The 144,179-nt window shown below is 42.0% G+C and overlaps 1 protein-coding gene across 3 annotated transcripts; it reads right to left on the bottom strand.

The window, feature by feature from the left end:
- Positions 1-25,755: 25,755 nt before the first annotated feature.
- RAB28 (RAB28, member RAS oncogene family) lies at positions 25,756-116,753 on the bottom strand. 3 transcript variants are annotated; one of them, XM_063135576.1, is made up of 8 exons: positions 116,557-116,753; positions 105,993-106,089; positions 97,230-97,318; positions 93,946-94,075; positions 39,152-39,255; positions 32,523-32,600; positions 28,336-28,436; positions 26,156-26,233 (listed from the first exon to the last, which is right to left on the bottom strand). In XM_063135576.1, exons 1-7 carry the CDS (start codon positions 116,641-116,643, stop codon positions 28,341-28,343), a joined length of 681 nt encoding a protein of 226 aa, XP_062991646.1. In that variant the 5' UTR covers positions 116,644-116,753; the 3' UTR covers positions 26,156-26,233; positions 28,336-28,340. The 3 variants fall into 3 exon arrangements, with proteins under 3 accessions (XP_062991648.1, XP_062991646.1, XP_062991649.1); XM_063135578.1 differs by lacking the exon at positions 28,336-28,436 and having other exon boundaries at positions 25,756-26,233; positions 116,557-116,747; XM_063135579.1 differs by lacking the exons at positions 26,156-26,233; positions 28,336-28,436 and adding an exon at positions 29,502-29,600 and having other exon boundaries at positions 116,557-116,752.
- Positions 116,754-144,179: the final 27,426 nt, after the last annotated feature.

The following is a 144,179-nucleotide window of genomic DNA, read 5'->3' as shown; positions in this document are numbered from 1 at the left end:
GTCCCCTAATGCATATATAACTGGTTGAAGAACAGGAAACTGAGACTTTGAATAAATGGACACTTCTCATAATGGAGGGATGGAAATTGTGGTGTCCCAAAAGGTTCTGTATTGGGACCTGTGCTTTTAAACTTGTTCATCAATTATTTGGTGTTAGCAGTGACTAGTAGGGTGGCCAGCTTTGTGGATGACACCAAATTATTTAAGGTGGTTAAAACGAAAAGGGAGAGTGCAGAGCTTCAAAGGGATCTCTCCAAACTGCATGTAGAGTGGGGCTCCCCTATAATCATTGTGAACCAGCACTCAAACCATGGACTCAAGTAGCTGGTGAAGTGTCATTTTGGAGTGTTTGGAAATGACTATTCGGGCGTTCCCCCTCTGTGCAATTGTAGGAAGAGGGAAAGAGAGAGAGATCAGAAAATATCCAGAACGTTCATGGACAAGCCAATAGTCAATTCAAACCTTGGCTGTGGTGTGCAGTTGTATTCACCCCATAATACAGATAGAAAAAGTAGAGATGTGACAGGGAGAAATATCTTATGTATCAGATGCTTTCAAACAAGCAGTCTGGTCATATATTAATTTAGGGTTGTTTTTCTTAAAGAATAATTTGTCAAAATAGACTTGAATAATTGCAGCTCTAGGTTCTCCTCCCTTCCCTTTCCCATAAGCCCCTGTAATGTGTGCATTTTGTCGGACTTTTCTAATGTAGCATGAAGGAGCATGAGGGAGCAACTGTTGAGAAAAGATTGCAAAACATCCTAACAGCCCTTACTTTTATATTCGCTTTGCATGTAACAGCAACAAATCACGGGTTAATTAATTAATCCATGATTTGCCACAGTGCATGCAGGACACATTCCACAGGCATTTTGAATACGAGGATGATCAGGGGTCTGGAAACAAAGCCCTATGAGGAAAGACTGAAAGAACTGGGCATGTTTAGCCTGGAGAAGAGAAGGCTGAGGGGAGACATGATAGCACTCTTCAAATACTTAAAAGGTTGTCGCACAGAGGAGGGCCAGGATCTCTTCTCGATCCTTCCAGAGTGCAGGACACGGAATAACGGGCTCAAGTTAAAGGAAGCCAGATTCCAGCTGGACATCAGGAAAAACTTCCTGACTATTAGAGCAGTACAACAATGGAATCAGTTACCTAGGGAGGTTGTGGGCTCTCCCACTTTAGAGGCATACAAGAGGCAGCTGGACAACCATCTGTCAGGGATGCTTTAGGGTGGATTCGTGCATTGAGCAGGGGACTCGGTGGCCTTATAGGCTACTTCCAACTCTACTATTCTATGATTCTATGAATATTCAACCTATCTGGCTGATGTGGGGTTGCTATGTGATGTCCAAACCCGAGACATAATCATGGGCTAATCAAAACAATAAACTTACAATTATATGTTAGGTTAACTGTGGATTGTTTAACCCACAATTGACCTATAGTGTCTGGATTCAGATATCACATAGCAACTCTCAATTGCAGGTTGAATATTCCAAAAGGCTGTGGAAAGCACCTGACACATGCCATGGCAAGTCATGGGTTAATTAACTCACGACTTGCCACTGCTACATGCAAACAGGCCCTTAAAAGCAAAATAATAATAATAATAATAACAACAACAACAATAACAACAATAACAATAATAATAATTTATTATAGCAGTATCAGGGAAAACTGTATATTCCTTAATTCAAAAGTGCCAACTTTCAACCAAGGCCACGTCTACACAGCGTTCCGAAGGCACCCCAAAGGCCCTTGAGGGCGCCCCAAAAACGCTCGTGTAGTACGTACCTTAATCGTCCCCAGAAGAGGCGGAGGAGGAGGAGGCGTCCTTCGGCAGCACAGACTGCGGGCGGGCTGCTCCAGGCTCCTTTTCCCTTTAGCCAGCAGGCCCTACGAGAGCTCCCAGCAGCGGGGCTGGGTCGTGGGAGGGAAGAGAGCGGACGGGCGAGGAAAGGGGTGGCGGCGGAGGCCGCTGCGCGGTCCTGGGGGCGTGGGAGGCGCCCTCCCCTTTCCTCGCCCGTCCGCTCTCTTCCCTCCCACGACCTAGCCCCGCTGCTGGGAGCTCTCGCAGGGCCTGCTGGCTAAAGGGAAACGGAGCCTGGAGCAGCCCGCCCGCAGTCTGCGCTGCCGAAGGACGCCTCCTCCTCCTCCTCCTCTTCTGGGGACGATTAAGGTACGTACTACATGAGCATTTTCGGGGCGCCCTCAAGTGGCTTCGGGGCGCCTTCGGAATGCTGTGTAGATGTCCCCCAAATACAGCAGCTGTATAAAATATCTTGCCAATACATGCAACTTTTTAATTATTCCCCCTGACTTTTGTAATTTGTAGTCTTTGTTGTTGTCTCCCAGAAACATCCTAATAAAGTGACTCTGTAAAACAGTGATCTCATCTAGTGTGCGACCTTTCTTTTCAGCACCTCCATGAGTTTCCATGCTTGCAAATGTTTGAATTTCTCACTATTTCCTCAGTGTAAATTAATGTTTCCCCATATTTTCCTAAGACTTCAGCCTGGAGGCAGTGGCCAAAGAAGCAGAGCAGGGCAACACGACTGTAACAAACTGATAGTGGCCTCATTCTCAGCGTACCACTTCATTCTGCAGGATCCAGGGGTGGTTTTTTTTTTAGTGTGCAGTTGGTCACAAAAAGTGAAGTTGGAAAAATGCGCAGTTCGAAATCTGATTATGTGCAGTTGAAAAAAGTGGTAAAAAAATAAGACATGTGTTATGTGTATGTGTTTATTATGAACTTAACAATAGACAAAGTCAGGGATGGCATGTAACACAAATTATATAGGGATGCAGGTGAAAGAGCCCTTGATGGTGTGACTGATACTGCTGGGTCCTGGGACAGTGTTGCCTGAATAGATGTGGGGGCAGAGCTGGCACTTGGGTCTATTGCATGGTCTGGTCCCTCTGTCTGTGTCTCTGTCCTGTGTACTGTTGCTGGTTAGCATCCGCTTCAGGTCGGGAGGTGGTCTGGAGGCCAGGACTGGTCTGCCTCCCAAGGCTTGTGAGAGGGAAGTGTCTGTGCTGATGATGGGTTGGAGTTCACTGACGATCCGTTGCAGTAGTTTCAATTGGGGGGCTGTAGGTGACAACCAGTGGTGTGCTTCTCTTGGCCCGTTGTCCTTCCTGGGTATCCGTATGGCCCTGTCAATCTCTCTTTACACTTAAGGTGCTACTACTGTTGGTGATAATCTGTCCAGTCGTGAAAGAGAAATAATGTGTTTGGCTTGGGCGGGGGTGTCTGACAGGGCATTTGTGAAGTTGGAAAATTTGCTTTTAAAAACCCCCTGGCAGGATCCCTTCCATATGGGGGAAAAACTCCACATTTAAAACTAGATACTGGGGAAGGGTTTTTGCCTGGGCATGCTAATTTTCTATGTGGAGCGGGGGGCGGGCTTTAATGGATAATCAGGGTGCCTTCAGAAAACGCCCTGACCCACATTTCCACCAACCTATATGTTCATTCAGTGGTAGGATGAAAATAATAAACTACAAGTAAGTTCATATAGGAGGAGGTGGTCTTTCAGATATCCTGGCCCCAAGCCACTTCAACCTTTATAGGTAAGAACTAGCACCTTGAAGTGGGCCCAAAACAAATTGGAAGCCAGTGCAACTGATGTAGGACTGATGTAATATGGTCTGTATAGCACACACAAGAAAGCAATCCAGTTGCAGAATTTTGCCCGAGCTGCAGTTTCCAAATACTTTTCAAGGGCAGTCCCGCATAGGGCATGTTGCATTTATCTAAGACATGTATCGGTGTGGCCAGATCCACCTTTATCAAGATGAGGCACAGCTGTCACACCAGTCAAAGCTGAGCGAGGGCAATTCTAGCCACAGTAGCCATCTCAGCAGCCAGGAGCAATGGCAGAACTTGAATCACCCTCAAGCATGAACCTGATCCTTGAGGGGGAGTACAGCCCCATCCAGAACAGGCTGTACTCCTAATCCCAGATCAGATTGTCTACTGGCCATCAGGACCTCAATCTTGTCAGCACTGAGCCTCAATTTGTTAACCCACATCCAATCCATTGCTGTGGACCAGCAAAGATTCAAGACGTCCACAGCCTTCTTGGCATCAGTTGAAAAGGAGGAACAGAGCTGGTATCATCAGCATAATAACCTCTCCCAATAGTGGACTTTAAAAAGGAAAGGGGATAAAAACAGAGCCCTGAGAAACCCAATAGGCCAACAGCTAGGGGGCTGAATAAGAACTGTGTAGCAGCACCTTCTGGGAATGGGAGAGTCACCAGAAAACAGTCACTCCCAGTCCCTTACTAGCCAAACATCCCAGAAGGATACTGTAGCCATTGGTACTGAATGCCACTGAGAAGTCCAGCAAAAACAAAAGGGACACACTCTCCCTGTCTAGTTCTTAGCCAAGGTCATCCACCAAGGCAGCCAGGGCTACCTATCCCCAAAATAGGTCTGCACCCAGATTGGAAATTATCCAAGTAATCAGTTTCATCCATGAGATCATGGAGTTATCATGGAGATCATGGAGGACCCTACTATATATGACACTGGGTGATAATTATCCAGGATGGACCATTATCCAGTAGGGTTGTATGGATTGTATAAAATCCATTGTGTCTGTGTTTTGTGAATTGTCAGGCACTTTTTGTTCCATCTTCCGCCCATCGACAGAATCAGATTTTCTTTAGTTTGCGAATTTGTGCAAATGTGAATTTTCTGCAAATTTGTGCACATCCCCCCCCAAATGCATAAATCCCCCCCCAAAAAAATGGGCATCTTGACACTTTAGCCTGTGGGGGAAATGTGCATTTTTGGCCGATGATGATGATGATGATGTATTTTTCTACAACAAATTTGCACAAAATTCCCAAAAGATTAGAACAAATGTTCCACCTGACAGGAGAAAAGCTGGCCCACTGCAGAATCCATGGGTCATAAAAATCTGAACTCATTTGGTTCTTTTGTGGATTTCTCATCCTTATTCTCCAGGCAATGGCTCCTGCTTTTACTGCTGATTGGAAGGAGCAGCCGTTGACCACCTCCCTGAGTGCTGATAGCAGCAGCTTCTTTGCCATTCACCTGCCCACTGGGAGACAGAAGGAGCAGGAGTGGACAGTAAATGGCTGAGAGCATGACAAAAATTAGAATGTAAACAAGTTTCGGTGGGGGGGGGGGAATGGAGTAAATGGTTGGGGGTATGACAAAGCTTTCCAGAGGGAGAAAAGAGGTAAATAAGATATCCACCCAGAAGCCATAGTGAGGTCCAGGAACCTTCCTTCTCGTTTTTGGTTTTTCATCTTTCATTGAAAACCAGAGAGAGAGAGAGAGAGAGAGAGAGAGAGAGAGAGAGAGAGAGAGAGAGAGAGAGAGAGAGAGAGAGAGACTCCAAGCCTTTAACTTGTAACAAAAAGGATGCAGGAAGCATTCTACCCATTTGCTCTATAAAATGTAATCCTGCTCCTACATTTGAGTGTGCACTGGGAGTAATAAATACTATATATATATACACACACACACACACACACACACACACACACATATACACACACACACACACACACACACACACACACACACACACAAATTCATGTTATGTTAATATTTAATACAATTATATCACCTTAAACATATTTGGCCACTTGTACTTGGGTTCTGCCTTTTTTCTGCGTTGATTCCCCCCCCCTCATATACCCTGCCCACTCACTACGGCCAGTATCCACTGATTAAAAACCTCTTGTACCTTAAGCAAACAAGAGAAGAGCTGGAGACTTCGACCCCTTCTGGACACTTTGGAGAAGAGCATCATTAAAGCTGCATCCCAGTTAGCTCCAGTTCCAAGGCCTTGTGTACATTCGGCGGCACTAAAATAAGGGCTCTTTCTCATCTCCCAGAAACGGGTGCAGGTCCTTTGAAGCTGCTGGTTATACACCCTAGCATGGAGCTTGAGAAATTAAGACTCATGACTCAAGTATTATTATTGTCTTGCTTTTTATTATTTTTCATGCGGTTCTGGAAGCCTTTTCAACTGGAGAGTGTGATAGAAATGCTTTAAATAAATATTATGAATCAGCATTAGTATGAATATTAATAACTGCCCAATCTCTCACATTTTGAGTGTTTCTTATAAATAATGTTAGAAGGGGGCACATAGTTAAAACATTTCTGAAGTCTGAAGTGCTTAGGGCACTTAGAAATTGTGTTTATCACAAAAATGCTACAATTTTTACTCAGTTCACTGGACTTAACTATTATCTTTTAGCTATTTCAAAGTACAAGTTGTGAGTCAATTTGTTTTCCTGAGGTATGAGGGTAAAGCCCTTGCTACTGTTTTACACACATTGGTAACTTCCTGAAAAGATGCAACTCAACAAGCTGAAATACACCACAGCAACTTCACCTCTGTGAACCATTCATTCAAATACACCATAAGCCCTGTAACAGAAATGCACCAGAGATTCTGCAGAAGAAAGCTCAAATCCCATTTTTACCACACAGCCTGCAAAGAATAATCCTTTTGCCAGACATTGTCAGCTCATCCTCCAGCTAAACACAGAGCTCAGTTAGGAGGCTGGGAACAAGCGTTTTGCCAGGGATGGGGGGAAGGGAGGCATCATGTTAAGTTCTGAGCACCAAGTGCTGTTCACACAGAGCAAAATGGCCGGGGGGGGGGGAACCACCTGTGGAGTGGTGTAGCTTCCTTCTCCCAAAGCTGAGGAGCATCACTGGGCTTGCCAAGTGCTCCCTAAATTCTTAAAAATGAAGTGTTTTTGCTCTGTGTGAGTGTAATTTTCTCTTATTTTCCCCTAGGATTCAAATTTGAAGGACTAGTTTGGAAGCAGACTCAGAAGCAATTAAAACAAACATGCCCACCTATATTATCCATATGTATAATACTTTAATGTCACAATCTCTTGTAAGAACACAACAGAAATAACACAATAAAAATAATAGAACAGCCCAAGTGGAGTGGAGAGTGGGTTGTACTTAAATACAACTCATCAACCTTACTTTAACAGGAAGCAGCCCTGTCTCCACCCAGTAGCCAATGAAATAGCTTAAGCAGCACTGATTTGGGGGGGAAGGAAAAGGCATATGCTAAACTTAGACAAAATTCACCATTTAGATGCCTGTCCAGTAACTCTCCTGTTGCCAGCCGTCCCTAAAAGTTCAGTCTTTTTTTGTTCAGCCAGTGTGGTGTAGTGGACTGGAAGTCAGGAGATCCGGGTTCTCGTCCCCACTCAGCCATGGAAACCCACTGGGTGACTTTGGGCCAGTCACAGACTCTCAGCCCAACCTACCTCACAGGGTTGTTGTTGTGAGGATAACATGGAGAGGAGGAGGATTATGTACGCCACCTTGGGTTCCTTGGAGGAAAAAAGGCGGGATATAAATGTAATAAAAATTATAAATAATAGTCTTGTACAAGTTGAGCTTGAGACAACAAAGAAGCATCCAAGCAGGAATATTAGAGAGGCCCTTAGACATATGGGACTAAATGGGAGAATGTTCTGTGGTAGAGCTGGGTGCCATGTCATCAGCATTACCAGGGCCGGCGCTTCCAGAGAGGCCAGTTAGGCGGCCGCCTGGAGCACCAAGGTAAGCGCCCCCAGAAGTCGCCCTCCCAGCCTTCCGCCCTGCTCCCCAGCATCCCTGGCTTGGCTTCAGCTGGGTGCCTGCCCAGCAGCTGAAGCCAACCCAGGACACTGGGGGCAGGGGCGGGCGGCTCCACGTTCTGACATCCGGCACGCGCCGGACGTCAGAACATGGAGCCGTCTAACTGCCCTCCCCCAGCTTCCCGGCTTGGCTTCAGCTGGGGACTCCCAGCCAAACCCAAGCCGGGACGCTGGGGGAGGGGAAGGAACGGCTCCACGTTCTGACTTCCAGCACACGCCAGACATCAGAACGTGGAGCCGTCTGACTGCCCTCCCCCAGCTTCCCGGCTTGGCTTCGGCTGAGGGCTCCCAGCCACACAAGCCGGGACGCAGGGTGGGGGAAAGGAATGGCTCCACGTTCTGACTTCCGGCGTGTGCCGAAAGTCAGAACGTGGAGCCGTCTGACTGCCCTCCCCCAGCTTCCCGGCTTGGTTTCGGCTGGGGGCTCCCAGCCAAAGACAAGCCGGGATGCTGGGGGGGGGCGGCGAACGGACGGAAGGACTTCAGGAGGACTTCAGCCAGGAGGACTTCAGGCGAGGGACAGGTAACCTGTCTCCACCTACCTGGGGTGGGGGGGATACGGTGGGGGGGGTGAAAGCAGCTCACCTTGCCTAGGGCACAAAAAAGCCTGGCACCGGCCCTGGGCATTACCTCTCTAGGTTTTGGAAAGCCATGGCTAAACTACTCTCAGAAAAACATTTTCATGATTGAAAAGTGAGATAAAAATTATGGGTAATAATAATAATAATAATAATAATAATAATAATAATAATAATAATAATTTATTACATTTTTTATACCTCCTGCTGAGCCCATGGTTCCTTTAAGAGAACATCTTTTGCTTCATCCCAGGGAGAGGGAGAGGGGTTTCTTAGGGTCTGAAAAGGGAGTAGCAAGCGAAATGCCAAGGCTGCGCTGGGCGAGAAGCACCTGGCATCTGATAACGCCTCCCCGAGCTGGTACTGGGGAGAGTAACAAGTTGCAGCTGTGCAATGTCTGGGAGCATTCCCCCCTCCCTTTGGGAGAGGTGTGGGTTGCTATGGGGTTTCTATTGGTCAGGGTGGGTCTGGTGACAAGGGGGTTCCAGAAAGGGATAAAAGGCTTAGGCACCTGAGGGTCCGGTCTCTTTCCTGTGGGTGTTAGGAGTCCAGCATGTGTGTGGTGAGTCAAAGCATCCAGGCCGGACTGGCTGGATGGTGGAGGCCCCATGCAGCCGCTGAGGGAAGGAGTTTAGCTCGAGTGGCGTAAAGCCAAGTTGGGGTGAGCAACAAAGGTTGAGTCACAGAGTTAAGTGTTTGTTTTGTTTTAGAATAGGTTTGGGTACTATTTTGGGCAAGGGACCTTTCTGGAGTTATGGCTGGTGGGGGTGGTTAAGCGGGGAACGAGTATGAATTCTGTTAGGCTCGAGCGTGTGAAAGGGAAGGGTGAAGTGTCAGTCCCTGCTGTCTTATGTGTGTTATTACTTTGTCCGTGTTCTTCCCCAAAACCTCCTAAGTGTTAACCTTACCGTGTGGACCCTTATGAAAGTGTGTGTGTAAGGAATAAAAGCATTTGGTCCCTATTCTGGAGTGTGGTGGTGTTTGCTTGAGAACCTAGACTGTAAAGGGTTAACAAGCAGCAGGGAAGGGGCGTGTGTCTGGGCTGGCTGAGTCAGACCCCCCTTCTCTGGCCAGGGAATTGCTAAGCCAAACGGAGCAATTCAACTACACCGCCCAATAGCCAAAGCTCTCTGGGCGGTTCACAGCAATAGTCTGGATTCTCAAGATAACTTATGGTACATTTAAATAAATAAATAAATAAATAAATAATAGTAATAATTCATTGTGTGGGCAGGGGCTGGGGGTGTGATGAAAATATCCACGTATTGGGAAGAGGCATCCCAAAGATAAGGGGCAGCTAAGAAAAATAGAATGCAGGTGGGAGATAGAGGTGGAAATCTTGACTTAAAAAGAAGAATGGCATCAGGCAAGCAAAAAGGTCAGGCAGGAAGAGGAAGCAAACAAAGAAAATATAAGTAGGAAGGAGTAAGTGGGGAAAACCATGCAGGGGAATCTTGAATGTAATGCAAGCTTCAGAGGAAGCCAATTTCAGAAGCAGCTTTCCCCACTCTGCAAAGCTCCCACACAACGCTTCTATTGTGTCATCTTGCCGCCTTGTTCACAGAATTGTACAGGGGATCCAGACATGGTTGTTTCCCACCATCCCAGGTTTTCCTAACACAGAAAGGGGGTGGAGAGGAACGACTTCCCCGTGCCTTCCGATGGCCAGTCCTGGGAGCCCTCTGTCTGGAAGCATCACAACACGAAACAGTCTACCGTTCCCTCCTCTGACCATTTCTGCCTGACAGGAAAGTTAATAGAAATATTTCACCTAAACAGCCAGTCAGCCGGGGCATGGCCAGTGCCAATACCAAGCAGTGCAAGATGCAGCCTGGCAGTCATTGGGACGGAGCACCAGATCTGACAGTCTAGCATCACCCCTAAGTGCACTGAGTCTTGTGACACAAGCCTATGCGGCAGGGTCTTGCTATTTACTGTTTTACTCTGTACAGCACCATGTACACTGATGGTGCTATATAAATAAATAAATAATAATAATAATAATAATAATAATAATAATAATAATAATAGGGAACCACAAATACCAGCATCTTTTCACTGCAGGAGGAAAAGCAGCATTTTGGTGGTGGTGGTGGTGGTTGATGATGATGATGATAATAATAATAATAATAATAATAATAATAATAATAATAATTTATTTATTTATTACCCACCTCTCCCTTTGGATCGAGGCAGGAAACAACATTAGAACAGGAATCAATACATCTTAAAAATTCTTGATTTTACATTGATCTGGATAGGCCTGCCGGAAAAGGCTAGTTTTTAAGGCTGCCTTAAAATCACACAGAGAGTTAATTTTACAAATCTCCTCCAGCAGGCCGTACCACAATCTAGGGGCGACAGAAGAAAAGGTCCTCTGGGAAAGTGATGTCAGCCTAGTTTTAGCTGACTGAAGTAAGTTCACCCCAGAGGACCTGAGTGTGTGGGGCGGACTATATGGGAGAAGGCAATCCCGCAGGTAACCTGGACCCAAACCATTTAGGGCTTTAAAGGTAATGACCAATACTTTGTACTTTGCCCGGAAACTAACTGGCAGCCAGAGGAGTGATTTTAATGTTGGGGTAATATGCTCACCCCTAGATGTACTGGTGACCAACCTGGCTGCCATATTTTGAACTAGTTGAAGTTTCTGAACTAGGTACAATGGTAGCCCTATGTAGAGCACATTGCAGAAGTCAAGCCTTGAGGTTACCAGTGCATGCACTACTGTCTTTAGGTCTTCTGACTCTAAGGGGCGCAGCTGGCGTATCAGCCGAAGCTGATAGTAGGCACTCCTGGCCGTCGCATCTCTCTGGGCTGTCGTTTGGAGCAACATTTGTTGTTGTTGTTTTTAAAAATGCCCCAAACAGCAATACCCTACCACCCCACTCGCCCCCCATATTGTAGTTTCTTGTAGCTGGTTGGGGTAAAAGTCTGAGACACATTCATGCCACTCCACTTCATGTGTGGTTTCACTCATAGACTCTTACAAGGGTACAATTCAATGAAAGCTAAGCAGCTGTGCTTAAATCTCTCCAGCTGAATTAACGTAAGAGCATACGATGGTCAGACCAAGGGTCCATCTAGTCCAGCATTCTGGCCAACCAGAATGCTGGACATGAATACAAGCAGGGCATGAATACAATAGGACCTTCCCACCCATTGCCCCCAACAACTTGTGTACATAGACACATTGCCTCTGATACTGGAGGTAGAATAGAACCTAGGGTGACCATATGGAAAGGAGGACAGGGCTTCTGTATCTTTAACAGTTGTATTGAAAAGGGAATTTCAGCAGGTGTCATTTGTATATATGGGGAACCTGGTGAAATTTCTTCTTCATCACACCAGTTAAAGCTGCAGGTGCCCTGCCCTCTTTTAAATCTGGTCACTCTAGTATAGCTCCTGCACCTTTAACTGTTGTAATGATATCTCCATATATACAAATGACACCTGCTGAAATCCCCTTTTCTATGCAACTGTTAAAGATACAGGAGCCCTGTCCTCCTTTCCATAGGGTCACCCTATAGAACCATCAGGACTCGTCGCCATTGATAGCCTTCGCCTCCAGGAATTTATCTAACTACCATTTAAAGCCATCCAAATTGATGGCCATCACCACATCTTACGTGTCCTGAATCTCCCACCAATCAGCTTCATGGGATGACCCTGGGTTCTACTATTATGAGAATTCAGTGTGACTTAAACAGTACCAAATATTGGCTGGATTGTGGCCCTTTTTTAAAAAAACAACTTTCATTGTAGTTAATTTCTTACATAATGTAGAACTGGGATGGACATAGTGTAGATTTTTGCTTTTGAAATCCATACTTACTTGTTTGGGGGGAGGGAGTCTAACTGAACTGACAGGTGATTGTTTCAATTGTATCTTCAGGGAAACAATCTCCTGAGTGAAAAGATTTCTATTTCTGAAACTTTACACCATTAAGGGATGGTGTCTGAACCCAGGCCAGGGATTCCCCCAGCTGTAAATACAAAAGCTCCTTTGATCTGGAGCCCATTCTAACAATGGACATGCCTCAGGACAAAATTCCCTTCTTTCTTGTCCAAATTGGATTTGGGTATGGTAGAGTTTCACTATTCAAGCCGATAATCATATTGAGGTCAATAATGTTTCTGCACATCAATGGGACTTACCTGTAGCCCTGAGGTATAGTGGATTTTTTGTGCAGGTGAAAGGCGAGATGGGGCTGTGGCTGTGTGGTGACCTCAGTGGCCATTCAAAGAATATTGTTGTAGTTGAGCAAATGGTGGCACTGCGGGACCTGATATAAAGGACTGATGTGCTTTGATCAGTCATGAAGGTCACTGAATAATAAGTCTGATCAGGAGCTCTGTTTCAAGTTTGTGGAGAAGTTCAAACAGATTCATTAGATTGAAAGGCTGCTTGGGTTTTTATTCAACATTAAAGTGGAATATTTCAAGAGCATTTGTTGTGGTTACCTCATCATAAGCAGTGGTGCTCCTGTGGCGATCACAGATGGCCTGAAACATGGACAGACTAGGTCCAAAACATCTGTAGAGCACTAGATTGGGGAAGGCAGCCATAGATCTTGGAGCTGAATAAAGATCTATGACTTAGTCAGGGGCTGAAGGACGTTCGTGGGAAGGGCATCCAGTCCTCACTTTAGCTTGACTTGTGTTGCAGGCAAATGACCACACAGGGCACAGTGGTTGCGAACAGGACATGTTCACTTGCTTTGCAAAGAACACCCCTATTATAAGCATATGGATGGAACAGTCCATACTAAGGGCCAATTAAAACAATTGGTGTCTTGAGGTAATACAGTCCTCTTTGAGATACTACTAGCCCTTTTCACTTTGGGGATGGCATCTAGGTTACATTTTGTGTCAGAATGTATCTTCAGCAAGCCCCCCAAAGTGGCCACCTCAACAACAACAAAAAAGGCCAACAGTCCTTCCAAGATTTCCTACCATGAACCCTCTGAATGCAAATTTGCCTAAACACGGTTGGGCGGGATTTAAGACTGGTCTTTGGGATGTCTAGGTTGCATTTGGGGGGCAGGGGGGACAAAACAAAGAGGTGGTGGGGAGATACTATGGAATGATAACCGCTTACCAGCAGGCGGTGAATCAACCATAAAGGAGAAAGTTTCAATATAATGCAATTGAAACAGAAGTTGAAAACCCCCATAGGGCTAAATAAAATAAGATTTTTTAAAAAAAGAGAGGGGGGGAAGCATATTGAAGACTACTAACAAAATCATTGAAATTAGCCTCAGCCATCAAAAGAAAATTGCATATCTAATAGCAGCAAGCACTAAAACCCTGAAAATCAACATAAAAAAATTAATTTGAAAATTAAAATTGTCACCAGAATATGAGAAAGGGTGTTGGAGAGTGAGGAGGAGGTAAAATAATTTCTGGCCCACTGTTTTTACCAGAGCTCACAGTCACTCCAGAGCATTTTGGGATGACCTATGGGCTTTGGCACCAACAATCCCCAAATCAGTACGAAGAGATATATGCTGGCTTAAAAAAACATAATGCCATTCTACTTATTTATTTTGCACTTTTAAACCATCCAATAACCCAACTGTGTTTGTGCAGGATGGGGCAGGGGGACTTTAGCGTAACTTTTCTTACAGAGCTATGCTTGGATTAACTGACCTTATCAGAGGATTTAAATGCTTGTTAAAAACTCACCTCTTCTTCTATGGTCAAATAGATCTTCCTCCTCAACCTTTTCTCTCCACTCTCCTTCCCTTATGTAGCATGTCTTTTTAGTCTGTAAGCCTGAGGGCAGGACCACTCTGAGCTTCTTCAGATGGGCATTGTATCACACACTCGCGACTGGCCACTCATGGATCTTCATGGGTCATTTTGATGATGTAGTGATCCTCCTGCACGTCTCCTGCTCTATTTCCCAGTTTTAGCATTGTAAATTAATCCATAGAAAAGCCGATTATTTTGAAGTAAGAATGTATTTCCTACCATGCACAGGGAAGTTGTGCTATAAATGCCCACTAGAGGGCACTGCTCCCATTTATCTGTATGGATCACATGGTCTCTGTTCTCTTCCCAAGTGTAATTACAACTCACTCCCAATGCGGGGGGAAACAGGAAGCAAGAGCAACAGTAAACAACAGTAAGGAAACACGATTTCCCCCCACTCTGTCTTTGCCACAGTAGGCACTTGGGCGGTTATTATTATTATTATTATTATTATTATTATTATTATTATTATTATTATTATTATTAAACTCTGGCCAACTCCAAAATCTCAAAACTTTATAGAAAGCCATAAACTTTTCTAAAAACTATTGCTGCAGTTTAACTAAATATAAATTTAATAATGTCTGGAATATTATCTGGAAGCAAAGTACAAATGTCCTTCTTATCACAGATCATAAATTCACTTTTTCATTAAGGTGCAACCAAAGTTGTTTTTCTAATTGTTATGCTTGTACATGTATTAATCACTTGTTTGGTTAGTATTCCTTTTCTTGGACAACTTTAATCAGGGCAATGATCTGTTTGACAGCTAGACAGGTAGTTAGACAAGGAAAGACCCTTTAACACGATGTAACTCCTGTGGACCAATTAATCTTTCTATAATTTGTGTATTCTAACAGATGGATGAAACTCAAAGCAAGCATTGGACCAAAGGCATAAATCAGCTTGTGACATTGTTTTCTTTCAAGCGGTAGCCAGAGACATTAATACCATTTTACAAGTCAGCCAAAAGAATGATAAACTCAGAACTGTGATTGTACTAAGTGATCTATAGATTTCAGAACATTATCAATGCACAAGTATTTACCTTGATTTAAATGGGGAAGGATTTAAGAACCATTAAAAACTGATGTAGCCTTACCAATGTGGCACTGTGTGCTCCAAGAGCTTTTCAACCGAACAGAAGGTGAATAGAGATACTGACAGCCATTTCCTAGTTGTAACATATCACTATGTGGAAGTATCCACAAGTTAGTTGATGGGTTGATCTGGTATGATGTTATGGAATGTCCATAAACATTCTAATTACTCAGGGAAAAAAGGCTGTCAGCAGCAATATTTCATCATCTGTTTCTGCATCTTAAACTTCACAGAGACCACATGGCAGGAGAGGCTATGTGGACAGGATAAGGACTGGAAAGTTAACTGGAAGAGATCCCAGAAGAAAGGGACTGAAAGCCCAGAAAGGGCAAATTCTCTTCTCTGAATCCCAGTAATGAATTGAAGGGTTAATCTACACCTACAGCCATTTCGCAATGGAGGAGGGATAATTGCAAGGTTTCCTGCTTCTGGGATCGCTGCTCACAGGGCACACATGAGGAAGGTTTCCCATAAGTAAAGAAGAGCTGTTGTGGGAGGACGTGTGCCCCATGACAGTGGTTCTGAATGGGGATGGGGAGAAATGGGTGGGACTGGACAGATGGGTACAGGGACAGATTTTTTTTTAATAACTCCTCTTAGATGTGCACCAACGTGGGGTGGGGTGGGGATAGGTACTGTGTCGAAGATGCGTTCCTGCACATCAATAAGTTTGTGTAAAAAAGGGGGGGAAAGGAGCACTTGGCAATGAAACACGCTGATGCCCATGCACATTCCTGACAGTGGATTGGCTGTCCACTGGGCCAGGAGCTCACGCTGAACAGCAACAGCTTTGCGAAGGGGCCACACAGCAGCCACAGACTTCAGAATTGTAGCGAGAGAGCCAGAAAAGCCGCTACAAATTCAGTCAGCAATATCCCGGGAAAACTGAGCAGTCATCCCGAGATCACGCAGGAGTACAGTAGATTAACGTCACGTGGCCCTTGAAGGGATGACTGTGATATTGTTCTGTAATAAACATCTGGTGTAGACACAGCCAACAATAACCTTTAAGATGTGGGAAGTTAAGGTAGGTAAGATGGTCACTCCCAATTACGTGATATATACCATATTTCTTCAATTCTAAGACACACTTTTCCCCCCATATAAACATCTCTAAAAACGGGGTGCATCTTAGAATCGCGGGTGTGTCTTAGGTGTTTTTTTTTCTGTTGGTGGTACTGAAATTAGTGTGCGTCTTACAATCGATGGTGTCTTACAATCAAAGAAATACGGTATATAAGATTCTCCATGTACTGTAGCTTTCTAATATAAAATCTACTATTTCATATGTTTGAGGGGATAGAAACTTTTTTTAAAATGGGAAATTTCCCCCCAAGTTAATTTATTGTCTTTTGCATTAGCAAAATCATTAACATCTCAGTTTGTGATTTTTAGGTGACTTTTACATATGCAGAGACTTCAAAAATATATTTGGCCCAGATTATTTTTTACCCAAGCCAGCTGAATAAACGTTCCAAAAAGCCCTTGGGATTTAGTGCGTTCAGATGAAATAAACCCCAAACCTGTTATTTTGTTGTCAACATAACAATAAAAGAAAAGTTGCATTTTCTCTTGGGAAGAGAGAGAAATTCGGTTAAATTCACGGTTAAATTCACTGAAATGGCACATTGTTTAAACTATTTTAATTGTTTTTACTGCTTTTAAATTATATATTGTTTTAACTTTGTTCAAGGTTTAATTTGTTTTTAGCTGTGTATATTTATTGCTTTATACTGTATGCTTTTATCTGTACACCGCCCTGAGATCTTAATGATATAGGGCGGGATACAAATGTTTTAAATAAATAAATAAATAAATAAATAAGGAATTTAATCCGGCTGTAGTAACTGACTATTTAGGTAATCTAGCTGGTCCCTCCCCTAGGACATACAAGCTGGGATCTGAACTCACTCTGCAGCCCGACACCCATATCCACTATGCAATACCAGCTGTTAAAACAAGCCCTTGTTTGCAGGCTTACAATCTGGGAAGACAGAAAGCTGCCTTAATCAGGCCATTGGTCTAGTTAGCCCAGTATTGTCAACATGGCCGGCAGCAGCTCTTCAGGGTTTCAGGCAGGATTCTTTCTGTTCCCTATCAGGAGAAGCCAGGGAGCAGAGTGGGGTCTTTCTGCGTGCAAAGTATGTGCTCTACCACACTGAGCTACAGCCCCTCTTAATTACTTGGGCTTGGGGAACAACCAATTGCCCTAAATACAAAGACCCAAAACAAGAGGGGTGGCAGTTGAATGATGCCCGAGGCACAGGTGTGGTAGGCGGATATGAGCCACTACAAAAAGACTTTAATTGCAGCCCAGCAAGCCCAATGAGCACACAAGCAAAAATTCACAGCTTTATCGAAGCCACATTTCCAAACCAATTGCCACCATTTGATTTGCTAATTTGAAATAATGGCAGAAGCATCCTAACTTGCTATGCAGTTGTTAGCAGACTTGAGTGAGAGAAACCACATCTCTTCTAATCCTCTGCAAAGCAATAGGATGAGGGCCAGACATTACTTTAATTCCATACCTAGCAGGAACAATGTTTTCATTTCCACCCCACCCTCTAGAGTAGACTCAGGACTCCTGATCCAGACCAAGACCATAGCGTGGCATTAGGGAGGCTTTTGATGTTTGGATTCGGGACTCTGCATCTACTGTAGAGTAAAAAGGAAATGGAAAAATAAGATGTTGTAACTGTTACATACAGATTTAACATAATGTCTGTTTTGGCCCTGAGAACAGGAGAGTAGCTCAAATAAGTGAATTGTGTTTTCAGTGTGTTTTGTTTAAAGAAAACACAGCTCTGTTTTCATCTTACATTTTCTTGGATGCAAATTCAGCAGGGTGGGGGGGACCTGAGATCGCTGCGTGTGTGTTTGTGTGTGTGTGAAACAATGAAATAAAGACTATATCTTTGGGAGTAATTTAAACAGAGATGTTTTTCATAACTTGAACTGCACTTCCCCAAAGATAAATTAACTAACTAGCTGTAAGCCAGATTCATCTCAATATAGAAGTAAAATAACGATCTGCTCAATTTCAGTTAACAAGCAAAGCCTTTCATTTTACTGAGGCTTTGCTCCAGCTCTGAATATGGAGTCTCCACCATTGTAAAATTTCAAAGCATAAATACAAAATACAACCTGCAAAATGCAGATTCAGCATGTAAATTATAACAGCCAATGTCCCCCCCTTTTTACTGTTTACCATAAAATATTCTTTGCTAGGAGAGCCAAACTTAGATGTCATGGAACGTGGCTTCCTCCCAAATAAGCATTAAATATATAAGATGAAGAACTGCAGTTTCTCCATACACCCTAATCCAACTATAAGCTTCCATGTATTATCAAGAAACATCTCAATAGGGAGAGTTGTTTATTAAAACCCACACAAACACTAGCCTTGTAATTTAATCTCAAAATAAATCAAAGATACAAGCATCAGTGCAGCTGGCTGAGCCTTAGAGGGGTCTTCTCCAATTGGGATGGAGCAAGGTGATCAGTCTGGAGGCGTTTATGATTCCTGAGGTTCAGATGGACAAAAACGCTCATGAACATGAATACGAAAGCATGCTAGTCTTAACATGTATTCTTAATGCCCACCATCCCTTCCACCAATCATATTGAAAAACACAGGTTGCTTACCTGTAACTGCAGTTCTTCGAGTGGTCATCTGTGCATTGACACATTATGGGCTCTGAACCTGCGTGGACTTGGAAACTTCTATAGCTAGGAGTGTGGTTTTGGCAGGGACCCCTCCCCCACCGTCATACTGTGCATGTCTAGAGGAGTTCCTGCCCATCTCCTCCGTTCCTGGAGACTGGCTTGCTGGCCTCGAGGTCGAGGAGAGGGAATCTCTATCACTAGTGGCAAGGTAAGTCAACATTGAAGAGGGGACGGTGGGAGGGTTGTGTGAATGCACAGATAACCACTCAAAGAACTGCAGTTACAGGTAAGCAACCTGTATTTCTTCTTCATGGTCTCTGTGCATCACACATTGTGGGAGATTAGTAAGCTGACTTACCAGAGGAAGGTAGGTGTCACTTGATTGCTAGTGCAATATCGAGGACAGCACAGCACAGCCGAAGTTGCAGTCCTGTCTTTCCCTGTATCGAGACGGTAATGAGTAATGAATGTGGATGATCTCAACCACGTGGCAGTCCGGAAGAGTTCAGGTAGAGATACTTCTCGTGCGAAGGCTGTTGACATCGACACCACTCATGTGTAGTGCGCTGTTATTGGGCTGGGAAGCCTGAGTTTGTGGGCTAATTCGATGGTGTGAACTATCCAGGAGGTGAATCTTTGGGATGAGACTGGCTGACCCTTTTTTGTCCCTCTGTAGCACTCAAATAGTCTTTGTGAGTTATGGAAATCAGCTGTTTGATGTCTGTAGAACGCTGTGTGAAGCATTTTTTTCCAGAGGCGAAGAAGACGAAGGAAAGAAGATAGATAAAATAATGTCTTGGTTAACATGAAATTCAGATATTACCTTGGGTAAGAAGGAAATATCAGGATAGAGGACCACTTTATCTTTATGGAATATGAGGAATGCAACATCGGCACAAAGGGTGCAGAGCTCACCGGATCTCCTGGCCATTATGATGGCAACGAGGAAGGCCACTTTCCATGTAAGTAATCTTAGGTGGGTCATGGCGAGGGGTTCAAAGGGCCTTGATAAGAGAACCGTGAGCACCACCAAAAGACTCCACTGTGGGATGCAGGTCCGGATTGGGGCAGCGAGGTTGTGTATCTCCTTTTGGAATTGTCTCATAAGAGGATGGGGAAATGGGGCATGTCCATCAACAACAGATTTATAAGCTGTTATTGCTGCCAGACAGACCTTCAAGAAAGGTTTGAAACCCTTTTGGAAGAGAAAATGTAGGAAGGACCGGATTCCAATGGTGGAGGCTATTTGTGGGTTGATATTCCAGAGTCAAGCAAAGTGGCTTTCTAGATGCTATGGGGATGTTACATATTTTCTCCAGTATGGGTGGAAGGTCCGCCAAATCCTCCATGCAGTGAGGTGGAGAGTTTGGATATCGGGATGGCAGAGTTCCACTGTGTCTCTTTAGCAATGTTGGAGAGAGGGGAAGCCGGGTGTATTTCCCTTTGGCCATCTTGAGTAGGGGACAGATCACATTTGGCAGGGCCACCACAGGGTAAGGAGTATGCAGTCTGTATGGTCCATGTGTATTTTCCAAAGTACATGGGGTATCAGAGGAGCCGGAGGGAATATGTAATAAAGGGTGTGTGACCATCAAATCTGAAATGCCTCCCTGAGGGAGTGATAACCGATGACCGTTCTCGAGCAATACTGAGGACAGGGTTGCTAGGGAACATGGCTGGGAGGGTGCTGTTGCACTATGTCCTGCTTGTTGGTCCCTGGCCGATGGCTGGTTGGCCACTGTGTGATCAATGTGCTGGACTAGATGGACCCTTGGTGTGATCCAGCATGGCACTTCTTATGTTCTTAGAGTGAGATTTGTTGAGTCATGAAGAGATCCACTTTGGGCTGACTCCAAAGTTCTAGGGTGTTCATGTGGAGGTGAAGGGCAATCAGTGGCCATAGACCCTACATCCACAGATGGTCGCAGGGAGCACCCCAGATCTTCTGGGAGGCATCCATTATTAAGACCCAGGAAGGAGGAAGGGGGGTGAACAGTAGGGCATGCAATAGGTTGCTGGGATTGGTCCACTACTGAAGACAGTCGATGATGTTAGTAGGTAGCCAAATGCGGAAACATCTTGCGTTGACCTGGGGCAGAAATTGCCTGAGGTGGAGTAGGCTCCATAGTTAATTTCCTTGGATTGACAGCTCAAAGAGTCTGTTCCCAAAGGACGGCTATGAGGCGGTTGGAACAATTACACCTGGTTTGTTTTGAAAATCTCATACAATGAGCGTAACCCTTAACGATATGTCCTCCTCCCAGACAAATTAGGCACAAAGCATGACCATCAGCTGGAGGTGGCTTACTGCCACAATGCGCACATTTCCTGAATGGTGCTTTCAGTGCCATGCACTCAGGGAGCAAGGCCCAAAATGCCCAGTTGGGAGAATAGAAAGGGAAAAAATAAGTTTTTTTGTTGGTAGAAGAATAGGAGAGAAAAAGAAGAAAAAGAAGGAAGAAAATTTTTGAAGGAAGAAACACTCTGGAGGAAAATATCATTCCATTGATCAGAGAGAAGCTTCATGAGACACGTCCAGCAAGGCAGTCGAAAGAGAATTGAGATGGGTGTGAACTCCTCCAGACATGTGCAGTACGATGGTGGAGGAGGGGTTCCCACTGAAACCACGCTTCTAGCTATAGAAGTTTCTGAGTCGTGGTTCCACACAGACGCAGAGCCCATAATGTGTGATGCACAGAGACCATGAAGAAGTAAGGTTTCATCACCCATCTCATAATTTGGGTAAGTTCCAGTTTGGTTGTTACAGAATATGATGGAATGTTGGTACTTGAGCATCATTTCCTTGTGTCAGAGAGATCGCACTGACACAACTACTCTATGCCCAGCTTCTGTTGTTTTGCTTCATTATTCTGAGAGAATGGGCTTCTTCTTCCAAAGATGGTGCTCCTTTGCACCATAATAGCTGAGAGTTGCAGATTGACTGCTGAGTAACAACATGCATCCCTTGCTGTGGAAGGAGGCTGAAACATAATAGGTCCTGCATATATGGCTCCACCACTAGAAAGTCCCATAGAGAGAGGGTGTTGTGCAAACTTAGCCTCATTTATATTTTCAACAGGGCCCCAACTGCAACCATGGCAAAAGCCTGCCAGGGCGGGGGATGTTTGCAGTGCTGGGAAGAGGTGATGCTATCCACCTGCTCCACTTGGAGGCAAGAGCTTACTGCTAAAAGGTCTCATGGTAAACTGGAAGGCTTTTTGAATATTGCAAGACACTGATAGAAGAACTCTTGCAATGGCCAGGATTTCTAAACAATGACAAGCTGTGGGCCGATTAGACTCGAGAGATGTTTGGAGTAGGCCTCTCCCTATGTTGTCAGGACTCAGTTGTGGGCAGCAGGTTGCACAAGCCACACACACACCCCTAGAATAACTGACTTACCCTGGGCTTTGACTGGTTGCCCTTTGGTGGCATGGAAGAGGTGTGTCCCCCACCCACCCCCATCATCATGATTGGCTAAGGATCGGGCAACCATCTGTCAGCTGGACAACCATCTGTCAGGGATGCTTTAAGGCAGATTCCTGCACTGAGCAGGGGGTTGGACTCGATGGCCTTATAGGCCCCTTCCAACTCTACTATTCTGAGATCCTATTATCTTTTCTGCTTTCCTTGAGATAACCTCTGTATAGATTAGGAATAGTTCCTAATTAAAATTACACTAATACATGTCACACAACTTGGCCTAATGCACAGTAGGGGAGGGGAGAAGCCCAATGGGTTTGTGGGAGTTGTGAAGTTGTCCTAATGCTCTTGGTGCAAGTTCACAGGGAACTCATCAGAGTTGGGGCAGCTCATGTAATTCAGCATAAATTTGAGCCATTGAGCTTGGGAGATAATTGCAAATAGCCAAACCAGTTCCTTTTCTTCAGCCCTTTCTTCATTTTAGATCTGCTCGGCCTCAAATGTGGTATCAATGGGCACCAATGTGCTTCAACAAAAATTGATGTTTTGTGTATATTGGACATCACAGAGCCTTCTTAAGAAAAAGCTGGCTAGGTCCGCCAGACAATGGTGATAAGACAAGGACAATGCCTCATTGAGGCCTATGATGTCCTGTAGTGGATTCTTTTCTTTCTTTCTTTTTGGAAGTCAACGGTCGTCTAAATTTTGGTCTTGAATAATCTGTGATAATTGTGGATGTCCATGTGCTTTTAAATTTCATCCGTGCCATGGGAATTAACAGAGGGACAGCAAAAGTGGATATAGAAAAGTCTGTACTTGTACAGTTCCTTTACCCAAGGAACTGGTGTAGCTATCTACAATTGTCTCTCAGGCTTACAGTTGCAAAGAGACTTCTATTTCAAGCTCAGAAGGATCAACACCCACCACCTATCATTCAGTGGACTGAAGACTTTACTGCTCTTGCTACATTTGAATGTATCTCCTACAGCTGTCTGTTCTTCATTCTTTTCTTTTCTTTTGTAGCTTTTCTTATATATATATATAAAAAAACACCAATTAACCCATTTACAAATCTCTGGTCCTCCTCATTTTATCTTTTTAAGGTTTTCTTTTAATTAAAAAACAACTGGGAGATTGGCATGCTGAAAAGTGAAGTGCTATCTACCCTCCAGCGCCATTTCATTCCCAAGAATGTGCAAATGTGGACCCCAGAGGCATTCTTAGAAAATAAAAATGATGTCTCAGAGGGTTAGAGTCATGGAGACCAGTGGCTTAGATCCCATCTAAGAGTGGCTTAGACCCCATCTCTCTTTTGTACGTAGTTTCTGAGCGAAATTTCTGTATCTGAGCCTCAACAGTTTCCATTCTGTAGAATGGGTATTGGGAGCAGAAAACTTTGAGTTCAAGGGAATGGTTTTGTGTTTTGGAGCTTGGATCCATCTCTGCCTTGTATCTGGGTTCTTGGGAAAGTTGTCTTTATTTCACTCTTAGTAGACAGCCTTCAGGGGAAATGTTTTTGACTGGCCACGACAGCCATTTTGTGATGGTACCCATGATACTCTCAGCATTCCAAATGTGACTCAGACAATGTGAACCCTTGCACTAGGCCATCTTGGGTGCATCTTCTCCCATGCATAGAGGTTGCGCTTCTTCCAAACTAGTTTAACATTCTCAAAAGTATTTTTTAAAACTCTAAATTTAATAGTAGACATTTCTTTTCTTTTTTTACAGTCCAACAGGGAAGAGATGTCATCACCTACTAAATGAATGGGTTTTTTTAAACTTAATGTGTAGTGTAGAAACACCACCCAGCTCCTGGACTGTGGCACATATAAAGTTGCCTTCTGTCCATATAGGCCAGTTCTGTCTATTTTGACTGGTAGTAGTAGCACATCAAGGCTGAGGTCTTTCCCCAGCTCTACTGCTACAATTCCCTTTAAATGGAGATGCCAAAGGCTGACCTTTGGAACTCCTGTGTGCAAAAGCATGCAATCTGCTTCTGAATTACGGTAGTTCCTCTTAAGGTTTAAAAAAACAAGGAGTGCAAGCACTTCAGACATTAGAACTTATAGATCTATAACATGTACCCAACTCCAAACGTTTATTGCTCAATCCACAGATCATTGCAACACATACAAACTTAAAATTTTACAATACTGTTTACACAGAAATCACTAAGTGACACAGCCCCCCCCCCCCCCCCGGTTCCTGCCAATGCTGGTTTACACTTTGCTCTTTTTCCTCAAGCCTATTGAGGGCAGGGGCGGGGCGGGGTGGAGGGGCGTGGGGAGGAAGAGAAAAAAAATGTAATGGATTGACTAGAGGGCTATCAACATTTCTTTAGAATCTTTCCATTAAGCAGCTTAAAACATTGCCTCGTCTTTGACAAACACAAGAATATATCCAGAAATCGCACTTCATTTTTCCTAGATGGAGATCAAATACCTCCCCAAATCCCACCAAGATGACCAGGCTTATGTTTATACTCTATGTCAGGCCTCTGATCCAGACAATACAAATAAAGACTTCATATGTTTTACTTTGTCTGGTATTCTGCTCTCAACCCACTTCGCTACACCTCCTGTGAGTTCCAAGGACAATGACATCCAATGATTTAAAAAGCCCAATGTTGCAATGATGCAAATGAAGTATGTTTCTCCTCAATAGCAGGCATGCTAATATTAAGCTCTCTTAGAACAATACATCCCATGCTATAAATAAATTGAATCAAGATTTCAAAGCTCTAAATGTGGTCATTCTTTATTCATTTCAGAGGTATGTCAATCAGGATACGAAATTCTATCCAGTAGCTAGACAAAACAAACCTGAATTGGTAACATCTTAGACTTGGACTCTGGTAAGCCTTTGAGACCAAACAGTTTGAATAAACCGCTTATTTCAACAGCTGACATGACACTTTCCACCCTACACATATACATACTACACATACACACAAAGTCAATTGGTTAGCTGGAAATGTTCCTGTTTGAAACTGCAATCCATGTCAACCTAAATAAATATGAAGTGGGGTAGGAAATACAAATTGGCTGCAAAGCAAAGCCAAATTTTACTATCTGCTATTTGAGGAAAATTCCAACTTTAACGTTTGTGCTTAAGCTATCTGGGAGACGTTTAAGGTATCCAGGAGGCAGGTTATTATATAAAATGCTTTGCATGGTCCAAGTGTCTGGTGGTATTGTGGGGGGGACCCTATGTTATGCTAGGCTACAACTTTGTTTCATGGAGAAACTCTTTCATCATCTGTGTATTAAAAGTTGTGTAATTGCAAACAAGTTTAATCTGAAAAATGGATATGGCCCTGACAACATTTTGTTCCTTTCAGTCATCTGTCATATTAATAAAAGTACAGGTAGCACGAGAACCCTTCTGTTTTGAGGAAGACCTGAGGTGCTGCTGGATGTACCAATGAATACATTTGATTCTAAATGACAAGCCAATCCTTTGCTCATCATTAACACACAAGGTTAAAATTCAGGATTTCCTGTACTAGTTCTAATGAAAGGAAGGACAATATGGAAAATAATCAAACATCAGAGCAGAGATATATTTTCACTCCACAGTTTTATTTCAAGCATCACTTTTTAGCCTGTATAATTTATATATTTTTCATTCTCGCTCAGGTATTCTGACAATATATGCAAAAGTACATCTGTATATATATAGTCATACTCCTTTATTGAAATATAATTCACAAGAATATAGATATTTATCATAATTTTTCAAAGTGTGTGGTCCCACGTTTGAATCTTGGCTGGCCAAAGAAACTGCCTGCTGCTTCTCAACACACAAATGGGTAGTAAGTTTTTGAAACTTCTAAATGCACTACAGTAATGTTCACTGTTAAAACAACATTCCTGGCAACTCCTATGCCTGTGCAAAGGGAGCACGCCTGCTAAAGGAGATCAATACAAAAAAGGGGGGAAAAGTTCACTGAATTGTACACATTGAGCTTCTAGGAGAGTTAACTGTTCTTGTCACGGGCTCCTGGCTATAGTTTACAATATCCGCCTTCACTACACTCTGTCAAAAAAGAGAGAGGGAGAGAAAAGAAAAACAGTTGAGGTTATAGCAGAGAATCCGAAGGAAACACTGTTCCAAAGTGCTAGTAAAACATCTCACATGTTGATGACTGGACTGTGAAATATGGAGCATTAAAAAGAGCTAGTCAGAATGAATATATACCATAGTGCTCTTTTCTAAGAAATCATGCATGAAAATTTTGGTATAGCAACTAGTCACACTGAGCACTTTTATAAATAATGATTATAATAGCATGTACCAAATCCAATTTTAAATACTGATTTCTTAATTTCAAATGAGGGGGAAATGGGTTCCAGCTCATAAGATTTTCTACCAGGTTACATATGTACTGGTACTGTTCTAGATGTTTGTGAGGTTTAATTTTAGACCCCCAAAAATTGGGCTTTTGAGCAGTATAGGATGACACACACCACACAAAAACCCTCTATTTGTCATGTTTTGATTTTTCCACCCCACACTTTTGTGGTTCAGATATGCTTCTGTTTTAAACCTATTTTTTTCTTCACTGCATGGTTCAAGTCAATCAGGGATCATAAAGAAATACTGATGCCACATAGCCAGAACTGGCTGTGTGATGTCATCACTGGGGGCAAATAAAGCCTTCCCATCACTCTATAGTCTGAAGGATACCCCAATGCCATGTGGTTCTCCTGTGTTGCCAGTGCTACACAAGAATTTCACTTCAATCTAGCTTTAGATTCATATAGCTGTGCATGACTAGTTGGAGCAGAATGGGATGGGGACGTGCTTTCAGATGTACATCCCTATCCACATTTTACTCCAACTAGTCAGATTCATTCTTCTCTCCAACATTTATCTCCTTGCAAGCTATGTTGTACACTTTAGCTAAGGAGTCTGAAAACTCACTGGAAAACAGGAGTAGGGCAAAAATGTTTCTGAAATCCCTATATTAACATACTAGTTATCTAAAAGAACAGAACAGTATGTTCTTTCATGAGAATAGCTTTTTTTTTCTTACTGAAGTTTGATGGTGGAAAACAGAAGAACAGTATCTATGAATACTTTCACAGTATCTATGTACACAAGTTCTGAAAAACAGTTTAAACAGTTCAAGCAGAAGTACATGGATTCAAGCTGATTAGATCTCAATGACCACACCATAATTTTAAAGACTACTGTTATACTGAAACAGGAATGCCTATTTTTGAAAACCTCCAAGAATATCTTAAGCCTTTCAAAAAGACATTCCAGAAGATCATATAGACAGAAGTCATTTAGGGCACAATCCTATGAATATTTAGACAGAAAAAAGTCCTAAGTTGGCTGGGGACTGCAGGGAATTGTAGGTGTTGTTTTTTCTGTCCAAACATGCATAGGATTGCATCCTTAAAGATATAAAACATTCTAACAACTCAGTCCTATCATCTTCTTCAATTGCTGTAGCACAAGCAGAGGCCTGAAACACAACAGCTAAAGGTATCATCCTGTTTGAGGTGAGCTATCTCCCTTGCTGCTAAAAGTGAAGGGGAAACTCCTGTGACATGGTTCCTAATTGATGCCAGGCTGTATGGATTTTAGAAGATGTGGGCTTGCTTCATGCTCTTGGGACAACAGCAAAAATGCCATGCTCAGCATATAAGGGCTCCCCTCCACACAATGTTAAAGAAGTACTATCAATGAGTTACTGCTGCGTAATACCTTTGCTCTTGAGTTAGATGTCCCAATTCTTCAACAAGGGACCTGAATCAAATGGCCAGGCAATAAGCTTCTCACATGCAATGAGACTTCCAGGTCCCTCCTTCCAAAAATGGTTCCTCCACGCAACCAGTGAAGTCATCCCTGAAACTCAGCAGAGCTTCCAATCTAGCACATCAATTGCTATGGGAAGCTGCAAAAGTTTATTCCCCATAAGCCCTCTTGAAATCAATGGGTCATGACTAACTTAAGCTCCAATGAATTCCACCTAAAATTCTCTGGTTTCATGCTGAGAACATTAGATTGCTTCATCTTTGCAAATATACAAATCAGAATGACACACAGTATCTCAGTGACTATTTCATGTGAATGAAATAGTAATAGTTTGTTTGTTTTTAAAGTGCTGGATCTTTTTACTGTACTACCTGAACTATTGCACTGAACAGACTTTACTCTGACAGTTGGCAATGCTGTGTTGTTGATTATCTTCTTCAGGATACTTCACTAGTTCTGCCCTGACAACATGCTGCAGTCATGTGTCAAAGAGTAGACAGAGCAAGGAGGCAAATGAAAAAAACAAAGAAAGAGACATAGATCAACTATTAGAAAAGGAGAAATGATCAACACAAATGAATAGGAGCAACAAACAAAAGCCATAATATTTCAGACACCATGCAGAGCGTTTAGCATGCCCACTTATAAGGTATATACTATTATTGCTTTATTACATGAGAAGAATCTCTTAAGAGACCCTTGCCCTCACATTCATAGTGAAGAGCTGGTTGGGCAAACTTCACCGTTGACACCAATCCTGGGCTAGTCACCTTTTCCAGTGTAGAGTGCCAGGCATAAATGGGAAATCAACACAGCACTAGCATATCTGAGTGTGCATGCATGCGTGCAAGAACATGCATTTGACTGTAGTGTTCAGAAATGCATTAAATGCATTTCAATGTTTTTATTAACTCACAAAGCCCGAGCCTATTACAGCAACCAATGAAAGTTACTTCATTGGCCCTGTTCAGACAATATTCAGCGCTTGGCTTCTCTTCCCAATTTTATCTCATGGCTATCTCTGTACACAGGCTCATGATCCAATGTTTTAAGTTCAAATGTTATTGGGACTATTCTAAATTTCAGAAGTGAGAGATGAGCCTAAATAGAATTTGTAATACCAAGAAAATGAGCCTGCGTCCCACTCTGTGACTGGATTTAAAGCTTGCTGGCTCTGTGAAGATGAGTTACTACAGCTTCATGCTACTGCTTTGTATATGCCTGGCTGCAGTTATCATAGTTCAATTATATTTAGTATTTTTAAAAAATTAAGAATCTAAAGCAAAACCACATTCAAAAGCAAAACATTCCTTTATTTTTCTTTTCTCTGAGAAGTCACAGAGGGCTTGAAAACATTTTGTTTTCTTAACTTTTCCATAAAAGGACTTTTTTTGGAAGTAGATCTAATAAGACTGTTAGGGAGGTAAATGTATTTAGTATTGTAGCCAAATCCTTTTTGTCGCTTTACACAACATGTATATATTTAAGTGCTTTTATCTATTCATGTAACCTAATTCAAAAATATATCAATCAGCAGGCTAAGGCATAACTGTACACAAAATACATTAGAAGAATGATTAATCCCCAATGATTTCTAAGTCCCACTGAAACCAGTGTAACATGGTTGGATCATGTCCTAGATTTTTTTTAAAAAAAAGTAAAACACAAATTACTATAGATTATTGCATTATATAAATATCTATATTAAACAAGGCTGATAATAGAGGTAGATGGCACAGAGTTTGAATTTATGAGGTCCTGATGTTCTATGCTTGCCTTTTGACTGCTCAACATTATATTATCAATAGACAAGAGTTATAATTCACTGGCCTCCAGGCTTCATGGTATTATGAGAAGAGCTCAAAACCGGGACGATGTTAGCAGAAGAGAAGTGTTATCTGTTCTTAAACATTGTTATCTGACCTCACAGGACTTAAATTTCTGTGAAGCATGCTTGCCCTTGAAGTTAAGAGAGAATTCTTAGACTCAGTGAGAAATTAACTGTTCCTGAAAATGCTGGTTACACTCCTATGTTGTATACAATAATTAGGCTAGTGACCCCTGTTTAAGCCATCACATGGCACAAGACTAAAACAATTTGGACTTTTAAAAATGTAATCTCAATTAGCAAAGAAAAAGCATTACCTTTCTGGTACAACGGACATATCTTGAGAAACGCACAAAATGTCCCCCCAGAGCTTCAGCTTCAGCCTGTAACCATATTCTGGGGTTGGCTGATTTGATAGACAAGTCTACTTTATTCATGCCAGATATCTTATTTAATTTCAAATTAACAAACAAAACACCTCCACGTTTCTATCACTGTTCTTGTGTTTTATTGGTTTAATTTTATATTCTATGTCACCTTGAAATTTTTTGTTGTTGTTGATTATTTAACACAGTTATATTTTTTATTGTTTAACACTGTTATATTTTATATTTTAACTGGTTTTATATTATGGTATTATGTTGTATTTTTAGGATCTTAATCCTTAGAGTTTTGGCTATTGGGCTGTACAGAAATGTAACAACTGATATGAAATCCAAACAGGATGAATAATGGCATATAAATGTTTTAGTGTATAAATAAATAAGGCATGGAAATGAGTTAAAATACCAGCCAACAATGGACCTCAGGAACAGGGGATAAGAAATTCCTGTCCTCTGCGTTTGCTTTAAATCTACGCAGTTACATAAGGAACAGAGTCCTTTCCAGCCCGTTCTATAATACACAACATTTTATGTATTAAAATAGTTCTGCATGCCCAAAAAGGTTTTAAACTTGTATTTCTCAATGAGCTGCCCCACATGCTGCATGGCAACCCCCCTTTTTAATTGAGGGAAGCTTCAAAAGCTTTCTGTAACATGGCATGTGGGGGGTGTCTGCCAATCAAAGGGGGGATCTAAAATTCCACTGGCCACACCAAAGCCTTGGATCTTTGGATCAGAACATAAGAAGCTGGATCAGACCAAAGACCCATCTGGCTCAGCATCCTGTTTTCCCCAGTAGTCAAGCAGATAGAATAAAGGCACTAATCTTCTCCCATTATTGCTCTCAGCAACTGGTATTTAGTGGCCTCTTAATCTGGAGGTTCCATACAGCCATTTTGGATAGACTTGACCTTCATGAATTTGTTTTAGGCCTTTTAAAGCCATCTAAGCTAGTGGCCATCACTGCAATTTATGAAGTGAATTCCATAAACTATGTGTTGTGTGAAGTTCTTCCTTTTGTCTGCCTTTTTCATTGAATGACCTCAAGTTGTAGTATTATGAGCTATCTTTAGCCCTATTCAGGCACTCTCCTTACAATGCAGAAGCAATGCATGAGGAAAGGGAGTGCTTCAGCCCTGCCTCTCTCGATGGTCACACTGCCACCCGCTACTTGTGGAAGGTGTATGGCCTGGTGGCTTGCAAAACCATGGCTGCCTGCAAAGGCTTCTGGGTGAATGGCTTTTCTGCCTTTAAGCTAGCAAACTGTTATTTTAGTCTGTACCAGTCAGCAACATTTCTTTGTTATGGGAAAGATGAGTCAAAAGTACATCCACAGTGAGCTCATGAGAGAAACCCAGGTGTCTTATCTTGAGACCCTAACTTGCTAACATTCCAAGTTAGTTCAGTCGAAAGGCGGATCATAACAGCCTGAGAAACCCAATTAGTGGCCTTGCCCATGCCAAAGAACTGCCAAGTAATGCCTTGTTTATTGCAGCCTGTAACCAAATGCTGTAGATTCTTATGATGAGAAGAGCTACTTTGTTATGAATCCACATGTATGACTGATCACTCTCTGAAGTTGGCAGCAATGACAAGTTCAGTTATACTATAACTGCCCTTGTGCCCAGGGGGTGGTCGTCTAGATTTCGCCCAATAGTCTTCTGTGCAGGAAGCTTTCACAGCCTAGTCCACCTTTATGTAGAAGATGCCTGATGTGCTGAAAAGTTATTCTAATAAAGCCTGTCTCCTTGTAAGTAATCTACTGAGCCTGAAATACTTTGTTGCCCTGGCAACCCTGAAAGAATTTGAAACTCACAGCAGCTTGGAACAGAAGGCAACTATTTGAAGAGAGGAGCCTCATCTAGCTGTGGAGGCTCTCCATGCAATTAAGAACCCCCATAGATAGAGGAGGCTCTCTTCTTCACAAAGCTGCCCTCCACGCACACAGTATGGTGAGAGCAACAACGGAGGGGGCGGGGCTACTACACTTCTCCTCATCACATATTTAAATAAACTGCTTAGGGAATGCCTGAATAGGGCTACTATGTTATAGTTAATATCTAAACTTGGTGACTGTCAGCAATCCCAGGCAAATTTTATTTATGCCCAAAAAACTCAGATGCACTGCTGAATTTTGGACATTCACTACAAGGTATTTTTGACACAGGAAAGCATTAAAATGTGATTTTTCATCTACAAGCTGAAATGATATGGTGTACAGTCAGACTTCTAAGTAAAGACCATAAGAACGCAACCTTGCCTAATCTTGAAGTAAAATATATTATGAATGCAAACGTTTCAAAGAAAATATGTCTGCAAGTAAAAGCAATGTGCTCAGAACTATCACCTGTGATTGCTCTATTTCCGCTTTGTTTAATTTGACATCAAGGAGGTCAGCCGCAATTCTTTGAAAACACAGGAAGACCTATAAAAAAAGGAAAGGCTTAATTGATTAGAAACAGACATCCTAAAGTTACTACAAATACAGCAAAAACATTTCCTGACTATAAACAAAGAGATGCAAGGGGAAAATACAACCTGTGCAAGAGAACTCTGAAATACTTGTTCGATAAATTTCATGCCAGCAACTTTAACAATGTTCTCTTACGTAATAATGCAGTTATTTTGGAATAAACACTAAGTTGAATTCTAAGCTGACATCTCATTTAGTTAAGACTTCAGAGCATTTGGCCAAAAATAACCTCTCACACAGAGAGTTAATAATTCTGGTTATTATTAACCAGAATAATTTGTCATTAGCCATTTGTCATTTATTTTAAAAAAATGCATTTACAGATCAGGGAATTCAGGCTTCAGAAAGTCACGAAAAGATAATTCTGCTTCACAACACAGGCAGACCAATGCTGGACAGCTTACATTCAATATTATTTAAATCCTGCAAGCAGCCGGAACTGCTTGCTGTACTACTTAAATGAACATAGAAAGAAAATAATTTGTTATTGGGAAGGAAGGGGGGAAGGAAACCAGATAAAGACCTTCCAGTAAAAATCCCCAATATATGTTCATTCAAAAACAACAACGTTAATTCAGAGTTGTTGCTCCTCATGAAGAAAAGGAGTCTGACGTCTATTACGCAGCTGTTCTCCATAGGAGCCAGAAGGCGAGACATGCCAGAACTTTGGCAGGGACATTGCAAAGGGGTCTTTTGCATCAGCCCTTTACTTTCTCACTTATTACTCAGATTTATATGCTGCTTCCTACGGAAGTCTCAAAGCAGTGAACATAAAATGGGATCAAAACAACAATAAACATAATAATCAAACACAACAGAAAATTAATCAACAGTGTGAAGTGTGACCCAGCACACTCTACTGTGTGAATCAAAGTATAGAAGTGGGACACACACGTCAGGGAGAGCTTGTGTGAGGAGATGAGTTTGAAGAAGACGTCTGAACGCCAGAAGCGTGGGGGGCTGTCAATTGGTAAAGTGTTCCAAAGGGTGGGTGCGGCAACACTAAATGCTCTACTGAAAGTACTCTTGAGGTGAACTTCAGGAGCATCTGGTACTCTTTGATGTAATCCCTCTGATGATTGCAGAGACTGGGCAGGGACATAAGGGGTGAGGCACTCCTTAAGGTAACCTGGTCCCAATTTGTCTAGGACTTTACATGTAAACAAGAACACCTTCACCTTGGCCCAGTATTGGCAACCAGTGCAGCTGTTTTAGCAAGAGTGTAGTTTGCAGTCAGAAAGAGGCTCCAGGCATTCTGTGCCAGCTCTAGCTCCAGACCAAGCCCAAGTGTGGCCCACATAGAGCCCATTACAAGAATCCAAGTTTGATGTTATCAATGCCTGTACCAGCGTGGCAAAGACGTCAGCTAAACTTTACCTGTGGGCTTGGTACAACTCTTTCTTTTGGAGGTAACACAGACTTCATAAAACCCCGTACGCAATAAAAATGGACATCTGCTTAAGATTGGAACACTGACCTGAGTGACACAGAGTTAACAAATTGAAAAAGTATGTTGCTCTCTAAAAAGTGACCAGAAAAGAGCAGGAAAATCCAGATATAAGGCTTATTTTTGTATATAAATTCCAGGAGTTTTGTTTTTATTTCTCTTTATTCAATGAATATGCTAATTAATAAGTTTAATCTTGTACTATAAATTATAGGATGCATTGGCTAGAACGATGGCTGATTTCCCACTGACTCTGAGTTGTTAACGTTTTCACTGATAAGGTCCGGTGAAGATTCATCCCTGGCTGGTAAAGGGCCTAGGAAAACCTTCTCCCCCACTTCCTGTGTAGGCTGGTAGGCTTCTAGTCCTGTTCCTTCTGTTTCAGAATCTGATTCCAGTTGATAACCTGAAACTCCTTCCCCCACCCTAAGGGAAACAGGCCTCATCACAACTACCACCATGCATTTTGTAAAAACACAGGGGGGCGTCACCCATCCAAACAGGAGGACTGTGAATTGGAAGGGTTGACCATCCACTGTGATCCAAAGGAATTGTTAGCTGAAATCTTCAATTGCAATATGAAAGTAAGTGTCCTTTAGGTCAACGGCTGCAAACCAATCTCCTTTTTTTCAACAAGGGAAGTATGGACAATAGTGTGGTCATTCAGAACTTCCTTGGGATGATGAATTCATTCACCCCTTGTAGGTTGAGGATCAGACGCAAGACCCCATCCTTTTTGGGGATGGTGATGTAATGGGAATAGAACTCTTTGTGCATCTCCTCCAGTGGGACCTATAGAATTGCTCCCGGGTCAAATAAGGTCTTGACTTCCAATATAAGCAGAAGTTGGTGTGATCTCGATGCCCGAAAAGGAGAGAGGCTGTTGAACTCTATTTTGTATCAGCGGCATAAAATAGAGAGGACCCAGGAGTCTGTGGTTATATCCTCCCAAGCCAGGAGAAAGGTACATAGCTGATGGCCAAACGTTACCAAAACCGAGGTGGTGTCCCTTAGTAGATTGAAGGAGTCAAAGATGCTGCTTCCTCTGCTGTTGAGGCCTTCAACGGGAGGACAGAAAATGAGAAGACTTACCAGAGGGTTTGGAGAAGGAAGCTACTGCTGCTTTGGTGATTCTGATGTGGTCGGTACTGCTGGAAGTGAGGCTGGCAGTACCAGCGTCATTGCTTGAAAGGCTGCTGTGGCTGGGAAAAACTCATCTTGCGGGCTGTTGTTTTTTGCCTTTTGTACCAAGTCCATGACCTCGTCAGTCTTAGAATTAAACCATTTGAGACCATCAAAAGGCAGGTCCTCAATATGAGCGCAGGCGTCCTGAGAAAACCCGCCAACCTCAGCCAAGCATGTCCCCGAAAAGCAACAGCTGAAACCATGGGCTTGGCATTGCAGTGTGCCTGGTGGCGAGCCATGTTAATTTGTTGCCTTGCTAATCTGGTAGCCTTGTCTTGGAAAACTATGGCAAGTTCCTGCCTGCCATCCGGTAAATAATCATGCAGCGATCCCATTTTTCCCAGAGGAAGAGCTAGTACCATGACATCGTTGCCTGATATTTGGTGACCATCAGTTGCAGTGAAGCCAAGGAATAGATCTGTCATGGCCCCTCCTGAGGAGTCATCTTCTGAGGAGGAACCTGACTTACCTGAGTTTGTGGACTCTCCTCCCGAGGATATTCTAGAGGCAGCATTGCAAGAAGAGAGGGGATGTGCAACTGAAGAGGATGCAGGACCCTTGGGAATGTCTGGTGAAGGACATCCTCCTCTATCTTCTCTGGTCTCCGATGGTTCAGATTCTGAGCCAGAAGCGAGGCATCCACCCAGTCTTCGGGAAGGACAACGAATGAAGTGCAGAGAACAAATCCAGCCTGCGAGGAAATGTCCTTGACTGCAGACCAGAAGCTCAGCTCTGTGAATGCTACTCTTATATAGCCAGCGTAGACATAAAGTTCATTTATGAGCCACAGCTGGAGATGGGTGTGTCCAGGCAAAAGGCTTGGATAAAAAGGGAGCACCGTGAGCCATACAGCACTGGCAACAACCATTGTATCTGTTGCTGGTACTGGTGACTACTTCATGTTTCTGAATTCTTGACTCAAACTGGATTCTGTGAAGTGGACCATGGACCAGAGCCCAGACTTTGCCTCGGCCTCTCTGTTGCTTGGTTTTTGTGAAACTGTCTTGTAAATTTGCTTATCACTGCTTGTTACTCTGGGCAACCTTGGAGCGTCTTTGCTGGCAGGATTCCCAGTCAGAGAAAGCTGTATGTTTTGCATGGACTACTGATAAAGACTCTGTAAGCTGACATACAACAAGATCCATCTACCAAACATATCGAGCCTTCTTTGTCTACAGGTGAGGAGTGAGCTCTATGGGACTTGCCCTGAGATGATTCTATAATCAGAGTTTGGTGCTGGGTACGCAAACAGGAATTCTGCCTCTTTCTGTTGATCTCTCAAGTTGCTTCAATGTAGAAGTCATGGATGATGGGTTTTTCCATGACTGCTGCACCATCTGAAGTAGTGTTGGCAAGAACAGGATGGCAACTGGGACAGGTGTCTCAGTATGGAGAACATCAAGCATCGGGTCTTTCACCCTTTCTATCAGTTGTTGGGTTCCAAGACCAAGGGATTGTGCCATCTGTACCACCTGCTCTGAGAAATGCCCCATATCCTCACAGGGTGACAGCAGATCAGTAAATCCCATGGCTCCCTCGAGAGAGGAAGTAGATGGCGTGACAGAGGAGAGTGAGGCAGAATCAGACAAGTAGTCACCGGTGACTGAGTAAGCTGAACTGTGAGCGCATGAGGTTTCGCATTTTCATGGAGACATCGATAACAAGAGGCTGTATGGATGCCATTGGGCCAGCGGGTGTTGGATGAGCCAGGCGGTCAGACTGTTGTGCTGGTTGGTGCTGTGAGCTAACGGGGGGCACTGATACTGACGGTTGTGCCAGAGGTCTTCCCCTTTGTACCAGTAGTGGAGGCGGTAACATGTAGGTCTCAGGATGAAGAAAGAGCTCCAGCGGAGGTAGTCTAGAAAGTAATGCCGACAGTGCAGAGTAATGACGGCTTTGTAGTGATATTGGGTAAGGCCAAGGAAACTGATAGCCTCTCTGGTATCCTCTCCTATAATTCCTTGGGTCCCAATCATATGACTCCTCAGGAGGGGCCGTGACAGATCTATTCCTTGGGTTGGCAATATTGACCATTCTTAACTTCTATGCCACTCAGAATGTGGGGAACCAGATTTCTCTTTCAAACGGCATTGAGAATCAGTCATCTGCTCTTCGGTGTGTCAACACCAGGGGAGTTCTCCTGTGAGCATGGAGCCCTGAAATTTAGCGGCTCTCGGTCCCAAGAAGGAGAGGAGTCACAAATCTCTCCCTCAGAGATAGAGAGTCTTGTTATTAACGGTGCCCTTAGTTTCATGGGTTCGGTCTTGAGAAATTTAGGAGAGGTGACAGAGTTAGTACACACCTCAGACTTTGATGGCAAGCCCATTGTGGCTCTATCTTTCTTCTTTTTGTTCTTTTGCTGTAACTTGGCTGGTCACAGTGCTTTGGCCTTCTTGGTTATCTTTTTTGCCAGAGAAATGATAACAGACCTGCCCAGAGTAAGGGGGTCAGTCCCGCCAGTGCTTAGAGCCAATATCAAGGGCAGAGGCAAGCATGGCATTGAAGTCAGAGAGTCAGTCCATATCCGACTATCTTTTTTCTGTAGACACCATACCTCTTTGTTTCGGCAGGGCAGCTGCTTTACTGGGTTTAGGGTCGACCATAGCTTTCAGTGCTTTCTCCCCACAATATAGATCTCAGCTGATCAGCTCTGTGTTTTCTGGTTTGCTTGGTGAATGACATACAGTGGTGGCACTATATGTCCCTTACCCAAGCAGATCAGGTCAGTTTCCCTCCACAGCGCACATACTTTCTGAAGGGGGCCTTTGCAGCCATATGCCCTAAGGTGAAACTCCGCGATTAATGAGCTCATGAGAAACTCGCTTAGAAACAAAAACGGTACACGAAAGACGGAAACCTAAAAATTAGCCAAAGACAAGAGAAGTCCCTTTACAAGCTGCCACAATGGTGGTCGACAAAGAACTGAGAGAATAGGCAGAAACCCACTGGAGTATGCGCAATGAGACGGTGGGGGAGGGGTTCCCGCCAAAAAATTCCTCAGCTTTAGAAGTTTCCCAAAGCGAGCTCCATGCATGTGAAGAGCCCATATGTGTGATGCACAGAGAACACGAAGAAGAACTGCAAGGACTGCAGAGAAAACACAACAGGCCCACAGTTGTAGTTACGCCGCAAAAAGTGACAGTACAAAGTGTGGCAATTCTGGAGTAAAGACCTTCGTCTGGAAGTAGCCTGCGCCCAGAGAGAGACCTGCAGAGATTCAGGCTTATGGGAGCAATGTCATCTGTCCATCTTGTGGGACAGGCAGGCTGTTCTTGCTCTGTAAGATGCTCCGATGCTCTTTCATTATATTCCCACTTGCTATTAGAAATAACGGGTTGGCCAACAAGCATAGCCATAATTTGTGGATCCCTGCTTTTTGTGCAATGTCAGAATGAACCAAAAGACATTATTTTTAAATAAATGAATCCAACAGTCAAGGATGCTATAAAGCAGGGGTGGGCAACTTGTGGCCCTCCAGATATTCCAATCAATGTTTTGCAGAAAAGACAAGAGTTTATTAAGTTTTAGAAATTACAGGACAGACAAATAGTTTTTAAATGAAGATGTGGAAAGAGTATTTCAAATATAACCTTCGATATAGACATTAATTTTATAAACTGTCTATTCAAAACCAACACTTCATTAGTAGAAAGAATCGAAAGATGGCAAAACCAAAAACTAAAAAATTGAACAATTGAATGAATTTATTTTTAAAAAAAAACATAATATTTTAAACCCCAGTAAATAATAACCCGGTTCACAAAAGTGATACCAACAGATAAAGTGTTTTGTACCTCGCTTTGGAGACTGGCAAAAAAAGGCCTTTGGGAATGTAGCTGTAACAGTTCTTAACCTTATTCATATTACTTACAGAATCACCTGTCTTGGCTGACACAAAATGGCTGCTAGAATGATTTTCCTGGCAAAATCGAAGATGTTTATCAACTTTTACTGCCCGTAGATGCTCCAAATCAACTAAAAAAAATCAGAGCAAAGAAAGGAAAAGAGAAATTAGTGTAATAATACTTGCTTAGATGTAGTCTAATACTATTTCTTGTTCTATTGGTCATTGATTACTGTTACATTCTGACATTACTTGAATCACACCTTTTCTCTTTTCTTTGGCAAAGAACTAAGAGGAAAGAGAAGTAGGAGAAAACACACAGGCGGAAGATAGATGCTGAGAGAGGGTAGCCAAAGGCAAAGAAAATAACACTCCTCTATCTTTAACAATTGTGTAGAAGGAGGAATTTCAGCACATTCAAGTTTTTTCAGACTTGCCCGACAAGTTGACCCTGACAAAAAAAAATCTCCTTCTATATTCTAAAACTCTGCCTCTTTTACCTTTGGTTCCTCTAGAGTGAGAGAGAAGGGAAAAGATGCACATACGTGATAAAAAATTTAGAAGTGGATCTTGTGTTGCAGTTTTAGGTTAATAGTCTAATGCCATATTATGTATGGTATTAGACTATTAATGCATTGTTTTCATTGAATAATTACCATATGCTTAGGATGCAAATGCCACAGAAGTAATTCAATTTGCTTAAACGGTTTTGCATCTGTCGTTCTTAAAATGGTATGCAGCAGACTACTTTTTGAAATGAGGGCTCTCTCAATGGCTGTTTGAGATATGGCAAGTTATTTGCTATTCAAACAAAATAAAAGGTCACATGCCTAAACAAACTCTTTGAATCCTTGCTAAAGTATCTTAAGATTCATAATAAATGAATAAAAATTTAAAATAAGAAGAGTAAAGCATCCAGTTTAACAGCCCAGTTTAGAACTGGGGTTTCACTGACTATGCAAGGAGCCTCTAATGCTCCATCAAAGGCAACACTTTCTCGACTTCCTGTTTTCTTCCATGAGAAGGGAAATAAAATTTTCTGTATTTGAAATTTGCGCCTTTTGTTTTGAGGTTTTACTTTTCTTTCCTTTTATCCCTTTGAAAGAAAAAATAATATTTCCTGATAAATCCATCATTATCTTTAAATGTTGAATACTGAATCTTTTTAATAATAATAAAACTGCTTATTGATTGTATGTTGTGCATTATCAATTTTAATAAGATTAAATATTAATTAATTAAGGGAATGATTGGTTTTAATGATAGATTTATCTGGAAACTATTAATTATACATTCCTATTAACAACATTAATAATAAACCACAAAACCTAACAAAAAATAACAAACATAACAAATACTGTTTGTTGTTATTTGTTTATTACATTTATATCCCGCCTTTTCCCTCCAAGGAACCCAAGGCGGCGTACATAATCCTCCTCCTCCTCTCCGTTGTTATCCTCACAACAACCCTGTGAGGTAGGTTGGGCTGAGAGTCTGTGACTGGCCCAAAGTCACCCAGTGGGCTTCCATGGCTGAGTGAGGGACTAGAACCCGGATAAAATACTGTTTATAATAGTGGGAGATTACCAACTACGACACTCTGCTTTGAATTCAAAGAAGTTCTAAAGGGCTCCTTTACTTCCTCAAATCTATTTACACTTATTTTACATTGTCTTGCATACATACACCATGTACTTTTATTCAGTTTCCCATTCAGTTTCCCATTCAGGTCACATTCTTTTAATCAGGGCATCTCTTTTCTTTTTGCTTCCAATATCATATGAAAAAATAGAGTCTTCTGATGTTTAGGTATCATGCCTTCAAAAATGTTAATAAAAATATTTGGGCACCTAAGGAAATATTAAACTAGCTATTCAAAAATTCTGAACATTAACCAGTTCCCAAAAACCAATGCCACGGAACAATTCCATAAACAATGCAGAAAATCATCTCACTCTTGAAAATACTTCTAGCAGATATATGAAATATTAGCACATATTTTTTATAAGTTGGTAGTGTGTCAAATACCATTTGCCCACCATGGGTGTTGCAAGAGATAGGTACACGGGGCCCATACTCCAAATCTAATTCTGAGCACCCTAAATATCAGGCAGTCTACATTATTTTTCCCCCCTCAATGTACAGTTAACTTGCGGCACTCACTGCCACAATATGTTTTGAGGGCCCTGGCCTTGATGAGTTTTTAAAAAGATTCGACACATTCATGGAGGAGAGATAAAGTGTATAATGAAACTTTCTTTTTCAAAAGCTGGCTATCTATCCTCCCCTGAATAGCTTAGAACAGGGGTCCCCAACCCCCAGGCCACGGACTGCTCCCGGTCTGTAGCCTGTTAGGAACCGGGCTGCGCCATCTCGCCTGCCCAGCTGAAGCGAAGCCAGGACACTGGGGTGGGGCAGCTTCGGAACAGCATGTCCGGCAGCCACTCTGGGAGAGCGACTTCCGGGTGCGCCATTCCGAAGCCACCTGCCCCAGCATCCTGGCTTCGCTTCGGCTGGGCACCCACTCAGCCGAAATGAAGCCAGGATGCTGGAGTGGGGGCGGGGGCGGGGAGGCTTCCCAAAACCATCCCCTCAACCACCACCCCCCCCAGTCCATGGAAAAATTGTCTTCCACAAAACCGGTCCCTGGTGCCAAAATGGTTGGGGACTGCTGGCTTAGAATATAAAATTCCAGACTGGATAAACAATAGAGGAAGGGGAGAAAGGGATAAACGGTGAACAAAAAAAATGGGATTGTTCCAAGTACACTCGATGATCTTACAGGCCCCTTCCAGCTAAACTATTCTATTATTCTACATGTACTTAGGCTTGGTTACAGCCTTAGTTGCTGCAGGTGTGGGAACTAGGGGGCTCAGTCAAAGGCCTCACATAAAAACGAGAAGGGATTTCTCCGTGAGCCCCTGCTGAAGGAAGTGAGGCAGGTGGCTACTAGGAGGAGGGCTTTCTCGGCTGTGGCACCCTGGCTGTGGCACGAGCTCCCCAGAGAGGTTCGCTTGGCGCCTACATTGTTTTCCTTTCGTCGCCAGCTGAAGACCTTTTCATTTTCTCAGTATTTTAACACCTAATTTAACTTAAATTTAAACTCTGTTGTTTTAATTTCATATTTTAACCTATATCAATTTTTGCTGTGTGGTTTTATCCTGGTCATGATTTTTATATTGTATTTTGTATTTGTGTTTTTAAATTGTTGGTTGTTTTATTATGCTCTTCATGGTTTTAATTTTTGTGAACCGCACAGAGAGCTTCAGCTATTGGGCGGTATAGAACTGAAATAAATAAATCTATATAAATAAAAATGAAAAAGACCGTTCGTTACTGTCGTTATGTCTCCGAAAGTTCTTCACCGATTGCTTTGAAATTTTGACACAGCGTTGCGTTCGAATACGCGAGCGTTGTTATGTAACTATGTTCTCTATGGGGTCAAAAGTTTGTCTTAAAATCGAAGAAATAGGCCTCCTCAAAACCAGTCCTGCTGATCATTGTGACATCACCAACCAGTAGGCCAATCCACTGCCTCTGCCTCCTCTCCTATTTGCATGTTCTTTCCTATTTGCTCTTATAGGTCATTGTGACATCGCCAACCAGTAGACCAATCCACTGCCTCTGCCTTCTCACCTATTTGCATGTTCTCTCCTATTTGCTCTTATAAGTCATTGTGACATCGCCAACCAGTAGGCCAATCCACTGCCTCTGCCTCCTCTCCTATTTGCATATTCTCTCACAATTGGCTGAGTGAATATAGATGTCACACCTGTGACAGTTACACGTTCTGAAGAAAGGTAACTGCCAGGAGTTTCCACTAACCTCCTCACTGTAAAAACATCCTTTTTTAAAAACCAAACAATCTGCTTTACTTCATCCAAATAATGCCTCGCAGAAGATCACACTTAGGTTGTCGTACTCGCAGAGCGGAAGCACTGCGACAAGAAATTGCAAATCAGACTGAGGAAGAACGGGCATCAGCAAACGAGAAAAAAAGAAAAAGAATGCCTCAAATACGTGCCAAGGAACCAGCCAAGCAACGTTCAGCCAGACTTGAGGATGCACGGTTGCGAGCACGGCAATCGCGTTCTACAGCTTCAGATCTGCTTTGTTCTCAACAGAATGAACGCGACAGGCTGAGAGTGGCTGAAAGACGTCAACGAGAAACAGCACATCAGCGTCAAACACGACTCCGTGGTAAACAATCACACGATTACAATCGCCTTGCATTTCGGTACAACCCAGCTGATGATTATAGTTTGAGGTGGCATGTTCTCATCGGCACTATGACTGAAGTGTGTCCTTATTGCAAGGCTCTTAAATTTAATGGAGAAACAAAAGGAATGTGTTGCGCTGCTGGAAAAATTAAACTGCCTCAACTTGGAGAACCACCAGAGCCATTACAAACTTTGCTTGCCGGATATACCGCAGAATCAAAGCATTTCCTATCTAACATCAGGAAATACAACTCATGCTTCCAAATGACGTCGTTCGGCGCAGAAATCATCACAGCTCCATTTATGCCAACTTTCAAAGTCAAAGGACAAATTTATCATAAAGCCGGCTCCTTCCTTCCGTTTCAAGATAGTCAACATAAATTCCTATAAATGTATTTCATTGGTGATGGCAATGATGAATTGAATGCACGCTGCGGAATTTATACCGGCATAAAAAGGTCCATCGTTTCAAAACTGCAACAGCTACTTCACGAAAAAAACAATTTAGTACATTTGTTCAAAACAGCAATTGACATGATGCCATCTGATACACACAAGATTGTTATTCATGCTGACAAAACGCCTGCTGGAGAACATGTGCGAAGATTCAATACTCCAACTATAGACGAAGTGGCAATTGTTATAGTCGGAGATCAATCTTGACAGGACCTTTCAAAGGTGAAGATGTCCTCATTCCTCGCATTCCTATGATTCCAACAGATATGCCATTTCAATTTAAGAGATTGCAATTCCCAATTCGATTGGCGTTTGCAATCACCATCAACAAAGCTCAGGGCCAATCTTTAGAATTGTGCGGTTTAGATCTAGACACAGATTGCTTCTCACATGGACAATTATATATTGCGCGTTCTAGAGTCGGCAAACCAGACAATCTCTATATCTACACAGACAATGGAACAACTAAAAATATTGTATATCCACAAGCATTGTGAAATTAAACATATTAGAAACATCCGCTTTGTCTTTTTTTTCTTTTCAATTTAACCAGACTGAGCCACAGCAACGCGTGGCAGGGTACAGCTAGTAAATAAATAAATAAAGGGATTTGAGGGATGTAAGAGGTGACAGCATGCAGGTATTCTGAAGACAATGCAATCGTAAGGGGCAGCAAGACAGAAAGGCGCAGGAGTCCTTTGGATAACTGAGGGAGATGCAGCTGGATGAGTAAAGGTCACAGGCCTTTGTATCGAGATATAAGAGCAGAGAGATACAGAGGTAAAGGTCACGAACAGTTTTTAAAAAAAATCTGTTTCATATTTAGCAGGGATCCTAGAAACTGTACCTACTTCAACTGATTCTACAAGTCTGTGCCAGAGATGTAAATTATTCATTTCAAGAAAAGTATATTATCTCTGAAATAGTTGTACCTAACAATTAATGCAAACATACAAACGATACCGTATTTCTTCAATTCTAAGACGCACTTTTTTCCCTAAATAAGCAGCTCTAAAAATGGGGTGCGCCTTAGAATCGATGGCGTCTTAGAATCGAAGAAATACGGTATTTATAAATACATACCTCATAAATTGATACTATGAAATCTGAATGCATACCCAATATTTTCATTATGTACCATTATAAGCCCTCTGGGATAGAGAAAAGTTTTTAAATACCACCACAACCCACACAACATGGAACTCAAATCTTGTATGGGTTTTATTGTGCACATTCCAGTCTCTTCAAATCTAATCCTAAAGTAACTGGAAGCTATATTGAACAGTTTCGCTTTTTATTGCATTACAGTCCCCATAAGGGTGTTGATTTAATGCTGTCAAATTATAAGGCAAGTGCATTCACAAGGATTTAAGGACAACCAAGTTCTTTATGTCAACACAGGGGGAAAAAGCCTTCAAGTTATTTCCTGAGGAAGGGACCCAGCTGACTTGTGAAAACTTGTAAATTTGCAAATCTAGTAAGTCTGAATAATAGTGTCATTTGATTATCAACTGGGAAAAAAATGTTACATAAAATGTTTTATTTAAAAATGATACTGGAGGTATTTAATTGGTAGGCTCCAGAGTTTTAGTCTAAGAGATTTTAGTTTTATGGCGTAGCTTGCTTGGTATGGGGCTTTTAGCCATTTTGGGCTTAACAACAAAGGGACTTAAATACTAATAGTCAAGGGGCTGGCATAGAAGTGTTCTTGTCTGCTTCGTGTTTTACGGGTCGTTCTACCACGTGGTCTGATTTCCAGAGGGCGCCTCAGCTTCAAAATGACCAAAACTGTTCCCAGCACCATTTCTGGGGTCAATATTTTGAGAAATAATTATGACAGAATCTCATTTGGAAGGACTGTTCAGTCACCAACATATTACTCCAGCTGGGCACATCAGAGGAAGAAGAGCTTGAACTAGTCACTCAGGGCGGGCAATTTCTTTTCATAGTTATTTTCTGGGTAGTTCTTTATGGCACGGGTAGGCAAGAAATAGGTGAGCTGTGTTTTGAGAGTGGGGAGGTGTGGGTATGACTATAGCAGTGGGAAGAAGACAGCTTGCTATAGCAGATGGAGTATGGTTGCCACATGCCAGGGCCCAACATCAGGCAGCCTCATTTCCTGTCACTTTGGCAGGTGATTCTGTTGGAATAAATGGTCCAGGTGGTTGACAATCACTCCTGAGCATCCTCTTCAATGGAGCTAAACCAAATGAGCCCCCAGGTTTTCCAGGGTGCTGCAAGTGATGAAATGAATGGAAAATTGACTAAGAGCAACATTGGTGGAAAACCCGGAATGAGTCCAATCCAACATGGGCTAGAGTTCTCTTTGGCAATGAGGACAGCAAAGAAATTGCACTTTTCCACCAGCGTTGCATCAGCACAGAGTTGCCCAGTGGAGCTTTTCTGGGTGGTGAGAGGCCTATTACACTCTGGCCTAATAAAAGAAAAGGTGGATCACTCAATTATCCCACTGTCACCAATTTGTGTAACACATTGCAGATAAAATCTATTGCATTGGTGTTGGCTTGGATGCTATTAGTGGATGTAACTTTGGCCCCTGCTTGTCCAGTTACAATAGATACATGATTGTAGCCTGAGGATATGGACAGGAACCTTGGAGAAGTAAGGCCTACTACTTGTATGCTGGACCCTTATAAAAGCAGCCAGAGTCGCCTTGGTAGACAATCTCCACCAGGAATGGGACAGGGGGACTGTGACCTCTTGGCCCCACCACCAGCTACCTCCACCTCCTCTCCTCCCGCACATCCGTTCGACTCTGATGCACTCTTAAAACACTTGGGGGGGGGGCAAGCCAGCCTCTTAGGGCCAAGCTACAGATGCATCTGGGTTGCCTTCAGCCTCTCTCTGCCTTATGCCAGCCAGCCAGCCAATGCCTCCAACCTCAAACAATCCCTCACTCGTCTCTCTGCCAAAGTCTCCCAATGGTCCAGCCATTGTACCCTGTGGCAGGGGGTAGGGTGACAGCTTATAGCTTGGTCGCATCCAGTGACTCTTGTTTTAAAGAAAAACTCCATTGCCAGCTGCCTCTGCCTGCACCATCACTGGACCCTGAGACGCTCTTAAAAGGCTCTATGTGGCACGCCAGCCTCTCAGGGCTGAGCTGCAGCCACCTCTGAGTTGTGTCTTCAGTCTAACTCTGTCTCTAAGAGATATGCCAGCCAAAACCAAAAATCTGTCCTTTTTCCTCTCTGATAACTGTCCTACTCTTATCTTGGGTGATTTCAATATTCATGTAGATGACCCTCAAGACGCTGCAGCTCTACGATTTCACTCATTATCTTCCTCTTATGATCTTAAGCTTTGGTCTGATGCACCCACACATTCCCTTGGACACTGTCTGGACCTTGTTCTCACTCGGAATTGCTCTGTTTTGGACTTTTCTACTGCTCACTTTCCTTTGTCAGATCATCATCTAGTTTCTTTCATGATTACTCATAATCCTCCTCCTTCACATCCTGTTTCTCGCTCTTGTCGTGATTTGCAATCTATCAATTATGAGGCTTTTTCCCAGACTCTAGCCTCCTCTCTTCCTTCTGTCTTTTCTGCTGTCTCCTTGGACTCAGCTGTCTCCTTCTTTAATTCCTCCTTATCTTCAACTCTTGATAATCTTGCTCCATCTACAACTCGGATAGTTCGTCCTTCTCAACCCCAACCGTGGCTCACCTCTTTCATCCGCTACCTTCGTTCTTGTTCCCAGGCAGCTGAACGCCTTTGGCGTAGGACCAGGGACTGGGCGGACTTTGTCCATTACAAATTTGTTCTCTCCTCTTTCTCTTCTGCTATTTCATTGGCCAAACAGCAGTATTACTCAACGTTGATCCAGTCAAATGCTACGCATTCTCAGCGGCTCTTTGCGTCCTTCAATTCTCTTCTGGAGCCTAATCCACCATCTCTCCCTGCCTCTCTGTCTGCTAATGACTTTGCCTCTTTTTCAATGTTAAAATCCAAACTATTCGCTCTGATCTTGCCAGCTCTGCTCCTCTTCCAGCTCCTGTTCCTCATCTGTCAGTTCCTCCTGCAAATTTCTCTGCATTCCCTTCGGTCTCAGCTGATGAACTGTCTACAATACTGCGCTCTTCGAAGGCTTCCACTTGTTCTCGTGATCCGATTCCTTCTCGGGTCTTTATTAATCTTATCCCTGCTATCCTCCCTTAATTGCTTCATATTATTAATTTTTCTTTGTCCTCTGGTTCATTTCTTTCTGCTTTTAAACATGCTACAGTCTCTCCTATTCTCAAGAAATCTACTCCTGATGTGCTTTCTCTAACTACCGACCTGTCTCTTTGTTGCCTTTTGTTTCAAAGATCCTGGAGCGTGTGGTCTACTCTCATTGTCTTGATTTTCTTTCTAGTAACTCTGCTCTGGATCCTTTTCAATCTGGATTCCGTCCTTTGCCACTGAAACAGCCCTTACTAAGATTACCAATGATCTTCTTATTGCCAAGTCTAAAGGCCTTTATTCCGTTCTTATTCTCCTTGATCTTACTGCAGCCTTTGACACGGTTGATCACGATTTTCTTTTGGATTCCCTTCAGGACCTCGGATTTTGTGGCTCCGTCTATAACTGGTTTGCCTCCTATCTAGCGGGTCGCTCTTTCAACATGTTGGCTAATGGCAGCTCGTCTTCTTCTTTTCCCCTTTCAGTAGGGGTTCTGCAAGGCTCGGTGCTTTGCCCATTGTTTTCTTTATACATGTTGCCCTTGGGTAATCTTATTCAATCTCATGGCCTCCAATATCATCTGTATGCCGATGATACACAATTATATCTTTCATCTCCGGATCTTTCTCCTGATGTTCACTATCGTATCTCAGCATGTCTTTCAGATATCTCAGCTTGGTTGCTTCATCGTCGTTTGAAACTTAATATGGCAAAGGCTGAATTGCTTGTTTTTCCTCCTAAACCTTCTCCTCATCTCTCATTCTTTCTTACTGTCAATGATGTTACACTTACTCCAGTCAAGGAAGCTCGTAGTCTTGGCTTTATATTTGATTCCTCGCTCTCCTTTATTCCTCATATTGAGGCAGTAGCTAAATCCTGTCGTTTTTCCTGTATAATATTGCCAGGATTCGATCATTTTTGTCTGTCTCTTCTGCCAAGACTCTTGTTCATGCATTGGTTATTTCTCGGTTGGACTACTACAACCTTCTTCTCACTGGCCTTCCTTCTTCTCACATCAGTTCGTTGGTTTCTGTTCACCACTCTGCTGCTAAGATCATCTTCTTGGCTCGCCACTCTGACCATGTTACTCCACTTCTGAAATCTCTTCATTGGCTTCCAATTCACTCCAGAATCCAATATAAACTTCTCCTGTTGACCTACAAAGCTTTTCACTGTCTAGCTCCTTCCTATCTTTCCTCTCTCATCTCACACTATTGCCCCGCTCGTGCTCTTCGCTCCTCTAATGCCGTGTTTCTCACCTGCCCAAGGGTCTCTACTTCCCTTGCTCGGCTTTGTCCATTTTCTTCTGCTGCCCCTTACGCCTGGAACGCTCTTCCAGAACATTTGAGAACTACAAGTTCAATCGCAGCTTTTAAAGCTCAGCTAAAAACTTTTCTTTTTTCTAAAGCTTTTAAAACTTGATTTTGTTCTGACTTTTATACTGTTAGTTTTACTCTACCCTGTGCCTGTTTGGTGCATTCTCTTCCCCTTCTTATTGTTTTATTATGATTTTATTAGAACGTAAGCCTATGTGGCAGGGTTTTGCCATTTTATTGTTTTACTCTGTACAGCACCATGTACACTGATGGTGCTATATAAATAAATAAATAAATAATAATAATAATCTATATATTTTTCTCTGACATGCACTTCAAACATTCTGCATTGCATGCCAGCAGTGCAGACAAAGCCTAGCTCACAAGTGAACAAAGTGAAGTGGAAGGGAAAGGGTAGCGAAGCAAAGCAATGACATGCCAGGTTCCAACATCAAACTGCAGCCACTGAAGCACATACCAACAAATCTTATCAAAAGGTGGAAAAGGCACTTTGTCATGAACAAACTGCAGGCCTTCACACCAAGGGAAAAGCCAACTTGTGCACTCATAAGAACTTTGGCAACTTCTTCCCCAAATGAGCCTGACTAAGGTCACTAGGATGGGAAGAGAACCTGAACACTAAAATAAAAAAATAAAAAATAAATTGAATAACTTTTTAATGGAGCTCATAGAGAACCTGCTTTTGTCCCCTGAAAAAGGGCCAGTATGGAGAAAGTAGGACAGCCCTAGCTCCCCTCTTTCTGGATGATGTCATTGTTCTGAATCTGTCTGTTGTCAGGAGAGAGTGTATTACCCAGAGGTCAGACTGCCCTGCTAATACTATAGGGAGAAGATATTTAAAATTGTGACAAAAATGCTTTTCACTAGAGCTAATAAAAATATAAAAGTGACCCTGAGTGTGATTTCAGCAGTGCAACCCAGATTGATAGTGGTACAAATTGTATTTAATCTCAATTAATCACCTTAAATTTTTAAAAATAAAAATAAAAGAATTTCCCTTAAATTAATGAAAAATGAAATTGTGGGCTTTATCCCAGTATCTGACCTGATTCTGGTACGTGATAAATGTATTTGTTCATTTAAAATAGCTTTACGCCTCCTTTCAAGACTTTGGAAAGACCTGTAGAGAAATCATGAGATGTGACAAAGTGGACTGAAATCAAAGGTGCAGTGTTTTATATAGATATCAATGACACTGATTTCTGATTATGAGCACTTAGGACTACAGCTTTGCAGCCCACTGAAATTTCAGCCCATTTCAGACATAACATTGTGATGACTTTGAGCACTTCCTCCTTCTCAGTTCATCTTTTTAATTATTGGTGTACTTATTCAAAGTGCAGTTGACAAATTCCATCTTAGAAGAGGCCTTGCCCATTTTCCCTCACCCAGGACAAAATACCTCTTCTAAGATGATGCTGGCTAGAGCATCAACTAAAAAAAAAGGACATTTTTTGCTGGTTTTTTTCGCAGAACTGTTTTCACTTGTATACAAATTTCATCAATTAACAAAGATTTCTTTAATCAGGTTTTATTATTAAAACTGGTCAGTGAACAGTGTGTTTATTTACAATCATGGAAAGTGTTTATTCTATAAGTAGATAATCTATATAGCACAATGTAAAAGTATACGATTTTCTAAAACGTGTTATGAAAAACTAAAAATAATCACTTTGCAAAGCATTTGCAGCTGTTCATACAAGTTATAAAGTTACATAATGCTTAAATAATGAGCTATTACGATTAGACCACACCAATATGACAAGTAAAACAACCCTTGTGATTTATTAAGTTGATTTACATGTACATATTAGTCTTCTAAAAATACACTTGGGCCATCATCATCATCATCATCATCATACATATGTTTCTTTTAACTTGTTGGTTTACTAAGGTGACAAAGAGAATTTTAACTCCGCCATTTTGCCAAAAGCTGGTGTACACAACTTGTGATCCACCAAACCAAACACAACTCACTAGCTATGTACGGCAGGTGCTCAATAAACCTCCTGATTATTTTGCCAGCCTGGACTGCAAAAACAGGGAAGGGAGGGTCAGGCACTTGGCAAGCCCCGGATATATATCAGATGTATGCAGCTTGGTGGGCCGCAAGTTGTACAGCCGCAGCCTAATACAAGCATTCAGAAGCAGAGTTTTTTTAAAAAAACACCAGCAGGGGTCTTATGGAAAAACAATAATACTTGACAAGAAAAGAACAGCAACTTTGAATGTAATTATATGGCTTAAGGTTTCCTTTGTTCAATCAAAAATGTATGGATAAGCAGACGTGATACACTTCACTAGTCTGAAAAAAAGGAACTCCACCAACAGGAGCTAATATCTCTCCTGCATATCGTTACGGTAAAAAAATTTTTTTTAAAAAAAGAATTATGGCTTCTATAAACATCCAGAGTGATACCTTGCTAGGGAAACTGCCCGACCTTATAAATGAATAGAGCTTGTTTCTACCCATGTGTGTTCAGGATTGTCAGGAACAAATCCTGTCAGACAAATTTTATCTCATTTTTTGATCGGGTAACCTCCATTGTGGACTGTGGGAATGCTGTGGACGTCATATATTTTGACTTCAGCAAAGCTTTTGACAAAGTGCCCCATGATATTCTGATTAACAAACTAGCTAAAAGTGGGCTAGATGGAACAACTATTAGGTGGATTCACAGTTGGCTACAGAATCGGACTCAAAGAGTACTTATTAATGGAACCTTCTCAAACTGGGGAGGGGCAACGAGTGGGGTACCACAGGGCTCAGTCCTGGGCCCAGTGCTCTTCAACATTTTTATTAATGATTTGGACGAGGAGGTGATGGGAACGCTTATCAAATTTGCAGATGATACAAAATTGGGTGGGATAGCTAATACCCTGGAAGACAGAAACAAACTTCAAAGTGATCTTGATAGGCTGGAGTGCTGGGCTGAAAACAACAGGATGAAATTTAATAGGGATAAATGCCAAGTTCTACATTTAGGAAATAGAAACCAAAGGCACAGTTACAAGATGGGGGAAACTTGGGGGGCGGAGCTTGACGGCCATGAAAGGGTAAGATTTCTTGGGAGGCTCCCGGACGGGACATCCGAGAATTCAATTATCTCATTTAAAAAGGCATGGGTTTCTAATGAATATCAATGGAAATATTTATGACTTTCAACAGATGGTGATGATGTTTTTTTTAAAGCATAATCGGCATAAGGAGGGAGGAAATTAGCCCGTTCCTCGGGCTTGTAAATCAATTTGGCGGGGGAGGGATTTGAAGGGGGGGTTTATGGGTTTTGTGTTTTTATGTATGTGATTATGAGTTGCAGAACACATGGGATCAGAAGGAGTATCAAAAGGTTAAATATGGATAAGAAAATTAAAGTATCAACGCTTAATGTTAAAGGTCTGGGGGCAGTCGTGAAAAGGAGGAGAATTGAACAAATGTTAAATAAAGAAGGATCTGACATTATCATGCTGCAAGAAACACATCAGAGGTTCGATGGAGTAAATGAAATATGCACAAAATGGTCAGTTTATTATGAAAAGTCATTGGGGACATCAAAAAAAATGGAGTGGCTATTTTGATCTAAAAAAAAGCGGATTTATATTAGAAACTATAAAAAAGGATGATAATGGTAGATATCTTATGATAAAGGGACAAACTGAAGGCAAAGCATATACATTAGTTAATGTTTATGCCCCCAATGAGAGACATAGAGAGTTTTATATGGAATTATTTAAAGAAATAGAAGAGTTTAAGGAGGGGTATGTTATCTTAGCTGGGGACTTTAATATGGTTATGGATAATAGATTGGTCAGGTCAAACCCCACTAATGCGGAAAAGAGAAATAATATTACTATATTGAATAAATTAGTAAAAGAAAAAGATTATGTGGATTGTTGGCGTTTACTTAGTGGGGCGAATCCCGGCTTTTCTTATTACTTGCCAGTTTATCATACATACTCTAGGATAGATTATATATTTGTTTCAAAAGAGTTTGCAACTAAGGTTTGTAAAATGGAAACAGGGGTAATAAAGGTAACAGATCATGCACTGCTAAGTTTAGAGTTTACAGTTAGAAAGAATTATAAAGAAGTATTTAGGTGGAAATTAAATACAAAAATTTTGAAGTATAATAAAGTGGTAGAAAAAATGCAGAGGGAACTGTCAGAGACTTGGGAAATTAATGAGAAGGGAGGAACAACAAGGGCAGTAGTTTGGGATACCATGAAGGCAGTAGCAAGAGGGATTTGTATTAGAGAAATGTGTAATTTAAGGAGGCAACAGTTTGCAGGCAAAAATTGGAGGTAGAGATTAAGAAATTGGAGAAAGATTATTGGCAATCTAAAAATAAACATAAATTAATAGAAATACAAGCAAAGAAAAAACAATGAGAGAATTTAAATTTAGAGGAAGTTCAGAAAAATTTAATCTATATGAAAAGGGAGTATTTTGAAAATAGCAATAAAAATTCTAGATTGCTAGCCAGACTCACACAAAAGGAAAAAGCCAGGAATGGGATAGGAATATTGAAAGATAAACAAGGGAATTATTGTCACATAATGAAGGGTAAAATAAAAAAAATTCAAGAATTTTAATAAAAATTATATAAGGGAAAGGATATTCAAAACAAGAAGTTGGAAGCTTATATAGAAAAGTATATAAAGAAGGGAATAAAAATAGAACATAAAGAGTTAATGGAGAAGGTAATAACCCAAAGAGAAATTGAAGAAGTAATTGAGAATTTGAAAGTGGGTAAATCACCTGGGGTAGATGGTTTAGGACCGGAATATTATAAGGTTTTTAAAACCTTCTTAGTACCGAAATTATTGAAGCTGTACAACTCCATATTGAAAGGAGAGAGGACACCAGAATCATGGGAATATTCATTAATAATTTTAATTCCAAAACCAGATAAAGATTTGACTGTCCCTGATTCACATAGACCTATTACATTAATAAATCAAGATGCTAAAAATTTTTCAACTATTTTAGCAAGGCTGTTGAATAAATTTATAGCTGAATATATAGGGGAAGATCAATGTGGATTTGTAGCAGGTAGACAAATGCATAACTTAGTGGGAAGAGTTTTAAATGCAATACAGGTGATGAAAAAGTCTAAGATTAAAGCGGGAATCTTGGCATTGGATATTTTCAAGGCTTTCGATTGTGTGAGCTGGCAAGCTTTAAAGATGGTTTTAAATAAAATGGGATTTGGAAATAAATTTAAAGCTATAATAGAACAGTTGTACTCTCAAAATACAGCCGTAGTGGTAGTGAATGACGGAGTTACGGATAAGATACGACTAGCCAGAGGGACAAGACAAGGATGTCCACTCTTGCCGGTCCTGTTTGTAATGGTTATGGAATTATTGGCAAATGCAATAAGAGATGAAGGGGAGATAGAAGGAATAGGTGGTATTAAAAAAATAAAACTGAATATGTTTGCAGATGATACTTTGCTAACTATTAAAAATCCAATAGGAAAGATGAGAAGAATTAAACAGCAACTGAGAGAATTTGAGGAAATTACTGGGTTAAGAATAAACTGGCCCAAATCAGAGATGATGTTATTCAATTATACTAAAAAGGAAGAGAAGGATTGGGAAGAAAAAGGAAGAGAAATGAGAGTTAAGGAACAGATTAGATATTTGGGAATTAAAATTACACAAAATTTAGAGAGATTAGAGAAAGAGAATTTAAATAGTTTAAAAAAAGAGATTTTGGTAAAATTGGAAAAATATAAAAGATTAAATTTATCCTGGTTTGGAAGAATAGCATTAATAAAAATGAAGATTTTAGCAAAGATTAATTTTGTGTTTAGGATGTTACCAATAAAAATTTCAGAATCAGAGATAAAAAGTTGGCAAAATATCATAAACAATTATTGTAATGGAGATAAGAAAGCGAGGGTAAATAAGAATAAATGGTATTTAAGTCAAAAAAAGGGAGGATTGGGTCTCCCAAATATTAAACTATATTACGTAGCTAATAGGTTAAGACATATTGTGGAGGCAATTATAGGAATAGGAGAATTAGATTGGATGGATGGTAAAACTACAAGTAATATAGAGATTAATTTGGAAAATGTATTTTTTAGGGAAGGAAAAAAGAAATGGGTGGAAAGTATAGGTAACCCGCTCTTGAGGTTTCACTGGGAAATTTGGAGTAAATATAAAGGGGAATTGCTCCCGAGCAACTCACCTCTATCACCGGTAATAATGCTAAAGAATTTCCCGGAGGAATTAAAGAGTAGATTAAGTAAAGTTTTAATAGAAAAAAATAAAATGAAATTAAGAGAATGGTTAAGAGAAATGAATACGAGAGAGGATTTGGAAGAGCTTTTAAAAGATAAAAAATTAACTTGGTTAAATTATTGGCAATTAGAACAGTGGACTAAAAAGTGGGTAAGAGAAAATGGAGATTGTAGAGAATTGACGAAGTTTGAGGAATTAATAGTTAAGAAAGAAAGTGATAAGGGAAAAAGAACAGTGTCAAAAGGGTAAATGAGTGAAATATATAGAATATTGGTGGAGAAATGGTTGATGGATAGTTCAGGCAAAATGGTCTGGGAGACAGACTTGAATGTACAAATAGGACAACAGAGCTGGGAGGGACTATGGAAACAAAGAGCGTTGAGAAATATGTCAGTAAGAATAAAAGAGATTTACTTTAAAATTATATGGAGGTGGTACCTAACCCCGGTTAGATTAAATAAGATAAATAATCAGCACTCAGCAAATTGTTGGAGAGGATGTGGGGGAAAAGGAACATATTTACATATGTGGTGGGAATGCAAATATGTACAAAAATTGTGGAAGATGGTGTTTTTGGAGATTGAAGAAATTGTGGGATTGAAGATAGAACGAACACCAAAAGTTGCATTACTGTCACTATTTGAAGATTTAAAATGTAAAAAAGAAATTAAGGAATTGATAACGAATTTGCTGACTGCAGCAAGATTGATTGTAGCTAGGAACTGGAAGATTCAAGGAGATTATTGTATTGAAAAATGGTACAAAGAAGTATGGGATATAGCTATTAATGATAAATTGACTTGTAATATTAAATTGAGAAGAGGTATAGCTAAAACAAATGATTTTGAAAGAATCTGGAAACAGTTCCTAATATTCGTGTTTTTTAAGGGAAGTGGGAAACCACCAGCAGAAGAAAGTATGAGATTTTGGAATCAGGAATGAGATCCGGAGGTGGGGGGTGCACTTATATGTTAAGTTTGATTATGTTATATAAATACGATATTAATGTTAATCAACATTTATGTAGTATGTTGTTTTTTAATTGTAATGGTGTATGTTTAAGTATTGTACAAAATAATTTTTTTTAAAAAAAAAAACAAGATGGGGGATACTTGGCTCAGCAATACTACAAACAAGAAGGATCTTGGAATTGTTGTAGATCGCAAGCTGAATATGAGCCAACAGTACGATATGGCTGCAAGAAAGGCAAATGCTATTTTGGGCTGCATTAATAGAAGTATAGCTTCCAAATCACGGGAGGTAGTGGTTCCTCTCTATTCAGCCCTGGTTAGGCCTCATCTAGAGTATTGTGTCCAGTTCTGGGCTCCACAATTCAAGAAGGACGCAAACAAGCTGGAGCATGTTCAGAGGAGGGCAACCAGGATGATCAGGGGTCTGGAAACAAAGCCCTATGAAGAGAGACTGAAAGAACTGGGCATGTTTAGCCTGGAGAAGAGAAGATTGAGGGGAGACATGATAGCACTCTTCAAATACTTAAAAGGTTGTCACACAGAGGAGGGCCAGGATCTCTTCTCGATCCTCCCAGAGTGCAGGACACGGAATAACGGGCTCAAGTTAAAGGAAGTCAGATTCCAGCTGGACATCAGGAAAAACTTCCCGACTGTTAGAGCAGTACGACAATGGAACCAATGACCTAGGAAGGTTGTGGGCTCTCCCACACTAGAGGCCTTCAAGAGTAGGGTGACCAAACGCCTGGATTTGCCCGGACATGGCCGGAAATCCCGCCCCCAAGTGGGATCCGGGGCGAGATTTCAAAATCCCCCCCCAACGTCCGGGAAAATCACGGTCCTGGGGGCCTGCGTCGCTGAGGGGGGAGGAGCTGGGAGATCCCGCCCCCAGCGACACCCTCTCCTTCTCCTCTGTGCTGACGCACGCGTGCCAGCACAGAGGAGGAGCTCTGCTTCGCTGGGTGGAAGAGGCTGGGAGACCCGTTCTCCGAGAACGGGCCTCGCAGCCCCCGCCCCCCAGCGACGCCCTCTCCTTCTCCTCTGTGCTGACGCACGCGTACCAGCACAGAGGAGGAGCGCTGCGTCGCTGGGGGGGAGAGGCTGAGAGACCCGTTTTCCGAGAACGGGCCTCGCAGCTCCCGCCCCCCCAGTGACATCAGAGCAGCAGAAGGTGGAAATCGGCCCTGGGGGGAGGAGCTGGAGGATGCATCCTGGGACTTCCGCCTCCCCCCAGGGCCGCAAAGGAGGAGAAGGAGCAGTGGGAGCTCAGCAGCAAAGACGGCGGCAGAATAGAAGAGAAGAAGCAGCAGGGCCAGGCCATGGCAGCAAGAGCACCACAGAGAAGGTGAGGAGGTGGCGCCACTCATGGCTTGCTCTCACCCGGGCCAGCATGGTACTCTTTGATCAGCCATGGTGCGCAGCTCACCTGGGCTTGACAGCGTGGCTTGCTTAGGCTTGCTATCTCTCCGCCTGAGCCAACGTGGCCCTGTGTTTCAGTCGTGCGGTGCGTGGCTTGCTTGGACTGATTCCTCCCTACCCAGGTCAGCACAGCTCTATGTTTTGCTGTGCCACACGTGGCTTTTCCGGGCTACTTCCCCCATGTCCAAACCAACACAGCTGTTTTTCAGCTGCACCCCGCGCGGCTTCCCCAGGCTGCTTTCTCCCCACCCAAACCAACACAGCTCCATTTTTCAGCTGCACCCCGCGCGGCTTCCCCAGGCTGCTTTCTCCCCACCCAAACCAACACAGCTCCATTTTTCAGCTGCACCCCGCGCGGCTTCCCCAGGCTGCTTTCTCCCCACCCAAACCAACACAGCTCCATTTTTCAGCTGCACCCCGCGCGGCTTCCCCAGGCTGCTTTCTCCCCACCCAAACCAACACAGCTCCATTTTTCAGCTGCACCCCGCGCGGCTTCCCCAGGCTGCTTTCTCCCCACCCAAACCAACACAGCTCCATTTTTCAGTGCGTTTTGCCTGGTGAGAGTATTGCTATTTGACTGTGGGTAAGAGGCAGTGGGGCAGGAAGCTCTGGCTAGGGGCTCTCTGTCTTAATTTAAAATGTATCCAATCAATGTTGGTAGTAAAATGTTGGAGTGGCAAACAAATTAAGGGAAACTGCAACTTTTATGGTCCATTCATGTTAAACTTGGGGATTTGGATTTGCCATACATACATACCTTTCAGCAAGTATGTATGGCAAATTGCATTGCCTTCAGTTCTCCATCTGTAAAATAGGAATAGTTGCAACCTAACTTTTTGATAGAAAAACGAGACTTTTTTAAAAAAGTAGTTCATACAATAAAGCAGTAGCAGCTAAGGGTGTGAGCTGTGAAACAAAAGGATTACTTCAGGTCTTGTTGCAGCCATGAGTTCATTAAGTATTTATTCACTTATTCACTTCAGCCCCACCTCCTCAATGTGGGAAGAATACTAATCTACCTCAAAGGCTTGTTGCAAGAATTGAAAAGATATCTGTGAATAGTCAAATACAATGCAAATGCTAAGTTATTATTATTAAGTATTTGGTATCTGTGTGTGAGTGTATTTAGGTGATGGGCAAATGGAGTGCATGGTTGTTTGTTTATGAATGGATGTGTGTGCATGTATTTGGGGTGGGTGATTTTGAGAGTGTGTGTGTGTCTATGTGTGAGTGTATTTATGTGATGGGTGATTGGAGTGCATGGTTGTTTGTCTATGAATGGATGTGTGTGCATGTGTTTTGGGGTGGTGATCCTGAGAGAGTGTGCATGTTTGTGTGTGTAATGGCAGTATGTGTATTTATGTGATGGGTGAATTGGGTGCATATGAATGTGCTTAAAAGCATGGCTGATACATGGCCATGTTTGGGTGGGCACGCCCCCTTGGGGGCTGGACATGTTGGTGGGCTTGCCCCCTTGGGGGGTGGCCATGTTGTCCTCCTTTTTGGTTTCCAAAATATGGTCACCCTATTCAAGAGGCAGCTGGACAACCATCTTTAGGGATCAGGGATGCTTTAGGGTGAATTCCTGCATTGAGCAGGGGGTTGGACTCGATGGCCTTGTAGGCCCCTTCCAACTCTGCTATTCTATGATTCTATGATCACTACTGTGTGATGTGTTTTTTAATCATACTTCATAGGTGCCTTCAATAAACCTACCATGGTGCACTCCTCTACTGAGCTTTCTTTTATGTCGAAGTTTTATTTATTTATTTAGATCCTGCACCTTCAGTAAAAAATACCCCCATATCAGCAGGTAAAAATATATTAATACTGATTTAACAATTAAAAAACACACCATCAACAATAAAAACAGTAGCAACATCAGGATAAAACAATTGCAGAAGGAGATAGCTAAAACAACACAATGCTAAAAGGAGGCAGAGAAATTTTATATAAGACTACAGTAGTGTAATGCTTATTACTAGAGATCTACCAGACCGATTTTGCTCATTTTTCTTTAAACTAAAGCTTGAACGATGCAGACATGCAGAAAGTTTTGAAACTTCAAAAAAGTTCGAGCTTTAATAGTCAAACAGTATGTTTTGTGGCCCAGCCAAGAGCCTGAGGGGGTTGGGGAACTACAGCTCCCATGTAGCTCTGTACTGCCCAGCTAGATAAACACAAAGGTGGGGACGGAGAGCGCGTCTTGGGCTTTGCAAGTCAAGCCCACTCTTGGAGTGGCCATACCGATGGCAGAGATGGTGGTGGAGGCAGAGAACGCTCTGAGATGGCAGCGGGTGAGGGAAAGCCGGGTTTTAAAATGTGGTGGAAGAGAGGAGGTGGGTTTGAGGCCTGAGGGGAAGAAGCAAAGGTCATTCAAAGAGCACCAAAACTCCTCAGTTGCATTGAAGGAAAGCAACCTCCATACAGCTTCTGGAGGACTGACGTAGAAGGAGTCAAGGAACGGTATGTTTCACCCTCATACTACTACCGCCCATGGTGACATGGGATTTAAACTAGTAAAGTAAAATAAAATAAAGGCTTTGCCTAGCACCAAAGAGACACAAGAGGTTGCATCAGGTGAAAGCATTCCACAATCAAGGCACCACAGGTAAAAAGGCCCTCTTAGCAACTAATTTTAGAAGGCAGAAGCACCTGTAGAAGAGCCTCCATTTACAATCTTAACTACATGAGTAGGCACATGTGGGAAAACATGGCCCATCAGCAACACCAGAGGTGGGCAGTTCGCCAGATGTTTTGGACCTCCTGCCAGCATAGCAAATACTCAGGAATGCTGGGAGTTGAAATCCAAAACATATGGAGATCTACTTACTGCTCGTCCCTGTGGTACACAACTCCTAAACCACAGAAAATGTTAAAGGTAGCCACCAGCACTTTGAATCATGCTTGCAATTGGACTGACAATCAGTAAACCTGGTTCAAAATTGAAATGACATGATCCACAGGGCAATCTCAGTTATCATCTGGGCAGCCTAGCAGCTGTGTTTAGAACAAACTGATCTGATGCTTCTGAGAAGCCTTCAAATGCAGCCCCATGTGTAACACATTGCAGTGATCCAGTCTGGAAATTATCAGGATATGGGTAACTGTTGCGAGACTTTGTCAAGGAGGGGCCACCAGCTATAGGGGCTCCAGCCTGTAGTAATAAAAGTGGATCAACCAACACTTCCCAGCTGCACGTGCACACACACACACACACACACACACTGCTAATGCTAGCAAGGGTTCAGAGATGCCACCATGGTGGCAGATGCGAGGCTGACAGGCCATCAGAAATGGCTTGGTGGGCCACACTTTTTGCACTCCTGCTTCAGGGAGAGTATTTAGCATTTACATGAAGCTACTGGGTGAAATCATCCAGACATTTTGGATGAAGGGTCATCAATATGCCAGTAACAGCTGCCTTCTTTTAGTCTGCTACTGAGGCAGCAAAGGAAGTTCTGAATTGACACTGGAAGTCAATGATGGACTGAACGTGAGTGAACAAGTTAAATATGACCCAGAAAAGATGAAGATACTGTTTGCTAGTGGTGCCACTAATCTGGGTTTAGGTATTTAGCCTGTTTGAATGAGGTTGCATTCCCATTTAAGGATCAAATGGGCCCTTTGGGAGAGCAATGCCTATGAGATAACATTGTCCAGGAGCAGTTTTCAGCAGTTTGGGCTGGTACGCCAGCTGTGTCCCTTTCAGTAGCTTGGGAATGTGCTCATTCATGCTCTAGATTCATACAGATGAAATTATTGTGATGTGCTGTAAGTGGGGCTGCCTTCAATTCACACCTTCAGTGTTATTCAATTTTTGCTGGTTACCAGTTTGTTTCCAGGCCCAATTCAAAAGCTGGTTTTAATCTTTAAGTCCCTAAACAATATGGGGCAAAGCTATCCTTTCATAAAATCTTTGATTCAACATCTGAAACCCTGCAGATTGTCCTTTGCCATCTCAAATATGGTGGGTGGGAATGTGAGATTTCCCCCCCCCCCCCGAATAGTAGTGCTCTGTTACTCTAGGGCAGCTTTCCCCAATCTGGTACCCTCCAAATATTTTAGAACACAACTCCCAGCTTTGCTGACCACTGGTCATGCTGACTTGGGCTGATGGGAGTTGCAGTCCAAAACATCTAGCGGACACCAGGTTGGAGAAAACTGGTCTCGGGAATGTTTCTTTTAAAACACAGTTATTTTTCATTGGTTGTGTTCATTTGTACACAGAAATGCAAGACTGTTCAAACCTGGACCCACAGCAAATCCTGAACCTAGGACAAGAATAATTTCAGGTCACGAGTAGCTGACTCTGGCCAGAGGCGGGAACTACAGCGGAACCAGCCAGACCAGCAAGGAAGCCTTTTCAGAGCAGGTTATGTGGTTTTCTCTGGCTTCCAGGTGAGTAAAAACTTCTAGGTCAATTTAACTTGCTAAGCAACGAGAGGATTCTGCTGTTGCTGTTACCTTCAGCAAACCAAGTTTGCTTCTGCCTCACCTTGGATTTAACCACGATCTTGCTCCCCATTCTTCCCACCCATCCATCCTACTCCTGTTCTTCCACAACCCAGCTGGTGCTTGATCTGATAAAAAATACCAAGGTTTTTTTACAGACACTCTTACTGTGCTTGCAACTTAGAATAATGGTAGTGTACTCTCAGAATGAAAACAAAAATGCAAAATAAACAAAACTGCAACCTTTTGTACTGAAATCTCTATTACTCTTTTCTCATTCAGATCACATACTTTCAGCAAAGTCCTAGCTTTTAATAATAATAAAAAGCATGCTGCTAGTTTGGTGTAAAGAACTAAAAATCAGAAATAAATAGTTCCAGGACAGGTGCTTATGCTTATGTCAGCCAAACTATGTGTCCCATTAACAACCTCCAGGAAGTTATTTCAAATACAAAATAAATTGTTTACGTCCTCATTCAGATAGATAGCATGGCAGATAGTAGTAGAAGTCAGACAAAATGAATTTGCTTGCAAGCATGTGTTTCTTATGCACTAATTTAGTGCTAACCCATATATGCATGTGAAAAGACTTCAAGAAATAATTCTAGCTTTTCATAGAGTAAGGACAATCTATAACAGACTGGAGGCTATAAAGATCGATGTACAGCAGGAATAATGTCCAAAGAGCTGCGGAAGGGTAGGGCAAGACAAATGATCAAATATTCCCTGTTCATCCCCTGTCATGGCCCAGGGCCTCAACGGAGGACGCCTGAAAGGGAAACTGTAAGAGAAACTGCACAGAGATTATGTTGTTTTGACACAGTACTGGAGAATTGGAGCTTGATCGGTGTTTCAGCATCTGAAGAGTTTTTACAAGTATGGCAGTGTAGAACTGCCTTCCAAAAGATCCATAAACACTCTTAGGTTCTGATCTATGGAGCTTTCTTCCACTGCTTTCAAATATGTATTTCCTAGGCTGCCCACACAACTTGGTTCCACAGGTATTCCACAGCTCATTCATTCACCATCTCCAGCAGAGGTATTAAAGCTTTAGATACCATTTTCCCCCTTCTCTATATCTCTACACCAAATTTTTCACATAAGGCATAAGAAAATTTCACAAATTTCAGGCCAACAGAGTATTATTGCTATTATGATTGTCTATCATTAAGTCATTTCAAACATAATTTGTGTTCTTCTACCAATTCCTTCAAAGTGTACAAGCAAGACTGGTGCATAGACACATACCATTACACATTCTTATGTTGCAATTTATGGCGTGAACTTTTTCCCAATACAAATACTAGCAACACGAGAGAAAAGAGTTAAATCTCAATTACATTCATTTTTAGTTTGGCCCTAAGATAAGAAACCACTTTTCTATGTATATAATTAAGAAAATGTTTAAAGTACAAGTATATTTATTTTATTATATCTGTACCCTACCTTTCTACCAAATAATGACACTCAAGGCACCTCATAGACACAATTAAAAAGAATTAAAACAATAAAACAAGCCATTAAAATACAATTAAAACCGAATAATAGTGGAATAAAAAACTTAGCTGTTATTTTGTTTTTGTTTTTTAAAAAAGCAAACTACAATTAAAACAACCTACATGCTATCTAGGAATCCAAAACCAAAGACCATACAAATGATACAAATATTGTGGCAATATTCAGAATATTGGTAACACTTCTTAAGTTCTAAAGCAAAGTTCAAATGCTGAGTAATATTCACAATAGTTTTGTTTTACTGATTATAATTTGTCAGTACTCAGAGAATCTTCACCAGCTTCCAAGTTATTCTAAAATCCATTTTTGTCTAGTTTCTTCCTGGAAGTGTTTTCCATTGTAACAATTTCCAGAGGGGTGCCCATGTTAGTTTGCTGCTGGATAAACAATGAAGAATCCTGTGGCACCTTAATTGCTTAATCTTTAAGGTGCTACAGGATTTTTTTTACTGGAAATGGTGTTTAGATACTATGAATATAAAGAGGGGAAATATGCCTGTTTTAAAGTTGGTGGACTGCACCCCAGAGATTCAAAGAGGCTCTACTTCCTAACAAACTTACAAGTTTCATTTAAACAATGACTCCTATACCTATCGTGTTTCTCAAAACTTCCTGCCTTCTTGGGAGACAACAACAAAGCTTGCTAGGTAATCCACAAAGCTTTATTCAAGCAATAAACATCTCTTCCCACCTGAAGAGAGTCTAATCTCTTGGAACTTTCCCCTAGGCAAAACTATGCAAACTAAGCGAGACAATTGTCCTTTCAAGAAGAATGGAAAGCCTTTTCCCAAGACACGTTAACTTCAGAGGCTAGTTCTGAGGCAGCTTCTGAAGAGATGCAAGCCGTGCTGACTTTCTCTCGCCTTCCTTTAGCTCCGCCCGTTTTAGTCTGCGGCGTACTCTAGGATCGGCTAACCTCTCCGTGCACTCTCCCTCGGAAGAATGTTGGCTTCCCACTGACTGGGTATTGTTTGCCCTTGAGGAGATAAGCTCTGGAGAGGGTTCACTCCCACTTGGTGAAGAGCCTGTGAGAGCTTTCTCCCCCACCGGTACAGGCTAGCCTGTTTCTGGTGCCGACTCCTCTACTTAAGAGTCTGATTCTGATTGATCACCTGAAACACCTTCTTCCAACCCAGGGGGAGCAGGGCTAGACATGACACCACCTAGCTTTCTCAGGCTGTGGGCACTCTCTCCTCAGGACAGAAGCAGTGGGTGTTGTCCCTTAACTACTTCCTGAATCTCAATTCTGTGATGAAACCGAAATTAGGCTGAATCCAGCAGTTATTTCATAATGTGACAATACCATACTGAAAATACTAATTATTTAGAACATATTTTGAACCCTTATGTTTCACCTTTCTCTGAAATGTCAATTGTATGTATTATATTGTATTATTTGAAAACAGGTTAGCAAAGTCTGTTGCAACTAAGGCACAATTGATGGACAAGCAGTAGGTAGAAGGGGCTATGTTTTATCTGCTGCATCTACTTTCGGTTTCATCACAGAATTGAAATCCAAACACTGCACAAAGAAGAGCATTTCCTTTCCTGCATTTCTACTGCATAACCTCTAGATGGCATTGTGCAATAGCGGAATAGCACAAATATACAACAGGGAATCGCATTTTCTTTCACCATCAGACACAATATCCCATTTTCTCTGTTCTAAAAAAACTCGCAGAAAGTGTTTACAAACAGAAGTGAAACTGTAAGGCCACAATGTCATCTAAAGAAGTCAGTGAGGGAGGAAGCAGCAGCCAGGCACCTCTCCACCGTGCCTGGGTCCAGCTCCAGCTGAGAGCCCCCTCCCTCCTGCTACCAACTGTCTCTGCAGAGTCCACCAGTGAGGGAGGAAGCAGCAGCCAGGCACCTCTCCACCGTGCCTGGGTCCAGCTCCAGCTGAGAGCCCCCTCCCTCCTGCTACCAACTGTCTCTGCAGAGTCCACCAGTGAGGGAAGAAGCAGCAGCCAGGCACCTCTCCACTGTGCCTGGGTCCAGCTCCAGCTGAGAGCCCCCTCCCTCCTGCTACCAACTGTCTCTGCAGAAGCCACCAGTGAGGGAGGAAGCAGCAGCCAGGCACCTCTCCACCGTGCCTGGGTCCAGCTCTAGCTGAGAGCCCCCTCCCTCCTGCTGTCACCTGTAACTGCTGAACTTTCCAACTAAGATTGTAGTGCCTGAATTTGCTTTCCTTTTCCCCCTCCTCCTCCTCCCTCCCAATCCCCTTTCCTTTTGTGTCATGTCTTTTAGATTGTAAGCCTGTGGGCAGGGACTGTCAAGAAATACTTTTGTAAGCCGCCGTGAGAGCCTTTTTTGGCTGAATGGCGGCATAAAAATCCTTAAATAAATAAATAAAATAAACAACTCTGAATAGGAAATGATGAACACACAACAAATGTCTCATGTTCTCTCTGCAGTGCAGCAAACACATACTTGGTAGGGACAGGGAAGCATGGTTGAGGTTTGAGGGGGGCAGGGAAGCAACCCTCTCTCCTACTTCTTTGTTTTTAAAACTGCATTCTTCCACCAAAAGAACTGTTCAGTTCCCACACCTGCTTTTGCACTGAATGTGTAGTTCATCCCTATGGCTTTTCATCATTTTAGTTTCTTCTTATTTTTGTTTTCAAAACACGATTTCCTTAGACTTAAGAGCAACCACAAAAAGAACCAGGTTTTAAAAAGTAAATTCAGTAAAAGGCACTGATATAAATTTATTGAATAGCCCAATATATTTTGAACTTGTGAAAACTGTTCTTCAACAAAATAAAAACATTACTAAGCAAGTCTTAGTAATGTTTACAGTAGACCTCTTGAAATCAATGGGATAAATAAGGTAAGTCCCATGGATTTCATGACTAAGTCTGGATCCAATGCATTGGTTATAATGTAGACTGACTCCTTTGAAACATTGGCATAATACACACTTGGCTAGTAAATGATGGATGGCTCCTTTATTTATCCAAGTGTACATTATATAAATTTTAATTAGTTGATCTACAATATTTATTGATGTTTTGATTTCAACTTTCCCACCCATAAAGAAAAAAAGTGCTAAGAGTTTAAAATGGCTTCTTTTATGTCTATTGGGTGCTACTTTGTTGTATTAGTCACAAAAAGAGTAACAAAAGCAATAGCAAGGATCACTATATTCCAATTACATTGTACTTATTTTCCCCTCACTTAAAAAGAAAATAAAAACGTTAAAAGCAGCTAACCAAAGGCAAAGAACTTTTGATAGGTGAAATCTCGATATAAAATCTTTTTTGTGTGTGTTTGTTTTTTTGCTTGTGGCAGCTGTTCACCTACCTCTGGGCTAGCTGTGAAGTTTTATTTTCCCAAACCTAAGCTCGAAGCTTTAAAAAAGGCATTTGATTTAAAGTTTCTTAATTAAAATTAGAGGTTAAAAGGGGAATGGCAACGGGTGATGCAGCTGTGCTGATGCCAGTACAGAAAGTCCAGAGAAAGAAGTGAGGTAAAAACACATAAAATAGTTCCACAAAATTTAAGTGGATGCCTTAAACAGCTGTTTTGTTTTAATTAATGGAAAGTTAACCTTGTATAAATATTCCTATTTCAAATGCAATATTCTCTGTAGATTTTCCTAACTCTCAGCTTGCACTGATTCACAAATATCAGATTAAGAAATGTGTAAATAGAGTACTGAAGCTTTGCTCCCTAATTTCAACAGTCACTATTGCATTCAAGATTTCAGGTTTCAGATTATCTATATAAATTCAAGCCTACCTTCACATCTACAAGGTGCTAGAAATTGGTGTGCAAGTCCTGATTCTCATGAAAATAAATTATACAGCCAATACCACACCCAGAGGCTTTTCAGTGCTTCGTGAAAATCTAGCACATACACAGCTACGGCAATATCCAGTCTCCATTATTATTTCAATATCAATATAATTTTAGAAGCACAACGAAAAAGTATTCAAAGCTCAGCCACTGCTCAGCGTGTCAACTTTTGGCAATAAATGAACGCAAGCAAACCACCATCACCACCCTGGTGCTCTGATAGCACTTTGCTTGGGGGCAAATAACACAGTAATTATTTTACTGTGTGTAAAACAAGTGTGTAAAACAAGGGGGGGAACCCTACTTGTGTAAGGTCAAATAAGAGGTTTATGAACTGCAGAAAAGCACGATTAATATGAGAGGGCAGAAGGAGAGAAACTTACTTCACACTTTTATTGTAAAGAGCATGAGTATTACACAGAAAGTGCCAAAACAGATGTCCATAAATTTGGCCCTTAATCTAGAACACTTCCCACTTTTACTTTTAAATGATATCTAGTACTCTAGAGAAATTACCCCTTAGTTTTTAATATAATTCTTCTGTTTAGTTTTTTTTTAATAAATAAGTTTATTACTTTAGTTGTGGTGCCAGCTGTTCAGTTGTGATTTACTGTCTGGACCTGCTTTAATATAAAGTGGCTTTTGTGGCTTACCCATACAGATTACATTTTAAGCTTCAAGATATCACTGTAAAGCAGCTGGAAAAAGTACTGGCTGTGCTCAGAAAACTGCGTTATTGCCCAAGCGATCAACCTCCTGAAACATGCAGCTACTCAAACTCTGTGAAAAATCTTTTGCTTGGCTTTGTTCTCAAACTGGAAGTTATAAACACCAAAGGGAGTCCACTGACTTTGCACTTACGCTATTTTAACAGGAAGACAGCTTAAGAAAATTATTAGTTTTCTAATGAGAAAACTACCTGGTCATTTAAAAGTTCCGTTTACAAAGAATATATTTAAACCACATTTGATTTTTTTTAAAAAAAAGTCTTGACATTTCTATTCAGCTTGCTATCCCAATACTTACCAGGCCCCAAAAATATTTCTTTTTGTGCCATTCCTACATTTTGCCATTCCTATAGGACAGAGACTTCTGGCCCTCCAGATATTTTGGCCTAGAGCTCCCATCAGCCCTAGCCAACATAAACAATGTCAGGGAATTGTAAGACAAAACATCTGGAGGGCACAACTTGCTCACCCAGCCTAAAGGAGGTGGGGTTACAAAATAGACTTGGTCTCCCATAATATTGGCAAGCTGGTAAAAGGTGGGCTAAACAATGCTAATTGTAGGTGGATTTCTAGCTGATTGATAAACTGTACCAAAAGAGGCCTTATCAACGCTTCTGCGTCAACTTTAGGAGGAGTGGCAAGTGGAGTGTTGCAGGATTCAGTCCCATGCCTAGTATTGTGCAACATTTTTATAAATGAACTTTGATGAATCAGCAGAGGGAATGCTCATCAACATGCAGGTGACAACAAACTAGGAGGGGCAGCTAATTCCTTAGAAGACAGAAGCAGGATTCCAGATAATCTTGACAACATGGTGAACTGGGCCAAAACGAAGAAAATAAATTTCAGAGAAGAGTGTTTGTTTCTTGTATTAATTTATCTGCAGGAGCTGTCTGTGGGCATGTCACCCATGGATGACCAGTTTCCCATGGCTTGTGTTAGCATGCGAATACAGAAAGCAGGGGTTGTGTGTAGGTTAGACAGTCCTAAAATAGACCATGGCTTGTTTTAGGGTTATTAAGCCATGGTGGGCTGTTGTGTCATGTGAGCCAGGTTTTCCTACATTGGCAGGGGGGTGGACTAAATCAGGTGTAGGCAAGCTGGTTCCCTCCAGACTACATCTCCCATAAGCCCCTGCTAGCATGGCCAATGGTCAGGGATTATTGCAGTCCAAAACATCTGGAGGGCACTAATTTGCCTACCTTTGGACTATGTGATTCTTGAGACCCCTTCCAATTTATGATGTTCATATGAGAGCAAAAGACCACTGAGAAAATATGGATGTTGAATTGGTATGGAATGCATAATAGTCCCAAATCACTTTTAGACTGTAAGCCTCCAGGCGGAGATTGTCTTGTTTTACTAATTGCATGCAAGCTACTCTGGAAGACTTTTGGGCTGTGGAGTGGAATAAAATACTTTATGGCTGTGGAGTGGAATAAAAATACTTTAAACAAAACAAAAACAAAAATTCAGGAAATTAAGCACCCTAAGATAAAGTGTTATGGTTTTTAATACTGGGGATCATATTTATTCAGGGCATCAGTCTATTCATTTGTTTAAAGAGGGGAAAAGACCATTACACCTTCCCAAAAATGGGTTTTTATGTGATTGAGATCAGAAGTAACATAAGTCAAACAAGTATTTCTAAAATGTTGTCATTTAAACAGTTCCACTTTAATGCTTACACATAATGACAACAGTGAAATGTTTTCCACAATAACAATTTTGTAATCTTTCTGAATCTTAAAACTCCCAACTTCACCTGGAAGTGTTAAGCCATAATCCTTGAAAGTATCATCAAACTGTACTTTCAGCACAGAATTAGTCTATGTTTGCAATCCCCACAGGTACAGGAGCTGAACCAAGCCAGCATAGATCAATGCGCAGTCGCTGTTCAAATTGGCACCAGTCACTCCAGTAACACAGGGCAACCATCCAAGATGGACTGTAGCCTTCATGCAATCATCACAAAGCAAAAGCTTCCAATTTATTTATTTGACTGACTGACTGGCTGGTTCACACATAACGCTAAGCCACGGTATGGTCAGTTGAATTCTGGCTTGTGAACTGTGTCTCAACTAATCCTTGCAAACAAACCATGGTTTGATAACCAGCTCCAAACCACAAACAGAACCTATGGTTTGTTATTGGCTTATGAGGTCTGACTTATTTAACACATGGCTTGCCATGATGTCTGAACCCAGAACCATGGCTTATCACCTAGCATGTTTGTGCTGCTGTCCACCCTGATACAGAGGCACCCACCAAGAGCATCCTGAAAACAAAACTGCTCTGAAGGCTGGCAAAAATGGTAGTTAGATGTTCTGTACATTGGCTATGGTGATGGACAAATCAATGTATTTCTGGTACACAACACTTTCACATGTCTTCACTCATAAGTCCATTCTGTCCTATATCTACATCAATCTCGTTTCTTAAAAAAGTCATACAAAATGTCCCATTTAAATATGTATTTGTAAATGTATTTTCTTTCAAAATATGCTTTTTAAACTCATTTTATACATCTTTTGAGTTGAGAAATGCATTGAAATATTTGGGAAATGCAAAAGCCAAGAGACAACTAAATTTTGATGTGCATAATAATCATGGCAGTCTGTAACAAAACTCACAAAGATCAAATTTCTTAAACATCCCTACCTGGTACAAAGTGAATAGCAGCTGTACTTAATTGGTGCAGGGGTTGCTAAACTGGGGTTGCTAAACTGGGTGGAGTTGGGTCTGAAAAGAAAGGCGCTACAAAGATCTCACCATACAATCACAAAATTGTCATGTGCTGGTAACATGCAACTCAAAGCCTTCCTTGAAAATTATCCTGTGAAAATCACAACATATCCTGTTCAAGTTAATGCTTTGAAAATATTATATAATACAATAGATTATTTTACTTGGGGATTTGAATACATTTACCTGCTCTATATGTAAATGTTGAAATGGCCAAATGATGAAATATTAACAGTATATTTGCAGTTGCTGATTACAGTACTTTTAATTGTAACTCAATAATTGGTCATCCTATACCTTATGGGGATCAGTAAACTGAAGCAGAAAACTGGCAGACCATGCAATACTGAAGTACCAAATAAATGAATAATGTACATAAATGGTAATTTAAATAAACAATGTTATTATGTGCAGGAGAAATCACAAACTAAAATCAGGTAAGCAGCCAACATTGACCTGGCTCACATGACACAACAGCCCACCATGGCTTAATAACCCTAAAACAAGCCATGGTCTATTTTAGGGCTGTCTAACCTACACACAACCCCTGCTTTCTGGATTCGCATGCTAACACAAGCCATGGGAAACTAGTCATCCATGGGTGACATGCCCACAGACAACTCCTGCAGATAAATTAATACAAGAAACAAACACTCTTCTGTAGAAAGGTGAATACATTCAATAAAATGCTAATTATATAGTTCTGCAAAATGTAATTTTAATATGCTGCATACTAGCACTCAAAAATAAAATTGGTCAAAAACAGGAGAGCAATAGTATCTTTGAAAAAATAATCAAATGATATGATAGGGCCAGGGGCAAGTCATGCTCAGGTTACCACATCCTTAAACTTTAAATACCACTCCACGTTCTTTTTCCTCTGCTTGTCATTCAAGAGGATTGCTCTTTATTGCATTGCAATGGTGTCTTCTAACTGTAACCAAGCAACAGAAAAATATTTAAGTGGTAGGAGCATATTCACTCATAGAGGATAACGAATGTTCGATTGTGAGAGGGACATTAATGCTGCGGTTTTGTGCAGCTCCAGCTATTATTATTAGCCAGTGTGGTGTAGTGGCTAAAGTGTTGGGCTGGGAGTTGGGAGATCCAGGTTCTAGTCCCCACTCGGCCGTGGAAACCCACTGGGTGACTTTGGGCATGGTCACAGACTTTCAGACCAACATACCTCACAGGGTTGTTGTTGTTGTGAGGATAAAATGGAGAGGAAGATTATGTACGCCACCTTAGGTTCCTTTGAAGAAAAAAGGAGGGATATAAATGCAATAATAAAGTAAATAAATAAATAAATAAATCTGTGTCCCCTTTTGCAATGGATTACTCCTGGGCTCTGTGTGGCTCTGTCATTTGATTATTTTCTGTGTGGCTCTGAAATCATCATTTTGCGTGGCTGTGTAGATTCTCCCCCAATGTTTTGCGGTCATTACGTTTGAAGTCACTTGGATTCTCTATGCCATAAAAATTCTTCTTGGAAGAGGAGAATGTGGGTCCAAAGGAGTGCTTTTGCGTGGCTGTGTGAATCCCCCACCTTTGCACCTCAGTTTCCCCTATCTGTGGTATGGAATTCAAGACTGTTCTGCCCCACCAGTCAGACTGTCTACCAGCCGCCACTGGATGTATTTCTACTCTCATTTATCCTCGCCACAAAGCCATAAGGCAGGTTTCTCTTAACCCTCATTTACAGGTATAACGAAAGTGGCAGCAGAGAGAACTGCAATCTGAATCAAAATCTCAGTAAAGTCTAAATTAACAATATTATAGAAGTTACATTCTGATTATGTTATCAATTGTGCACCTAATCTTTCAGTATCTCTAGGTATTACTTTTCATTTTTACTGGAACATAAACGATTGTCAAAAGATAATGCTTTATATTATAAAATTATTTTATAAGAATTTATTTCTATTTTTGTCCTGAACTGAGAAGCATTATTTTCCTCCCTTGAATGGATGGTAGTATCACTCCTCAAATGATCCCACCTCAGCCTAACGCAAGTAACAGCACTAAAGCAGTAAACAAACATTATGTTTGGTGAACGTACAGATTAGATGAGTTTGCGGCATAAGCAACAACACTGTACATTGGCTGAAAAGTTTTTACTACTGTTCCTAATTTGACTCACATCGCAATGAAAGAAACAATTGTAAAAAAATACTTAAGGACCTATACAGAACAAGATTTATAGAAATTCTTGAACACATTTTTTATTCCTTTTTCAAACCGCAGCATTAATGTCCCTCTCACAATCGAACATTCGTTATCCTCTATCATCAGCTTCCTTTGGTGAGGATATATTTCCACAGTAGCTAATGGAGACATTCCTACAAATCAATGTGCTGCAGTGATACAGAAATAAAAGCTCATTTCACTGTAATGATGCTTCCAGACTTCCCTCAAGTCAGGTGGTTACTTGCAGTTAATGATCTGTGACATGCCACACAAGTAGTCCTAAAAAGACTTATTATCCACTGCATGTGCAACAATATTTGCTTTATGGATGGCTAAATGAATGAAGACATTCAATGTAACTGTAAAAGTAAAAATCAAAAGAAAACTTACAAGTAACATGTTTTCTTTGAGTAAAAGAGCTGTGAACATTTTCCATTAATACTTAACCTTTTGCTGCAGCAGTGCAACCACATATAATGCTTGAATCCATAAAGCCAAAGCACTGTGCAGGGTTAATGCCAATTATCCACAATCATGCCAGATTTGTTTTGCAAAAATGTAATTTATGCCCAAGCTCAACTAGTGGTAATTAGAACTCTTATTTATGCCCCAATGGGTGTCAATGACAAACTTTATAAAAGAAGGGCTATAGAAACTGCTCCTTTTAACTGATGGATGATATTGCACCATTAGATTTTAAAGCGAAGATTCATTAACATATCAATTGGGGAAACTTGCAATTTTTTTAGAGTGCAGTCAAGCAACACAATATTGCTTATAACTAACTTTCTGAGGATACATTCACAAGATTTCTACTTATACTTTTACTTCATTTAACATACACCACTTCTATCCACTATATATGTCCACTGTAGATTATCTACTTCTTTTGGTGCACAGTAAGAGTACACGGTTTGTTGTAAGTATGAATAATGCTATCAGAAAACATTTCTACTTAAACACAGACAGACATTCATCTCAAATTATATTTTATGAAGCATATTTGTCTATTAGACATATGTTATGTCTCTGCTTCTCCTATTCAAGCCTCATTAAAATGAATAGGAATTGCATAAGAGCTCTACAACAGAGGTTGCAAAAGAGAACTTTCTGGCGGGTTGCACTCTTCATAAACAGACCAACGCCACGATATGAATCTAATCTTTTTTTAGTGTATGTCACTTTAACTCCATCCTTCATAGTATGCTTTTCAGTTTTAGTTATCATTTGATGAAATATTTCATCTGCATTTCCGTAGTCCCTAACAGCTATATGCAAACTCTATATCCACAAACAATATTCCATCATCTACTTTTTAAGCAAACCATCATCTACTACTAACTACAGTTATTTCACATGCAGGAACAAACTGGGAAATAAGCTTGCTTTAATGAATTGGTCTTGTCATACAAATGAAGAAAGAAAGGTGGGGTGAACAATGGCAGCACCAATTTGCCTTTTGGAGTTCTTGAATTCCTCAACTATACATTTCTCCCTTGTCATCTCTTCCCCTTCCTCCCACCCCCACGTCTATCCATATACGAGGTTTAAATTCCAGATGACAAGTAAAGGTGCACAGGTATCAGGAGAAATAAAGGAAGCTCTGTCCCTTATCTGTTTCAATAAACTGGTGCTATTCATTGAATTTTGAAACATGCAAATTGACATCAATGTCTCAACATAATAAAAATAATTGGGGGGGGGACGTTACCTGGCACACCCCTCCACACCCCTCGTCATCTATCCCTCCCTAACTCAAAATGCACAAGAGGAAAGCCAGAGAGGTGGTTGGCTAAAAGGTATACTCTCCCCCTCACAACTACTTCTGGGGTGCCCAAAGGAGGAAGGGAAACAACACCACAGGCAACTCAGGCCTTAGCTAGACCTAAGGTTTATCCCGGGATCATCCCGGGTCGTCCCTGTCTGCTCCCGGGATAAACCTTAGGTCTAGCTAAGGCCTCAGTCAGCACTAGATAGAGGAATGCTTGGGGGGAAACTGGAAAAATTGAGGGCTGGGGAGGGGGGAGAGTTTTCCCCTCATCTTTTTTCAAGAAATTTGGGGACAGTGAAAGAAACTCCTATGAGTTTCTCTTTTAGAATGAATAAAATGCTTTTAAAACAAGGTTTTGCCAATTAAAAGTGTACAATGTGAAGATGTTTATATGAGGCAATCTCCAATAACAGGACATAATTCCAAGGCATACTGTATATTCAGTATGTTCAATGCTGTTATAATCATTATCTTCATAGCCAAATATACTGCTAGTCCTTAATATTGTGACCATATAAATTGTGGCTCCTGCCTTTTATTCATAGTGGAATAACCTGCTTAGTGTAGATGCGCCTAGAGACATAGAGAGATGCTAAATACTATATCCTATCTTACCTAAGCATACGTACCTTAGTTCTTATCATCGGTGGATTTGGGAAAAGTAGAAGTTGAAAATAAAAGACTTCTTCTTCTTCTTCTTCTTCTTCTTCTTCTTCTTCTTCTTCTTATTATTATTATTATTATTATTATTATTATTATTATTATTATTATTATATGTGTTTTTTATTTTCAACTTCTAGTTTTCCCAAATCCACATATGATAAGAACTAAGATATGTATGCTTAGGTAAGATAGGATATAGTACTTTGCAACTCTCTCTGTCTCTAGGCTCTTCTACACCAAGCAGGATATTCCAATATGAATAAAAGGCAGGAGCCACACTACTGTTTTATAGCAGTATTGAAGTGCACTGCAGGATCTACACTACTGCTTTGTAGTGGTACTGAAGTGCACTGACAACTGTTGGGGCCCAGGACACATCTACACCAAGTATAGTGTTATATCCTGCTTGGTGTAGATGTGTCCTGGGCCCCAACAGTTGTCAGTGCACTTCAGTACCACTACAAAGCAGTAGTGTAGCTCCTGTCTTTTCTGTACCACTTTCTTACTACTTTCATAGTGGAATATCCTGCTTGGTGTAGTTGAGCCCTCTGTCTCTAGTACTGAGTATATTCAGCATTTTGTTTGTACAAAACTAAGGCCATAGCTAGACGAGGCTTTATCCCAGGGCGATCCCCGGGATAAGGGAGGGATGATCCTTCCTTTGCCCCGGGATATGGCCCTACATGTTAGGCCCACTTTTTCCACGGTCTCGGGATGATCCCAAGACCACGGAAAGTGTGGCTATCATCATGGTTTGTCCTGGCTCCTTGCAGTTACTTGCGGGGAGCTGGGACCCACGCACGGGGCGCAGAGCTCCTCAGGAGCTCTGCACCCATCGGGGGTGGGGTGGGAGGAGCAAGAATTTCTTTTTAAAAAAACTTACCTTTTGCGCATGAGCGCTGCTTCCTCTTTAAAAAACAAAAAAATGGTGGGAGTGACATCCTCTCCCTCTGAGATCGTCGCGCACCACGTGTAAACAGAGGGGGTGATCTCACAATAAAAATATCGTGAGATCTTCACCCCTCCATCGCGCTAGCCGAGTAGGTCTAGCTAAGGTCTAAGTCTACAATTCTATACACACTTATCTGGGAATAAGACTAAATTGAACTCAGTGGGTCTTACATCTAAGTAGACATGCACAGCGATATAGTTTTGAAGCTGCAATCCCATAGATGGTTGCCTGGAAGTAAGCTCCACTAAACAGAGTGAGTCTTAGTTCTTTGTCAGCATGCATAAGATATATTTATTTTAATGTAAGCTGTCTTTCTACCCTAAAACGTGCCCTAGAAGTATTCAAATAAATAAAACTGCTCTGTAAATTTTAAAAATATGACAAATAGTACAATTTTATATGCAAAGTTTTAAATGATGCATTTTATGTTGCTTAAGTGGCAAAAATATACGTGTAGGTTCAGAAGACCCGAAATTACACACAAAGATACATACACAGTATGTACATAGGGCCACATCTCTTGTCAGTTTGTTGCTGATTAAGATGAATCCAATTTCCACAGTACTTAAAAAAAGCATTGCTGGCACTGAAAGATTCAAGGTAACCAATGGCAGTGTAGGGTTGCAAATGTCAGGATTAGTCCAAATGGAAAAGAGTATCACTTAATGCTGCCAAGTAATTTGATCTATCCAAATGTATAAATGTCTTCCACTACTGTTTGTTTCAATGAGAAAGTCTAGCCTTGCAAATATATTTTATGGGGAAACTTTCCCTGTGGGTCACTGACACTGCTGCCCCTCGAAGAGAACGTTCTGCAATATTACCTGGCAACTGTTTACCCCAAGCTTAATATGCCTGGACAATGCACTCCCTAATCTATCTGGAAATGGTAGACATGGACGTTCTAGAGCCCAAACACTTGTCTAAGAAGGAAACAGATATTCCCATTTTTTAGCATAAGCAGTCCTATCCAGGTAGAATTGTACGGCCCAATGAACAGCTTGTGCAAGCTGTGCCTTCTTGATAACCCATCTGGGTGAGCCACTGTCACTCAGCCACCAAGCTGTTCGCTGCTAATGTTCTGTCAGCAGATACAATATTGTTCCACCAAGGACTTGCCAGGTTTCTTGTGTTAATATGTTGACTAGCTCCAGGAACCATGATCATCTTGGCGTTAGGAGGATCACTTCTGCCTTTGTGCATTGATCTTTTGAGGACCTGCAGGAGTAGGGGGAGACGTGGAAACACAAAACGTAGACCATGTGGCTAATCTGCTTCTAGAGCATTTGGTCCTAGAGCTCCTAGGCACTGAAACCCCCAACCCAAGCATCCTGTGGCAAAAAATCATGGAATAGCTGTTGGAACACTTGCAGGTAGAAGACTCATTCTGACTCCTGAATCTATGTCTCGCTGAGCCAATCTATTAGTTGTTGGATGTCCTGCCAGGTGTTACACTTTGACCAATATTGATGAAAACATGATAAACAGTCAAATAAGCCTAAGGGCCACAGTCAAAGATGCACATACCAGGTATCTGGGGAAGGACACCATGTATAGGTGTATTTATGAAAGCCTCCAAGCCAAGATGGAAGAGCTGGAGTGCCTGATTTTAAATGAGAACTTAGATATAGTGGGATTAATGGAAACCAGTAAAATGGAAAGAACCAAATATAAACTCTATAGAAAGGAAGGGCATACTGGAGGAGGTCAAAGATGGCATAATGTCTAAAGAAGGAAGACTCCTCCACAGAAGGAGAATGGCAAAACCAGGCTAAAAAAAATAGGGACATGCTATTGTCCCCCAGACCAGAATGCTTAGTGTGATCGTGAGATGGAAAATAAAATCAGGTAATCAGGAAGGCATCCAAATGATGAAGGGTTGTAATGCTATCTTCAATTACCCCCACACTGACAGGATAGATGCATGTTCCAGTCATGACAAAGAGGATAAATTTCTCAATGCCTAAACAACTGCACTCTAGAACAGCTGGTCATGGAATCAACTACAGGGGAGGTGAACCTGGATTTAATTGTAAGTGGTGTTGCCCAGGACTTAATGCAACATGGGGTGTTGCTGAATCGAGTGGAAACAGTGACCACAGTGCTATCAGATATATATTTAAGTAGAAAATTGCCAAGGAAATCCAACACAGTCACATTTGACTTCAAAAAGGAAACTTGTCTAAAATTAGAGAATTGATAAAAAGTTGAAAGGGGGAGTAGTAACATTAAACTTCTTTAAAATGCTTGGGGGTTACTGAAAACCACAATAGAATGTATACCACAGGTTAGGTAAGGTAGCACCAAATCGAAAAGATCACCAGCATGGTTATCGAACAGTGTCAAGGAAGCTATTAGAGAAAAAAAGGCTTCCTTCAGAAAATGGAAGTCGTGCCCAAATTAGGAGAACAAACGGGAGCACAAACATGTACAATGGAAATGTGAGCAGATACTCAGAGATGCATTTTGAGGAGCACATCGTTAACAACATCAAGGCCAATAATAAAGAATTCTTTAAATACATCAGAAGCAGCAAACCAGCTAGAGAGGCAGTTGGACTGTTGGAAGACAACAGAGTTAAAGAAGGATGAGTTGCAGAAAAACTGAATTATTTTCATTTGTCTTTACTGCAGAAGATAGAAAACAGGTATCTGTGACTGAACTGATATTTTCAGGAAGTCTGAAGAATTGAAGGAAATAGTGGTTTTCAACCTTGTTGACAAATTAAACATTAATAAATCATTGGACCCAGATGGTACCCATCCTAGAGTTCTCAAATAACTCAAACATGAAATTGCTGATCTTTTAACAAAAATATGTGTCATGTCCAGGGCACTTGCCAACCTCGGAACAGGACATATTTGGGTTGCAGTGGACAGCTAGATGAAAATATTGACCAGTGTTTGGGTGATATGAAAAAGGCAAATTCCATTTAGGCATAATTATGAAAGGAATCAAAACTAAAACTGCCAATATCGTACTGCCTTTATACAAATCTATGGCACAACCATGCTTGGGATACTGCATGCAGGTCTGGTTAAGAAGGATATTGAAAAAAGAGTGAACTAAAATGATCCAGAGGCTGGAGCAACTCCTCTCTGAGGAAAGATTACAGCATCTGGGGCAGTTTTGCTTAGAAAAAAGGTGAGTGAGGGAAGACATGACAGAGATGACCAAAATAATGCATAGTGTGGGGAAAGTGTATAGGGAGATAATTTTCTCCTTCTCCTGTAATACTAGAACCTGGTGGTCATCCCATAATACCAAAGAGTGGGAGATTCAAGTCAGATAAAAGAAGCACTTCTTCACACAGCACATAGTTACATTTCCACAAAATGTAGTGATGGCTACCAAGTTGGATGGCTTTACAGGAGGATAAAACAAATTCATGGAGGATCAGGCTATCAACGGCTACTAGTTCGGATGACTATACGGTACCTCCAGTATCAGAGGCAGTATGTGTATGTAGCCCAGTTTCTGGGGAACATGGGTGGGAGGGTGTTTTGTACTCATGTCCTGCTTGTGAAACTAGATGGACCTTTGGTCTGATCATCTTATGTAATGGGTCCTTGCTTCACTGATCTTCAGCCTTACCACTCAGCCCAAGGGGAGGAGGGTTGTCCAGAAGAAAGAAAAAACATTGGCTCCCTGCTTAACCCCTCGGATGGACCTGTTTCCCCACTAACTGGGTAGGAATCAGGAGGTGGGAGTGGAGAATCAGAAGGAATGGAATGTGTGCATGGTGGTGGTGGTGGGGAGTTTTTTAAATTAAACTAGAGATAGAAGGCTTGCCTCTCAAGAGCACCAGCCAGACTCATACACATCAGGGAGGGCAGGGCAGGGCCAGAGAGGGCAGGGTGCCCCTTCCCTTGGAGAAGCAAAGAAGATGGACCTTGCCTATCAGCTTCAGAGGAGATGCCATCCCAAAGTTGTTCAGTGTCCTCCAAGGGCCTCAGGAGAATAGCAGAAATTTCTGAGTACGTAGAAATATCTAAAATCTATGGATTCAAGTGAAATTTTGTGGCCCCAATAGATCAGACAGCTCAATGCATTAACCTTACAAGTTGCACTAAAATGTAACCTTTAAACTTCACACCACAACAGTACAACATTTCCTGCACAGAGACAGCACTTCAGCATCAATTAATCATCACTCAAGCGAATATACCATCAACATTTTTAATTAGTACTGATGCACTCTCTTTTCATACCTATCCGTCACAACGGCTGTTTAAAAAACTGACTTATTGGGCTTTGCTTAAGAAAGGATCTGGTTAATATCTGCGAGAAAAGATATCACTCATCCATCCACCCTACACTGCTGTCTGATGATCCCTACCCTTTCTATAAGTTGCTGATAACAACTGCCCTCAGGCTAACCATCCAGTTGTAAATCAAGTAACAACAGCTCCTATGCAGCCAGGGTTAATTTTAGGTCACAATTTATCCAAGAGGAATGTTGACTTGACACGTACCTATTTTGCTTATAAATGTGATAAAGGGAGAAAACACTGGTTGAGCTTATCAGGAACAAGGAAATAAATAGAGCAAGTTCTTAAGCAATGAAAATATTTTGCGAAGTCATAGTAGTCAATGGTGAACAAATAACTAGATTTTAAGTCAAAAAGAATATAGTTTTGTTCTCTTCTTCTTGCTAAATGAGAAAGAAGACAGCCTGAATGGGAAAGAGGTCAGGAAGGAAAGGAAGTTCTTAAGATAATTATGAGCAAGCCACTACATCACCTCCTAAGTGTCATAGCAACATGACGATTGAATGCAATGCAATTAAAATATTTATGGAATTAGTTCATTAGACAAACTTTCCATAGTGTCTTTAAACATCCATTTTCCAGCACTAATGGCTTCCCACTGCAGTTCAACCAGCTGGCCCCCAACAAGTACAGTAGATGATGAAAGAAAAGCTTCAGATTATAAGAGATATTCAACTGTCCAGTAAAATCAAGCCTCTATTTGAGAGTAAAGCAATAAGGTAGCAACTCTGGAGGACGATTACTTTTTTCAAAGGGAACTAAGACTGCTAATTGTGTATGTTATTAGCATGCCATTTGGAAGTACAAAATAGGAGATTTGAAAACGATTTTAATGACAATGAAAATAATCTGTCAAGTTTTTAATGGTTTTTCATTACATTTTTAAAATTATTTTATATGGTAAACCACCCTGGAAATTTATTTCAAGAGTAAGTCAGGTTGCTTACCTGTAACTGAGGTTCTTCGAGTGGTCATCTATGCAGTCACACATATGGGCTTTGCGCCTGCGCAGAGCTCGTATCGGTACTTCCAAAGCTAAAAGCAACGTTTTGGGCAGGAACCATTCCCCAGCGCCACTGCGCATGCGTCGCAGTTCCCGCCCAAACTCCCCAGTTCGGAAAAACAGAGGCCGGCATTGTGGCCCGTTAGGATGTGGTATACATCACACTTGGTATACATCTCACTGGAAAATTAACCGAGTGGGGAAGGTGGGTGGGCTGTGTGACTGCATAGATGACCACTCGAAGAACCTCAGTTACAGGTACGCAACCTGACTTTCTTCTTCGTGGTCTCTATGCATCACACATATGGGCGAGTAGCCAGCTCACATACCTGGTGGAGGGTCGGTGTCCTAGCGGAGGACCTCGGAGAGGACAGCTCTCCCGAAGGAGCAGTCACGCCGTGCTCTGACATCGAGGCTGTAATGCTGCGCAAACGTGGAAGGTGTAGACCACGTTGCTGCTCTACAAATGTCCTGTATAGGGACTCCTCTTCCGAATGCTACGGAAGTAGCCGTTCCCCTAGTGGAGTGGGCCTTTATGGACTGTGACAGTTCTATATTGGCCAATGAGTAGGCTAACACTATTATTTGTGTTACCCAATGTGCCAACCTTTGGGAAGACACAGGATGCCCTTTCCTTGGTTGTCCGTAACACACAAAGAGCTGTTGGGAGGATCTGAAGGGTTGAGTCCTGTCTATATAAAAAGATAGAGCCCTTCTTACATCCAGAGTGTGTAGAGAAAACTCCACCGGGGTCTTGGGGTTTTGAAAAAATGCTGGTAGTACTATGTCCTGATTAGAATGAAATTCCGATATCACCTTGGGAAGGAAGGCGAGATCGGGTCTCAGGACTACTTTATCCTTGTGGAAAACAAGGTATGGCGAGTCAGCCCTCAATGCTATGAGCTCACAGGCCCGGCGAGCCGAGGTGACTGCGACAAGAAATGCTACTTTCATGGACAGGAGTCTCAAATCCACTGTTGCAAGTGGTTCAAAGGGGTGTCTCGTCAGCGCATGAAGCACCATCGACAGGCTCCATGACGGTATCAGAGTCCTAGAAGGTGGTGTCAAGTTTCTTAATCCTCGAAGAAATCTCTTTAGCAGAGGGTGAGTCAAGGAAGAGGAAGGGGTGTACCCTTTCAAAGAGGAGCGGTAGGCTGCGATCGCTGCCAGATGGACTTTTATAGATGATAGTTTTAGGCCTCTGGAATGTAAATGGAGGAGATATTCCAATAAAGAAACAATTGAACTACCGTATTTTCCGGCGTATAAGATGACTAGGCGTATAAGACGACCCCCAACTTTTGAGAAGATTTTCCTGGGTTAAAAAGTCATCTTATACTGGGTGTATAAGACAACCCCCAACTTTTGAGATTTTCCTGGGTTAAAAAGTAGTCTTATACACCAGAAAATACAGTATTTACAGGGTCAAACTTGTGCTCTTTTGAGAACAATGAAAAACGTTTCCACTTGTATTTATATGATCGTCGGGTAGACGGTCTCCTAGCTTCCTTCAGGATACGCTGTAAAGAAAGAGGTAAGTCGTTTACTGGAATCGCGTCAGTCTCAGGTTCCGCTTGTTCATCTGTTTGATGTACATCAGGAGTCAAGGATGTAGTCGCCAAGCTGTGAGGTGGAGCTTCTTTATCTCCGGGTGCAGAATGTTGTTTCCCCCTCTGGTAAGTAGGTGGAGTACCGAGGGGAGACGTCTGTACTGACCTCTCGACAGTAGAAGTAATTGGGTAAAACACGCCTGCCTGGGCCACCACGGGGTGATAAGGATGCAATTCAACCTGTCCGCTAGTATTTTCGCTACAACCTTTGTGAGGAGGGGAATAGGCGGGAAGACGTATAGGAAGTCCTGTGTCCAGGTTCTCGCAAATGCATCCCCGAGGGATGATTTCCCTCTCCCCGCTCTGCTGCAAAACTTCTCGCAGATTGCATTGTCCTAGGTAGCAAAAAGGTCGATGTCTGGGAAACCCCATTGGGAAAAAAGGTCGTGGCGTACTCCCGGGTGTAATCTCCACTCGTGAGAGCTTTCGTAAGTCCTGCTCAATGTATCCGCCAATACATTTTCCTTCCCCGCGATATGGATGGTGGTAAGGAGTATCCCATTTTTGATACACCAATTCCAAATCCTCAGGGTTATTGAGATGAGTCGAAGGGATTTGGTTCCCCCCGTTTGTTTATATAAAACACAACAGTTGTGTTGTCTGTCGCCAACTGCATGTGTCGATGGGACAGGGTGGTTCTGAACGTGCGTAGTGCGTTTTCCACTGCCCTGAGCTCCAATATGTTTATGTGGTCGTTTGCCTGGTTCCTCAGCCACTTGCCCTGGGCTAGCATCGAGTTGCAGTGTGCCCCCCATCCTGTCAACAATGCGTCGGTCGTCAGCGTTATTGACGGTACCGACTGTGAAAAGGGCATTCCTGACAGGAGTTTGGTAGGTTTCGTCCACCAAAGAGGGGAGGACCGAATTGCGGAAGGAAGAGTTAGATGGACCTTCGACACGTCGAGTCTGAGGTCGAATGACCTCAGAAACCAATTCTGTAGTTCCCTCATGCGGAGGCGGGCGAAGCGGACCACTGCTGTTGTGGCCGCCATAAGCCCCAGGAGTCGCTGTATGGACTTGGCGGAAACAGGACGTCGACGGGAGATCTTGGTGGCTAGGTGAAAAAGGGTGGCTGCCCTGTCGAGTGGATGAAAAGCTCTTTGCTGCAACGAGTCCAGCGTTGTGCCGATGAAATCTATCCGCCGGAATGGGGTGAGCTTGGATTTTTCTATGTTGATATACAGGCCTAGGTTGGCTAGAAGATTGCATGTGGTTGCGAGTTGTTCCTGTAGGAGGTGGCGGGAATGGGAGGCTAAAAGCCAGTCATCTAGATACGGGAATATGCGGATCCCTTTTTTCCTTAGATGGGAGCACACGACCGACATGCACTTCGTAAAGGTTCTCGGTGCAGAAGCGAGGCCAAATGGAAGCACCGTAAATTGGAAGGGTTGGTTGCCTACCATGAAGCAGAGGAACCTGCGGTGGGGTGCTGCTATGGAAATATGGAAATAGGCGTCTTTCAAATCGATCACCGCGAACCAGTCGTGTCTGTGAATTAGGGGAAGGATGGACGTTATGGTGGTCATCCAGAATTTTTTGGCAACGATGTATCTGTTGACCCCTCTTAAGTCCAGGATCAGTCTGAGTCCCCCATCCCTCTTGGGGACGGTGAAGTACCAGGAGTAATATCCCATTTTTATGTCCGGGTATGGTACTCGCTGAATGGCTCCTTTTTGAACGAGCACATCCATCTCCATCATTAGGTGTTTGGACGGTTTGGTTACCTTGATCCCGGAGAAAGTGGGGGGGGGTTGAACTCGATCCAGTAGCCATTTTGCACGATACTGAGGACCCACGAGTCGGAGGCGATGCTCTCCCACTTGTGGAAAAACGGGCAAAGCCTGTCCGTGAAAGGGTGCACAGTGGTCAGCATCAGGCAAGTCATTGGGTCCGAGTCAAAGGCGCTGTTTCTTCGCGTACTCAGTTTGGCGGCAGGGAACTGGGTACCTTGTCTGCGAGTATTGACGTTTTCTCTGTTGGAGTTGCTGTTGTTGTTGTCTGGGTTGCCTCTCTGGTTGAAACCTCTGATACTGTGGATAAGCGTTCCTGTTCCACCGTCTAGGCCTATAAGGTTGCAACTGTTGCTGGGTTGAGAAACCCATATACTTAGCGGTAGTGCGCGCCTTGTGCACTGTATCCAGGTTTTCGTCTGTCTTGGCGTTGAACAATCCCTCCCCGTCAAAAGGGAGGTCTTCGATCCTGGCCCTGGTCTCTTGTGGGAGGCCGGCTGATCGGAGCCACGCATGATGCCTCAATGCCACCGCCCCCATCATAGCCTTGGAGTGGCAGTCAGCTTGGTGTCTCGCTGAATTAAGTTCCTGCCTGGTGATGGACATGGCCTCCGTCTGAAAGACCCTTGCTAGCTTCCGTCTATCATCACACATTGACCCTATTTTTTCCCATAAAAATAACTGATACCTCGCCATGGTGGCTTGGTAATTCGTAATTCGCAGACCAAGGGAGCTAGAGGAATAAACACGGCGACCTAAGAGGTCCAGCCTCCTGCCCTCCTTGTCGACAGGGGCAGAGTGAGGTCTCCTGGATTTACCCTGGGCCAACTCTACGACTATAGAGTTCGGCTTAGGGTGTTGTTGTTGTTGTTATTATTATTATTATTATTAATAATTATTTATTTATATAGCACCATCATTGGGCTCCTGCCTCTTGCGTGCAGTACATAGATTCTAATCTCCTAGAGGTAGGAGGGGTGGACGAAGGTAGCTTCCAGGATTGCTGCGCTGTCTCTAGGATTGTCAGCAGAAAAGGAATGGCCACCGGCGCGTTAGATTCTGTGCGCAGGACATCATATATAGGGTCCTTGGGCTTTTCTACAGCCTGTTGAGTTTCCAACCCCAGGGATTGAGCCATCCTAAGGACGTGTTCGGAAAAATGCTCCATGTCGTCGGATGGCGAGGGAGGCTCTACTGAACCGACAAGCGCATCCGGTGACGGTGTGGAGGGCGTTACCGAAGACTCGAAGGGGGAGTCGGATTGGTAATCCTCATCAGGTGAATTAGATGCCGCTCTTTGTCTACGTACCAACGAGCGTTGGGGAGAACATGCCTGTTCTGCTGTAAAGAGAGATCCTTCCCCCAATAAAGGCGGGGGAACAATAAGACTCCTCGCATCCGAGCGTGCCGGTGAAGGGGCCGGCGGAGCCGATACCGAATGAGGAAGAGCTCTCGATACCGGTGGAGGTGGAGGTGGGAAATCACAAGGATGTCTACGGTAATCGTAGTTGTAAGCACCCTGGCGATAAGGGTCGAATTGTCTATAATATTCCCAATCACCCCTTCCGTATGACCTTCGAGGATCAGGGTACCACTCGAAGCATCTATCCCAGCCTGTACCCTGATAGGGTCCTTCTGAGCGAGTCACCGATGCCGCATACCCCGAGTGGGCAGGGGAGGCGTGCGGGGGGACTTGCTGGGAGCTCTCTTCATGAATTGTGGGCGGAGCTCTTTCAGCCGGCGAAGAGACCGAATCCCGTATCTCACCTTCCGAAATAGATTCAACTGGTCTCGGTACCGAGATTGGTACCGAGATCGGTACTGAAGGGGACCGTCGTGGCGATTGGGTCGGTGGTGACGCCCTCGGCATTACAGGGTCCCGATTAGGTGGCTGCGAGGGTGGTGAGCGAGGGGGGGGAAGGTCTGGAATGTTTACTCTTTTTCTTTTGCCCTTCCTTTGTAGACCGTATCTTCTTGGTTACGTTCTTGGCGGCAGCCACATTTAAAGAACGGCCCGGTGTTCTGGGGCAAGCAAAAAGCTCAGGTCGCGAAGGAGTGTGCAGAGGTGAAGTTCCCTCAATGCAGACTTCTTGAATACATAGCTCCGATTGGTCGTGAGCTGGTTCAAGATGTGTGGGCGAGGCCCTTCAAGGCTGTGAGGCCGAGGGAGCCGTCATTGCTCTTTGTCTATTATGCTCAGTCAAGCGCTTAGGGGTGCCTGCTGCTTTTAGGGCTTTTTCCCAAAGGATTGCCCTCAGCCTGTCCGCTCTGTGCCTTCTCATCTGCCTGGTGAATGACATGCAGTGATTGCAGGTCTTGGTCCTGTGGCCTTCTCCAAGGCAACCTAGACAAAGCGAGTGTCCGTCAGTGGGTGGGAGCTTTCCCCCACAACTAACACACTTCCTGAAGGGCGCTTTCATGGCCATACACTCCCAATTGAGAGTCTTTGTAGGAAGAATGAGAGAAGAAAAACGCTGTTATATGTCAAAAATATTTCAAAAACTGTTGGAAGTCCTTTCACACGATGCTGCCACAATGGCGGTCAATGAAGAACTGGGGAGTTTGGGCGGGAACTGCGACGCATGCGCAGTGGCGCTGGGGAATGGTTCCCGCCCAAAACTTTGCTTTTAGCTTTGGAAGTACCGATACGAGCTCTGCGCAGGCGCAAAGCCCATATGTGTGATGCATAGAGACCACGAAGAAGAAGGATATTATTACTCTTATCAAGAGCATTGACGACAACTACTAGGGCAGGTATCATAGAGCTAAACAGCGCTAGGAAACCATTTGAGTACAACTGTATACAAGTCTATTTAGACTTCCACCTTCCCATGCACCTCAGGTTGCTATATGTAGGTCTGTACAGATGGCTTCAGTGGCAGAAAAGGCTCCCAACATCCTCATAGTTCAGGAGGGGCACTCAGACTTCACTGAATTCTGTAAATTCTTCAGGTACTATCACAGGCTGCTAGGTGCACTGCCCGGATCTGGACAAACTAGCCAGGCCTACAGCAGCAGAATCAACCATTCCCAAATTGCCACTTGCAGCATGTTGCTTCGCCAGAATTTGTTTTCTTTGCCTCTTAATAATTAGCTGGCTTATCACAGCTAGAACTTTCTTCATTGGAGATGGGGGACCGCAAAGGTGCAAAAGTATTTTTACACACACACATACATACACACACACACACACCTTAAGGCAGCGGTCCACAACCTTTTTGGCACCAGGGACCAGTTTCGTGGAAGACAATTTTTCCACGGACCGGGGGGTGGGGGGTTGAGGGGATGGTTTTGGGAAGCCCCACACACACACTCCAGTGTCCTGGCTTCGCTTCGGATGGGTGGGCGCCCAGCCGAAGCGAAGCCAGGACGCTGGGGCGGCTTTGGAATGGCACGCCCAGAAGTTGCTCTCCCAAAGCGGCTTCCGGCTGGGAGCGCCGTTCCGAAACCACCCCAACCCAGCGTCCTGGCTTCACCTCGGCTGGGCAGGCAAGATGGCGCCCCGTGCCCAGGTATGCTGGGGTGGGGGTGGGGTGAAAGCAGCTCACCTGCACGGCCCAGTTCCTAACAGGCCACGGACCAGTACCAGTCTGTGGCCTGGAGGTTGGGGACCCCTGCCTTAGAGTACATTAGAAAGTAAAACATGGTAGGAAACAAGGCTGTCAGGAACAGGAAACAGTCTGATTATGCGACCACAGAGCATATATGAATATAATACAAAACCAAAGGGAGTCCATTTATTTTTGTTGTGAAAGAATCATTTTACTTAATCCTCAAAAAAAAAAAAAAACACCAAAAAAACAGTGGCTGCATTTGCACACAATGCGAAGGCCATGAAAGGCATGCTCTCCCCCACTCCCTTGTCCTCCAACACAGCTGTGAAGAGATAGGAAGCCTCCAATTCAATTTTTATTAGCTACAGTTTAGCACTATATCTGAATCCTAAACTGAGGATAATATGCACACCCACATACACAGATATAATTCTTACAAATTGGAACATTTCCCCACCAAGCAAACAAAGCGTAGTTCAATTCTATGCATGCCTCCTCAGAAATAAGCCCCAGTGCAACAGCTTTCAGGCATGCAAAGCACAACTCAATTTAAAAATGTAAAAGTATTTACACATAAATGTCTTTAAATCCCTGATCAGAGATAAGAAAAGGATTTCCCTACTTACGTCCTTTCATTGTAAGCCTATGCGGCAGGGTCTTGCTATTTACTGTGTTATCTGTACAGCACCATGTACATTGATGGTGCTATATAAATAAATAATAATAATAATAATTTGGTCATCTGCAATCTCTCACCACAGTCTAGCTGATCAGCTGGACTGTGAGTAAAAGTGGGCTGCGTGTGGCCCAAGGGCCACAGGCTCTGCACCCCTGATATGAACTACAGTTAAATCACAGTTTAAAATTGGTTTGTTTTAATAAACTGCCCATAAAGCTAACCAGAGTTTGTCCAGGAATGGATGTAATTCTAAAGTGCAGTTAGTCAAAAACGGGAGCAAAAATTCTGAATTCTTCCTCACAGCCATGCCAGAGTAGGATGGCGGAGGACATTATTATTATTATTATTATTATTATTATTTATTTATATAGCACCATCGATGTACATGGTGCTGTACAGATAACACAGTAAATAGCAAGACCCTGCCGCATAGGCTTACAATCTAATAAAGTTGTAGTAAACAATAAGGAGGGAAAGAGAATGCAAACAGGCACAGGGAAGTGTAGACAGGCACCGGGAAGGGTGAAGCTAACAGTATAGAGTCAGAACAAACTCAAAGTTTAAAAGCTATAGGGAAAAGAAAAGTTTTTAGCTGTGTTTTAAAAGCTGTGATTGAGTTGGTAGTTCTCAGGTGTTCTGGAAGAGCATTCCAGGCATGAGGGGCAGCAGAGGAAAATGGGCGAAGCCGAGCAAGGGAAGTAGAGACCCTTGGGCAGGCAAGAAGCATGGCATCAGAGGAGCGAAGAGCACGAGCGGGGCAATAGTGTGAGATGAGAGAGGAGAGATAGGCAGGAGCTAGACCGTGAAAAGCTTTGAAGGTCAACAGGAGAAGTTTATATTGGATTCTGGAATGAATTGGGAGCCAATGAAGAGATTTCAGAAGCGGAGTGACATGGTCAGAGCGGCGGGCCAGGAAGATGATCTTAGCGGCAGAGTGGTGGACAGAGACCAGCGGACTGATGTGAGATGAGGGGAGGCCAGAGAGGAGGAGGTTACAGTAGTCCAACCGAGAGATAACCAGTGCGTGAACGAGAGTCTTGGCAGAAGAGACAGACAAAAATGGTCGAATCCTGGCAATATTATACAGGAAGAAACGACAAGATTTAGCTACTGCCTCGATATGAGGAATAAAGGAGAGCGAGGACAGACTAGTCCTTGTAATGCAGATGATTTAGCATTATATATGAATGCAACCACTATCTAATTTGTTAATCAGTTTCAATTTTGCCATGTTGTGATCTATGTCCTTTCTAGCTATTCTACTTTACTTAAAGTAAAATTATACTCTGGTGTATATTCCCGTTTTTATAGTTCAATTTGTTTCCATTTATTTATGAATCACAACTAACAATAACACTTTGAGAACTGAAGACCTACACTAAGATGGGTATCAATACTTTCCAACTACCTTAAATGTTTCAGAAAAAGCACAAAAGGCCAACTAACATTCACTGTGAATATGCAGAACAGTCACTCTTTAATTTTATAGACATACTAAAATGGACCGGCTAGGCTAGGTCATTCCAAAAAAAACACTAGCTTTTACTCCTGGGGTGAACAATCTGTTTTCTGTCTAGTGATGCATTCCCTCATGAGCAATCTGTTAGGGCCCACAATGGCAGTGGTGAGTGGGGCCAAAGCCAGTGGTGGGCAGGGTCAGAGTCAGAAGTGAGTGGGTCATCCCCGTTCTCTTTCTGACACTCCCTTTTTTCTCTTTCCCTCTTCCTTTCTACACAGCAAACTTTCAGGTCACTCTTGCCAAAGACCTGAACTGATTGGCATGTGGAGGGACTTTGAGGGGCCCATGAGATTATTATTATTATTATTATTATTATTATTATTATTATTATTATTATTAATTTCTTACCCGCCTCTCCTTTTGGATCGAGGCGGGGAACAACATTAGAACACGAATCAATACATCTTAAAAATTCTTGATTTTACATTGATCTGGATAGGCCTGCCAGAAAAGGGTAGTCTTTAAAGCTGCCTTAAAATCACACAGAGAGTTAATTTTATGAATCTCCTCCGGCAGGCCATTCCACAATCTGGGGGCGACAGAAGAAAAGGTCCTCTGGGAAACGGATGTCAGCCTAGTTTTAGCTGACTGAAGTAAGTTCACCCCAGAGGACCTGAGTGTGTAGGGCAGACTATATGGGAGAAGGCGATCCCGCAGATAACCTGGACCCAAACCATTTAGGGCTTTAAATGAAGCTGAGCATCACATGCAGCCCTGAGGCTGCAGTTTTCCCATCCCTGCTTTACTCTAAAGACAGTGGAGCACCAGGTTGTCTATTCTCTACTTACAGAATCATACTACCAGCAGTGATTCTAATTAACCAACATACAGTACATAGTCACCACTCTACAAACCGTCTAAATACCTGGATAAAATGTGACTATTGACTGATGTGAAAAATTAACGTAAGCTTTGTACACACTCGTGTTCTCATAACTGCCAAATCTGCATGAAGCTTTTTCAAGTCTTTTGATTAAGATTGGAAACAAAATGCATGAAGTACAGCACTTGAAAGAAGGATTAAAAGAGCCTTAATCCTAAAAAAAATATAAACATATTAATAATATCCATACATTTCAAGTAACCAGGTCAGGAAATTCAAAAGATGACTTTATACAATTGTAGCATGCAGTTAGAAGGGACTGAGATGGCTGGGCATTCTGCGTTTTCTTTAACCTCACTCAGCTCATGTGTGGAATTTGGAGGGGAAGAGAAACCTAAATAAACTTTGCTTTCTAAAAAGTTTGCAATGATAAATGTAGACAGTGCTCATCGTCCAATCTGTGAATCTAGAAATGTCACTTAGAGAATTTGTTAGGTTTGGCATGCCAATCAACTGCGAGGTAGATTGTCAATTGACCATCTATTATTTGACAGCAATAAAAATTTGTCAAATACTCCATGAAGCCAAGAATGTCACTGTACAGCTAACTTCTATATTTCATTATAGTGGCATAAAGGACAGGAATAAGCTCTGTAGAAGTCAGGGCAAACATAGCAGTGTAGCAAAACTTCTATTAGCTACCTTCTATAATTGCAGAAAAACAGGAATAAAAGCAGCCGCAAAAGTCACTGCCTATCACCACCTAAGACTCTAATTGTATGTAATCCATAAAGCTCATGTGAGGGATAAGACTCACATCTAGAAAAACAGTGGCTGTTGAAAGAATTGAAAGAACAGTTTGAAGTAAAGAACACAAGATGCTACCGCTTTCTGTTTTAATTTCACTGGTTGTTTGACTGATTGATTGATTGAAACTGTAGGCTGAACTTGATGTTGCAGGATGAAAATGTAAGAGATAAACTGTTCTGTAAATGTTTCACAATTATTGAAATCTTATCTAACGTTGTTAAAAATTATAACTTCGCAGTTTTTAAAAGTTAGTTAACTGTTATTATACTGCTTCGTTATTTGCTTTCTGTAAATTCCGCTACATTATTTTAATTTTCTTGTAGACTGTTAGTTACTATATTTTGTACACTGCCCTGTAATATAATTTGATGAAGACAGTACAGAAATGTTTAAAATAAATAGTGTAAAACAATGAAATTAATTTGTTTTTGCAATTACCACATGTATTAAACCTGTTAAGTAAAATATCTTTTTGTTGTTCTAATAAACTTAATGCTTTTTAAAATATCTCAACAATCAATTGACCTAATCCTTTTTGACAAGTTGAATGCGCAACCCTAGGCTTTATTAAAATGGTAATGGGGAAATCAGACTCCTGGAGTTATTCCTGAGACTAAGAAAACGTGTAACTACAATTTGTACATATCTAGCTCATTATTCTTAACTCTCCATTCCACCTTTGTCTCCATTGCACTGTCAAAATTATTAAATATTCTACATATTAGGAATGAAGGGGAAAGATCTGACTACATTTTGTTGATTAAGCATAGTTTTAAAAAAGGAAATAATGCAGCCATTTTGTATAAGAAAAATAAGGAAAACAAACTGGCAACATTTCCCAAGTTTTATGGGTAATGTCATGCTGCTAATCAGTGAAGCAGGTTATTTCCATGAAGTGATATCCCCCAGCAGACTAAACATTGTGATTGCTGTCACAATATAGCACCCCCCCCCAAATTTAGTCTAATGCATGAAATATTACATTCTAAAGGCCAGAGCCTGCCAAAATCAATGCACAATTATGCCAGTAAAATGAATGGGACCACACATGTACCAATGTCTGCAAGATTGGGGCTCAAACAGTTGTACTATAAAGCTTTGAATATGGAACGCACTGCTGATCTGCATTTTAGCTAGATCACCAAAACATTCCTACTAAATAACAATTTAACAACTTACTTTTATTGCCTACCAGGGCCACATGTGGCTGAGTTTCTGACTCTTCATTGACCTTCTTTACAACATTATACCAATCTTCTAAGTTTTCAAAGCTCTGTTGGTTGGTGATATCATACACAAGAAGGACAGCCTGAAGAGAAAGGATATATGTGAAGTGCAATCATGTTAAGAAACCTTAATAAATTTATAATGTCTATCTTTAAAAATTAGGTTGTTGCTTCTGTAAATATGTTGCACAAAATTAACAGTTACACAAGGCTGATGCACATGGGATCTTCAGGATGTAAGCTCTACATATGGGGAAGGGACCACCGGATAAAGTTCTAAGCTCATATATACCTCCCATCTACATGTTCAAGAAAAGAAAAAGTGCTTGAAAAATAAAAGATAACCTGTACAGCAAGGGACATCTTGCATGTAATATTAGCCAATATTGCTAACTCAGAGAATTGAGGTTCTACACTGAGATGCTTACCTGAAAGTTGAGTCTACATTCCTAAATAAAGAGGCTGGCGGACAGAATTTTGTCTGTTTGAGACCAACCTTTAATTTAAATCCCTTTACTTATACAGAAGTAGCTTGTGGAATATAATCATCAGCACTAAGTTCCCAGTATACTACCATAATCCTGCAGTGGGCCTTGACTGAGAGTCACTAGCATTGAGATTATGATACAGTGGAACTGCCAGTGATAAATATTTAAACAATGGTTTACCTGTCCTAACAACAAACTGTATAAGTTACACATAATAAAGCAGATATATAGAAGATGTCAAAGGGATATGATGATAAGAATTTCTGAGCTAAGCATATCCTTCATTCTGCTCTGTGTTTTGCAATTTCAACTTAGGCAAAGAAAATAACACTATAAATCGTGTTTAAACGTCATCTAGAATATGGATACCCACAAAGTAACCAGCAATTTTGCTATTATCAAAATCATGTCCACAACCATATCTTTGTATTTCTAGCACAACATCTGTTGTAGGTCAAGCATGAAATAGTGTAACACTAAATCAAAGGGAATTGAGGAAGAAGAGAGTTTCGCTGACTACTTCCTCCCAAAATTAGTGTTGTAACTGAGGGCCTTGCTAGACCTGCCGGGATAAGCCGGCAGGGAGGCGGGGCGACGGCGCGCTAACTTTAGCGCGCGCCGGCCCGCCTCCTAGACGGCCGATGCGCAGGGACGACGGAAGCCCTGCAGCGTCAGCCATTTTTTTTAAAGTTTAAAGGGGCCATGTGCGGCCCGAAGACTGCGGACGAGGTAAGGTTTTTTTAAAAATTTAGCCCCCCCCACCCGCTGCTGATCCCTCCCCATAGGCCCCTGCCTGCTCGCTCGTCCTCCCCGCATCCGCCATCCCCGATCCCGTCCCCGATCTTTGCCCCCCTCCCTTAGCAGCCCCATCCCCGATCTTCTCCCCCCCCCCTCGGCAGCCCCGTCCCTGATCTTCTCCCCCGCTCCCTTAGCAGCCCCGTCCCCGATCTTCTTCCCCCCTCCCTCGGCAGCCCCGTCCCCGATCTTCTCCCCCGCTCCCTTAGCAGCCCCGTCCCCAATCTTCTCCCCCGCTCCCTTAGCAGCCCCGTCCCTGATCTTTGCCCCCTCCCTTGCCATCGTCAATGTCCGGCTTCCCCCCCCTCTCCTGGCGGGTCCGGCCTTCCCCCTGCCCCCCCTTGGGATCCACCCCGGCTGATGGGCACAGTGCTGAGCGCTGAGCGCAGTCCGCGGTTTTTTGCGGCTACTCGCGAGTAAGCGAGTAGCCGCAAAAAGCCACGGAAGTAGCTAGACGTTCCGCAGCCCCGGCCTCAGGCCGGGGCTGCGGAAAAAGCGCGCCATAAGCGACTTCGCTTATGGCGCGTTAAGGGAGGCCTTAGCGCAGCCTGGGGCCGGATTCCCCTGTGCGTCATGTGGACGCACAGCAGGGAAACCGGCCCACAAAGCGCGCTAAGGCCTCGTCTAGCAAGGCCCTGAGTTTGTATAACATAGTGGCTAAAACTGAATCTGAAAGCCTACAATTCAAATCTTACCACTCATTTATTAACTACATGGCTTTAGTCAAGCCACTGTCCCCTATTCCAAATTGGTGGATAATTATAAAGACGTACCTTAACAGCCTGTTCTAAGTACTACTACAATTCCATTATAATCAATGGGAGCTATTTCCAAGAAAATGTTTTAGGACTGAATGCAAGACTCTAATTCTTCACTTCCCCAGTTGTTTTTTTAACTATGTGGATATAATTGGTTTCCATATAATGTTATTGTGAGATTTAATTTAATCTCATTTTACAGTGTTTCACCCAGTTATGTAGGAAAACATGCTTTGGCCCCACAGATGCAGCAAGGATGACTCAGATTTGGGTAAGATGTGTTAACAGATATTTAACTACATTTTTGAAAATGACTAGCTTTAACATTTAACTAGTTGGCCCATTTTTCTTCTACTAATGTGCAATGTCCAGTTGCTCTTCAATTAACAGTTCCTCCTCTATATTTTACACATTACCACACCCTAAGATTCATCTAAGCCTAAACCACCTATTTTCTTCTCTACTCTGGAAGAAAGCACCAAACCAACAAATCAAAAAAAATCATAAATGTAATAGTTTATTGTGCATATTTATAATGCAAGCTGTCAAAAACGGTACTTCTAAAATCAAGTGTGGGTTTTTTGTGTTTTACTTCCAAATGTACTGTCTAAAGCACTTATTTTTAAATGAAATAAAGAATGTTTATACCATTATCATTAACTTTAAAACTTGTCTACTTGTAAAGCACAGTTCATTTTCACTGATCTGAAAAAATATTTAGCTACCTGGTTGCCTTCTTTTCTTTGCCCTACTAGAACCTCAGCTGGCTAAATGAATTTAATGGCATAGGATTGCTCTTAATTTCCTCCTTCTACCTTTGCTCCCCAGGAAGCATCTGCACTCAAAACAGCCACTAGGCCTATTTAGATATCCATGGGGATATCTAAATAACCTTGACGAAAACTACTATTTTCAACTTAAGCCACAATGCACAGCAATGAACATCTGTTTTGGAAAGCTGTTAGGGATACACAAACTAGCACCTTTGGATCATAAAAGGAAATACTGTTCAAGCAATCCTGTACCCAAAAATGCAGTCCACAAAACCAATGTTCAAAACAGTTTCTCTTAAACAGATGTTTACATTTTAGTAGTCTCTTAAAATTATGCTGCAAACTATTGTTTTTACAGTAGACATTCTAGGAAAGCCAACAGTAAGAAACTAGTAACTTATAAAAATAAACAATTAACCATACCTGTGCGCCATAGACATATTTATCCAACATCTTGCCTCCTATTGTTTGACCTCCTATATCCCATACTTGGAGAGAAACATTTAAATTTCCTGAAAAGAAAAAAATTAAAGGCTGATGCATTTGACATAGCTGATTTACAGAAATCAGATATAAATAATCTTTAAAACAGAATATTGAAGCAGCACACCATGGACTCTATGTGTGCCAGATGTGTTGCTTCCAATGAATTTGTCTTGTAAAAGTAGATGAACAGCATATATAACAGTAAACTTTGCCATTGCTTACAGCAAATGGTTCTTTGATCCAAAGAATCATGCAATCTGTTTCTCAAAAGGTATCCTGTGCCACATTGGCAAAATGGTTTTTAAACTGAATGGCAGTTTCAAAAGCTACATTATTCAGCAATTGATTTTCCTATGGATTTGCTTTTATTTTTTTCATTAAAAGTAATTATTATTATTATTATTATTATTATTACCTCCACGACCACTATCCATAGACTTATATAGCCACCCATTGACACATGTTCCCTGGACAACTTACAAAACAAACAATAAAATATAATATTAAATACACAATAATGAATTAAAACATTTAAGTAAAATGCAGTATAAAACTTACCTCTCTGTGGAGAAAAATAAAATAACTGGCAGTGCAATTCTATGCAGACCTACTCAGAAGTAAGCACCACTAAGTTCAATGTGACTTGTTTTCATGGAAGTGCAGAGGATTGCAGCTCAAGAAGTACCGTAGTTCAAATTACCAAATAAAGTTTACCCAGCACTAAAGTAGACACTACGTTAAATGCGTAGCATCTAAGTGAACCCAACATTATTTTTCGGAACCACTGCATGCAGGTTGGGGAGGTTATACTTTCCCACCTGGCCACTTTCCACCCCAAAATTGCCCCCACCCCCATGCAGCGGCTGAAGAAAGTGAAAAAAATTCCATTGATGCCAATGGAGTTTTACTTCCTTTCTTAAGCCCCCGTGTATTCGGGGAAAATTTAAGGCAAGAAGCAGTTGGGTGGTAAAAAAAACAAAAAACCCTACTTGCGTGTGGTGATTCCAATCTGGCTCCACATATTAAGATCACCTAGACGCTATGCATTTAAGATCGCTATTAAGAGTTTAGCTCTCAGAGAACCCAGATTTTGTTTGTTTAAAAACTATGTTCTTTAAGAGGCCTTGGTGAATAAAAATGTCTTCACTTCATATCAGAAAGACAACAAAGAAGGTGCCAGGTGAGCCTATCCAGGGAGGCTATTTCACAGCTGGGATGCCACAGTCAAGAAGGCCCTGTTCTTAGTAGTCATCCGCCTCACTTCACCTGGTGGGGGCACACAAGAGAAGGGCCTTTGAAGAGAATCTGAAGGTCTGGGTAGATATAGTCAGAAGAAGTGATATTTCAGGTAAGCTGGTCCCAAAGCATTAAAGGCTTTAAAAGTTAAAAAACAGCACTTTAAATTGGTCCTGGAAACAGACAGGGAACCAGTACAATTTTTGTGGATGTTTTATTGCGTTTTTTGTAAACTGTCTTGAATACGTTCTTTGTTAGAGGTATAGCAGTGAGATCTAAATGCTTCTAATAAGCAAACAAACTGTAACTCTCTCCTCTTCAACAGCATCAGCCAGTTAAAGCAAAAATATGATAAATAGCATGGTCCGCTGTGCACAGAAACAAAAGACAAAGACTGCACGGGACTTGGACAGCTCCTGACTAATATGTGTGGCTACCCATTGTAAGCATTACATGGTTGGGATCCAATTTTGTACTTAGCATTAACAACCTACATCATTTATGATTATTTCAACAATAGCTATTTTCTATTTATTTGTACTAAATATCACACAGAGTACTCCTAGCAGGAAAATCAATTTTGTTTATTTTTTTCATTAAAACATTTGTATCCCGCTCTATTATCACTGGGATCTCAGGGTGGCGTACAGATAAAATCTGAACACTATAAACATAAATAATTTACAGACTAAGATCCAAAGAAAGGACAGGTTTGCAGCAAGGTGTGTGAAGTATATTTTATTTTCCCTTTTTTCTGCAGCCCTTCCCACTGCTGAACAGAGATGCCACTTTTAAAATGGGAAAACAGTGATTCTATTTGAAAGAGCCAACAACTGTTGAGAAAAGTGAAAGTAAAGCTTTGGCTAAGCATGTGATTTTCTCCTGCACATGCATAATTATCATTTGGATCTTAGCTATGATCTGACAGCTAGAAAAACAAGTCAAAGTCTATTAAAGTTTCTTGATACTCAAATATTGTTTAACACCCTAAGATATAACTGTACTTACATCGGTCAACTTACTCAATATACTGTGGGTGCTGAACCAGCACTGTATTCCTTTACTAAATATTCCAAAAGCAAAAACCTTTCTAACTGACTGAGAATTAAAACAGCAGTGGGTGTTAACTTTTTGTAGCATAACTCCCAGTCATTTCATTTCAAGTTTTTTATACAATTTCAAATAATGTCTGTGTGATCCAGCCAAATGTAAAAACATTCACTTCAGTGAGAAAGTTAAGCACAAGCTTCAATCGTGCACATTGAAATCAGTGGGAATGAACTTTTATTTATTGCATTTATATACTGCCCCATAGCCGAAGCTCTCTGGGCGGTTTACAAAAGTTCCACTGTTATCGTGCCCTAAATCTTTTAAATGGTTTCAGGGAAAAAAGATATATCAGGTAAAGACCAGCTACTGCTGTGGAATATAAATGCAGATCAGACTGTAACAATCCTATATATGTCTACACAGAAATAAGCACTACTGAGTTTGATGAAACTTATATCCAAGTAAACGTGTATAAGATTGCACTCCAAGTATGTCCAATTTGAAGCTACTTTATTAAAATATACTGCAACTAAAAAAAATTATAACAAATACAAAAAAAAATGTGATGCACTCAAGCGTCGTCCATGAAATGCATTACATATATATGTTATATACAGACAAAAAATAATGCGAATGTTTCCTTATGCTAACTTTTATTTATGTATTTTTAATTTAAAGTTATTTTTAGGTTGCCTTTATGGATAAAAACTCTTACATCCTTAACAGCAGTTCTAGGGCAAAATATGCTACCAGAATACACCACATTTTAGCATACAGTTCTACCAGCGCAGCCTACATAACCCAAAATAATTATTTTGTGCTCAAAATCTCTTTTGTGGGCAGAAGCTTTGTAACCTTAGCAACGAAGACTCTGCTAGAAATTAACTAAATGCAACTTTCCTCATAAGAGAACATTTTTCTTGTCACGTGTCTGTTAAAGGACCAGTCTCTCCATCAGAAAAAAAGATAACCTGAAAATTCACAGATTTAAGAATACAATATTCCTCTATTCCCACCAACAGATGTCAACCTGACAAAAAGGGGATATATATATGAAGAAAGTAAGTTAGGATTTTAGTTTTAATTTTATATTTTATATTGCAGATAAATAACAAAGCCTGTTAGATTTATTAATAATTAATTATTAAAGCCCTTCATATATAAATATATATAAATATATATATTCTACTTCTTGGCAATTCTACAAAACAAAAAAGATATATATTGATTCTTATGCTGGTCATTATTACTTATATAAGGTAATTAAGATTTTATTTTGATTGTGGTACTTATGCTTAATTAGAACTATGTAAATTGCTGAGTATGGTTGTGATTCTGCACTTATTTGCCTATATTTAATCCCACTGCAGTTTCATGCAATTTAAGAAATTGTGTGGATCTTATACAATAAATAATTTACTGTCTGAATACCTTGTTTAAATCTTCCTCTAAAACTGCATTTTTAGTAGAAGATTTCAGTGCATTTAGTACAGACTGAATGGTCAGATGAACCATGTGTGAGATTTCACCTGCATGAATAAGTTATCCAAGGTAGATAATGTATTTGCCCATTTTAAAGAGATACATGTAGTGACTATATTCCAGACTGGAACAATATTTCTATATAATACAAACTGCATGAATGATGATTACAGCTATTTTTCTTCAGTATAAATTTATACATTACAGACTTTTTTCCTGTAATGCCTCTGTGTGTGTATGCACGCGCGCAATTTGCACACAAATTAATAACATTTGCCATGCATTTCACTGGGCCTTGTGCAGAACTTCCCCAGGGATTGTACCGGAAGGTACCAAATAAATAAAGCTGTCAAGACTGGAGATAATCTGCATCCACGCTACAAGCAACTGAATGATGTGCAAACCTATTTTATTAAGATTATAACTTTCAAAAACACAGGTTTCTGATCAAGGGTTACCACTTCCACCAAATATATTTATTTATATTGTCTCCAGCTATATTTTCCAGGAATTTTGATCTTAAACCCATTTATATGACAGCACATTCTACTGAAATAAATGAAATTTACTTCCAAGTGTAACTATTTAAGACGCTGAATAGGAATGAAACATACAAATTTACTTTTTCCAGAATGTTTCAATTATGTTCAAATTCCCAGGTAATTAAAACTGGAGGGATTACAGCACATCCATGTAGGAATTACACAATACTAAATACTTTAGTTACTATATACTAATATATATTTTTAGAAATACATATCTTTTGTGATCCATTGCAGGAAAAAAAAAGTTTTCTTAAAAAGTCCCAAAAATTTTCTTGGGACTTCCATTTTTTGGTACTCTACAGGAAATAATGTTCAATTGAAAGTGAAGCAGAGCTTATTAGGAACACAGGGCAGATATCCAAGGTCTTTTGGTCTGAATTAATGCCACTAGCAGTATTCAACAGCAACCTTCTAAAAGTATACTTGGGGCCACTGGTTAACCTTACTTAAAGTTCTACATAGACAAGATGGAACTAAAAACACGTCTGTCCGCCTCTTTTACTGAGGCCTTTTAAAAGCCTTTTCACAGTGAAACCCTGTTTACTAGGTTATACCCACAACCTTCCTGAAAGTATTTTGACTATGACTCTTAAGGAGCTCTATCTACAAAACCTCTGACTAACAGATACGCTATTTTAAGCCTAGAAATCTGCACAGTGCTTGCATCCAGACTATACAGCACACTGGGTCATGAAATATAATGAACTGGGCCACTATTTGAAACATAATCAGATTACTTTAACTTTTTTTAAAAATTGTTTTTTTACAGTTAAGCTATCCAACAATATTTGATGCCATGTGCTGAATGATCTGTACCCCAATCCAAAATACAACTCAAATGCAGAGATCCTTGTACGGACTGAGTCTGAGAGGATCCTTGCTGCAAAATAGTTGGCTGACATTGTCGACTTTGACCATACTGATCACCCAATGAGAGGGAGAAGAAATGCCTGGAATCAGCTCTCTACCAAACCCAAACAAATGATGCTCAAGGCCAGAGATGTGGGGCAGAAAAAATTCCAGGACTTTATTTTAACATGGAAAATGTACCTTTTCATACATTCATAACAACGAATGGATGCCAATTGCAAATATAATACTAGGCAAATTTTGCAGTTTCAAAATTGTAATTAATATTTTTGAGATGATTATCTCTAGCAAGAATGTGGGCAAATACATACATGTCATTGAAATACATGTGTGAAATAGAACTAAGAATTAGTGACACGAAACCGAAGGTGCCACAACAACTGCAGTGGAAGAGAGTTGAACTCTGCTGAAACAGATGAACACTTCTCAGTATATCATGTGCAGTTCTTCGGGTTGCTAAAATTAACTGATGCAGCGTTCCCTAAATTGGTGCCTTCCATCCTTCAGGAAGGCTGGGAGCTGTAGCCCATCACATTTGGAGGGCCCCTGGATGGAAAAGTCTGAATTAGCGTGTCAACAGTTTTCAGTACTGTGGTTTCTCTCTTACATTTAAACAATAAGGGAAGTAAATGCTGTTGTATTTAAATTTTTACAAATATTCTAATAGAAATATTCACATAATGTAACATTTAAATCACATTTTGTGTGATTTAATTTCCTCCCCTCAAATATTTCAAGACACATACTTGTGCGTTGAGACAAAAAACTTAATATGGGGTATGTTTTTAGCTTTTTTATTTTACTCGTATTTAGTAAACATAATAAATTAGATCACTCCCTAGTGAAGCAAACTGAAAATTTTCCAATGCAAATGACCCAATGCAAATCAACCTAATTTGCATATGATTTTTTTTTCCTGAAAAAAAATTCAATTCAACGTTTTCCAGAAAAAATGCACAACTTGTCAAAGCTAACAAAACAGCCTACAGGTTTAGTAGTGAGGGCACTGCAAGAGCACTGTGCAGAGAGCCCCAAGTGCAGGTGTTCCCAACTCTCCTTTTGCACATGCAGATTCTGGGTAGAATCCAATGGTGCCATTGCTGATTTTCCCTTTCCATGGCAGCCTGTTGCTACCTTATACTGCTCCAGAGAGTCCCCCAATCCTCTGGTACAGATTTTCGGGGACTGTAGTGGGAAGAGTATATCATGAAAAAATTGGCTCGTCTCCTCTTCCGTTAGCAGAAGCATCCACTGGATCAAAAGCTGACCCGCAAGTGCAACAGCACCAACGGGTTCCATACCCCATCCAGAACTGAATAAAAGCCACTGTCAGAATATGGAACACCTCATCTGGATTGGAGCAACTACTCAAAATAAGTGACCACAGTTCCCTATGCATAAATGTACTTAGCACTGCAGCCTTTGTCGAACTCTGACTCTTGTATTATGAAAATATCAGATTCCAGACTGCCAAACGTAGGGCTACCATATACGAATTTAAATCAATATTCAATCTTGATAAACTAGCAATGATTAATAAAAAGGATGCAAAACCAGCATTTGTATTTAAAATAATAATCTCAAATTAGAGGATCATCTTCAAAATATGTAAATATTCACCCCAGATATCCAACAAATCTTAAGCAGCTACGATTTATTAATGTTCACTGTTTTTAACTTTTGTAAACTGCTCAGAGAGCTTCAGCTATGGGGTGATATATAAATGTAATAAATCATCATCATCATCATCATCATCATCATCACTGCCCTTCTTGTAAAATTAAACTGAATGTTTTTGACATTTGCAGTTATTTCACTTTTAAGAATAACCAATATTGGTATTCAAATTAGATTTGTTTTCAACTCTATGAAACACATTTTAAAACTTCACATTTTAACAATAAAAAGGCTCAGTTTCTCCAACAAAAATTACGTATCTATAACTGAAAAGCTATACTATCATTCACAAAGGTGGTTTGGAGGGGGGGGAGACCATTTGGGGAAATAACTATTCTACATATCCACCAATGGACAACTAATTGAAGTCCACTTATTAATAAAGGTATAAGAAATGATGAAACTGCATAATACCTTTGTTAGAATTTGCAAAAAATAATAATTGTAAGACATAATTGGGAATGGAGCAAAAGATAAATATTTTACCAAACATTCTACCTCTTTTGGGTGTTCAGTAATGAACTAATATATTGTACATGTTTAACAGCTGTTACTGGAGGGAAAATAAGCAGAAATACACATTTCCAACACACATGTTCTCATGTGCACTGGACACACATTCCACTCGCTAGTTGTACTATAAATATTATATAGACCTATACTTCTAAAGGACTAAATTGGGCAACACAGGATTATTCTTACCATTCACAGAGAAAGAAGCATTCAGACTTTGAATTTAATACCACATCAGTAGATCTATGCAGTTTGAATATTACTGGCAGAGCTGGAAAAAAGCTCTGAGAATTGGCCAAAACTAAAGTTGGCACTTGGGTCTCTGAACTACTTTTCAGGCCTGTGTAAGGTTGGCAGGTATGAATTTGATATTGGCTGTTCAGAAGCTAAAATATTTTGAAAATTGAGTCATTGATGCTATAATTTAGCATAATGTTCAGAAGAGGGCATCTGAGGTTTATGTAACAAAAAAACCAAATCCCATTCACCGTTAAATTAAACCGTGCTTCATTTGTATTCTCCTGAAACACCCTGAAATAATAGAAGTTCAATCTTGCAGCAACATCTTGCAGTCTCATAGTGAAAATGCTCTCTCCAGCTTTGGTTTGTTAAGCACACCAGGGGAAAATGCATTTAATCGAATATTTTTATGCTTGCAAATTGAATTACGATAAAATGAATGAATAAGTCATTTCAGACCCCCAATTGTTTAGACACAAAGTTTAACATTCTTTTTAATTACTTCTTTATGTTTTCCATGCAGTGTGTTACAACTGGCATCTAAATAGTTTCTTTGCATCATGAAGTGAAACATCTTGAATGCTCAAACTGTATTTTTATGAGTGCCTGGGGACCATGAATTTTAGTGGTCTATTAAATGCCAGCAATTTCATGCTGCCTTGCATAAGACAGCATTCACATATCACAGTCTAGCAATTCCATAGCTACATTATATATGTATCCCTTCAACTTAAGTAAAAGTGGGGACTTAAAAAAATACTATACTTATTAGAAAAAAGATTTTTACTGTTGCTACGTTAATTTTTGTTGTTCTTCTATTTTGTACATAGTGTTATCTATTTGAAGTCCAACATGTAGGAACCTAGGACACACACATTCTCGAGAATCTAATATTACATTCACAACACAAAATGATCTAACTGTAAACATACAATTCATTAGCATTAATATCTTGCATTAATAATCATTGTTCATAGTCTTAAAGTGTCATGTTAAATCGTCTTACATACTTAAGAATGTGTCTCTTTTCTCAACACTTTACTATTACTCCAACTTTTTTGTATTGTGCATGTTAATCTCCTCTTACCTGGGAGTGTTATTCTTTTCAAAAAGAAGTCAAGTCCTATGGTTTGTTTGTACTGCTTCCCAAAAGCTTCTTGAGCAAAACGTGTGGCTAAGGAGGTCTAAAAACAGAATCGCATCAAATTCACTTGATATCTTAAAAGAGAGGCAATGAAGTATAACATGATAAAATAAAAGCTAGTTTTTAAATCAGTGATTTCTAATGTTGCTTTTTTCTAAAACAAAAGTAAAGCAATTTCTAAAGTGAAAGAGAATGTTATGGCCTACTGTCAGATTAAATATTTTAGAATAAATAAAATTAAATAAAATTGTAATATTGTATATATTTGCATTTTTAAAAAAAACACTGTGCTCCAGCAGAGTACAGGAATGTATCTTCACATCATAGAAACATGATAGGAAGCTGCTTTATACTTAGACATATTATGGGTCCTTCTAGCTTAGTACTCTCTGAACTGATGGGCAGTGACACACCAGGATTTCATCTAGTGATGCTAGAGAATAAACCTTGCATCTTTTGCATACAAAGAATCTACTCTGCCACTGAGCTATGACCCATACCAGATCCTGTCTTGATTATTTAGCATTGTAATAAGCAATACCCTTAGAATGTTGCTTGTCCTTACAATAACATTGGCCAGGACTGAGAGGGCCAAACTAAGAGTTCATATATCCAAGGAGGCTTCATTCTTGCATTTGCTGAGCAATAGCAACCTCCCTGAATCCAGGTAATGTTAAAAGCTGAGGGTGGTTGTAAAAGCAGTTTATCATGTGGTTGGGAGGTCTGCAATTCAAATTTAATTTTTTTTTAAATCTTACTGGGCTAACACCAGCCCAGGAAGAAAACTGAAGCAGAAAGATAACAATCTGACCAGAAACACAGACAGGGATTAAAAGATCAGTCTAGTCAATGTCAGTTTTCATTGTATCTAATCATGTGTCCTTTCAGTCCTGTTTTCTGCCATTTCATTTTAAATTATTTTTATTATAAACTCATGCCTATTCAGAAGTTGTACACATTCCCCGTAAAATGTGCATTTTTGAGCTGAGAAATTCATTGTAAAATTATGAGACATGCACAATCCAAAGTATAACATTTCAAATGTATATTCATCTGGGAAGTGCAAATTGTTACCTCTTTTGTGAGATTTTACTTCCCCTGATGAAACTCATTTTTATAAACTACGTCAGTTCACTTAAAAATGAGGAAAGAACAATTTTTTTCCAACATCCTTCACCACAAAGTAACCCCATGGAAGAGATGGAATATAAACCCAGAACTCCTAGAAGCAAGATCAAAATTCTATCCACTGTACCCACTTTGTTTCACTCTTTATGAGGACTAGTCTTCTCCTGAAACAATAATGTACATCAAGCTTTAGCAATATTCAAGCTATTAATACCAGCACTTAGAAGATATGCTCAGAATTTTCCTAATATATTAGCTGGCATTCTAAACACATAACTTTAAAATGTCTTGTTAACTGTTTCACATTACATGAAACCAAAAACAGCTAAATTCAATAAAATCCATTTCCTTAAAAATATACTTACGATTCTACCCCTAATGATCATTATACTGTTTCTAACATAAACTAAGGCATTCCCTGAAAGGAGGACAAATGGATTTTAGACTGCAACCTATAGACTGAGAATTTACAGTAACAACCTATTTTAAGTGGCTTCTCAAAAATCCTTTCATTTCAATAAAAAGATTATTCAGACCAAACATTTTTGACATTTTGACTGGAAAAATGTATTCTAAGCATTTCAATATTTCAAAATTATAATGCTGAAGAGGTTTATAGAAACTGTATAAACATTATATAATCAAAGAAAACTACAAAAATGAAGATGATAACATAGAAGAAATACATGGAGGAAATCCACAAAACTATTCTCACCCTCCAAATTGATTCCTACTTTTTAAAAAAAGCCCTTCCTTTTAATAAGTAATAGAATATATTTGAAAGTAAATGTAAATTTTGAAAATTCCGAAAGGAATTTATCCCTCCATCCTAGATTTAAGGACATTGTAAATATTAACTTTATCACTATGTGACATTCAATATTCCCTAAAAGGTTTCTAGGGGCATTAATGAAAACACACATTGGTCTAACAGCTGCCAATAAGAGGAAGAGGTTTTCAACAGCAAAGCAAAGTTTTCTCAAAACAACTTTGGTTACCTCCTCTCCTTAATGCAAAAAAAAAGAAGAAGTGTATAGCAGAAGATCAGGAGCCTGATTCCTTTTTATTTTGCTATTAATGAATATAATACCACATAAAACATCCTACATCAACAACCCTGGAAAAGTAAGACTTCTAGCTAAAAAAACATTGTTTTTTTCCCCTATAAGTACAATGGCATCAGCAATTCAACATCTTTGATTCACCAAAAGGCTTTCTTCAAAATCTAGAAAACTATAAAATTTGTGCTGGATTTTCTTTCTTTTTTAAGGGCCCTCAAATTCGGAGGATCCTAATAGCTATTTTGTGATTGCCATCTATGGACTTCAACAAAGATGAGAATTGGGTATCTTGAAAGCAATACACACCAAAAATGCTGGAAAATTCCAAACATATCTAATTTACCTACTTTTGTCATTTTTATTTCATTGGATTCTAAGTATTGCAAATGATATCTGGACAATTAGGCAAAAACAAGTCATACATACAAGCAAAAGATGTTATCCCTTCTTAACCTCAGGGGCCAAGATGGTGCGCTCCAACGTTCTGTAGTAGGCTGTACTAGATAAGAAGCACTGCTTTTTAGGTTAAAACAAGCATCCTGATTTTATCAGAATGCTAAGGGATGTCAGAACAAAGTGCCCCTGTAACCTGTTTGCATTTGGATAAGCTGGATTATTGATTCTACATCATGGTTGTCAAACACGGAGACTTTACTGAGACCTCCTCAATATAGCCCTCACAGTCCATGATTTCCTTCATACAAACGGAATGTCTAAAATTCAAAATTAGATGAGAAGGAAAGAGAGTAACATTCAACTGTTTAAAAATCACTTCCACTGTGGACTGCAGGTATGTCTGTTTTAATCCTATAGCCTGTACATTTTATTAGTGGTTATGAAATAGAGTGAATAATAATTCTCTAACCACTCTTCAGTCATATGATTTATTTATACTCTCCCAACTTGACTTCCAGTCAATACTTTACTTTAGTCCTCTCCTCTTGGTTCTCATCTAGATCAAAGGTGATAAAGCTTTTTTACCACCAAGGCTATTGACCCACAGGAAAAAAAAATCAAGTGGAGTCCACAAACAAGTATTAATTAAGGGCACAACCTTAAGCATGTTTAGACAGGAAACGCCCTTACAACTCTCAACATTCCCTAGCTAGCAATTAATTATGGCCACTGCACAAGAATTCGTTATGCAGGTGACAGAGAGCCAAAGACTTTCAAATTTGGGAATCCTGTTCCCACACATTGATATTTACATGAATATATTTATATTTCCTGCAAATAATTACAATAGTTAGGACTATTATTTCATAACAGTTAATTCACTGTTTTTTTTTAATTATCATAAGATTTCTCTCTTACTGTTCCAGCAAAATATTTTAAAAGTTAGACATTTTACCATTATTTGACAATATCTGACCAAATTATCTCCCATACACAGCGCTCATATGTGTTGCCCCCTTATTACTTTATGTTAATAAAGGCAGGAGCTACCAAAAGATTTTAGTGGGTACATGTATGTTTTTAATTCAATGAACTGATTCAAATGTAACTGGTCCTATATGCTTCCAAATCAGAACTGGAGGGGGAGCTAAAGATTTATAACAACTTGACCCACAAAGGGACAATACTGGGGGACTGCTATGACAAGTTTGCAAGGCACTTTGAGGATAGTCACTCATATTTGCTCTGACCTTGACACCATTATTGGAGCAATTCCTAGGAAGGGATCCAAAGCTCTACTTGGTCTGGTTATATGGGATCAGTTTCAGCTGATGCAACTTAAGGATGTAGACAAAGTGCTGGGGTGCAGGGTACTAACCACCTGTGTTTTTTATTCTTGCCATCACAGCTAATTACAGAAAGGTGGATGTGACTGACTGGGGGGGGCAGATTATTAATGCTTCTTTGCCAGAGACAATGGCCTTCATTGCCCCGAAGGAGGCAGTGGTGTGACATTAAGAAACCATATTTGGACCCAGAAGATTATAGTAAATATCACTCAGTTGCAAACAATTCATTTTGGGGCAAGATATAAGAGAGGGTGCTGTCAGTCCAGCAACAGGTGATTTTGGATTAACTGGAGCCAATACAGCAAGTTCAGGTCTGGTTTTGGTATTGAAGCAGTCTTGGCTGCCCTGATGGATGACCTCTGGTAAGAGAGAGATAGGGGAGTATGATGCTATTGATTGTCTTTGAAGTCTCAGCAGTATTTTATACCATCAACCATGGTAGCTTGCTGGATCTACCTTGTGCTATCGGTGTAGGGGTCATGGTGATATGATGATCCCATTCCTACTTGCATAGTTGGCCCCAAACGGTAGCATTGGTTCTGCTTGGCTCCCTGGCACTTTTGCTATGGCATTCCACACAATTCCCATTCTTTTCAACATCTGTATCAAGCCACCCGGGGAACAAGGTTTTAAAGTGAAGTGTCATCAGTATGGTGATCAGATGACACTCAGCTCATCTTAATCAAATGATCCTATGCGGGTGTTGAACTGATGGAATCAGTAATAGTCTGGATAAGGGCCAACTGAAGCCGAATCTTGACAAAATGGAGGCCTTGTGAGTAGATAAGTTTCCTGGTTCAGTAAATCTGTGTTCAACTTTTTTTGTATGGGATTTGGCACACACAAACATCCCTGAAAGAGCTGATCTACATTTTAGGGGTTCTCTTAGAATCAGATTTGTTACTAGAGGCCAAGGTGTCTTCAACGGAACAGTGTGTTATCAGCTTTGGCTGGTTCCCAAGTTGCAGCTGTTCCTGGACTAGTTTGGCCCCAGTGATCCATGTTCTACTAACCTCAAGATTAGATTACTGTAAGGTATTATATGTGGGGCTGTCCTTGAAGACGACTCAGAAGCTTCAACTGGCGTAGAATATAGCTACTCGAATTTTAACTTGTACAACCATGTTTCACACATTTTAAAACAACTGCACTGGCCGTCTATTGGTTTCCAGGCCCAATTCAAGACATGCCCATGTTTTGAACTCTTCTGCTGAACACTTATCCAACTGCCTTCTTACAGGAAGTGCAACAACAAAGAGGCCTTTTTCAGTGGCAGTGCTCCAGTCATGGAATGTCCTCTATTAGGGGTGTGCCTGGTACCGTCATCATTTCCAGCACCAGGTTAAGACATTTTTATTTTCCTGGGCATTTTAATTCAAGGTGCTAGTCTCAACCTTTAAAGTCCTAAATAGCTTGGGATCAGGTTATTTGAATGGCCACCTTCACCCAAACAATCCTGCCCATACGCTAGGTTTGCTTTAGAAGTCCTTCTGAGTGCCTGCCATTAAGATCAGCTAGGCTAGCATGCAGAAGAAATAGGGCTTTCTCCATGGTGATGTCAAAACTGTGGACCTCCTCTTCAACTGAAAATGAGTTCCATCTCAGCTTCTCAAAACAGTGTCTTTTGCTTGTTAATGGCAGCTATTGTATCTTTGTATCTTGCCTTGCTCTTGTTTTTATGTCACTTTGTAAGGGTGCAGCCCTAACAAGCAAAAATAAATGCCTTAGTCTTATGTATGTTTTAGTTGCTGCCTCATTTTATCATTGTTATGGTTTTACTGTATATTTTAATGTTATTTGATGTTCATTGCTGTGGAATCTATCAAATAGAGGGTAGAACACAAATGTTTTAATTATTTAAATAAATCTTTCCATGCAGGCAAAAAAGTGTGCCAAGCATAGAAACAAAGCAAGTTGACAGAGGAGGGACGTTCCCTCCTCCGTGCCTAGCACAGAATAGTTACAAACTGCTGTAGGAGGGATAAAGTTCTCTGTCCTTTCTCTGCCAACCCCAGAATGCTAGTAAAATATTTTGCAGACTAGTAACTTTTGTGGGCTTATTTACAGGGTTGCATAGAGATGTCATCAAGATGGATAAAATAAGAACTATAAACTATAATTTGCTTGCTTTAATATATCATAATAAACCTCTCTTTTAAAAGTAATAGTTTCCAGAAGGGTGTTGCCACAAAAACAACAAAGCGTTTTGTGGCACCTTAAAAGAATTAACACATTTATTGTGGTATAAACTGTTGTGGACTGGAAGTCAACTCTGGTCCACAAAAGCAAATCCCTTAATGTTTGTTAGTTGCCTCTGCTATAAAAGGTTAAATTTCTAGTCTATGATTGATGATAAAAGCTTGGAAAAAGATAATTCAAAATATACAGTGCATAATATAGTTCGTGATTTTTAAAACACAATCTTGGGCATAATAGTAAGCCTGCAGGGCCACATTCTATTGAACTGCAGCTTTCCTCCACATAATGAAGCAGGCCTAGCCTAAGAGTTCTTACTACCACCAACAGCTGCACCATACTATCAGAGTGCAATATTGCCAGACACTGGAACTGAACCCCAGCAAGCTGTACCTGTTTCTGGAAGCATGACATGACTCCGTGGTATAGTTTATGCTTTACATGTGTAAGGATCCAGATTCAGCTCCCAGTATGTCCAGTTCATAGGACCTGAGGCATCAGGGCAAGGAAAGCCATTGTCCAAGATTCTGGAGTGCTAACACTAGCAACTGTCATGGGCTGAGCACATGGTTCCTTTAAGAGAACATTTTTTGCTTCATCCTAGGAGAGGGAGAGGGGTTTCTTTGTGTCCAAAAAGGGAGTAGAAAATGAAATGCCGAGGCCAAGCTGGGCGAGAAGCACCTGGCATCTGATAACGCCTCCCCGGGCTGGGGGGGTGGGGAGAGTAACAAGTTGCAGCTGTGCAATGTCTGGGAGCATTCCTCCCTCCCTTCGGGAGAGGTGTGGGTTGCTATGGGGTTTCTATTGGTCAGGGTGGGTCTGGTGACAAGGGGGTCCCGGAAAGGGATAAAAAGCTTGGGCACCCAAGGGTCCGTCTTGTGGGTGTCAGGAGTCCAGTGTGTGTGTGGTGAGTCAGAGTATCCAGGCTGGGCTGGATGGATGGTGGAGGCTCCACGTGGCTGCTGAGAGGAGTCTAGTTCAAGTGGCGAGAAGCCAAGTTGAAGTGAGCAACAAAGAGTTTGAGTCGCAGAGTTAAATGTTTATGTTTTAGATTAGGTTTGGGTACAAGTGGGCAAGGGACCTTGCCGGAGTTACGGCTGGTGGGTGGTTAAGTGGGGAGTGAGTGTGAAATCGATTGGTTTGAGTGTGTAAAGGGGGAAGGGGAGTGTGTCCTGAGTGTGTTATTCCTTTGTCCGTGTTTTTCCCCAAAACCTCTTACGTGTTTACCTTAATGTGTGGACCCTTACGGAAGTGTGTAGTGTGAAGAATAAAAGTGTTTGGTCCCTATCTCTGGAGTGTGGTGTTGTTTCCTTGAGAACCTAGACTTCAAAGGGTTAAAAAGCGGCAGTGAAGGGGCGTGTGTCTGGGCTGGCTGAGTCAGACCCCACTTCTCCAGCCGGGGAATTGCTGAGTCAAGCTGAGCTGTTCCACCTCAGCAACAATAGTTGACAGTAGTAGGCTAGGCAGACTGTAGGCTGTATAATGAAACTCCTAGATGAGACAGCTGGCAACCAGGATTGGGCCTTTTTTTTATTGTGGTACCCTATCATTGAAATTGTTCCCCAGTAAGCTTAGCTAACACTAAGACTTTTGACATCATGGTGCCATGTGAAGCCTATTAATTAGCCAGAACTTTTAGATCTTTTAAACCTTATAACTCTGCTTTTAATGCTGCAATGATTTTGCTGTATTGATGATTTAACATTAGTGTATTGCTCTTCGTTGTTGTTGTTGTTTTAATTTATTATACATTATCCCAGGAGATCTTCAAAACTGAATGGAGAGATAAATGTGTAAAATTCTTTAGATTTCCAGAATCATTCAGCTAGCCAGTTAGAAACAAAATGCTGGGTTGTTGTGTCGTGTAAACCAGGCCATGCGTAATGATACTGTTGCTTGCTCCCCAGATGCTGGTGAGAAACAGGGAAAGGGCATCGCTTTCATGCTCTGCTTCTGAGCCGCACAGAGACTGGCTGCAGTTTGAAACAAAATGCTGGCCTGGATCATCTGAACTAGTGGGGAAAGCCCCTGTTCTCCTGTGCTTTTAACAGCAACTGGCATGCCAGTGAAGCATTTCCCATTACTTTTGCCTCTAAGCTAGAAAGCTAGTACTTTTTGTTGTTGTTTTAAAGAAGTGGCACCCCTATGCATCCCTAGCCAGCAGTAGCTGCCCAGCAATAAACTAAAGGTTCACAGTATGTTACCAGGCTCAATTAAAAGTGTCGATGTCAGTCTTTAAAACCCTAAACAGCCTGGGTCCAGGGTGTCTCACTGATTGTTTCCCCAGTTCTGCTGTACTTTGTGTCCTAAAGGGACCCTGCTTTGTGATCTTTAATTCCTAGAAACAAGAACTAGATCTTGGGCCTTTACTTCATTAGCACTTTGTCTCTGAAACAGGGCAAATTACACTCTGAATTCTGTGCTGGTCTCGGACCGTAATAAAGTGATTGATTGATTGACACTCTGAATTCTCTCCTTAAGATTAGCCAAGACTGTTTAGAAAGGCTTTTCCGATAGCGGCAGGAGCATGAAGTTGATTTCTTTTACATTCTCAATTTTCAGTGGATTTGTCACACTGATTTATTCTTTTAAATATCACTGTTAATATTTAATGTAGCTTTATAGAATCATTATAAATCTGTCAAATAGTAATATGAATGTTCTAGATTCTGTTTTTCTTTTATAATCTATCTATAAAATAAAAGTCATACATTTAAATATATCCCATCACATGCAGCATAGAAGCAAGTGGAACAAGCATCTGAGATGGGATCAGTGCATTTCCTGCTAGCAGTAAGTGTGTCTGTTGGCTTCCACTATGCTCCACTTGTATATTTGTCACTGTCTTTACTCTGTTCTCTTATCCAAAGAGAAACTAAAACTTCAATGCTGCCCCTGAAACTTCTCACCATTTACTGAAGATGTGGAAAGCTATTTTTTACTGGTAGTAGTAGTAGCAGCAGCATTCTTTTAATTTAAAAAGCACTCCTATTGCAGTGTAAGTGAATTTGCTATCTCCAGTATTCGAGGCAGTAAGTCTGTGTGCACCAGTTGCTGGGGAACATGGGTGGGAGGGTACTTTTGCTTGTTCATTCCTGGCTGATGGCTGGTTACCCACTGTGTGAAAAGAGTGCTGGACTAGATGGACCTTTGGTCTGATCCAGCATGGCACTTGTTATGTTCCTATGTTTTAATTTGCATATGCAATAGGCCTACTTCTCATTTAGATGGTAAACCTGTGGGGTTTATTAATGTTCCTGTAATTGAGAGAAAAAATCTTTTAACATTTCCCTATGCTCCTTGCCACAATCCACACACACTCAAGGTTTCTGTACCTTTATAACCGATCTTCCTGTTTGTTTTGTAATCACCTTATTAACTTTCAACATTGTAGTGTCCCAATATAAGACTTTTGTGAACTGTGAATCCATGCTCACTGTGTGCAGCCCAAACCTATATTTCAAATGATCCAGTGTTAACAATAAATAAATAAATCCAACTCAGTTCAGTGGGGTCTACATCCAACCAGCCCTATAAATAAAACTGAGGCCAGATCTACACCTTGTGTCAAACCATTACGAATGTGGAATAAAAAGCAGGAAATGACACTGTGAATGTGGCATATGGAATGTGGATCGTGCCCCAACAGTTCTCAGTGCATTTCAATACCACTACACAGCAGTAGCGTAGATCTAGCCAGAGTTCTCAGAAGGTACAGCTGAGGAGCTTGGGGATACAAGTGGGGGGTTCAGAAAACTACTAGGGGGGCAGAGGGTGGGCAGGATGTTCCACGTAACGAAGTAGTTATCAAGGAAAGGGGGTCTAAAAAGATTTTCCCCAGGCATATCAGTTTGCTCTGCAGAGTAACGTTGTGTGTGGAGAAGCTTTCCAGCACATGAGCCCCTACCTACCATGTAAATCCTTCTGACAAGCTTATCCTTCCCCTGGAGAGGACGGGGGCAGGCCGTGACCCCTTTGAGGGAGGCTGGGATGACACAAACCACAATTGAATAAGGGCCCTCTTCGTAAGTAGCGCGTCTACGGCTTTTACATGGTTCTGTTCGAACTGTGCGCATGCATCAACCTTTTGCAATGCGTACAACCAGCCTGTAAGGGAAGTCGGAGGCTCCGTCTTATGATCCCACACTGGGGGCTGGAGAGGCGGGGCGTACATCCTGCCCGAGGCTACCTAGTGGGTTCCTGGCAGAGGCGGGATTCGAACTCAGGACTTCCCGATCCACGCCCGCTACTCTCGTGGGCGAGACGTCGAAGAGGCCTGGGACACCGCAGGTGGCATCGATTCGCCGGCCGAGGAGCGGGAGGCAACGCGGACACATAGCGGGACCGCTCGCAGCCTGGACGGACCCACGGACTGACCTTGCCGGAGGTGCCATCGCCCAACACCACGAACTTCAGCTGCCGGTCGGAGCTCTCCTCCTCCTCCTCCTCCTCGGAATCCGACATAGCCCCGCTACCCGGCGGGAAGGCAGAGCCCCGCGCACATCCAGTCAGAGGGAGGGCGACGGAAGCCCAACCGCCGCCGCCGCCGCCATCTTCCTCCCCTCGGAGCCGTCCGCTAAGGCCAGCGCCGGACTAGACCACCAGACAGAAAAAGAGGGGGGGAGTACAGAGGAAGGCGGTCAACGCTTTCCATAGGTTGGAGAGCTAACTAGGAAAAGGAAGTCGAGTGGCAAGAGGACGGTGGAGAGTCCAAAGGCGCTGCGGAGAGAGGCGCAGCAGGAACCCCCGCCTCCTGAGATGGCTATCTGGGACGTTTCCCCCCCCCACTCTAAATGAATGGTCCAGTCCTAGAATGAACCGTCGCAGTGGCTGGGTCTCAGAATAAGCCCCGCTGTGGTAACCAAGGCCTGCAAAAGGCGGCAGGGTGGAAACAGGAACGCCTCTTTTACCTGGCACAATGGGCGGGGCATCAGAAATGTCTGCCAATAGCAGAGAAGGAGGAGGTGGTTGGGGGAAACTGGGCATGCGCGTTTTCAAAGAACTCTAGTCAGAAAATGACTCTTTGGCCGGCGGTTGATCGGCCTGTTGGGCAGCGCGAGAGTCAGCGCCTCAGCGCAAGATCATGACAGGCATATTTTCATTTGAAAATGATTGTTTCCCGTTTCTGTTTACAAGCACGAATTAAAAATAGTGTGATGTAAATAAGTACAAATAAGAAAATAATTAATAATAATAACAATAATAATAATAATATAATAAAGAAGTTTATTTGTGTAGCCAGAGCCATTACAAACATACATACAAATAAGAAAATAATATAAATGACTTAAAGACATGCTCATAAATAATAATCACATTTCACCGCCCTGCAAACAATTCACCTCTCTCACGTTTCGGGAAACAATTTATCAGAAAGCACAATGAGTTAGCAATGTGGGCTAGACAGGGTTATTCCATACCCACTCCCATTTCCTCTAATTCAAGGCCTTCTCTCATGATCAGCCATGATAAGGACTGAGACGCAAGAAAAGCAAGTAATTGCAGCCTTTCTTAGGTTAGGACCATAGTGGGTTGTTTGAGCTTATTTTTATTTATTTATTATTTATTTAAGCATTTTTATGCCGCCATTCAGCCAAAAAAGGCTCTCACGGCAGCTTACAAAAGTATTTCTTGACAGTCTCTGCCCACAGGCTTACAATCTAAAAGACATGACACTAAAAGATATGACCCCCCTTTCAGTAGGGGTTCCGCAAGGCTCGGTGCTTGGCCCGTTGCTGTTTTCTTTATACATGCTGCCCTTGGGTAAGCTTATTCAATCTCATGGCCTCCAATATCACCTGTATGCCGATGATACACAATTATATCTCTCATCTACGGAACTTTCTCCTGATGTCCACGATCGTATCTCGGCATGTCTTTCAGATATCTCAGCCTGGCTGCTTCATCGTCGTTTGAAACTTAATATGGCAAAAACTGAACTGCTTGTTTTTCCTCCTAAACCTTCTCCTCACCTCTCATTCTCTCTTACTGTCAACGATGTCACGCTTACTCCGGTCAAGGAAGCTCGTAGTCTTGGCTTTATATTTGATTCCTCGCTCTCCTTTATTCCTCATATCGAGGCAGTAGCTAAATCCTGTCGTTTCTTCCTGTATAATATTGCCAGGATTCAACCATTTTGGTCTGTCTCTTCTGCCAAGACTCTCGTTCATGCACTGGTTATCTCTCGGTTGGACTACTGCAACCTTCTTCTCTCTGGCCTTCCCTCGTCTCACATCAGTCCGCTGGTCTCTGTCCACCACTCTGCCTCTAAGATCATCTTCTTGGCCCACCGCTCTGACCATGTCACTCCACTTCTGAAATCTCTTCATTGGCTTCCAATTCACTCCAGAATCCAATATAAACTTCTCCTGCTGACCTTCAAAGCTTTTCACGGTCTAGCTCCTGCCTATCTCTCCTCTCTCATCTCACACTATTGCCCCGCTCGTGCTCTCCGCTCCTCTGATGCCATGCTTCTCGCCTGCCCAAGGACCTCCACTTCCCTTACTCGGCTTCGTCCTTTTTCTTCTGCTGCCCCTTACGCCTGGAATGCTCTTCCAGAACACTTGAGAACTACCAACTCAATCACAGCTTTTAAAACTCAGCTAAAAACTTTTCTTTTCCCTATAGCTTTTAAATATTGAGTTTGTTCTGACTCTATACTGTTAGCCTGTTTACACTTCCCTGTGCCTGTTTGCATTCTCTTTCCCTCCTTACTGTTTACTACAACTTTATTAGATTTGTAAGCCTATGCGGCAGGGTCTTGCTATTTACTGTGTAATCTGTACAGCACCATGTACATTGATGGTGCTATATAAATAAATAAATAATAATAATAATAATAATAATAGGAAAGGGGATTGGGAGGGAGGAGGAGGAAGGGGGAAAGGAAAGCAATTTCAGGCACTACAATCTTAGTTGCAACGTTCAGCAGTTACAGTTGACAGTTGGCAGCAGGAGGGAGGGGGCTCTCAGCTGGAGCTGGACCCAGGCACGATGGAGAGGTGCCTGGCTGCTGTTTCCTCCCTTTCTTTTTGAAGAGAAGGTGTGTCAGGGTGGAAAATTTATCCACAGAAAGATAAGCCCTGGAAGAAAACTGGACTTGGCACAGAGTTTCACAGCAGATGTTATTCATTAGTGCTGGAACTGTTAAGGTCAAAATGATAAGAGAAATAGTTCTCGCCCCATCCCTTAACTGAATAATTGGATGATGAAACAGTGTCATCATACTGTGTATGAAATGTATATATGGTAGTTGTACATATGGAACGTTTTTCTTGCGGCGTGTTCTGTGTGTCTCTCGTTGATGCTGGTTGATGGAAGATTTTGTACGGGAGCGTTATGCTTATATACCTCAGTAAACTCTTTTGCTGAAGAAGCTCTACGTGTCGTGAGTATTTCTTTCCGGGAAGGCACTCAGGAGCCGAGCTGAAAGAGTCGAAAGCTGCGATGCTGATGATTAAGCTCTGCTAATTTTGCCACAAGGTGAGGGGGAGGAGTAAAAGAAAAGGGTGATCCAGTACAAAGGAGGGCTGTGTTCCTTTATCTTCACTAGTTTTGTAGAAGTAGATATGTTAGTGGGTTCAGCTTTTTCACCCCTACACGCCAAGCTGCATTGGCCATGATGTCCTGATCTCTACAACTATGGCCATGTTCTCTCTCTGTGCCTTCCTCCTTCTCTTTAAATACAAAGCATGGACAAGGGTTGGTAGAGCACATGCTTTGGATGCAGAAGGTCCCAGGTTCAATCCCCAGCTTCTGCAGGTAGCGCCAAGAAAGAATCCTGCCTGAAACCCTGGAGAGCATCTGCCAGCCAGTGTGGACAGTACAGGGCTAGATCAAACAAGGGTCTGACTCAGGCCACAGCTAGACCTAAGGTTTATCCCTGGATCGTCGTCCAGGGGTCAAACCTGTTCATCTAGGTGACACACATGGGATCCAGTGCTCAGGCAGGGGCGAACCCTGGATAATCCCAGGATACACCTTAGGTCTAGCTGTGGCCTGGGAGTGCTTCTACAGAAATCTCCAAATAGATTTCCCTTGAAAGCACCAAACATGGCTATTTGTACGTGCTGCTGTTTGTTTTAGAGAGATAGGTGCGCCAGAAAAAGAGGGGAACTCTACAGTATACTCAATATTGTATTATATAGAGTAATTATTCTCTGAAGCACATGTAACACAATCCTAACAACTTTATTCTACAGTAATACCTTCTGAGTTTAATGCAACCCTATACTTGTGTATGTGAAGGTCCCATCATGTTCAATAGCATTTATTTCCTAGTAAGAATGTTTGGTTGTATTCTTAATACTGCTGTTAAACTAACAATCTGATTGGTATGGGGGTGCTGCTGTCTGTTTTGCAGTACACGTTTATAGGAAAAGCAAGAATTCAAATCCATTTTCTTCGTTATAAGTATAAAACTGGAGAGGGTTGTTGTTGTTTATTCGTTCAGTTGCTTCCGACTCTTCGTGACTTCATGGACCAGCCCACGCCAGAGCTTTCTGTCGGCTGTCGCCACCCCTAGCTCCCCCAAGGTCAAGTCTGTCACCTCCAGAATATCATCCATCCATCTTGCCCTTGGTCGGCCCCTCTTCCTTTTGCCTTCCACTTTCCCTAGCATCAGCCTCTTCTCCAGGGTCTCCTGTCTTCTCATTATGTGGCCAAAGTACTTCAGTTTTGCCTTTAATACCATTCCCTCAAGTGAGCAGTCTGGCTTTATTTCCTGGAGTATGGACTGGTTTGATCTTCTTGCAGTCCACGGCACTCTCAGAACTTTCCTCCAACACCACAGTTCAAAAGCATCTATCTTCCTTCGCTCAGTTTTCCTTATGGTCCGGCTCTCGCAGCCATAGGTTACTACGGGGAATACCATTGCTTTAACTATGCGGACCTTTGTTGTCAGTGTGGTGTCTCTGCTCTTAACTATTTTATCAAGATTTGTCATTGCTCTCCTCCCAAGAAGTAAACGTCTTCTGATTTCCTGGCTGCAGTCAGCGTCTGCAGTAATCTTTGCACCCAGAAATACAAAGTCTGTCACTGCCTCCACGTTTTCTCCCTCTATTTACCAGTTATCAATCAAGCTGGTTGCCATAATCTTGGTTTTGAGGTTTAACTGCAACCCAGCTTTTGCACTTTCTTCTTTCACCTTTGTCATAAGGCTCCTCAGCTCCTCCTCGCTTTCAGCCATCAAAGTGGTGTCATCTGCATATCTGAGATTGTTAATGTTTCTTCCTGCGATTTTAACTCCAGCCTTGGATTCGTCAAGCCCAGCACGTCGCATGATGTGTTCTACATACAAGTTGAATAGGTAAGGTGAGAGTATACAACCCTGCCGTACTCCTTTCCCAATCTTAAACCAGTCCGTTGTTCCATGGTCTGTTCTTACCGTTGCTACTTGTTCGTTATACAGATTCCTCAGGAGGCAGACAAGATGACTTGGTATCCCCATACCCCCAAGAACTTGCCACAGTTTGTTATGATCCACACAGTCAAAGGCTTTAGAATAGTCAATAAAACAGAAATAGATGTTTTTCTGGAACTCCCTGGCTTTCTCCATTATCCAGCGGATATTGGCAATTTGGTCTCTAGTTCCTCTGCCTTTTCTAAACCCAGCTTGTACAACTGGCAATTCTCGCTCCATGAATTGCTGGAGTCTACCTTGCAGGATCTTGAGCATTACCTTGCTGGCATGTGAAATAAGTGCCACTGTACGATAGTTGGAACATTCTTTAGTGTTTCCCTTTTTTGGTATGGGGATATAAGTTGATTTTTTCCAGTCTGATGGCCATTCTTGTGTTTTCCAAATTTGCTGGCATATAGCATGCATCACCTTGACAGCATCATCTTGCAATATTTTAAACAGTTCAGCTGGGATACTGTCGTCTCCTGCTGCCTTGTTATTAGCAATGCTTCTTAAGGCCCATTCAACCTCACTCTTCAGGATGTCTGGCTCTAACTCACTGACCACACCGTCTGAGCTATCCCCGATATTATTATCCTTCCTATACAGATCTTCCTTATATTCTTGCCACCTTTTCTTGATCTCTTCTGTTTCTGTTAGGTCCTTGCCATCTTTGTTTTTGATCATACCCATTTTTGCCTGGAAGTTACCTCCAATGTTTCTAATTTTCTGGAATAGGTCTCTTGTCCTTCCTATTCTATTGTCTTCTTCCACTTCCGCACATTGCTTGTTTAAAAATAATTCCTTATCTCTTCTGGCTAACCTCTGGAATTTTGCATTTAATTGGGCATATCTCCCCCTATCACTGTTGCCTTTTGCTTTCCTTCTTTCTTGGGCTACTTCCAGCGTCTCAGCAGACAGCCATCTTGCCTTCTTGGTTTTCTTTTTCTTTGGGACGTTTTTTGTTGCCACCTCTTGGACAATGTTGCGAACTTCTGTCCATAGTTCTTCCAGGACCCTATCTACTAAATCTAGTCCCTTAAATCTATTCTTCACTTCCACTGCATATTCATTAGGAATATTAGTGAGCTCATATCTAACTGATGTGTGGGTCTTCCCTATTCTCTTTCGTTTGATTCTAAATTGTGCAATAAGAAGTTCATGATCTGAACTACAGTCAGCTCCAGGTCTTGTTTTTACTGTCTTTATAGATGTCCGCCACCTTTGGCTGCAAAGGATGTAGTCAATCTGATTTCGGTGTCGGCCATCTGTTGAAGTCCATGTATAAAGCCGTCTTTTCGGTTGTTGGAAGAGAGTGTTTGTTATGCACAGTGAGTTGTCCTTGCAGAATTCTATCAGCCTATGTCCCGCTTCATTTTGTTCTCCTAGACCATGCTTACCTGTAATTCCAGATGTCATTTGACTGCCCACCTTAGCGTTCCAGTCTCCTGTAATGAAAATAACATCTCTTTTTGGTGTATTATCCAGTAGGTGCTGCAGATCCTCATAGAATTGATCTACTTCTGCTTCTTCAGCATCTGTGGTTGGGGCATATATTTGGATCACTGTGATGTTAAATGGCTTACCCTGAATTCAAATTGAGATCATTCTATCATTTTTTGGATTGTATCCAAGCACTGCTTTAGCCACTTTATTATTAATTATGAAGGCTATTCCATTTCTTCTGTGATCTTCTTGTCCACAGTAGTAGATCTGGTGGTGATCTGATGTGAAGAGGCCCATTCCAGTCCATTTCAGTTCACTGACACCCAATATATCTATATTTAATCTTGACATCTCTCCAATAACCACATCCAATTTGCCCTGGTTCATAGATCTTACATTCCAGGTTCCTATAGTGTGTTGATCTTTAGAACATCAGATTCGTCGTTCACCACCAGCACCATCGGCCGCTAGCCGTCCTTTCGGCTTTCAGCTAGCTGCATCATCACATCTGGGGCTAGTTGAACTTATCCTTTGTTCCTCCCCAGTAGCATTTTGACCATCTTCCGACCTGGGGGTCCCATTTTCCGATGGTATATTGACATATTTCTGGTTGTACTGATCCATTTAGTTTTCACGGCAAGAATACTGGGGTGGGTTGCCATTACCTTCCCCAGGGATCGTATTTAGTCTGACCTCTCTACCATGACCTTCCCGTCTTGGGTGTCCCTTCACAGTTTAGCTCATGGCATCCTTCAGGTGCTCAAGCTCCAGCACCACAACAAGGTAACGATCTCCTTTACTGGAGGGAGAGGGTTAGGGTTGTTAATATGGAGTATAAGGGTATGGTTTTGTGTTTGAGAGAAATAAAAGAAGGAACAACCTGAACAATCTTCTCTTGGAAGGAAACTTCCCAACCATGTAACAATTGACAATAAATCAGTTCTAACCAAAACCTGCACATTGCCAAAATAATTATGAGTGTTACATAAGTACCATTTTTAACAGCTCTACAGCACTACAGCTTTTTTCTGATTACATCAATTGGAATAAATTCAACATATAAATATTTTCTATCTTTCTAGGCTGAGATGGCATGAATATCTACTTCCTTTTCATCTTCCTTACAGTTTGATAAACATGTTTCAGTTGCCTTTACCATGTTTCTTTCCCCATTCTTTGAACATGCCCAAACAACAAAAGAACATTTAGTTATAACTTCCATGTCAAAGGCACTATTTTAACTCTACTTAAAACATGTGTGTGTTTCATATCTATTCATCATAAACATTCATGAAGGTTACCATCCAGAACTGATGGATTTCTGTCTTCAACCAGTTGAGTACACTTACGTCTGATGGGACATTTCAAAGGAGCCTGTGGAAGGATGGGAGCATAGTACATGAATAGTACATGGCTCTGACTTTCTTCGTGATATGAGTTGTTTTAGTAAATGGAGATATTGGTGTTAGAACATTCTGCATTTAACTATATTCCTGCCAAGAATTCTCGCTCCCAAGAGGACAACTCCTTCAAATTTTATGAGCATTACATTTACTATGGAGAAAGTAAATTATATCTGTAGCCAACGGCTTGTAGATCAAAGGAACAGAAATTACCCACTATCATTTCTCAGTTTAGTGTGATTTTCCCAATAACTCAGCACCATCAAAGGAGGTTGGATTTTTATACGCCTCTTTGGACTAGGAGTGAACAACCAGCAGCCCTAGGGCCCTCAACCACTCCCTGTGCAGCCCCCAAAGCTGGAAGGACCCCACTCACTTTTCTCCACTGCAGGGGGGGGACTGCTATTCCTTGGCTTCTTAGTGTTTTCCCTCCTCAGTTGTGATCCCGGGGGGATGGGCGAGGCTTTCACCTACCCCTATGCCTCCCTCCACCACACACACACACCAGAAATTCCTAGATCTCAGCAAGCGGACCTCCCTGTCCCTGCACACTGAAATATGGGGTTGGGGGAGTGTAGGAGCACACATCTGTCAGCACCCCATTCAATACCTGATGTGGCTCTTGGGACCAAAAAGGTTGTGCAGCCCTGCTTTAAACAATGATAGGTGGCTTGGTAGCTGGCTGGGCGTGATGTGGCTGCCCCAAAGTCTGTAATTCAAAACAGTTTTAAGATGGAGCGCAGAAGGAGCGAGCTATGCAGAATGAGATCTGGCAGGAGCAGTTCTCAGTAACCCAATTCAGATGACACACTAAGCCATGGTGATTAAGCATTTTGAGCTAAACATTATGGCTTAGTGTGTCATGTGAACCATTCCTAACCTTGGTGGCTACATAACCACCATTTAAACACACCTACTAGCCATTGCTACAAAAGGATTAGCAGCCTAACCATGGCTATGTGTGTTGTCTGAACAGGCCCAGTAGCTGGCTTCATCAAGTTGGGGCATAAACTACAGGGGCGGGCAGGGCTCAAGCCCCCTCCAGGATTTCCCAGAATTGGCAAAGCCCCCTCCAGGCAACCAGCTGTTACGTGTTTGGGGGGCAATCTAAATTATCTCCAGGGATCCCTTATAACTCAGTGTCTCTGAGTAAAAGAGGTTAAAGATACCCCTTCCCACACTGTAATTCCTAAAATGGGCAACCTTTTGTCCTACAAGGCCTGAGGCCTTGTAAGACACCCTTATACTCCATATTAACAACCACAACCCTCTCCAGTTTTATACTTATAACAGAATGAACCTGGGGAAGGCTGAACCTGACACAAAAGGAGAGCGGCTTTTGTTTTGCAAAAGAGACCTGCAGCTGGGAAAATGAACAGGAAGCAGGGTTTGCTTGGAGTTGAGTTGCTATAGGCCTTGATCTGAACAGAGTGTAAAGAAAAAACCTTCATAAAAGAAGCACCACAAGTCTCTAGCAAGCACTGAAGTCTGAGCAAGCGCTGAAGCCCCTGCAAGTTCATCCCTCCCAGGACTGGGGTGAAGGAACATAAGACAGGTAACATCAGTAAGCTCACAGCCTGGCTGGCAGATTCTCCATTCAGTCTCCAGTTGTCTGTATATGCAGCAGGTTCTTAGGAGGCACCCTGCCCGCTGGGTCTGTTTGCTTGTTTATGCATAGATAAGAGGGGAAGGGACCAGGGGAAATCTTCTGGAATCTTCATCTTTCTTTATGAAGAAACCATGGAGGGAGAAGAATTGCCTGGAAGGTGGGGGAAACAGCTGCTGTTGAACTCCACCCACCAATGAGACCTGGGCTCCAGAAGACCTGTCCTGCAGTAGAAGCTGCAGTTCCTTCCTACTAGCAGAAAAATTTGAGAGAAGAATTTTTCTGCTGCTCCTGAAACACCATTGCTCTGGGTAAGTAAAGAAGTGGGAGAGTGAGTCATGGGTTGGCTGGGCAGCTGGGGTGGTAGTAATTCCAATATTCTTGGGGAAAAATAAGGGGGAATTCTGTTCCCCCTGGGCTCTGTTTTAAGGAAACAAACATTTCCATCCCATCTCCATTTTATATTTAGCCATGTGGGAGAAGTGTGTGTGTGTGTGTGTGTGTGTGTGTGTGTGTGTGTGTGTGTAAGTAACTACCCATTTGAGGAGAGGGGAGAGAAGTAGGTTTTTATACACAAAGGTAATATTTTTATATTTATTCATTCTGAATGAATGAATATATAACATGTTTTCTATCCTTCTGCAGAATCCTGTTTCCTTGGTTGAACTACTGGCCACAATCATAGAATCATAGAATAGTAGAGTTGGAAGGGGCGTACAAGGCCGTCGAGTCCAACCATTATGGAGAGATTTCTTGTGAAAAAGAAAAAAAATGTGCTGTGGTTGGCACTGGTGATGGAAGTTCCACTGGCAGCTCCTCTTGACTTTATACAGAAGATAAGTTCCAGGACCAGGTTGAGGAAGCGTGACCTTCCGAAGACATGCCCTCAGATGCTAGTGTTCCTGGTGTGAAAGGAAAGCCAGCAGGACACCGGTACAACTTGGACACTTGGAAGAGAACTTATGAAATGGACAAAACATATTGCAACGTCTGTCGTACAGCAAGTGAAATGAGTGCTCCTCTCCGCAAAACCTCAAGAGACAGGAATGCATATGAAGATTTTGTTAAGAAAGGCTTCTCAAATTGAAATAAAGCTCTAGAAAAATCCCATAGCCATCAAAACTCAAATTTTCATCGTGCAGCTGTTCAAGTTATGGCTGCTGTTGAAGGTGGCGTAAATGTTCATGCCACTTGCTCAGAAGGAAAACAGAAGCAAATGCAAGAAGCCAGAAAGGCACTGCTGAAAATTTTATCCTCTGTAAGATAACTTGCCTGTCAAGGCCTTGCAGTTCGTGGCCATGTTGAGGAAGGATCAAACCTTAGTCAACTCTTGCTGCTTCATGCTGATGATGTTCCTCAGCTGAGATCATGACTGGATCGTACAAATTACGAATGGATTTCACCAGCTTTTGTGAATGAGTTTCTTAAGATCATGGCTCAATATAAACTTCTCCTGCTGACCTTCAAAGCTCTTCACGGTCTAGCTCCTGCCTATCTCTCCTCTCTCATCTCACACTATCGCCCCGCTCGTGCTCTCCGCTCCTCTGATGCTATGCTTCTCGCCTGCCCTAGGACCTCCACTTCCCTTACTCGGCTTCGTCCTTTTTCTTCTGCTGCCCCTTACGCCTGGAACGCTCTTCCAGAACACTTGAGAACTACAAACTCAATCACTGCTTTTAAAACTCAGCTAAAAACTTTTCTTTTCCCTATAGCCTTCAAATATTGAGTTTGTTCTGACTCTATACTGTTAGCTTCTCCCTACCCGGTGCCTGTTTACACTTCCCTGTGCCTGTTTGCATTCTCCTTCCCTCTTTATTGTTTACTACAACTTTTTAGATTGTAAGCCTATGCGGCAGGGTCTTGCTATTTACTGTGTTATCTGTACAGCACCATGTACATTGATGGTGCTATATAAATAAATAATAATAATAATAATAATAATAATAATTCTATGTACATTAGTGAGAGAGATTGAAGCAGCTGTTTACTACAGTATAATTGTGGATGAGACTACAGATATCACCACAAAGGAGCAGGTTTCATTTCCTTTTGCATTGCCACAGAAGAAATGTCTGTGGAGGAATTCTTTTTTGGTTCTTATGATGCTATAACTTCAAAAAGCCATTTTGCTATTTCATAGAATCATAGAATAGCAGAGTTGGAAGGGTCCTATAAGTCCATCGAGTCCAACCCCCTGCTCAATGCAGGAACCTAAAGCATCCCTGACAGGTGGTTGTCCAGCTGCCTCTTGAAGGCCTCTAGTGTGGGAGAGCCCACAACCTCCCTAGGTAACTGATTCCATTGTCATACTGCTCTAACAGTCAGGAAGTTTTTCCTGATGTCCAGCCGGAATCCGGCTTCCTTTAAGTTGAGCCCATTATTCCATGTCCTGCACTCTGGGAGGATCAAGAAAAGATCCCGGCCCTCCTCTGTGTGACAACCTTTTAAATATGTGAAGAGTGCTATCATGTCTCCCCTCAATTTCTCTTCTTCAGGCTAAACATGCCCAGTTGTTGTTATTATTATTATTATTATTATTTATTTATTTATATAGCACCATCAGTGTACATGGTGCTGTACAGATAACACAGTAAATAGCAAGACCCTGCCGCATAGGCTTACAATCATTGTTTCCAGACCCCTGATCATCCTGGTTGCCCTCCTCTGAACACGCTCCAGCTTGTCTGCTTCCTTCTTGAATTGTGGAGCCCAGAACTGGACGCAATACTCTAGATGAGGCCTAACCAGGGCCGAATAGAGAGGAACCAGTACCTCATGTGATTTGAAAGATGTAGTCTGCCACTTTAATCTTCCTCTTGATAGGTCTCGTGGCCCATGATATGATGAAGCATCAAACGTAGCTGGATGCATTAGTGGGCTGCAGGCTATGGTGAAGGAAGAGGAACCAAGAGCACTCTTTGGACTGTGTGGCCCATGCTGTAAATTTAGTTGTGCAGGATGTATCAGGAAATGTTACATGTGTAGAAACGTTTTGAGTGAAGTAGCTGACCTTATTACTTTTGACAGAAGTTCACCCAAACGTCTTGCCTGGTTTAAAAACTTTCAAGGGGGAGAGGAGAACATACACCTGAAATGATTTTGCCCCACATGGTGGACTGTTAGAGCAGCTTCCTTACAGTCAGTTGCTCTTAATTACAAACAGCTCATTGATTTCTTTGAGGATGTGGCATCCGCAGAAAGGGAAGATGCTGGGGCAAAAGCAAGTGTGTAGTAAACTCACACAGCCGATGGGTGATGATGGAATATCACGTTTATTAAGAACATACCAAGAGTTTATATACCATTCTGTACTCCTTCAGTTTCCCCCTCCTCCTTGGGTGAGTCATCATTAATTGTCACTGTTTGAGTAAGGTAATGAACTTTTCTCATTACCGGTGTTTGCTAACTAGCTCTCTTACCATGTTTGTTCCCCAGATTAAGCTGGAAGTCAAAACATGATGCACTGCTCTTAGACAATAGGGAGATAAGGGAGTTACCACATCCACCTTTTATCTCCAGACAGTTTGCTGTCTGCAAAGACTCCGGGCGTTGTGACATCCCCACATTTCCCCCTTTTTTTATTAATTTATTAACGTGCAAACCAACTTAATCCTGGTCAATTTCAGGGACGTGATGCGAGAGCTGTTTATATAACATTTGTACTTGATCTGGACGAACAGGTTTCAAAGCGGTATTTCTTTGCCAGCAGTGGCTACACATTTGCACAAGAATAGGAATACATTGAATAAGACATTTGGGATACATTGAATAAAACAACAGGCTACTATTAATACAGTGGTTAATACAATGCAATACATACAATACTTCAAGAGAGAATTTAGTCAGTCAAGAAGGAGGCACGTCTTGTTTGGAGTGGGCTACAACTGTTTGTAAAGTCCAAGTTAAGTTTGTACTTTGTGGGAATTGTCCGGCAGGTTAAAGCAACACATGCCTTCTATATTTTTGCAGCCCAGGTGTTGCTGAAGAAGGAGGTAGTCAATGGCTGCACAATTTTGCAGGGCAAGTCCTTCTTTATACAGGAGTAAAATAATTTCACTCAAAGTTCTATTTTTATTCAGCTGAGATATCAGTTCTTGATGGGACTGAAATTTCTAGAGCAAAGCAAGTCTTTTTGCTATGTTCAACGGTAACCAAGTTATCTGAAACACTGCTTACAGTCCATTGTGGGTCTTCTCACTGGCTGAAGCAAATAATCTATATGAAATTATTGGGGCAGCTCTTGTAGCCTTTGGAAGCTGGAAGACTGCTGCAGCTGATGTCATCTGGACTCTGGTCTCCTGTACCGCAGCTCATCTGGGCTTCATCTTTCATTATTATTTTTCTGAGAGGACTTCTTGCATCTTTTTAGGGTTATGATGCTGTTGTCAAAAACCTGCATATTGGAAACAAACTACAAAGAGGTGTGGATCGCTGGATGAAGAGCAATAACAAAACAATAACTATGTACATGAATCTGTGCATTTTTTCTTTTTTTCTTAAGTTTTAGGGGCTAAGTTTTCACTCTGCACATGCTCTTGGTTAGGCTGCCAAGGGCTAGTTAAAGCTGAATGAGATTTTCAATCAGGGGCTTGAAATGAGATTTGCATCAACTTTGGGGGTAATATAAGCTCCAGGTAAATTAGCAATAATAAAGCACACATATTGGAAGTCTAAAATAATATTCAATTTTGAAAGCAGATACATTTGCATTGCTAAAATAGCTTCTCACTACTGAGTGATGGGATTAAAGTGTGTCACTGCGAGCAGGAAAACCAAAGGTCAGGGGGGAGGTGAAAAGAAAAGATCCCCACAAACCCATCTATTGATATTTGCAATGCTACAGACGTCTGCAGAAGGCGTTCAATCTGCATTTTAGTGAGAGGGAAACAAATTACGTAGGGAGGTGATCTCCCCCACACTAGAGACATTCAGGGGGCAGCTGGACAAGCATCTGTCAGGGATGTTTTAGGGTGGATTCCTGTATTGGGCAGGGGGTTGGACTCGATGGCCTTGTAGGCCCCTTCCAACTCTATGATTCTATGAAATCTCAGCTAGATCTTATGCTAAGGCTTTGAAGCACACGCTTCCTTCTCTCTGCTCTGAAATCTGCGTAAGCTTGTGTTTGGGAAACAAAAGACTGACAGATAGTGACTATTTAACATACCCTGGGGTAGGGCAGGTTTTTCATGATTTAGGACAGAAACTGTAAAAGCAAACTTTAATCAGCTTTCGCCAGAGGAATGGTGAAAAAACAGACCTTTAAATCAATCACCATAACTTGAAAATCTTTGGGGGGATTAAATTCAGGTTGGACGGCTAGTTGTTTTGAATTACCGTATTTCTTCGATTCTAAGACGCCATCGATTCTAAGACACACACCATTTTTAGAGATGTTTATTTGGGGGGGAAAGGGCATCTTAGAATCAAAGAAATACTTCCCTCACCGCCCAGCCAACCTCCTCCCCACCCTCCGCGCTTTCTTCTAATGGTTGTGTCCTTTTCTTTTTTCCCTCTGTGAGAGAAGAAACTGCCGTTTGTGCGGGAAGAAGGGGGCGTTGAAACAAAGAGTAAACTTAACTCTCCAGTCCCGCTCTTTACTTGTCTGTGCACCAGGGGACGACGACACACAAGTAAGTCCCATGGAAATCGATGGGACTTACGAATAAATTTGCCTAACAAAAAACCAGGCACTTACCCAACCAGCTCCTCGCTCGCATGGCTCGAGGCTGCTCCAGGAGCTTCCTCTTTTCCTCTTACCGTATTGCTTCAATTCTAAGACGCCATCGATTCTAAGATGCAGTCCATTTTTAGAGCTGTTTATTTAGGGTAAAAAGTGCGTCTTAGAATCAAAGAAATACAGTAATTCATGCCGAGCAATGAGTTTCTCTTTAGAGAGTGGCTATTGCTCTATCTATAAACCAGGTAAGAGGGATTGTTGCAGGTGGCTTAGATGTTCAGGGGCAGTCAGTTATGAGCCACTCAGAAAGCCAAAATCTCTTTCCTATTACAGAAACATCAGATATTGGATCAAGTAACCCCAAGAACTGAGGGGGCCTGCTGTGAAGCGGAAGGGTCCGTGGCAGACTTGCCCAAAGCTGCACCAAAATGGTGCTGGCACAATCAGAATCAATTACTCTTGGGATGATAAATATTCTTTTCTTCCCACTGCTTGAGCAGGGAAGTATTAAGCTTACATATCTAGAAGGCAAAGGATCAGAAAACTGGGAGGGAACTACCTGCACTTCTCCAGGAAATTTAAATTCTACTTCTTGCAAGATAAGATCTATCCCTGCACTTCCACTTGTGGCGGCAGGGGTGGAAGTTTTTGTGGAAGCTATGGGGGAGGGCAGATAAAACACACACGAGGAGAGAGGAGGGGAGGCAGCCTGTGAGTTTAAACACGAAAAGGCTTGCCTTTGGGGCTTCAGGGCGCATGCTGGACTTAAGGTGCGCTCGTCTGAACATGGCCAGCTCATCGCGCGGGGAGGAGGCGCGCTTCCCGGGCCTGTTTTCTTAAGCAGCTGCCTTCCCCATGCGACGGCACAGGGTCTTGGTCTGCATTTCTGGCTGCCGCTGCCGCACGCTCTCTTGACCCAACCTCGCCTGGAGAAGTGGCACGGCAGAGGTGCCCCCAAAGCACTTCTGAGCTTAGGCCAGCGGTCTGGGCAACTCGCTGCGCTCCCACCCCACTTCACTCACTCTCTAGCACTGACTTGGTGCTTCAGTCGCTTATGGCTGGTGGCAGCTCCGCGGTGGCGGCGCGCTGCCCGACCGCCTTGCTGAGAGATCTGGGCTCTGTGGGCAGCGGGCAGCGGCGCGAAGGAGGAGGTGGAGGCAGAGCTGGCAGGATGGCGAGGGGGCTTGTGCGCTTGCTGCCCGGGGAGGAAGGAAAGGAGAAAGGAGGCGCAGCTGCTGCGCGGAGCAGCGGCTGGATGCAGCGAAGGGAGCCCTCCTTGCCTGCGTGCCTGCCCGGGGGAGGCGGATGCGAGTGGCTGCCTGTCCGCCTTCACGGGCTGGGCTGCTGCTGCTGGCAAAACGCTCTGCGCTGGAGGCATGTTAACCCCTGCCATTGCTCCTTGGCCGCAAGTTAGTTGGGTTTCTAAAACTTGACGAGGGCTGCTGATCAGGAATTGGTACTGATGTAAAAGTGGGGGTTAAGGAAGATTTTGGCTGACATATCTCTATTGCATTATGGTGCGGTGGCAGATTAATGCTCAAACCGCTAGTAGCTAAAACATACTGAGGTGGGTTTTCCTCAGGAGCGGGTTGCCAATGCAAAAGCAGGAACCACAGGCGGTGCTGGCTTACAAATTTCGACTGCTTTGTACTGGGGTGGTGGATTAACGCTTAGCCTGCCAGTAGGCAAAGTGGCTGAGTTTATTTGGTGGAATTGTTCAAGAGCTAGTAGGCACTGAAACCAGGAAAGCAAGATTTCAACCGAGGCGTGGGGTTCTTGATGCAAAACAGTTCCTATTTTTTCCCAATCTGATAACCGTAGCGACCCGCACACTGGATACCAGGAACACGCCTTCCCTATCTCCCCAACCAGCTTCTGAAACGAGGACTCTGTTCCTTGCCCTCCCGTCTTATGGACAATGCGGGTTAATTCCGCCCCGTATTTCTGCTGGAGGTGAGATAGATTGCAGCCAATACTTACCGCTTGAAGGGGTCTTTAGAAGACAGGGATCTCGAGGAGATGAAGGTGCACCACTGGGGCCTATGCCAGGCGACGGCAAGTATGTTTGGCAGCTGCTGGGTCCCTGGGTCCCTGGTTACCACTCTGTAGTAAACTCACACAGCTGATGGGTGATGATGGAATATCATGTTTATTAAGAACATACCAAGAGTTTATATACCATTCTGTACTCCTTCAATTTCCCCCTCCTCCTTGGGTGAGTCATCATTAATTGTCACTGTTTGAGTAAGGTAATGAACTTTTCTCATTACCGGTGCTTGCTAACTAGCTCTCTTACCATGTTTGTTCCCCGGATTAAGCTGGAAGTCAAAACATGATGCACTGCTCTTAGACAATAGACAAAAGGGAGTTACCACATCCACCTTTTATCTCCAGACAGTTTGCTGTCTGCAAAGACTCTGGGCGTTGTGACATCCCCACACAAGTGGATTTGCGCAAAGCCGGCATAGGTTTGCTTCTTCCTTCATGCTGCAGCACTTGATGCTTGTGTTGGGCCGTTTAGACACACTAAATACAGCACTTCAAAAAAGTAACCTACAGTTCCATCAAGCAGAACTTCTTTTGGTGTCTGTCAAGGAGAGTATAAAGCCGCTGAGGAACAACTTTGAAGAGTTCTGGACCAAGACCCCAAAGATAGCAAAAGACTTAGATTTAGGAAGCCCTCCCGTCCCTAGGCGCAGAAAGCCTCCACGACACGTTGATCCTGGGTGTGAGCCTCACCAGTTTGAGTCTCCTGAGGGATTCTACAGGAAAATATTTTATGATGTGATTGATAGCGTCAGCAGCAGTTTACACAATCACTTTTCCTCAGATGTGTGCAAACATATGAGCAAAATTGAAAAGTTTGTCGTTGGAGAGATTGCTAGCACATCCATTGCAGGCTTTTATACAACTGACATGGATTCTTCTAGATTACAGCTTCATCGTGATATTCTGTTGGATATTCCAAGGGAGAGGAAAGTTAAAGTTTCAGCTCTTCAGTATGTGGTTGATCTCCTGAGTGGGACACAAGGCAAATATCTGCAGCACCTACTACCAGAACTGACAAAGCTGATCAAAATCACCCTTACAATACCGGTTTCATCATGTTCTTCAGAAAGGTCATTCTCAGGCCCTTGTAGAATAAAGATCTTTCTGCAGTCAAGCATGGGGCAAGCCAGGCTCAATCACATGGCTGTTCTACATGAACATAAAGAGATCAGTTTGGAGATGGGGATGGACATTATAGCTAATGAGTTCATCCAGGCAGCAACAATCAGAAGAAATACATCCAGTCTGGAAGAATCCTAGAAGTGCGTATCCTGAATGTATTTCTTCTGCTCGGTGCTTTGTTTAGTTATCTACCCTTCAGTGCTCCCTCTGGTTAAAATCATAGAATCATAGAATAGCAGAGTTGGAAGGGGCCTACAAGGCCATCGAGTCCAACCCCCTGCTCAATGCAGGAATCCACCCTAAAGCATCCCTGATGGATGGTTGTCTAGCTGCCTCTTGAATGCCTCTAGTGTGGGAGAGCCCACAACCTCCCTAGGTAACTGATTCCACCATCGCACTGCTCTAACAGTCAGGAAGTTTTTCCTGATGTCCAGCCGGAATCTGGCTTCCTTTAACTTGAACCCGTTATTCCATGTCCTGCACTCTGGGAGGATCGAGAAGAGATCCTGGCCCTCCTCTGTGTGACAACCTTTTAAGTATTTGAAGAGTGCTATCATGTCTTCCCTCAATCTTCTCTTCTCCAGGCTAAACATCCCCAGTTCTTTCAGTCTCTCTTCATAGGACTTTGTTTCTAGACCCCTGATCATCCTGGTTGCAGCTGAACACTGCAAAACGCTCCAGCTTGTCTGCGTCCTTCTTGAATTGTGGAGCCCAGAACTGGACACAATACTCTAGATGAGGCCTAACCAGGGCCGAATAGAGAGGAACCAGTACCTCACGTGATTTGGAAGCTATACTTCTATTAATGCAGCCCAAAATAGCATTTGCCTTTCTTGCAGCCATATCGCACTGTTGGCTCATATTCAGCAACAATTCCAAGATCTTTCTCGTTTGTAGTATTGCTGAGACAAGTATCCCCCATCTTGTAACTGTGCATTTGGTTTCTATTCCCTAAATGTAGAACTTGGCATTTATCCCTATTAAATTTCATTCTGTTGTTTTCAGCCCAGCACTCCAGCCTATCAAGATCACTTTGAAGTTTGTTTCGGTCTTCCAGGGTATTAGCTATCCCACCCAATTTGGTGTCATCTGCAAATTTGATCAGCGTTCCCTGCACCTCCTCGTCCAAATCATTAATAAAAATGTTGAAGAGCACTGGGCCCAGGACTCAGCCCTGCGGCACCCCACTCGTTGCCTCTCCCCAGTTTGAGAAGGTTCCATTGATAAGTACTCTTTGAGTCCAATTCTGTAGCCAACTGTGAATCCACCTAATAGTTGTTCCATCTAGCCCACTTTTAGCTAGTTTATTAATCAGAATGTCATGTGGTACTTTGTCAAAAGCTTTGCTGAAGTCAAGATATATGACAGCATTCCCACATTCCACAAGGGAGGTTATCCTATCAAAAAATGAGATCAAATTAGTCTGACAGGATTTGTTCCTGACAAATCCATGTTGGCTTCTAGTAATCACTGCATTGATTTCAAGGTGTTTACAGATTGACTTCTTTATAATCTGCTCCAGAATTTTCCCAGGGATGGATGTCAGACTGACTGGTCTGTAGTAGGGGTGTGCACGGACCCCCCCGCTCCGCTTCTCTTACAGATCCGCAATTTTTGGATCAGCCCGCTCCACCCCGCCCCCGCTCCGCCTATGTCCGCTCCGCTCCGCTCAGAGCTCCGGATCCGGATCGGAGCTCCGTTTTTCCCCCCCCCATAGGCTTGCATTGAAAGCTAAAAAATTATACAACTTTTTTTCTGTTCAAGTTAGAAACCTCAAGTTTGGCACCATGACACCTCATGGACGTATACACACGCACGCCAAATTTCAAGGGAATCCCATCATCCCCTGATTTTTGGCGCAGCTCTAACCTCTAACGCACCACCCATAACCCTAATTCACACCCCTTTCAATAGCTCCGTCAATTTGCATGTTAGAAACCTCAAACTCGGCACCATGATAGCTTATTCATGTGTCCACATGGACACCAAGTTTCAAGGGAATCCCATCATCCCCTGATTTTTGGCGTGGCTTAACTCACCCCAAATTGTCCCATTCTATAACTACATCAATTTGCACGTTAGAAACCTCAAACTCAGCACCATCATAGCTTATCCATGTGTCCACATGGACGCCAAGTTTCAAGGGAATCCCATCATCCCCTGATTTTGGGGGAATTTTTGAAAATTGGGCACCCCATTCACACCCCTTTTGATAGCTCCGTCAATTTGCATGTTAGAAACCTCAAACTCGGCACCATGAAAGCTTATCCATTTGTCCACATGGACGCCCAGACTCAAGGGAATCCCATCATCCCCTGATTTTTGGTGAGGCTTTAACCTTTTAACTCACCCCAAATCAAGTCCCATTTTAGAACTACGTCAATTTGCACATCAGAAACCTATCCTTTGGTCCCATGACAGCTTACCCATGTGTCCACATGGATGCCAAGTTTCAAGCCAATCCCATTATCCCCTGATGTTAGGGGAAGTTTTGAAAATCGGACACTCCAGTATGTCAGGGATTTAAAGTTGCAATGCAGACAGCTCACTGGGGCCAGTTGAAAGGAAATCCCAACATGCCATGAGATAACCCTAAATCTTCTTCCACACTTGAATAATGGATTATTGAACTTGATAAAGTCTAAGTGAGCGCAGGAAGGACTTCTCCCCTGAGTCAAAGCAAGACATATACACCATCCCTGCAAGGCAGGAAGGGGAGAAGGGAGGTGCTCAGGGTGCATCTGGTTGTTTTAGATGCGAGGAGGGTTTGGGTCTTTGAAATCTAGGATCGGTGCCCTGCACTGCATGGCCTTGGGCAAGCCCTCCTGCCTCGGCCTGAGCTACATCACAGGGCTGTTGAGAGGCTGATGCATTCTGCTCCCCAGATGAGCTACATCACAGGGCTGTTGTGAGGCTAATGCACTCTGTTCTCCAGATGAGCTACATCACAGGGCTGTTGTGAGGCTAATGCACTCTGCTCCCCAGATGAGCTACATCACAGGGCTGTTGTGAGGCTAATGCACTCTGTTTCCCAGATGAAGAGCAGGTGGACTATGAGGAGAGTCTCTTTCCCTCCTTATTGATTTACTTTGATTTTATTAGAATGTAAGCCTATGCGGCAGGGTCTTGCTATTTACTGTTTTACTCTGTACAGCACCATGTACATTGATAGTGCTATATAAAATAATAATAATAACAATAACAATAACAATAACAATAACAAGAAGAAGAAGAAGAAGAAGAAGAAGAAGAAGAAGAAGAAGAAGAAATAGAGGAAAAAAATGGTATTTTTGGGGTTTTTTTGTATATAGATAGAAGAAACAAGGAAGATCAAACACAATCAGGCTTTAAGAGAGAGGGGGGGAGAACCAAACAAACAAACAAACACACACTCCAAAATTTAAAAATAAAGTTTATATTAAATCAAAGTAAGGGAAAAACACAGAGCAAACTAAGCATAAGTCAGAAATAAGCAAACACACGCCAAGCTAAATCCTATCTCCAAAGTCCAAAACACAGCAGCAGCTAAACTACCTCCTCTCCCCACGAACGCCAAAACCCACAAGACGCTGAGAGCTCTGACTGTGAGGATGACTCTGGCTTAGTCCCCACCTCAAACGCTGGGATTGGAGGATGCTTCATGAGGTGATCAATTCTCATCAGGATTGGGAGTTGAATGTGCCTGTCATCGCTTCAAATAAACCCCGCCGCGCCGCAGCCGGTTTACCCTACCGTTTGTATTGTAAAATGTACCCGATTTTTAAAAAAAATATAGCACGCGAACAAAAGGACACAGAAAGTTGAGAGTAGTCTCAAAATGACCCCCATCCACGATTCTCTGAGCACAAGAATTTTTAGAAAGATAGCTTCAAAAACAACACAGTTATCTGCGATTCTTTTCCGCAATGCAATCCTATGGGCGAAATGTTTCAAGTTGGCGATAGAAGCGGAACGCAGAAACCGGAGCGCTCCGAAAATGGGCGCTTCTCTTCGCCTTGCTTCAAGGGGTCTGCGGTCCACTTCTACTCCGCCTCTGGGCAAGGCGGAGCAGGCCAATTCGCTCCTGCTTCTGCGCTTCTAATCGGAGCGGAGCACATGCCTAGTCTGTAGTTCTCTGGTTCCTCCTTTTTGCCCTTTTTGAAGATAGGGACAATGTTAGCCCTCATCCAGTCATCCGGCACCTCACCCATCATCCATGAGTTTGCAAAGATAATAGACAAAGGTTCTGAGAGTTCTTCTGCTAGCTCCTTCATTACTCTAGGATGCAGTTCATCGGGCCCTGGAGATTTAAACTCATTCAAGGAAATTAGGTGTTCTTTGACCATTTGTTTATCAATCTCAAACTGCAATCCTGCCCCCTCAATTTCTGCTTCACTTTTTCCAGGGGGATCATAGACCCGCTTTTGGGAGAAGACTGAGGCAAAGTAGGAATTGAGCACTTCAGCCTTTTCTTTGTCATCTGTTATCAATTTGCCATCCTCATTAAGCAGTTGAACCACCATTTCTTTCCTCTGTCTTTTACTACTCACGTATCTGAAGAAAGCCTTTTTATTGCTTTTAGCATCCCTCGCTAATCTCAGCTCATTCACAGCTTTAGCCTTCCTGACGCCATTTCGGCACTTCTGCGCCACATGTCTGTACTCTTCTTTTGTAGCCTGGCCTTCCTTCCACTTCCTATATGTATCCTTTTTTGTTTTCAGGTCATCTCTAAGCTTTTTGTGGAGCCACATTGGTTTCCTCTGTTGTCTTCTATCTTTTCTCCTGGTTGGAATTGTTTGTAACTGTGCCTTTAAAATTTCCTTTTTTAAATACTCCCACCCATCCGGCACTCCTTTTCTCATTAGGCTCACTTGCCATGGGACCTTACTTATTATAGTTCTGAGTTTATTAAAATCGGCTTTCCTAAAATCCAGAGTACGTGTATGGCTACGCTCGACTTTTGTCTCCTTCATAATCAAGAATTCAAGTATGACGTTGTCACTTCCCCCCAGAGTTCCCGTAACTGCCACTTTATCCACTAAGTCATCCCTATTGATCAATAACAAGTCAAGGATTGCTGATCCTCTAGTTCCTTCCTCCACTTTCTGTAGGAGAAAGTTATCACCCACACATGTCAGGAATTTCTTGGAAGGGCCGCTTTTGGCAGTAATGGTCTCCCAACAGATATCAGGGTAATTGAAGTCCCCCATCACTACTACATCACACTTCCTTGAAACACTGGCAATTTGTTTCTCAAAAGTTTTGTCCTCGTCTTCTCCTTGATTGGGTGGTCGGTAGTAGACTCCAATTATCATATTCTTTTTATTCCTTGCCCCATTTATTTTAATCCAGACGCTCTCGACGGGGCTCCCAGTCTCATCCACCTGTATTTCTGTGCAGGGATAGGTATTTTTAACATATAGTGCAACTCCACCTCCCTTTCTATTTCTTCTGTTCTTTTTGAACAAGTTATATCCTTCAATTGCTATATTCCAGTCATGGGAGTCATCCCACCAAGTTTCAGTTATACCTATCAAGTCGTATTTGCCTTCATGTAATATGAGTTCAAGTTCATTCTGTTTGTTTCCCATGCTCCTGGCATTAGTATACAGACATCGAAGACCATGTGTTTTATAGTCTGGCTTTGTTCCTACATTGTTGCAGACACTATTTTGGGACACTATTGGAGCTGTTCTCTGTACTGTGGTGCATTGGCCTTCATCCATTGTTGCCTCAAAATTTATGTCTCCCGCCCCCGTAAGATTCAGTTTAAAGCCCTCCTGATCAAGTTCTTCATGCTGTGGCCGAACTCATTCTTTCCAGCCCTTGTGAGGTGCAACCCATCCCTTGCCAGCAGTCCATGTTCTAAGTAGCGTAGCCCGTGGTCCCAGAATCCAAAACTCTCACGACGGCACCACCTTCGAAGCCAGTCGTTCATCCGGAGTATTTTTCTTTCCCTTTCTAATTCTCTTCCAAGAACCGGGAGGATGGATGAGAAAATTATTATTATTATTATTATTATTATTATTATTATTATTATTATTATTTATTTATTTATATAGCACCATCAATGTACATGGTGCTGTACAGAGTAAAACAGTAAATAGCAAGACCCTGCCGCATAGGCTTACATTCTAATAAAATCATAATAAAAAAATAAGGAGGGGAAGAGAATGCAAACAGGCACAGGGTAGGGTAAACAGGCACTGTGTAGGGTAAAACTAACAGTATAAAGTGAGAACAAAATCAAGTTTTAAAAGCTTTAGGAAAAAGAAAAGTTTTTAGCTGAGCTTTAAAAGCTGCGGTTGAACTTGTAGTTCTCAAATGTTCTGGAAGAGCGTTCCAGGCATAAGGGGCAGCAGAAGAAAATGGATGAAGCCGAGCAAGGGAAGTAGAGACCCTTGGGCAGGCGAGAAACATGGCATCAGAGGAGCAAAGAGCACGAGCGGGGCAATAGTGTGAGATGAGAGAGGAGAGATAGGAAGGAGCTAGACAGTGAAAAGCTTTGTAGGTCAACAGGAGAAGTTTATATTGAATTCTGAAGTGAATTGGAAGCCAATGAAGAGATTTCAGCAGTGGAGTAACAAAGTTCTTCAGTTTCCTTCCCAGAGCTTCAAAGTCTGAAATGATTTCTTCGTAGCTCTGCTTGGCGACATCATTTGTTCCCACATGGATGAGAAGAAAGGGGTATGTGTCCGTGGGCTTTATGAGCTTTGGTAACCCTTCAGTCACATCTCTAATCTGTGCTCCAGGGAGACAGCACACCTGGCGAGTCCATGGGTCTTCACGACATACTTGAGTTTCAATCCCATGCAGCAGGGAGTCTCCCACAACGACTACTCTTCTTCTTGGTTGACCTACCTTCTGCCTCTTGGTCACTGTTGCATGGTGTCTCCTGTACTTCTTCCTCTGCAAATTGTCCTTCAGTCTCATTCTCCAGAAGCTGAAAGCAGTTGCTTAACTCTAATGGTTCCACCGGTGCAGAATGCCTTCTAATTCTTCTGCTCCTAACTGTCACTCTTTTCCAGGGAGTTTCCTCTTCATTGGCTTTCCTTCCCTCAGCATACTCCACTTCTGCTTCAGCTGGCTGTTGCTCTTCAATCTCATGTGCTTCTTGTTACTGTTGCAGTTCCACCGTTCAGTCTAAGAACTCCTCGACTTCTCTTATTCCTTGGAGGGTGAACACTCGCCGCTCAAGTCCTCTCACTTTTTCTTCCAAAAGTGCCACCAGCTTGCACTTGTTGCAGGTATACGCCATGTTGAGCTCAGGCAGAAACACGAACATTGCACACCCTTTGCAGGTCACCACCTCTAGGGACTCCTTTCCATCCATATTGTCGATTTCTGCTTTGGTTTTTTCCTTTTTGATTATAGTGGAATTGCCTTTGCTTTGTCCTGTCCTCTCTGAAGGTACACAACTATATGAGTATGTCTTAAGGGAAAGTAAGATCTTTTGGTTGTGTGGTTTGTTTGTTTGTTTTGGTGGTGGTTTTGTGGGGTTTTTTTTCTCTTTATGTTTTTCTTTGTTTTTCCCACCTCTTTTTTTTTCTTAGAGGCCTCCCCCTTGGTCTCCTCTTCCCCTACACTCCCCCTGTCAAACTCATGTTCGCTCGCTCCCTGGGAACTGGCTTCCTTTTATAGCTTCTACTTGATCTGGACCAGCTGCTCTTCCCTGCTTCTGCTCAGCTCCAAGTCAGGAACCAGAATGAGGTCACTGAAAGGCCACCAACAATCAACAGCAATCAGGCCACAGATCACTGAGTACAAAGTACAATCAGCAATCAGGCCACTCCCCCTTCAGCTCCTGCAGCAACTATCCACACCGACCCTCTTCACTCAGAAGCACATGGCAAGCACACGGCCTCTTTGAATTGGCAGCCTCCTGGGTTTCCTTGAGGCTTCTCTTCTTCCCCTTTCCTTGGTCTCCTCTTCCCCTACACTCCCCCGGTCAAACTCCTGTTTGCTCTTCCTGTTAGCTCGCTCCCTGTTCACTCGCTCCCTGGGAACTGGCTTACTTTTATAGCTTCTACTTGAGCTGGGCCAGCTGCTCTTCCCTGCTTCTGCTCAGCTCCAAGTCAGGAATTTATTAGTTATAATAAATTTATTTAAATCCATAAAAAGAGTTTGTTGATTTTTTTTATCTTGGGCTTCAACTTGGATGGTATTTTGTATGGGCCATTGGATCGTGGAGTAATGTATAAACGATCATAATATTATAATTAAAATGTAATATTTTTGTTGAGTACTTGTGATTTTAATGTGACTTTAAACACTCTAGGATCCATTGATGAAGGATGGTTTCCAGAAATAGAAATAGAAATATAAACATAAATGTAAACAAATAAGCATAGCCTCCTTGACCAGATTTAGCCCCATGCCCCCCCCCCAGAAATTGAGAAGTCTACACCCCTGTCATCAAGGACAGGAAGCATACAGTATACCCTCACCCCTATGTTAATCTACCTCTTTACTTTCTGCCTCATAAGTGAATGGTTTCCATTCACTCTCCTGGGGAAAAGTAAAATGTAGCACTTGGGGAAACCATTCCAGTAAGAGCAAAACCTTTCCTCCACTCCTATCACTGGCTGAGTCAGGTGTTGTTGTTTTTAGTGTGCAGTTGGATACAAAATGTGCAGTTGGAAATCTGATAATGTGCAGATGAAAAAAGTGGTGAAAAAAATAAGATGTGTTATGTGTATGTGTTTATTATGAAATTAACAATAGACAAAGTCAGGGATGGCATGTAACACAAATTATATAGGGATGCAGGTGAAAGAGCCCTTGATGGTGTAACTGATACTGCTGGGTCCTGGGACAGTGTTGCCTGAATAGATGTGGGAGCAGAGCTGGCACTTGGATCTATTGCATGGTCTGGTCCCTCTGTCTGTGTCTCTGTCCTGTGTACTGTTGCTGGTTAGCATCCGCTTCAGGTCTGGAGGTGGTCTGGAGGCCAGGACTGGTCTGCCTCCCAAGGCTTGTGAGAGGGAAGTGTCTGTGCAGATGATGGGTTGGAGTTCACTGACGATCCGTTGCAGTGGTTTCAATTGGGGGGCTGTAGGTGACAACCAGTGGTGTGCTTCTCTTGGCCCGTTGTCCTTCCTGAGTATCTGTATGGCCCTGTCAATCTCTCTTTACATTTAAGGTGCTACTAGTGTTGGTGATAATCTGTCCAGTTGTGAAAGAGAAATAACGTGTTTGGCTTGGGTGGGGGTGTCTGACAGGGAATTTGCGCAGTTGGAAAAATTGCTTTAAAAAAAAATCCCCTGGGCTGAGTCCTCACTGGCAAGAGTCCCACAGTGGGTTGCAGAAAAATATCAG

Source organism: Elgaria multicarinata, chromosome 10, assembly GCF_023053635.1.
Source record: "Elgaria multicarinata webbii isolate HBS135686 ecotype San Diego chromosome 10, rElgMul1.1.pri, whole genome shotgun sequence".
In the NCBI taxonomy this organism is placed as follows: domain Eukaryota; kingdom Metazoa; phylum Chordata; class Lepidosauria; order Squamata; family Anguidae; genus Elgaria; species Elgaria multicarinata.
The sequence above is the reverse complement of the archived record's forward strand: the minus strand, read 5'-3'. Positions and strand labels throughout refer to the sequence as shown.

Bases quoted from the DNA above. Each gene is read 5' to 3' on its own strand.
- RAB28 (XM_063135576.1), bottom strand. From the start codon at position 116,643: ATGTCGGATTCCGAGGAGGAGGAGGAGGAGGAGAGCTCCGACCGGCAG. The intron at 39,256-93,945 runs GTAAGTTGTTAA...GATTTTTTTTAG, and splicing joins GGCCCTGGTAGGCAATAAAA to TTGATTTGGAGCATCTACGG. The intron at 28,437-32,522 runs GTGATAGTTCTG...ACATGACTGCAG, and splicing joins CGGAAATAGAGCAATCACAG to CATGTTGTCAGGGCAGAACT.